The 144179-nt window shown below is 38.6% G+C and overlaps 1 protein-coding gene across 8 annotated transcripts; it reads left to right on the plus strand.

Moving 5' to 3' along the window:
- Window positions 1–41165: 41165 nt before the first annotated feature.
- On the plus strand, window positions 41166–119030 carry A1CF (APOBEC1 complementation factor). 8 transcript variants are annotated; one of them, XM_029245407.1, is made up of 14 exons: window positions 41166–41207; window positions 66351–66494; window positions 83599–83733; window positions 85503–85633; window positions 90542–90780; window positions 97087–97251; window positions 103919–104016; window positions 106294–106350; window positions 108458–108731; window positions 110076–110180; window positions 110703–110884; window positions 114392–114528; window positions 115242–115393; window positions 118448–119030. In XM_029245407.1, exons 2-14 carry the CDS (start codon window positions 66396–66398, stop codon window positions 118597–118599), a joined length of 1926 nt encoding a protein of 641 aa, XP_029101240.1. In that variant the 5' UTR covers window positions 41166–41207; window positions 66351–66395; the 3' UTR covers window positions 118600–119030. The 8 variants fall into 8 exon arrangements, with proteins under 8 accessions (XP_029101240.1, XP_029101242.1, XP_029101244.1 ...); XM_029245409.1 differs by having other exon boundaries at window positions 118487–119030; XM_029245411.1 differs by lacking the exon at window positions 110076–110180.
- The last annotated feature ends 25149 nt before the right edge of the window (window positions 119031–144179 follow it).

The following is a 144179-nucleotide window of genomic DNA, read 5'->3' on the forward strand; positions in this document are numbered from 1 at the left end:
TTTGCTCTAAGTATAGAAGACAAACAAAAAATGTGAATAGCAGATTTATTTTCTTCTGTGTTATTGATAACAAATTAGTACTCAAAGAACTTGATTTTCTGTTGGTAGCTTGGCTCCGGGGTCATTGGGAATACCTTAATACAACTCTAAGTAGAGCCACACACCAGTCAAAAATATTTACTGAGTACCTATATGCAAGGCCGTTTTAAGTGTTAAGAAACTATAATAGGTGTTATGAAACAATCATCTGAAAAGATAAAGTCTCTGCTAACAGGGAACTTATAGACTAGTATGACTTTCTTAACTAAGCAAGATTTTTCCAGTTTGAGATCATGTACCAAGTACTTTGAATTTTTCCTGCTGTTAAAAAACAAAATTCAACTGAATAAATGTGAAGATCTAGTTGGTTCTACTGTATGACTCATGAATTGGGCAGCATCTCATCTAGTAAAGAGAGAGGTGCGCCAAGGAACACCTGTTCATATTTCTCTTTTGCTACTTTCTTATCCCATCCATACAGAAGCTGGATGGGATAAGAAAGTTAGCAAAAGAAAAAAAAGATTGTTTCAGTCAAGGTCGCCTTTATTTGGGGGAGGGGCAGCAGGGGTCTCATCAAGCAGATTACTTCACTATTGTTGATCCGGACATTCCAGACTGATTGGCTTAAAATTCCACTCCTGAGAGGGGTTGAAACTACAGTTCAGTCTTAAGTTTGTTGTCCTGGGAGCAAGTGACTCCACCTTCATACCTGTTCTTTCTTTTCTTTCTTTGTTTTGTTTTTTTTTTTTAACACTACCCCGTGACTGATAATTTGATTTCTGGGCATTTATCTTAAAGAAAAAATACAAGAAACTCATCTCGCAATATATAATAGTGATAAATTGAAAACAACCTAAATGACCAAAAATAGATGATTGGTTAAGAACCATTTTTGCAATAGAATAGTATGCAGACATTTAAAATGCTATATCAAAGATTCTAAAAATAAAATTTGCAAATACCCACAATGTCCAATGAAAGAAGGAAGAAACAATAACATATGAACTATCAGAAGCTCTTCGGCAAGTGGAGTAATCATGGGTGATTCAATCTGTCAGTTTCAGCAACTGTCATGAGCAAAGGGCGTGGCAAAGTCCCAGGACAAGATGAGATGGTGGAGCTATCCAAGTCCCACAGGATTCCCTAAAGAAAGCCCCTAACACTGTGCCAGGTACATAGACAACCAGGTTCCCTCACAGTCCTTGGAATGGAAGATGGTAAAAAACTGGGTAAATGGCTGTACTTTATCAAACCTACATCCCTCAGACTGAGGCAGGACAAGATGAGTCCGAAGAATATGGGAATGCCCTCATGTTTATAGCTTTCTGATAACCAAATATTGGAATAACAGTAGACCTCCCTTCCCACTCCAGTTTTCTGAATATTTTAATGCATTGAGTTGAAGGGGAACAGAATATGCCACCCCAAAATATGTCTCTTTGGCATAAGGATGATTTTGAGCTGGTTATTTTTAAGAACTGGCAGACATAGGAAAAGCTCTGAAAACCAAATAAAGTAAGAGACATTTACATTTATAAGGGAAATCTCCATTTGTAGTGTGTCTCCCTCTCTGTACCAGGAAGAAGATGACAAAATCTCTAGTAAATCTTATCAATGGAGAAGACAGAGACTTAGATCTGCATAACAACGTATGCTTGTTTACTCTGCCTTTCCTGGTAACCTCCCCATAACTGGCCATTCCTCTTCCCATCAACATCTTCTATCTTTAGCTGAAGATGGTATTTAAGGAGGTGGCTTAGGTCATTTCAGGGAGTTACTCAGTTTTCCTGGGTACCTTCCACGTATATAGGACGTACACATGTTATTTAACTTCTGTTTTTCTCCTCTTAATCTGCCTTTTATTACAGGGAAGTCTCAGCCAAGAGCCTAAAAGGGTAAAGGGAAAATTATTTTTCATGCCCCTCCCCATACCCCAACCCCGCCAGAGTGACCAAGCAAGGCTTACTTCCTCTTCTGTAAAATAGACTGTTTGACTAGGAGTGTTGACGTGCCTTTTCCAGCTTTCTAGTCTATTGTATTGGCCCTTCTGTGCCTACATTGCTTAGAGTTATTTGCGTCCTTGCCAAAGCACTGGAGGAAGATCCAATTTGTGATGAAACCAGATGTCACAGGGTCCAAAGTGGCAGTCAGCAGGGACTTTGGGTTGAACCAAGAAATAGACAAAGTTTGTTCTCTAAGCAAAAATGAGTAAAGAGTTCTTTCTGCATCCTCATAGTAACTACAGCTTAATCTATAAACCCCAGCCTCACCGAACCTGCCCCAATGAAAATAATATACCCATCTACAGTATTCATTCATTCAACAATACAGTTGAGTATGTTCTGTGTACCAGGCACTATGCCACGGGTAGAATGGAGATGAGAAATATTCACAGGCCATGCCCTTACAGTCCTCAGGGTAGAGGGGAAGGTGGGGAGAATGATGGATATTAATTGAATAAACATAAAATAGTAGGAGAGCCAGAGTGAAGTGAGGGGAGCCTTTGATGAGAGGCAATGAGGGCTGAGCTCGTGAGGCCAGGTTAAAGATCCTGGTCTTTATTCTGAGAGTCAGAGGCCCCAGGCTCCACATTCGGCTCGGCCGCTGCCTTCTCCCTGGCTTCAGGACAACCACATCACATCATCTTAACAGTCACAGTTCCAGTTTATCTTTTTCTCCTTTGTAAAATGAAAGGTTGAATTAAATGATTTCTGTGGTTTCTTCTAGCCATGAACTTGTTCCTTTTACAGGATCTGCAGTTTACTTAGGCTTAAATCCCTAGAATATTACAAAAATTTCAAGGATGTGTTGTGATCGTGAAGCCATGAGCCCTTACAGGTCCTTGCTTTTAAAGAGTTTGAAATAGTCTTCATAGCAGAACTGCAAAGTTGACTACTGTTGACCTGAAATAGACTGCCAGGAAACAAAAACCAAAACAAAACAAAATAGACCGCCAGATATTTCTCCAGCAAAGATGGGTTTACTTGGGATCAGCAGATAATTGCAACTTGGGGGCCTGCAACCATGGCGAGCCACGTGCAAGTCCCTGCACAGCAAGGGAAGGAGAACACTCTTATAGAGGGAGAAAAAAGTTGGGGGGCTGGGGGGCTATAGTAAACAAAGAGTCCATGGTTTTTCATGGACTGAGTCCTGGCCAGGAGACAAGGGGTGTCTTTTTTATTTCCTGTTAGGCACGGCAATCATCTCAGGGAGTAGGACCCTCACCCCCCTCAACCTTCTGGTCTCCCACCTCCATGTAATTGACATTTCTATGCATTTTATAGTATTCGTGAGCATTGTGCAAAGAAAACGGACCAAGAATAGTGTGACTCAAATCATTTTAGCTGTTATTTCTTGTTTCCTTAGTATGGAACACAATGTCGTCAATTGCAAGAAAAGTTTCAGCTGCACAGTCAATAAACTCTAATGCTTCATACACTAAAGCTGACTTGGAATGATGCTAATGTTATTCAAGTGTTTTCAGTTCCTTTTTTTTCTAGCCAGAGCCTTCTCCCTTAGCAAAATGGGCTCTGATGAACAAAGAACATTCTTTACAATTCTATGCCACTTAGTGTTACGTTTTCTGCAACTTAGGTGTTGAATCTTGTCCTTCTTCTAACTCCAGTCTAATACAGTCTTTTTGTAGAGTTTTGAAGAGGGCTTAGTTTTGTTTCCCTCTCATGGTACATTTCTAAATTCGCTTTCTCATGTTTTATTATGGTCATGAATGTCAAGACTGGGACAGCCTGAGTATTAAATGACAACTCAGAAAAAAGAAACACCTTTACAAAAGCCAACTGAGCATAAATAACAGTAATTATTACCTGCCTAGTTTTAAGACATTCTTGCCATCAAATTCAACTGAATCCTTTCAAGATGTTGTGAGTAATGGAAACGTATTATATTTGTACAATGGATTGAGTTCAGCAGAAATACTAAATTTCTTTCTTCCTACACAATGAGCTTATTATATCTCAAACAAGAAGCTATGATTTGGGACTTGAATGTGAAGCAAAACAATTTTCTTAGGTTTTTCAATTTTGTCTAAGCGGTTGATACAACTCTTATTGCTTTTGTTTGATGGCAGGGAAGGGCTGTTTGCTTTGTGTAAGGAATCTGGAATTTAAAGTTGAGAAAGCTGTGACTTTCCTAGATATCATGATAAGTAGATACATATTGAATTGGATGAAAATGTCATGAAAAGGAGCCTGAATGATGATACAAATATGAGAGACAGGCTTTAAACATGAAGAGACAACAAGAGCACTTTGGTTACCCCACTCTAAGCTTTTACAGTTTTTTCCCTCTGATGAGTTGGAGTTTGTTTTGTTTATAGATTTTTAGTTTAAAAAAGTAGGCATTTGTGGCTTTTCAGGGAAAGGCAGTGGTCGGTGTGGTGACAGACCGATGGATAGTGAAAACCAGCAGGCTGTCTGGGGATTGCCTTGCCCATAGGAAGGAACCATGGTGGGGGTAATTAAAGGCGTGGATTCCCAAGTTAGCCAGCCAGCTCCATCACCCCCTCCCCTGAGTTATTTAGGCTGGGATAGTTTTAGATAAATCTCTCTGTGCATCAGATTCTTCACTGATGACACAGGTCTAACAGTACCTACTTCCTAGGATTTTGTGAGGATTGACATGAGATTATACATACACAGTGTTCAGAAGAGTGTCTGCACATTATCTAATTAACTTTACAGCAATGTCACATATGATTTAAGCCGTTGCCCATAACAGGCGATACATTTTAATGGTGATCAGCACCACACCTGAGAGATTAAATGAGGCCATTTATCTCAAAATTTATCAAAAATAAGTAAAATCAGTGGTGTCAAACAGAACGCACAAATCAATGGGAAACTCTGTGGACAATTCTAATGCTTTCAGAAAGATCAGGTGTTACATTTTAATGTAGAATCTTGACTGTGCAGTCAAAAATTCATTATTTCATGTGGGAAGTTTCTAAAAACCAAAAGATAATTTGCTCCTAAATATAATAGCTTGTACTGGGAAATTGGCTTTATAAACTCTTTTGTTTTTCTTTCATGCGATAAACATATAGTGAGTTTGATCCATCCCATAAAGTTGGCCTCCTTTCTGTGAAACCTATTTCAAATCATTCCACCTCAAGGGTAAATTGCCACCATGTTAAGAAACTATTTTTTAAAACTGGCGTTTCAACCATTTGGGCACTCCTTTAGGAGAAGTCAGATATTCCTTATTCCTTTAAATCACCTCTTAAATATGTAAGAAAAATTAAATTATTATTGGGTGACAAGGGTGAACATTAATTAACTGTTAACTGAACATTAATTAAACTGTTAACAGTTTGAAAGATCCTGACTCAAACTGTAGAGTCTATAATATATAATTTATCATTTCCAGATAGTGAAAACAACCCAAATCAAGAAGTGCCCAAATCATGTATGGCATTGTGGCATGTCAGGAATTGATTGGCTGTTTAAAACCTAGGGATCTCCTTGGGCATTTAATGCCAGCATGAAAAAAGAACCTAAACTGAAATGTTAGGAGGAAAGTGCAGATATTACTGTTACTTAAAAGGAATGCAATAACCTAAAAATAGGTTATAGACTGTAAGTGAATTTAAATGGCTTTGAAAAATTTGTGACAAAAATTGTTTCAATACTTTAAAACATTAATTTTATACTCTCCATGACACTGGATTAAGAAGTATTAAACATATACATATTATATATTAAGTATATATGATGGAATATTATTCAGCCTTAAAAAAGAAGGAAATCCTGCCATTTGTAGGAACGTGGATGAACCTCTAGAGCATTATGCTAGGTATAATATGACAGACAGAGAGAGACAAATACTGCATGGCTGCATGGTATCATTTATATGTGTAATCTAAAAAAACTAAATCAAAATCATAGAAAGAGAGTAGAATGGTGGTTGGCAGGGGCTGGGGGAAGTAAGGAGAGGTTAATAAAAATGTACGAACTTTCAGCTATAAGATGAATAAGGTCTGAAGATCTAATATAACATGGTAACTGTAGTTGATAATACTGTATTATACAACTGAAACTTCCTAAGAGAGTAGAATTTAAGTATTCACACACACACACACACACACACACACACAAAGGTAAATATGTAAGGTGATGGATGTGTTCATTAATTCAATGGTGGGAGTCTTTTCACAAAATACATGTATATCAAATTATCACTTTGTGCCCTTTAAATATACAACAAATTTTATTTGTCAATTATATCTCAGTAATGCTGAAGAAAGGATTAAATATTGCTAAATATTAAATACTGATTAAATATTCAACTTCTTTGTGGAGAGCCATTTTAAATCTCAGTTTTAAAACCATATTTAATCTTAAAATATATATTGCTGCTGGAGCTGTGCATTTAGAATGACAGTGTAGAGGAAAACCTGAAAGAAAGGTATGATTAATAGAAGGTTTTGCTTTCAGAGCATTTCCTGATATTGTACAAGTGAATGCAGGAAACAAGTGAGAGAGCTAATACCTCCACAGTCCTTATAATTGTGGGTCACATGAAATTAAATGATTTCTGGATCTACGGGCTGGGAAAGCTCACAGAATTTTAACTTATAATGCAAAGAATAAAAAGATGGGGAGCCTTAAGACAGTAAGCATGGGAAGATTTCCTGTGGCTTTAGGAAATCACAGAGGGATTTCTATATAATTATTTTCTATAATCATACAGGGAATCAGAGATCAAGAGCCATATGGCCTCATCTTCCATCTCGAGAGAAAGTAGCAATCACCTTACCCATTTGACAATAAAGTAACTGAAGCTGCTAATAGCAGGTTAACTGGCCTAAGGTCATGAAGGTAGAAAAAGGATGAGGAGTCTCTAATCTCAGTTCAGGGTTTAATCTTTCTGCTACATCTGAATAGAAAGAAACTAAGGCAAAATCAAACAGTACTTGGGGTAGATTTGTCATTGCTAAAACTAGAAAACAAAACCAAAAGCCCAACCAAACCAAACAAAAAAACCCAGCCATAACTGTTTAATTGTCTTGGCCTAAAATGAACTCTCTCTACCTTATACCAGTCAGAATGGCCATCATTAAAAAGTCTACAAGTAATAAATGCTGGAGAGGGTGTGGAGAAAAGGGAACCCTCCTACACTGCTGGTGGGAATATAAATTGGTGGAGCCACTATGGAGAACAGTATGGAGGTTCCCTAAAAAGCTAAAAATAGAGTTACCATATGAGCCAGCAATCCCACTCTTGGGCATATATCTGGAGAAAACTCTAATTTGAAAAGATACATGCACCCCAATGTTCACTGCAGCACTATTTATAATAGCCAAGACATGGAAGCAACCTAAATGTCCATAGACAGATGAATGGATAAAGATGTGATACACACACACACACATACACACACACAATGGAATATTACTCAGCCATGAAAAGGAATGAAATAATGTTATTTGTAGCAACATGGATGGACCTAGAATCATACTAAGTGAAGTAAGCCAGACAAAGACAAGTATCATATGAGATCATTTATGTGTGGAATCTAAAAAAAAAAAAAAAAAAAAGATACAAGTGAACTTGTTTACAAAACAGAAATAGACCCACAGACATAGAAAACAAACTTACAGTTACCAAAGGGGAAAGGGGTGGGAGAGGGATAATTAAGGAGTTTGGGATTAACATATATACACTACTATACATAAAATAGATAACCAACAAGGACCTACTGTATAGCACAGGGAACTATACTCAATATCTTGAAATAACCAAAAGGGAAAAGAATCTGAAAAAGTTTTGTGTGTGTGTGTGTGTGTGTGTGTGTGTGTGTGTGTGTGTGCGCTTTGCTGTACACCTGAAACTAACACAACATTGTAAATCAGCCATACTTCAATTTTAAAAAAAAGAAAGAAAATGAACTCTCTCTTGTTTGGTGGGTCACTGTATTTGTTGCAGTGGAGGTGACAGTAATGGTGAAAATATATCCCCAGTAGGTGCTTCCTGGAAGATGTAGTTTGTGTCTACATGTTTCTAACATAAGTGGCTAAATTATCTTTGTAAGAGCTGGTTGAATTCAAACTAGGCAAGCCTAACAGACCAACTGTGAAGTTCTTATTTAGACCTAATTTGGGTCCTTCCCGGTTCCAATTCCTTTGAACTAGAACCTGTGTACCCAATATCCACGTCCATCCTCTTTCCACATGTGATACTGCCGCATGTAGGGTGACCAGCTTCCCCCGTTATCCAGGACGCAGGGCTCTCAGCATTAAAACCAGGATAATTCCTGCAAACCAGGACAGTTGGTCATACTAACTGCTGACTGCTCATCGAGGAAAAGGCTGACAGTGATGTGGCCACAGACAAAGGTCTGCTTCCCAAGAAGCCTGATCCACTTAGCTTGGTCCCGTTGCTGAGAACTGGGCAGATGTGCGGGGAAAAGCTGGGATGAGAAAAGGAAACGAAGATGGCCTGGGCTTCCAATGGTTTCCAGATTTCTGATTTCAGTGGTCCACGAGGACCAGCTGCAACTCTCTCATTTTATTAACCCCAAATAAACTTGTATAAAAAATTGCCTGTGTTTTATTTATTGTTTTGGTTTAAATAAGTGGAGGTCAGTTCCTGTTATTCAGAACTAAAATAACTTTGATTAATATAATATCCATCACCAGCACTGTCCAAACAATTAAAAAAGTTTTTAACTCTCACACCCTGCTGAGGGTGGGTCAGTAGTATCGTATTTGTGCACCATAGGGAGAATTATTAATAGTTTCTGGAGCAGTAGCAAGATCTATCCATTAATGCTTCAGAAAGCAAAGCACTAATGGAAAAGTGGTGCCTAGTTTCCAATTTTCTTTGTTAATGAGCACATTTCACTCTCAGGTCAGCAATGACTAGCTCAGATTCCCTGGTGGCGGGAAAGTTCTAATCTAGGTGCTATCCTGGTCTGTTTTGAAATCACAGTGCAGACAAAAGCTTAGATGTCCCAGGTTGGAAACAGGTTTGGAAACTAAAGCTACAAAAACTAAAATGTTTTAAAAAGTGTTATCCCTGGGCTTCCCTGGTGGCGCAGTGGTTGAGAGTCCGCCTGCCGATGCAGGGGACACGGGTTCGTGCCCCGGTCCGGGAAGATCCCACATGTCGCAGAGCGGCTGGGCCTGTGAGCCATGGCCGCTGAGCCTGCGCGTCCGGAGCCTGTGCTCTGCAACGGGAGAGGCCACAACAGTGAGAGGCCCGCGTACCGCAAAAAAGAAAAGAAAAAAAAAAAAAAAGTGTTATCCCGGAACACCTGGAGTCAAGGGTACAGTGATACCTGATGTGGGATAAAAGGCAACAATTTGTGAGAGTATCAGGGTCTTCCTGAGTCCTGAGTTGCTTCACATTCACAAAGGATAAGGACATTCTCATCCAAGTCCCTACCTGCTTTGGTCTCTCCCATGAAGTCTGAGGACACAGGAACATGAGTTTCAGAAAGACAAAAAGAAAAGGCCCAAAGTGGCTGAGAGAGCTCTCCCCTTCCTGGAATATTTATCTGTCACGAATCTCACCACTTAGCCAGTACCAATCTAGTTCACATGACTATCATCTCTCAATTTTACAGCAGTTACCCCTTACCTCGTCCCCCTGCTTCCTCTCGTCTTCCTAAAGTCAACTCCTCACAAAACAGCCAGTGTCACCCTCTGCTTCAAACATTCTTGATTCCCCATCATACTGAGAATAAAATTCAAACTCCTTATGGTAGTTTAGAAAGCCCTGTGTACTCTAGCCCCTGCCTCTCTTTCTCCAACTTCAACTCCAACCACTTTTCCCCCTGGATCACTCTGCTTTAGCACTTTGTACTTGAACACACTAAGCACATGACTCTTTATGGGCCTTTGCACAGCTGTTCCTTCTGCCTGGAATGCTCTAACCTCAAATCTTTGCATAGATCTTCAGTGAGGTCTCAACTCAATTGCTACTTTTGAGAAGAGAAAAACTTTCCTCCCATCCTATCTAAAACAGTACCTCTGCCCCAACCCAGTCACTCTCTTTCCTGTTATTCTGCTTATATTTTATATATAGCATGTATTTCTTGACTACTTATACATATAGGTGTGTGTATATCATCTATGACACATACATACACATATTCTCTGGGTCTAACAAAATAAGCCACTATTCTGGGTAGCGTGGAAAAAGCAGAGTGTCAGAAAGATTTCGGTTTGAATTTAAGTTGTTGCTGATATTGTCTGCCCCCCTCACTAGAACATAAAGTCCACGAGGGCAAAGCCTTGTCTTCTCAAATACTGCTATATCCTTGGTTTCTGGCACACAGTAAGTCAGTGAGTGAGTGAATGAATAGATGAATGAAGAAACAAAACAGTGCTCAGTTCAATTCCCAGCTCTTCCACTTCCAGCCTATGTTACCTTTAGCAAGTTGCTTAACTTCCCTGGACCCTAATTTTCTTCATCTCTAAAGTGAGCATAACTATCACCTCCTCTAAGGGTTGTCATAAGGAATAATTGAGATAAATTTTATAAATCCTCTGAATAGTGGGATAGAACTTAGTATGTATTCAACAAATTTTCTTTCCCCCTCAAGGTATCACTTTTCTAGGGATACCAAAAGCACTGTAAAGTGAGGCTTCACAACTTATCAGACTAACTACTAGGTTATGTGTCATGAATTCATCAACATACCCAAGCATTGAAATCCTATCATTTATTCAACTAGACCTCTCTGTCCCTGTACATTCCTTAAAATGCAAATATTTATCAATAAAGTATCCATAAGGTCATCTTTATCTTAATAAAAATGCATTTCAATTATTTTTCTATGACTTAAAGTCCCGGAGAAGAAATAGAAAGCATAAACAAAGGATGCCAAAGAGCAGCTTCATAGATGTGTAGAGAGTTCGTTTAATATAAAATCACAGCCTGAAATCAGACTCACAGCCAAATCATCAGAGATGAAACAATTGGTTCTTGAAGAGGAATGGCTAAAGAGATTTTTTCTTAAGCATGGACATCACTCAAGGTTGGCAGGTTTGTTGCTACCTGACCAATGGGTACCCATGGTGGGAAATTCCCAAGTGGCTGAGCCAGAAACAAACTGAATTGTTTTATTGGTTAGAGGAATGATCATATTAAATTAAGCTAGTGATATGATCATTCCAAAAGACCTTAAGATTTCTTTATAGTTTAGCTAAGATGGCCCCAGTCCTAATATGATTCAGCCTAACACCTATGCCTTCCATTCTTCTTCTATTCCTAAAGGTAGAAGGGAAAGGAACTGGCCACAGTCAACTACTCTGTTTTTCCACCATCCTTTCCACAAAGGATGCACTTAAACAAGTTCATCTAGGTTGCTCACATCACGACTCTAGCCTTTGAAGTAGTCTGTGCCTCTGATGTTGGTACCCTCTCATCTCACATCTCTTTATTGGCCTTGAAATACCTCACCAACTCTGTCTCTTCTGGGACCATCGAGTCTGTAGCCTAAAAACTCCTGGGCTCCTTGGATCACCAAGAATTTAAAATCAGGGAAAAGTCATTGGAAACCCATTAGCTTGTAGGTCTATATCACTGGAGGATTTCAAGACTTTCCTTTTATTCATTTAATCTTCTTCAATGACATGCTTCCCTTGCCTACGTCCATCTACCACCCCCAACCCAGAAAAGCTTTTGAAGTTGAAAGCCCTTTTGAAAATAAAATTCTATCATTTAGTAAAATATTTTTTCTTTTGGTTGCCAAGATATATTTTTAATAGTCTATCACACCCAAGTGTGTGCAATTACGGGTAGATTGTTGCTAATCAACTTGGTTTGGCTGAAATATAGCTTTCTTTTATTTCCTTATTTCTTTGTGTAGTTTTGAGCCAACATTCCTAAAATGGATGGCTCTTGATTGAATAAACAGACGTAAGTGAGACTGATCTTTGGATAAACATAAACCTTATTTTTATAGAAAGTTGTGCTCATGCTTGTTGTTTTTTTTAACATACTCATACCTGAAGTCCAGCCAAAACTGTCTTATCTCTTACAGAAGTCTGTGCTAATATTTCTTAGAGAAAGAATTCTAAATCAGGGAGGGAGAGATGACCTAAAATCTCATCAGTGTCTTAAATTCTATACTAGTAATTTTAGAATCGTAACTTTAGAACATGAGATTGCACTGAGGAGTTAATAATACTACTAAGACTTGTTGCTGTCTTTTATAAGCCTAGATCAAAGGTTTTTAAAAGCAAAGAATACCAAAGCTCTAAAAAAATTTTTAATAATTACTATGCCATTTGCAGGACGATCCAGATTAATCTTTTACTTCAAGGGGCCACCTTATCCTCTCTATAAACTAAAGGTAGAAAAAGTGGGAATGAACAGCAAAATCTTGTTTAATATCAGCCTACTTCAATGGGTAAAGGAAAGTTTTTCAAGTAGCAAGTCCCTGACCTATGGCTTAAAATTTTATAAAGATTTCCTTTGCTATTTAAACTTTCCTGATTATGAAGAGGAGGAGAAAACATGAGACAGTTCCTGGGGTCATCGTTCATTTAAAAGTCTTCCGGGGAACTCTTGTGGTGCATCAGGGATAACTATGTCCATTCTATTATTTTCTCTATCATCAACTAGTATTTTGAACTTTTGAATGTTTGCTAGAGGCCACACACTTTGCTAGGATCTAAGAGTAAAATGTTGACCCCACCCCTATTTTCAAGACAAGAGCTCAGTCTTAAAGCTCACTTGTCCTGATCAGTGCCCCTCCTTAGAATGACAAATTCATCATTATTTGTTTCTGGAATCCCTCAACCCTCCTTCCAGGGCTTTGCCCTCTTCAAAACTTCTGCTCTACAGTGTCGCTTGAAAAATAATTCACATTCATGTGAGTAAATCTATGACTAAGTTCTCCTTTCCCTCTCTTTACCTTTGCCTACAATTCACCTTCCCCAATAGACAGAATCTACTATAATAGAAGATATACAATGATATATGAGTGTTGCCTTTCAAGGAATAACACTTCTTAAAGAGAACACTTGGAAAGGATAAAGTTTAGCTCAAGATATGAAGCCTTCAACAATGAAGGCTTCAGGCTATGGGGCAACCTACTGTCTTCCATTTATTTTGCCTGCAAGAAGCAGAAATGCACTAGCATAGATACAAAGGAGGACAGATGATAAGAATACAGGCATTTCCTGGGCCTAGAACAGAGGGTGAAGAAAAGATGGGCATTTGGTAGAATTTTAACTAGAAACTAGGAACTACATGATTTCTAACTTCTGTTCCTCTGAGTTTGGTCCATTTCCCTTCTCAATCAGCTTCTTCTACTTCACCTTGCACATGGCTTAATGTGACCAGCAGTTCCAACTCTATGTCATAAAGTTTCAGCCCTTCTGTGCATCACCAACTAGTACCAGTCTTAGTTCCTGGGTTCAAATATGGAGGAGGGAAACAAGGAGAGGATATGAGTCAGAGTTTGAGGGGTCCAGCTCATCTCTTCAAGCCAAGCTATAAAAAATTTGCTGTCTAACCAGTGCATAGGTAGATATTGGATAAGGTGCTTACTCACGGCCCAGTTATCTGGGTCCAGGATGTATCAAGGTACCGAAGTATGTAGGGCTGTCTAAGTGGCATTTGGATGGGGAAGAATGTTTTAAAATCTGTGGACAGGGGCAAGAGATGAAACATCTTTAGTGGACTCAACCTCTGTATTCCTACCTTGAAATATCTGTAGGTTGTTTTATAGTATGTTCAGCCCTTCCTCTCTCCTTGCTTTGCGATTATTATAGATTTTCTTGATTCAAATCCATTTCACATTTGTTTGCTAGCCTCCCACATCTCTTTCATTATCCTTCACTTTAAGCCCTCAACCTTCAGAACCTACTTAGTATTGAAACAAGGCAAAATCCACATGGATCATCTATCTAGTGACCATGGTTGCCCACTTCTACAGCAATCATGATAAGAGGGTGCTCAAATTTTCTCCATCTGCCACAGCACACTCTGACTGTAATATTGAGTACCATAGAGACAAGTGGGCAAGAAGAATGGGATGTTCATAAATGCCCTTTACAACAGATCCAGAGAGGAATGAAGGGGGTTCTACATTGCCCTCTTTTCAACTCACAAGAATGGAATGGCTCCGAAACAATAGAATCTGGTTTCTCTTTTATACCTACCTGGTCTCTTTAAATTTCTACCTCCCTTTGCCTTTCTTTCTCCATTCTCCCAGTATGTTAACCCTAATCTCAACTGCTGAGGGAAAACAAACTTTACTACAGATGGCAAATTGTCCATTTGCACAAAGTACACAGGGGTCTAAGAAACTATGGCAAGGAAGATAGAAAATAAAATCCTCTACCCTGATATAAAATGCCCCATCATTCCAGAAATGCAACCATCCTACGGTTACATTGCAAACCTCATTTAATAATGATGTATTTGATGACGTGGAAAATTTGCAAAGTAAATATTATTTTTTGTCCTTCAGATACAACTATCTGGTGCATAGGAGTATTTGAATAGCAGAGGAATAAACAGATTAAAGGGAGTACTCAAGTTATTTCCCTGGGTCTATTATTGGATCTGTCTTGACGAATCTTGTGACTTCGGACAAATTGTTTAACTCCCGCTGGGGCTCAGTTTCCTCCAAAGTCAAGTGCTGAGTTAGATGCTAAATCAAACAGTGTTGGTTTCCAGACATCATTCTCTCCCCTCCTTTTTTGCTAGTGGAACTTATCTCCCACTATAAAGCTAAAAAGTTCATCTCACTTCTCCATTTTCCTATGTATCTAGGACACAGGCACATAATCAGTCTCAGCCAGTGGAAAGTGATTATTCTGCCTGGGCTTTTCTGGGAAAGGTTTTCCTTACTATTGAAAATAAATTTCCCTCCTACATGCCTTTGGAAGCTTTTGTGCTTGGAGCGGTGGTAGCTATCACGCAACCCTGACATGGAAGATAAGAGGATTATATAGAATCTGAGGGCGCCCCTGTCACTTTTGGGCTGCTGAATTATCAACATTAGAATTCATTAAACAATTTCTCATTCTATAAGCCATTTGGGGGGATATTCCATTACTTTTAGACAGAATCATCCTTATTGAATAGATGTCATTCTAAGGGGTCCTAAGACCGCTTCCAGCTTTAAAAATATATGAGTCAATAAGAAAAAAGAGAGACAGAGAGAAAGAAGGAAAGTTGTCCCCTTGATGAAAAGAATAACTGCAAATCTTTAAGGACCAATAGTAAAGAGACTTCAAGAAGAGATACTCCAATAAGACAGACTTACAGTGAGAGTAAAGAACTGCTGATATGATGTGGCTTGAAGAGAACAAGATACGAACTTACCCCAAATATCTCCCACTGCTTTTGTGTGTGCCTCTGTAGCGTCATGTGTAATATTTTGACTGCCCATCATTTGAACACCCTTCCTATTTTAGCAATCTGTCTCCCACTATGAAAGTCAAGGGAGATTTGCTCTCTTTCTATCCCTGGCAGCCAGAATAAGAGAAGATGGCTAAGGCTTGGCCAATTGACGGCTTCTACACAGCATTTTGAATTTTGGGGAATGGAGATGAGGGATGCCAAGGCAGTTCTAAAGTTATTGACGAGTTCTTGGCAGAGACAGGGCAGGGAAGGGATCACCAAGGGTGACTCCTCAACCAGACTGTTTCTATGGTGTGTCTTGGGTGAAAATTCCTGATGCCCTGATCTCACTTGGTCCTGCCTGTGTTTTGACACTGGTTCTGCAAAAGCTACTGGGAGCTATCCCCAATATATTTGAAACAGTTTTCTGGTTTTGGTTAACCAGAGCTTGTTTTTGTTTACTACAACCAAGAAATCTGACTGATACAGTCAACATCTTGAATGTGAAAAATGTGTCTTCAAAAGTCTAGATTTCATACAAACTTGTGAAAATAAAATTTGGAAGAACAGCTGGAGCATCTGAAGAACAGCTGGAACTTTACAGTACCTTCTGGCCTTACTCAAGAGAGGGATATCAGTCTTGGAAGGCACCAAGGGAAGTGAGACAGACTTCCCTGAGCAGCCCTGAGCATCTCTGCTGCTCCACTTCCCGCGAACAGGAAGTTCCCTTCCCCAAAGACTTTAGAACAAGTGGTCACATATGATATCAGCAAACAGTCTCATTTCTTACTGTCATCTTTCAGGGAGAGCTGTGATTTTCCTTCAAAAGTGTTTCTGAATATTCTTAGTGAGGTATGTGTGCTTGAGAACCAATATTGAGTAGAATATGACTTTTATTAAGTGTGACCCCTGCAGAACTGGCTAGAGAGAAAGAGGCCTACAAACTTTCCATTGATTGTGGAATTATTCCCCTATCCCTCAAAGACCAAGCTTCCTGCTACAATGAAAAAAACAAGTTAAAAATTAAAATAAATAAACTTGAAGGAAAACATAAATGAGAGCTATATCAAAACACAGATAAGAAGTTAATTGGAGGTTAATGTTGTTGGTAAAAAAATAAAATGAGCAAAAATATTATCATTAAAAAGAAAACAGGTGATTTTTATCCTGTTATCAGTTAATGGCAGAATTAAGCTTTGAGACCAAACCTGAAATCACTGGGCTATCCCATCTCTTTTGCACTGTGCTGCTGAGGCCCAGTTTAATGTCTGGGACAGAGCAGATGCTCAGTAAGTAAGCTGACTAAAAGAAATGACCTCTACAGTCTCCCAAGGCAGTAGAAATAGAAGCAAAAATAAACAAAAGGGACCTAATCAAATTTACAAGGTTTTGCACAGCAAAGGAAGCCATGAACAAAACAAAAAGAAAACCTACAGAATGGGAGAAAATATTTGCAAATGAATCAACAAAGGATTAATCTCCAAAATATATAAACAGCTCATGCAGCTCAATATTAAAAAAACAAACAACCCAATCAAAAAATGGGCAGAAGACCTAAATAGACATTTCTCCAAAGAAGATATACAGATTGCCAACAAACACATGAAAGGATGCTCAACATCACTAATCATTAGAGAAATGCAAATCAAAACCACAATGAGGTATCACCTCACACAGGTCAGAATGGCCATCATCAAAAAATCTACAAACAGTAAATGCTGGAGAGGGTGTGGAGAAAAGGGAACCCTCTTGCTCTGTTGGTGGGAATGTAAATTGGTGCAGCCACGATGGAAAACAGTATGGAGGTTCCTCAAAAAACTAAAAATAGAGCTGCCATATGATCCAGCAATCCCACTCCTGGGCCTATATTCAGACAAAACTGTAATTCAAAAAGATATATGTGGGCTTCCCTGGTGGCGCAGTGGTTAAGAGTCCGCCTGCTGATGCAGGGGACACGGGTTCGTGCCCCGGTCCAGGAAGATCCCACATGCCACGGAGCGGCTGGGCCCGTGAGCCATGGCCGCTGAGCCTGCGCGTCCGGAGCCTGTGCTCTGCAACGGGAGAGGCCACAACAGTGAGAGGCCCGCGTACCGCAAAGAAAAAAAAAAAAAAAAAAATATATATATATATATATGCACCCTTATGTTCATAGCAGCACTATTCACAATAGCCAAGACATGGAAAAAACCTAAATGTCCATTGACGGACAAATGGATAAAGAAGATGTGGAATACTACTCACCCATAAAAAAAGAACGAAATAATGCCATTTGCAGCAACGTGGTTGGACCTAAAGATTATCATACTAAGTGAAGTAAGTAAGAAAGAGGAAGACAAATGCCATATGATATCACTTATATGTAGAATCTAAAATATGACACAAATGAACTTATCTACGAAACAGAAACAGACTCACAGACATAGAGAAGAGACTTGTGCTTGCCAAGGGGGAGGTAAAGTGGAGGAGGGATGGAATGGGAGTTTGGGGTTAGCAGATGCAAACTATTATATATATATATAGGATGGATAAACAACAAGGTCCTACTACATAGCACAGGGAATTATATTCAATATCCTGTGATAAATCATAATGGAAAAGAATATAATAAACAGTATATATATGTATAATTGAATCACTTTGCTGTACAGCAGAAATTAACACAACATTGTAAATCAACTATTACTTCAATTAAAAAAAAAGAAATGACCTCTACTCAGCCAAGACACATATTTGAAAAGTTGCCATCTGAGGGAGTTTGACAAGGAGTTCCTTGTTAATTTTTGCATACTTATCCCACAAACATAGACGGCATCTATAACATGCAACAGATTGTGCCTTGCAGGTATGGAAATGGACTAAAAATGGTTCTTGCCAGAAGCACCTGGAGGACACAGAACCCCCCCCCCATCTCATCTTGTACTCCTTGCTCTCAACTAGACACACACATACAAGAAAAAAGAAAACAGGAATCAGGATGGTTAAATTATAATATAGTAAAATGCAAGATTCAAATAGATAAGAGTTAAAGAGAAATCAAAAGATCAGATGAAAATAAAGAATGAAAAGGAAAACAAATTAGAGATCCAAAAGATACGATGAATCCAAAAGGAAAGAGTGTTTTGAAAAACCCTAACTCAAAACAGGAAAGTGTACCAAACAACACAGTACAAACTTAGTGGCTTAAAACAATACAAATTTCTTCTAACAGTTCTGGAGGCCAGAAATCCAAAAGGAGCCTTACAGGGCTAACATCAAGGTACTGGGGCAAGCTGGATCATTCTGGAATCTCTAAGGGAGAATCCATTTCCTAGCCTTTCCTGGTTTCCAGAGGCTGTCTTTGTTCCTTGACTTATGGCCCTGCATCAAAAGACCTTTTCTCCCTGTTTCCATCAGCACATTGCCTTCTTTTCTAGTTCTGATTTTTTTGCCTGTGTCCCTTATGATAATAAGGACCCTTGTGATTACATCAGATCCATCCAAATAATCAAGGACAATCTCCCCACCTCATGATCCCTAACTTAGTCACATCCACAAAGTCCATTTTGCCATATAAGGTAACATTCCGAGGTTCTCAGAATTAGCATGCGAGCACCTTCAGTGGCCATTATTCAGCTTGCTACGGACTGGTTGTGTCAGAATTTCCTGAATCGTGGGTAGTTAATAGTATTGAACCCATGTTCATTTCCCAGTTTTGGTAATTATATTAAAATTATGTAAACTGTTAACAGGAGAAGCTGGATAAGTGGTATATGTGAACTCTCTGTACAGTTTTGGTAACATTTCTATAAGTCTAAAATTAGTGAAAACCCAAACAATGTTATGGAGGTTATAAACAAGAACAAAGGATTTCCTGGGGGTTTTATTAAAAACAAAGATTCCCAGGTCCCTCCCAGGATTATAGAATCACATTCTCCAAAGACAGAGTATAAGAATCCGTAACTTAGACAAGTACAGGTTCCCTGTTCCACAGGCAGGTTTGACAGTGCTAACCTGAGATTATGCCATTGCTACTCAAAATGCAGTGCACTTTCAGCAGCATCACCTGAGGGCTTTCCAAAAGGCAAATTCTCAAGCCTACCCCAAACCTACCAATTAGAACCTCTCCTGGGCGTGGGGACCAGGAGCCTTGTGTCTTAACAAATTCTTCAGGTGATTCTTTTGCATAACATATTTTGATAAGTACTAGATTGCACACATTTAAAGCATGGGGCATAACTATTACTATCTCCAGTTACTTCAAGCCCAAGAGAACTGAGGATCAGTTAAATGAGGTTTTCAAAGTAAGATAGCTGATAGGAGCCAAAACTGAGATAAAATTCCAGGTTCACCTGAAATCTTCAACAACTTCAATTCAATTCATTCAATTCTGATATTTCCCCTTTAAGTTAAAGTCTTTCCCAAAATGAAAATAGCATTACTCTGCATGGGTAAATCATTAAGATGAGCAAATTACATTCATTCATTGAACATGAATGAGGTAACCTGTTACTATCAGGGACCTGAATGAGGAATGAGACTCTGAATAGTACGTTTGATGGTCAAAGGAAAATCTGATACCATAGCCCCTGAATATACTGACCACATATCTCAAAACTTCCAAACCAAATAGTCCTTTCTTCAATTATTTTATTCTATTGTCCCTATAAAAATACTCACACTCCTCAGATACAACTTCCCAATAATGAGACCCAGAGAATATGATTATCTTACTTATGAAGGGATAGCCAAGGAGGCAGATTCATATGTTTGGTAAAAGGGACGTTTGGTAATGTGACTCAAAGGAAAGAAAGAATATGCCACAAAAAAGCACTCTAAGAGCCTGAGCATCACAGCAGAGTGCAAGTCTGACCATAATGGCAGTGTTACAACTGCGTGTTCTGAGCATCTTCCCCAGTACTGCTCTCCACCGTGGTCCACCCTGATGGAAGAGACGGAACTGCGTGGTTGATAACCAACACCAGAAAAGAAGCCCCAGGAGGAAGGTCCCAAGAGAGGGAGCCGAGAGGCCGAAATTTAAAAGCATGTGAAGGAAGGAAGAACTTTCCCCCAGGACCTTGAGAAGAGTAATTAACTGTGGAGTGGGAGTCATAAGTGGCCCACAATCGCCGAGGTTGGAGGACAAGTGGATGAGAGTAACAGAGTCCCTCACACACTCCCCTCCACCAGTGGATTCCACGTGAGATAAAAGACACAAATCGAACCCGAGTTATGGTTTCATGGACTTGGGTGTGCTCGTCCAGCAGATTGAAGGATGTTTAATAATAAGTTGAACCCCCGTCCTATCCACAGGCGAAGACAGAACGCTGAGTGAGCAGTAGAGCAGGATGGGAGTGGGCTTGAAGCCCTGAGGGAGGTTTGGGGCAAGAAGAAAATCAGCTTCACCTAAGCCTAGGGGGTGCTCAGAGGGAGAGCCTAAACCCACCATGTGGGCCTCAGTGCCAGGCCATCCTCTTTGTCCAGGCTCCAGAGATGTGTATTGTGTGGGAAGCTGGCCTTTCACGGGTTCTGAGCACTTCCAAATGCTAGGGACACTTCAAAGGCTTCCTTATTTCAGATCCTCATTTTTCCACCCCATAAAATCTCTGGCTATGAAGAAAACCAATTGATTCTTTTTTGTAACATCTTTATTGGAGTATAATCTCTTTACACGTGAGGGAAATTAATCCCAGAAATGATGCCAGGGCACTGTTTGACACTGGTTCAACAACTTGCATCATAACCACCTACGGCCTGATTTGAATTAATTTTAAAGTGCTTTGTAAACTACTCAAGAACTTAGCAGCTCTTGCTGAGGCATGGAGGCTAACAGCCTACGAGCAGAATGTGAGGAAGGGAGAAGGATGCTGCCTGCTATCTGAGCTGTCCTGACTTGCTGGCTGCCTTCCAGACTACTTGATTAGATCAGGACCTAAATTTGTCACTGACCTGTTTTCACATCTCTAGTATAGGCAGGTAATGTAAGCCCAGCGCTCTGGTGTTATTTATGTATGAAACTTGGGTTTAGCCAGTTCTGTGTTTCATATCTGAATTCTGCAAATAGTAGCCTGTGCCTATAGTTATTGTTAGAGGTAGGTAAGAGCCTAATAGTGTGGGAGTAAAGCAACCTGGGGAGAGATCCAAGCAAAGAAGACAAAATGCATCTCCATGAATGAGCTCATGCACATGCTACTACCAGATTCTTGCTGAGGACACAAAAGGCTACAGGGAAATCAGAAAATCATTGAACTGACCTGACTCCATTCAACACTTTTGAAAGCCATAGCTCTGCACTGATATTGAGAACAAATCTCACCATCCCAACCCCCTGTGATTGAGAAGCTCTTTGGTGAGGTGTTCCTAGCCTAGAATTCTAGAACAGGATATGTAAAAATAAAATACACAGCTCCTGGACCCAAAGAATGCACATTCTAATGCAAGTAAACTTATTTACGAGAGCGATAAGTGTTCTGATGGAGGTAAACCCTCGTGTTGTAGGAGCAGAGAAGACGGGCAGCCAACCCAGAATGACATGGTTTAAGAGCAGAAAGAAAGGTTAGGGATGGAAAGATACTTGGAGGGACAGAAGAGGAGAGAAATCCTAAACTACTAGGGCAATGATTCCCAAACTTTTGTGGGCAAAAGAATCACCAGGGAGCTCTTAAAATGCAGATTCCCAAGCCACTCCTCCTTAACCCCCTCCTGAGTTTATTATTAACTGGGACTTGGGTGGATCCCAGGAATCTGATTTTTCACAAGAGTCCCAGGTGATTCTATTTCAAGTGGTCCTATACCCCATTCTGGGAAACCCTTTACCCAAAGCTAAGCCAAGATCACCCCACTCTCGTGTGTGCTATTCCTAACCCGAGGTAGGCAGCCTTACAAAGTCAAAAAAGTCATCATTAATGACTTTGTCTATATTTTCTGCAGTCTTTCAGCTGCAATCCACTCAAATTACACCCCTCTTCACCCAGTCACTCATGGCCTCCTCTATGGAAACATATTCTCTGGAAAGTGCACCCTTCACATCCCAGCGTGAAGTGAGGGTCTTGAGTTACCATGACCACGGTGAACCTGCTTTTTATCCTGATCTCTGAGGAACAAAAATCTTTGTCTTCAATTAAAGGAATGTGAACATCCTCAGGGAGGCAGGGTTACCTTCAGATTACCAGGGAACCTTTCCTATTGACCAGAAAAATCAGACCTTGAAGGTGACCATTTATTTAGCTTGTGAGAAAAGGTACCCCAGAGCTCTGGGACACACCTGCTCTGTGGACCGCTCACCCTATCCACACTTGCTATCTCTTACGCAAGATGCACAATGAACGAGTCTTCATTTCTTTGTGGTCCAATGAGCTTTATGCTTCTCTCCATATTTTCAGAAGATAAGGACTGAAAATAACCTCTGAAAACCACCAAAGCCAGGGTCCTTGGGAAGGCCTGTCCTTCCCCAAGGCACTGAGGAGAAAAGGAAGGAAGGCTGATGGCAACAGGAACCTTCCCAAACAAATAGTTTTCTAAGACAGTTTACATATATCACCAAACACCAAAGGAAAAACAACTTAGAACACACTACTGGGCACTACTTTTCCTAATCAGATGAAGCTATTTCTTCAGGGTCGCCTGCAGCCCTTTTCTATATCACTTCCTTCCACACCTAAAGCATTCCCTGACTCTGTGGTCCGTCTTCCAATCTATCCCATCTTTTTGCCTCTGCTCTTGCTTGCAAAACACCACCCGGATCCTTGTTGTATCTTTCCTGGAGGTCCACCGTAACAGGCTCAGAACCAGCCTACTGACCTCAACGCATCACACTGACTCATCAGGCCAGTGTGGTCAGATGAGTATTTGCAAAGCACAGCTGCTGTCAGGTAAGTCCTCTGCTCAGTGGTTCCCCAATGCCTCCATGGAAGAGCTTCTTCAACACTGCGAGCCAACTTCACCCTGTGCAACAGCCAAACATATCTTCATGCTGTTTTCTTCCAAGGACTGTCTCAAATTCTCTTCTTTTCTTTGGTTGTTGTGGCTGCTTTTTAACATTATTTTTGTAATCTTGTAAATGCACATAGTAAATATTCAAACAGTGCAAAAGGGTATGAGGAAATAAATTACATTTCCTTTCACCATTGACTCCCACCCTGTACCCCTTCCCAGAGGCAACAATGCTGCCAGTGTCAGAGCTATTCAATGCATCTATAAGCATATCCCCATGTATACATGTCCCCGCCTTTTAAAATAAATAGTAGCACACTATACACACTGTCCTGCACTTGGCTTTTGTCGTCTAATAATGTCTTAGAGATTGTTCTATGTCGGTACATAGGGACAGACCTCCCACATGCTTTTTAGCAGCTGTGTAATATTTCAGTAAAAATATATCATAATTTATTTAACCAGTACTCTGCTAATGAACAATTTGATTAGCCCAGCCTTTTGCTACTAAAAATGATGCTAAATTACACAGAGACAGATTCACGGTGAAGCTACTGAAGCTCAAGCTTCAGAGTCTCTCACTTTCATGGGTCTTTTGGTGTATTTTTCCTCTTAACCAGAGAACCACAAAACTATAATATATATGCTTCAAGATCCACAAAACCTGGATCAGCACCTGGATGTAGTATAAATTTTCTATGACAGCAGAGTCAAAGTGCATGTGTATTTTACATTTTGAATAATGTTGCTGGATTCTAAAATCAAGTCTATAATCCATGTTGAAAGACAGTCTCACTACCTCCTTCAATTCCCAGGGGGATTCTACTGACCCCTCTGGTAGGATGCATCCTTTGGTATCTTGCTTTAGTTATTCAGGTACTTGTCTTATCATCTTCTTCGGGCTGTAAGTACCTTGAAGTCGGCACTCAAGTCCTCTATCTCCATTCTGCTCAGAGCCTGGCATAGCTGCTCCACACAGCAGGCATTCAAACATTTGTTGACTCTGCTGGAAGTCCTTTTCAGACATGAGGGACATAATAATCAGACAATAAAATACTTATTGAGTGAATAATAAACCACTTCTGCATCACCTTCAATACAATTTGATTTTAGATTCTATCCATGAGATACCAGCTCTGCCAACTTTGCAGATTTAAAGACTATGCTTTCCTTTCCATCATTAAAGTCATGTAAAATAGTACATAGCAGTGGCCTAAGGCCAAAGGCCTATAAAATATTACCTAATAAGCTCTCTTCCCTTTTTTAATACTGCTATTAAGCCACTGATATTGCAGTCTAAATATAGCCTTGCAAACAAATTTAATTTGTAAATATGAAAAGAATCAAAAGCTTATTGAAGCTGAAACACAAGCTGGCTACTTCTTTCTCATTATTTTCAATAAGGGGTCCATTGCTTTACCTAAGAGGCAAATTTCATTTGTTAGACATAGTTGGTTCTTTACAAAACAGCACCAGGTATTAGAAAACTCTTCAATTTGTCTGAAGTGTTTGCCAATAAGTTCAGAGGCATTCAACTTAAGGTAACCAGAATATGTAGGCATTAAATTGGATGGGATATGTAATTTCTCATTTTAAGCAATATGAAGTTTAGCAATGTCGAAATCAGTGCTGAAGCCACCATTTTTTAATATAATAAAAACTTACATTAGAGGATCCCAGAAGTCCACTTAAGCATTATCATACATTAATCCTCGCCTCTGACTGTCATTAGATATTCACTTGATTCCAACTCAGCTGTCCCTCCATGCTTTCTAAAATCTCTTTTCCTCTTTCATTAAGCCCAGTAGCTTTCCAACTTTGATATGCATCATAATCGCTTGGAGTTATTAAAAACACAGTTCCCTATTCCCATTCGTACAGTGTCTGGCTCAGTAATCTCTCTAGACCTTGCTACTTAAAGCATGGTCCCAGCAACATCACCTTGACGTCACCGGGAGCCTGTTGTATATTCAGAATCTCAGGTCTCACCCTAGTCCTACTGAATTAGAATCTGCACTTTTACCAAGATCCCTAAGAGATTTGTACACACTTCAAAGTTGGAGAAGCACTGAGCTATCCTCCTCTTCCTTCCAGCCTTTTCAGTTTGTCTCCTTGATTCTATCCGCTCTTGTCCATTCAAAGACATTATTGCTGAAATCACCTCCTTATTTTCTTATATTGTCACTGTGCAAGGTAATTGAAATTCAGCAGTGAATGAGTCAAAGTTCCTACAACCACGGAGTTTATCTTCGGAAAGAAAGATAATAAATACAACCAACGAATGAAATGAAACAGGTAATGACCAGGATAGGTTAAGAAAGAAATAAACACAGTATAAGGAGAATGAGGTAGGTACTATTATTCTTCTTATTTTACAGACAAGGAAATTGATTTTGACGGTTACACAATTAGTTGAGTCACATAGCTAGTAAATGGCAGAGCTGAATTTAACCTAAACCAGAGCCTACTGTCTTAACTACTCCACTAACATGGCTTAATTGAAAGCCCAGGTGGGATTCATTTTTGGTCACCTATAAGAACTTTGCATTTATTTTTCCAGGATTTCTGACCGTTCTGTTCCCATTTGCATGTTTTCTTGCCCTGTTAAGTTTGGATGCATTTCTCAAGCTCTGATCCTGGCTCCACCGCCAATGTATTTACCCACCCTCTGCTTCTCATACCACAGTGGGGAGAAAAACAATCTAACCTTTTACCCCAAACCCAGAAGGTCCAACTGTCCCTCCACTGGATAAAGAAATTGACTATCTTGTCCATCATCTTATCTAAAAAAAGAAAAAGGAAAAGAAGGAAAGAAACCTGCTTCTCTGTAACTACAAATCACCAGTAGTGTGCCCTTAAATCCTTTCCTAGAGGTAGAGCAGATAGTAAATTAAAACACACACCTAGGGAATACAGAAGAGATCCCATCTCTTCTCTCAGATCCAGAAAATGACAGCTGTTCTCTTGCCCAGGTTATAAAGACACTTGGGTGATTCTAGTCAACTTTAGGCAAATAACCTCCCAAAGAGCAGCGTTCAATTTTGATAGTACTATGCTAAAATACCCTCATTCAACTTTCATTCTCTGAAATGTTGATAACATTTGTGATATAACAGAAATATTCAAGTACGAGAATATTCTAACAGATAACTGTGAAATATTGTACACGTTTGTTCCAAGAAAGTATTTTACAACTTCGCCCATATTTAAATATGAAAACTGCAAATAGATTTTGTTTTGTATAAGTACTTACAAAAATTTGATGCTTATTGAATCAGGTAATGGGAAAAGATTTTGGTTTCAACAATAGCATTAAACTTTAAAAGTACCCCTTGAAAAAAAAAAACTGCCTTGACGCAGCGTAAAACAAAGAGAAAAGCGCTGTGGTGGACCCCGTATGGCTGCCTCTCAACATTCTCTTCACCTTTCCCCTTAGTGTACCAGCCCATGTGGCTTTCAAATTTAACCCTGGTTAATCTTAATCATGAGAATGAAATTCCCCTTTGCCAATAATTGGCTTAGAAAACAAGACTTAAGCCATGAAATGGATAGCTTTTCCTTACAGAGGTTATCTGAAGAAGGAAGTCATGAAGATCTTTCTCGTCCTCTAGATTTTGCTATGTGAGCATGTAAGGCCTGAACCGAATTAACTATGAGGGGCTGACACATTAAACCAAGAGTGTTGGCTGAAATATGGAGCCAGAAGCTCTAGAAAAAACCTAAAGCCTGTGCTACCTGAGGGCATCCAGCTGCCATATTTTATCAAATTTAATATGCCATCCATTGTAAGACATGCCATTATTATATGCACCACTAAGAAAAAGCTCTGTCCTGAGACATAATGCTTTCTTACACTTAAGGTTTTGTTTTTTTTTTTAACTTTGTTACTGAAATAGCTCTTTTAGACTTATTCAGGCAGAGATTGGAATTATACCTCCTTTTCATACATAATAATAAGGGATGCATACAAAACAAATTTAAGGTCATCTCAAAACTTCTTCACACTCAATCTGGCTCTCCTCGGATTCCATATATCCCAACATTTTCTATGCCATTAAGGATACCGACAATGCTTTTATTTTTTTCTCCCCCCACAAGAATGGTCCACTACTATCTTCAGGACCACCTTTCAACCCAGTAACACCTATTCTTCTAATATTGATATGCACATGGAGGCGATGACAACATTATATCCACTGTCTGGCCAACAGTGACTGTAAGACACATTGAGATTTAAAATATGGAAAAGGTGCATCTTAGAATCACTAAATACCAGTATACATGCCAGTAAATGTCCTTATTGCTGCAGTATCCTCTAACCATTGACATGAGACCGTGCCCGCTGAGAGGCCACCAGACCTCCCACTATCGCTGACTGTGAACTGCTCCTTTAGAATCATGAAAAACAACTGGAGAGGTGGGCCAACAGCAGGGTCTGTGCTGAAGGATTCTGTAAGGCAACAGTGATTTATGGGTTGAATGGTGAGTCATTGGTGAAACTTTACACAGTATTAGAAAGCAATTCTTAAAGGGCATGGAAACTTCAGGGCAATAGGTATTAATATCTACATTATAATTCATTGTCCAGCACACCCAATATGATCAAATGGAATGAAACATTATTTGTCATAATACAGAGGGGGATTTGCTACCATTGGTTTAGAGGATGACAATATTCCTAAATAAGTGGAGTAAGTGATAGTCTGTGGGTCATTAAAAAAAATGTGTGGAGCATGTTTATCAAAGAGTATGAGGCAGTTGAACAGAGCCAGGGAGCTATCTTTATAAATTAGATCATAATTGAAGAGTAACTGTATTCAAGTTAATATTTTGGCCAGAAAAATAGAGTCTCATCTTGAAACTAAGCATTTTCCAAAATTGGTCACGTGTAGTTTATGGGCTCTCTCAGCTTGAGTCTCCCTATATTCCGTATCAGTCCTCTATTAAAACACTTAAAAAAAACAACTCTAATATGTTTTAAACTCCAGAGAAGGGAATAACAATGATAACAAAAATAAAAACAGCAGCTACCATGTATTGAGTTCTTTGTATATTACAGCCACTGTGTTATGCGCTTAATACACAAATGCCCCATTTCATCTTCACTTATGAAGTGGGCACTTTGAATACCACCATTTCATAGAGGAGAAAGCTGAGGCTTGAAAGTTTTAGGGAACTTGCCTGAGGTCTCCCGCTGGGAAATGGCAGAGCCATGAGTCAAACCTGGTCTTTCCATCCCCTAAGACTATTTGCTGTCCACTGACTGCCCATTGTCACTAACTTATAAGGGGGTAAAATAAAACCAGGGGTCCCTTCTGAGCCTTTCCATGAAGAGCAGAAGGATGCTTTATTTAACTCTCACCAGTATACTGGAGTAACCTACGGTGATTTAAATAAACAGCTTACTCAAATTTTGAAATTCCTCCTACAAACCAGGATATGCGAGAAAAGGTTGGAAGATGCATAATTTATGCATTGAGTAAAGGACTAGTAAAATTAAAAATTTGTTGGAACTTATACTCACTATTTTTTGTTCCATTTACAACAATAGATGATACCTGGTTGTATGTAAGTACGGATAAAGAGAGAGAAGGAGAGAAATCGTGAGAGCGGTGATTATATACACATATAACCTTATAATTAGACTTTTGACGATCTTTAACATATGTCTCAATTGCAATATTCAGGGCTGCCCATGTGCATCAAGTCAGGCAATCTGGGGTTCAAGTTCTTGCCTACCGCTGTGTGACTTTGGTCAAGTTACTTCTCTGAGTTTAGTTCCTCCATCCATAAAACAGGGAATAGTAATGCCTCCTTTTCAGAATTATTTTGAAGTTTACAAATGATGTATGTAATGTGCCTCAGACACAGTGTCTGACACATTCATTTACTCATCCGTTCCTGTATTTAGCCATTCAATATTCATTGAGCACTTACTACATTCCAGTCAACTTCTAAATACCAAGGACACAGTGGCAAACAAACTCAATAAGACATATACCTTGCCCTCATAAAGTTTATAATTTTGTGAGGAAACTGCATTAAATCAACAAATCATAAAAGTATGTGTAAAGTTACAACTGTGAAAAGTGTACCTGGACACAGCAGCCAACTGAAAGATAGCCCAATGGCCAAAATTGGAACAGTTTGAGCAAGAGAAGAAAGTACTGTTAGATTACAACCCAAAGGGTAAAATAAATATCCATGGTTCCACACTGATAAATAAGCAAGCAAGCAAAAAAGCAAGCAAATAGAGGAGAAGTGCCAGATCTCCCATGCAGAAGAATTCCAAAGAGATTATGTAGGTCCTATACTCTAAAGGAGGGGGAACGTAGCTCCCTATTCCTTCAGTGGGGCCTGTGCATAGTGAGTCTCTGCCAAAGAGTACAGTATGGAAAGGGGAAAATAAAGAGTAACTTTGCAGCAGAGAAAGCTGACAAACACTGCTTCAGCCAGGGGTTCAAGGTCAACATCAACAGTCCTAAGTCACGTTGACAGTATGTATCCTTGATAAGATATGATTAAAACAGCACTTTACCTCTGTGCTCTTCCCCAAATCTATAACTCCAGTCTCATCATGACAAAAACACAGATAAAACCCAATTAAGGGATGTCCTACAACTCACTTGATCAGTATGCCTCAAGACTGTCAAGGTCACCAAAAACAAGGAAAGTCTGTGAAACTGTCACTGCCAAGAAGCACTTAAGGAGGCATGATGCCTCAATGCAATAGATCTTAGATGAGAACCTGTGACAGGGAGAGGATATTAGGTAAAATTTAAGGAAATCTGAATAAAGCATGTAGTTTAGTTAGAAATACTGTGTCAATATTGGTTTATTAGTTGTAACACAGGTACGGTACTATTATATGATGTTAATAATAGGGAAAACTGGATGCTGGGTATATGGGAACTAAGCACTGTCTTCACAATTTTTCTGTAAATTTAAAACTGTTCTAAAAATAAAGTTTATTTAAAAAAATAGTTATTTTAAAAATCTAGAATGTACTGTTCTAAACTTTAATAAACATGTTTTAAAAAACTTTAAAAAGTGTTCCTAAATAGAAGCATATGGAACTAATAAAGCAGGCAATCTCTAGATTTGATTTCCAACTTCTGGATTTACACGTGTGTATATAACAGTTTCCTTGAGGCAGTATTGGAAGAGCTGGGTTTGGACTCATTAAACAGTAGCTAATTTTTTATTCTGATAAACTTTTCTGGTTTAATTAAAAAAAAAGATCTCTGCCTCCTATTAGAAATCTACTCTATTGGAGTCACTGATTTGAGTTAGGCTACCCAAGGGCCTTTGCCTGGGAGAGTGGATAAGATCCCTAAGTGTGATTGTTTCACCCAAGAAGCCAAGATGCTGCCATTACTCCATCAACCTAAGAAGGAAACTAACATGTCTCAGATGCTTGTGTGCTCAGCATGTAACAAGCTTTTTAAACAGAACCAACCTCACTTACTCTTCACAGCACTTCTGAAGTGTGACAACTCCCATTTTACAGATGAGGAAACTAAGGCTCAGAAAGTGTGTGGTGGCCAGACCTGCCAGAGCTCAGACTCATTAAACTGAAATCTTTCTGGCTCCCTGTTTTTTCTGTACAACCCAAAATAACTACCCTAATGAGATGAAATATTTTTAAAGGCCTGTCCTAGTCACATTTATATGGGAATGTAGAAATTTCACAGAATGGTGAAAATGTCAATCTACTTCCATACTAAAAATTAAAAAAGAACAAAAAACAAAACTCCTTGGCGTAAAGTCAGCAGTCAGATGTTTGAACTCAAAGGACCTCAGCAAAGTAGGTCTTGCTGAATTAAATGTGCCTTTAATTGGTGTTTTGGTTGAATGTCCCTTTTGCAGCAAAGGGATCACAATAAATGCCATTAACATGGAACTCATTTTCCAACTGAGTGAACAGAACTGGCTGAGGTTGTAAAGTTTGGTTGTTCTCTTTTCAGCGGTTCTCCGCTGTGTGAAGTTAATGCGGTAGAAGTAATTTGTGTGGCCAGGTCAAAATATTGCCAGCAACAAAATCCAGAAATATTGGAGCTGGCCAAAGCAAACACAACCTGGGATGCGTTTTATACCTTCCTCTCCAATTCTCTCACCCCAGGATTCAGGCATAAATAGTGCTACCCTGAACACCAAGCATGCATTTTAATTATGCTTTGACACAAACGGAATATACTGTGGGCCCTTCTGCTTTCTCTCATATTTCTGTCAAATAACAATATAAAGGAACTCTTACCTTTCTCCTTTATTAGGAAATCTTTCTGGATGGCGAACTCATGATATCATTGGAACTCATGTTCTACTTCAATAACCTATAGCTAACAACCACTGAATCCTTAGAGTATGCCTGACAAGGGGTTAAGCACTTTACATAACTATAGTAATTAATCCCCCAAATACCTCATTTTACATGGAAGGAAACTAAGCACCAAGAATTTAAATAATTTTACCAAGATTTCACAGGTAGTCAGTGGGGGAGCTACAATGTACATAAGCAGGAAATCAAGCTTGAGAGCCTGAAAGCTTCATCACCGCACCATCTCACCAGGCATTACTACTCAGCCATGCCAGCCAGTGAATTCCAGAACTGACCTCCTAACTCTAACTTAGAACAAAGTTTTAAAGTTGGATTTCAAATTTGGGAGTTGCTTATCCTAGGTCTTGATGTTCTACACTACACTCAACCTTTTGCCAGCCTTGCAGAGGTCACTTCTTTCCTCAATGACAAAAAAAGAAGGGAAGTCAGTGCTTAAAGGGTGTGGATGATAAACCAGCTGGTGAAGGCAACACCCCTCTTCAAAGCCTTCTTTACAGAGTAACTGCCATTCCTAAGATGGGAACAAAATTTAAAGTGAGCCCTCCCAGGCTTCTCTTTTCTTGATCCAACTACATTCCAACATGTCAAATTCAGTTTTACTAAGCATCTCCTTACCAACCAATTTAGCATACTCTTTACAACAGTAGTATACAGATTTCACTTTTAAAATAATTAGTACTAAAAATAATACCTAAATATATTCTTATTGTTGAAATTCCAATAATACTGAAGTGAGCATTCTTAGTTGCCCAAGATTTCTTTTTTATAGTAGCCTATTCTTTTTTTTGCGGTACGCGGGCCTCTTACTGTTGTGGCCTCTCCCATTGCGGAGCACAGGCTCCAGAAGCACAGGCTCAGCGGCCATGGCTCATGGGCCCAGCCGCTCTGCGGCATGTGGGGTCTTCCCGGACTAGGGCAGTGTCCCCTGCATCGGCAGGCGGACTCTCAACCACTGCGCCACCAGGGAAGCCCCCCCTTTTTTTAATAAATGCTAATTCCTATCAAATATCTGAAGATAATAATTCTTGGACATGCTATGTTCTGAATTTGTTGCTTATGTATCACAGATCTGCCTTTCCTCAAATGATTATTGACCTTGATTGTTCATTTCTAATTTTATCATCCCTTTTTGATAATTATCAAATTTCTACCATAGGTTTTATAGTAGCCTGCCTCTGGCAAGTGGCTATGTCTGTGTGTGTCTGTGTGTGTATGTGCATCCACAGAGAGACAGACAGAATTTAAGGTACTGGCTTATGTAATTCAGTCCTGGAAGTTTGGCAAGTCCAACAAGAGAAGCCACCGCAACAAGAGAAGCCACCGCAATGAGAAGCCCATGCACTGCAACAAAGAGTAGCTCCCACTCGCTGCAACTAGAGAAAGCCCGCGCACAGCAACGAAGACCCAACGCAGCCAATAAATAAATAAATAATGTTCCTTTGGGAAAAAAGTGTGATGACAAGCTTAATCAGGATCCAGGTGTGTGAAGATGAGGGTCACGACATAGCTGAGGGCTGGAAGAAACCCAGGTCCCTGAGAAAATCTTATAGCTACCCTGCCAGCTTTCACTGCCTCCTTTGGACTTATTTTACATAAGAAATAAACTTCTATCTTCTTTAAATCACTGCTATTTTGGGTTTCCTATTATATGAATCCAAACCTAATTCAGATATAGGTAATTTCCACTAAAAGACCTAGAAATGTGGATAGAATATAACACACTCATATAAATGCATAAAAACAGTAAGAAAACAAAAAATTGGCAGAACCTGATTATTAGTAACCAAGTGGAGTGGATCCTTGCAACCAGGTGGGGACCTTGGACCTGAAATAAGCATCAGCATTGGTATTGAGCCCCTTCATAAAGCCAGGACTCTCGAATGTAACCACGCCATCCAAAAGGAAATGCAGATTGGAAGATATTTGCCCACCGGCAAAGGAAAATTAAAATGGAATTTGTCTCAATCTTAGATCTAAATGAGATAAAATTTCTCTAATGTTTATAGCCTAATATATCCTTACGCAGGTTTTAAGGTACACACACAGACACACACAGGTGATTTGTGTCTGTATATGCATGTGTGTCTGTATATATGTATTGCATAGTATCATAAATACCAAGCTAAAACATTAATTTAGAAAAGTGTCCCCCAGAGGAAGCAAATGCAAAACCTCTCTGGAGGGATACAACCCCGTTGGCAAACTCAGGCGGTCCAGAATTCCTACATATAAAAGCACATATGAAATATAACCTCTCTATTAAATAACTTATATACTAAATATAACAATCTAAAAATGACAAAACTACAAGGACATAAGACATCTTAAAAGAGAGTTAACAAAAACAACAAAAAGAACTGGACATGAATCTCTTCATAGATAGAACTGTAATCATATACAGACTATAAATGAATGTGTTTATCATGATTCACAAAATAAAAGATGGAACTGAAAACAAAGAAAAATAAGAATGCACAGCTCTGTTAAAAAAACAAATAGAACTTCTAAGATATATATATACACATATAAATATGTATATGTGCATATATATATATACATACACACGTACATATGTATATATGTGTTTGGCGAAGTTTAAAAACTCAGTGGATACATTAAGATGAATAAAACATAAGATTACACAGTGTTGAGAAGGAAATTAATGAACTGAAAGGTGTATTTGAAGAAATTACCAAAATATATCTAATCATAGTTATAAAGATCAGAGAGAATGGGTTCAGGGGCAACATTTGAAGAAACGATGATCAAGAATTTTATAGAAGTGATGAAAGACTTAGATCTTTAGATTCAGGAAGCAGAAGGCTTCTCAAGCAGTCTAAGTAAAAATACCAATTTGTTAGTGGGAGAATCAGGGTAAGAACCCTAATCTGGATGGATTAGGGTGTGGTAGAACGAGACCCGGAGCTGAGACAGGAATTTACCATGTGCCAACCATAGTACAAACACAAAGCTCATTTAATTCTAACAAAATATTATAAATTAGAGATTACCAATCCTATTTTACAGATGAGAAAAAAATTAATGTTCAAAGACATTAGGAAACTTTCTAAGGCCACTCAGTGAGTAAACGGCAAAAGCCTGTATGCTTTGCTCCACCCCTGCACTGTTTCCTGGTATAACACCACTTTGCACAAAACATTTAACCTCTTATTATCTCATCTTTTCTTCTTCAAAACAGAGGAAATTGCCCTCCTGCCTTAATCGTTCCCCAGAGTCGCTATGAAGATAAAACATACATACATATAATATCTTAATTCCTACAGTGATCTACGATTCTCAAAGCACAAGTACAATGTTTACTCCACATTGTAAATGCATGGTGTTCACCAGGCCATGCGGATGACCTCGGACCATCTGACAGGAAACACCAGTTTTCAGAGCAGTACATTTGAGACCACACGGAATCACAGTTGTCTGTTCACTGGTATAATGGAAGGAGGATGGTTAACCCTTAAGGGTCCTTTTAAAACTAATATAAAACTAATATAAAATTAACAGGTAAATATATGCTATGAATTTGGCTTTGGACTAAGCTCTTTCCATGCCTTCTCTCCTTTGAGTCTCATAGGAACTCTGAGGTAGGTTTTACCATGATCCCTATTACCAGATGTGAAAACAGAGGCTCTGAGAGGTTAGAAGACTTGCCTGAGGGTAGATAGCTACTGTGATTAATTGAGATGACAACCCAAGCAACTGGACTGCAAAACCCATGCTATTAAACATTTTACTCTACCGCCTCCTAATCTGATATGGTTCTTGAGAAGACACATTAGGAGTGTTTTGGAAACTACAAAGTGCATTTGAAATGTAAGTTTCCATTTTGTATAAACCACAATGAACACAAATTAGCAATTAGGCCCATTGATCAGCAGCTTCAGTTATGTTTGAAAAGTTAATGTTCTCTTCCTAACCAGCTCGCCATTAATTTCAGCTTTCTTTCACCATTTGAAAATGTATTAATGCAAATAATTAGCATTTTATTATTCCATTTTTGTTATTCTTAACTCCAAAGTTATTCTAGTATTTAAGAAAATCAGAAAAAAATGTCCTTTTGGGTTCATTGATAAATGTTTTTCTACTTGGATGTGGAAAACCTAGATTTGCTAAATTGGCCAGATCTAGTTTTACTGGAAAAAAAAATTCAAGATGCTACCCAAGTTGCCATATATTTCCTCTCAGATACTTTGTGAACCTGAAGAATTTAGTGTATCAACTGGTGATAAGGAGTGGTACATTTGATGAAAGAAAGAAAAAATGTTATGATTATGCCATAATTATCTTGTCCGGGACGTGTGTGTGTTTGTGTGTATGTGTTGTGTGCACATACACACGTGTATATGCGTTTTAACTTTGCATCCCCCAGGATGTCTCCTACCTTTTGAAAAGAAGATCTTTTTTGTCAAAACTTAGTAAAATTAACTCAAGGAAATAGGTAATGTCATGATCATTAGGAGAGAGATTATATAATAAATTCCTCTCAAGAAGTTATCTAAGAGCTTAGAAGCAATTTTTCTGTGGGAATTATTTTCTTTATAGTAAAGAAAATAGAGCAAAGCACATTAGGCAGATTAAAAACCCAATGATCAAAAAAAAACCCCAAAAACCCAATGATCAGTATTTTCTAATATCAATAAAGGAAAACACCAGATTACCAACTGGATTTCTTGTTCTAAAACTGTTCTTTTACCAAAAAATCCATATTTGCTTTTGCTTTGGGGTTGAACTAAATAATATTGCTTTAAAAAAGCAATATGATCTTTGTAAACTATAATTTCAAGAACATTCATTTCAACACAGGAATGACTATGGAAAGGAGCAAGGATTCAAAAGTGGGAGATACTCAATTCATGTTTAAAGGACAGGGTCAGGGTAGCCTCCCACTTGCTGCTATGATTTTTAGATTTAGCCTACACTTTAGATAAATTCTCAGGTACCCATTTAATCCTACAATTATGTGATATGGAAAATACTGTTCAAGTATGTCAGGAGAACCAAATGCAATTTCCTAAAGCACAAAGCAAAGAGAGGGGTGGGTAGGTGTGTGGGGGTGTGTGTGTGTATGTGTGTGTGTGTTTTAATCAGTTCAACACTAGATGGCTCTAGTTACAAAACCAATAACTTGTCAAAAGTTGAAAAGCCTGGGATGTGGCATGAAAGAACAGATGGATTCTAACCCACTGAATCAAACTCTGCTTTCTTCCAAAGTCTAGCAGGCATTAAGAATAGCATCAGGCTTTAAGGTTGAAATGTTATGAATCTAAAAGAGCAGGCTTAAAATCCTAGACGACCTTATTTCACAGTTAAATTAAAACAAGAAGTTGCATTGACATAGCCGTGAGGATGTAGATTTCATTTGCTCTGCAATCATTTTACTCTGTACTCTATGGTACTCTACTATTTTCAAATCATTTTCACATATACTTTGACCGTCTCAATAATCAGTGAGGTAGATAAGGCAGGTAGAGGTTTGCCTCATTAAAGGCAGGAACACAGACTCAGACAAGGGGCAGAAATTTGCTCAGGGTCAAGCAGCTCTTGAGTGATAGCATTAGCCCTGGATTCCTCAGGTACCAGCTCCAGGCTCAAAGCTCTTTCTCCATAATAGAGACGGAAAGAGAATTAGGCTTGTGCCCTAGGTAACGTGTCCAACACGGCCCTTTCATTATCTAGAATGCTCCCTTCTAGGGAAGTAAATGACACCCACCCACCCATCAAACATCCAAAATGAATTTTGAATTCCTAAGAAATTGAAAACACTGAAGAAATCTTTTATTGAGATAGGAGAGGAAGGATCATGGCTGGGAAGGAAGCTTCTTACACTTGGTAACCTTTGGCTTTAAATTATAGTTTAAGTTTTTTAAAGCTTTCATTTTACCTAAGCCAGCAACTATCAATGAATTTTGCCTAAGTATACCAGCTCTGCTAGGCGGGAAGGTCAGTCCAATATTAAAAGCAAGATTAGTTAAAATCCACAAGCCAAAGAGAACACGACTGATGAGAGCTCCCATTTAATGAGCAGCTACTATGATCCACTTTGCAAACCTCTTCCTCCAAATTCTATTCCTTCTCACTCCAATGCCACCACCCTAATCTTCACCACCATCTAGTCTGTTAGATGCTTTGCCTCCCTCAAATCCAAACCACTAAATCTTATTTGAACATATACATGAATAAAATAATTCTAAAACAAGCATATATTGATCTTAAAAAAAGATAAACTAATATATATCAATTATACCTCGATTTTTAAAATAAGGAGAGGGGCAGACAATGTCATCTCATGACAATTTATTCTCAACTCTACACTCAAAATATACACAAATAGATCATGTGACTCACCTTCTTAGAACCCTTCAGTGACTACCCATGGTGCCCCAGGATAATGTTGGAATTCTGTATCACCACGTACATGGCCCTCTTGGGGCCACTTTCTGCCACTTTCTCCCTCTTGCCGCTCACAACTGGCTTTCTACCAGTTCAAACTCATTCAAACTCAGGGCGTCCACATGTGCTATTTCTACCTACTCGAATGCCCACCCTCCCACTCACACATCTCTCAGGTCTCAGTTTAAATATCTGGTGTTCTGGAAGCCTTTCCTTACTCCCACACAGTCCCACACTAGGTTAGGTTCCTGTATTGTTGTTTCTGTTTGTTTCTTTTTTTAACATGATTATCACAATAAGTGATATCAGTGAATATTCATCATCTCATATAGATACAAAATTAAATAGAAAATTTTCTCGCGATGACAACTCAGGATTCACTCGCTTAACGACTTTCATATATTACAGCAGTGTTAATTATATTTATCATGTTGTACATTCCATCCCTAGTACTTATATGTAACTGGAAGTCTGTACCTTTTGACTGCCTTCCTCCAATTTACCCACCCCCACCACTAATAACACAAATCTGTTCTCTCTTTCTATGAGTTTGTTTGTTTTTGAAGTATAATCGTAGGTCCCTGTGTTTTATGCTCTGCTTAGCATCCTGTACTTCTCCCTCATAATACTTATAACTAAGTTAGTCACTGTGGGGGGGGAAACTGGCTTAACGCATATACCCTGTATCTGGTTGGTTAACCATGGAATACCTAAAGACAAACAATATTTTGTGAGCATTTAAAATTGTGCTCCACAATAAAATAAAATTTACATCATAACCAGTACACACATACACATACATGTAACTGAAACAAAAGTTTCAGGAATACTATATACCCTTTCTAGAAGCAATGCGCTTGATAGTTTCTATTCTATTCTAGTTTTAGTATGTTGGATATGACCCAGTATATTGATTTTACACCCTACTCATAAATTCAACTCTCATTTTAATTAATTACCCATCTACACTTACCAGATAGTAAGTCCTCAGGTAACAAGAATAAACAAATGAAACAATATTTACCAACCACCGTTTAAACCGAATTTGTTTCCTTGTTTACACTGTATTAACAGTTTATTTGATTATTGCTTTGTCTCTCCTAGGATAATGAGGCCCCAGGAGGACTAACCTGGGTCTATATTTACGAAGTAAAAGCAAGCCTTGCCATTCTAGGTACAATTATTTCCCTTGATTAGACTGATGAGACCAAGGTCATGAACTTGATCTCATTCTGATCATTTGGTTTCTCTTTGTCCCAAGGCCACATATTGCCTCCCTAAGTAAGTAACCTTAGGAAAGAGAGAGGCTGATCCACTATTTTTCTTTTTATTGCTTGTCAGCACATCCTTATCATTGCAACAAATATGGCTTAGAAAATAAAAAAACTTTCCAGCAATATCTTAACAATACCACCAAATCCATTACTGCCTTTGGCTCTTATGAATAATATATGAATTGTCTTACCTGAATTGTCAGATCTAAGGGCTATTTTAACTTATTTCCAAACATTTTGGTTTAACGTGATTATAATCCTGCCCTGTTAAAGCCAGGACAGCTCAAATAGGAAACCGATATATTTTTAAACAACCAGTTAACATAATGCCTTCTTTTACCATCGTATTTTGCTGTTCCACTAGATACCCTCAAAACCCTGGCTTTTTTTTGCTTCATCTCTACTACTCGCCATCCAGGCATCTACCATACCAAACAACCAACAATATTCCTCCCAAGACTGACAGTCTTACAATATCAACAGTTCTCTACAGGACCAGATGAACTCAAGGAAAGAATTCCCCACACGTTGGGGAACCAAACGAGCCCAGACTGAGCTTTCACTAGGAAAACCAATAAAACTGCTTGGTGAGGGGGGTCCACTCCCAAGGAGGTTGTAGAGGGATGCGTCCCTCAGAGAGCTGTCTAGCTGGGAGGGGCATGATGCTTCCCTCAGGTCTCACTCCAGGGGCAAAATTTCAGGGCAAAACAATTGTTCTGGGAGTGTTTTTGTTAAACCTTGTCAGGCCTTGCTTTGGAAAAAGCTTAGGTAAATCAAGCTTTCCTTGTGTTTGAGAACTGAAAACTGTGGGCAGAACTAGCATTCTGACAGTATACTTTATTTTCCCAGATGTGCGCAGTCGACTTATCTTCCTCTATGTCCATATTATGGAATGATTGTTTGTAAAAACAAACAAACAAACAAAAAGCACAGAATGAACAAGTACTTCTGTTAATAGTTGGTTCCTAGAAAATCAGACTCCTCTTATTAGAACTGAAGCCAAGTGTGCCCTTTAATTTTAGCGTGGGGACCTGTAGTTTATAAACCCTTACAATTTGCTCAAAATTAGGAGAGTTTTAGTTCTTTTTTTTTTTTTTTAAGTGGGCTTTATGACCCTTAGAAATTTCCTCTATAGACTGGAGCTCTTCTCAGAGAACTGAGAACGTAGAGTTTATATCTTTGGAAATAACATTTTCCTATTCTTCAAGAAATGAACAAGTAATGAACAATAGCTTTGGCTCTCATATAACCTCAGTACATGGCTGATTATTATGGCTCCCTCCTAAAATCTGAATGAGCAGCCTGTATAAAAAGAAGCGTGCTTTCCCCAACCTGATCTGACCCTATTTATTTGGTTATATAAATGCTTTTTGTATTTTATTTTGGTAAGCCTGCATTTATCTACATGCTTGACCTAAAACTCCACACTTTATTCCATGTAATACACTGACATAGGAAGTGTGGAGGGAAAAAAAAGGAAACATTCTCCTAAATTACCATAGGGTTAATATCATTTTGGCATAGCAGAAAACAAGGGAGCCAATATAAAGAAAAGCTTAGTTACCCAAATTGCAGTGAGTTCTACTTTTTAAAATATATATCACTTAAAACGGCATCAAGATAATATTCACATTAATGATTCTTAATGCAAAATTCATTTTAATATGCTAAACAAATGACAACAGTAGTTTTGTAGATTCTGCTTGGGTTGTAGTGACCCAATTATCTGGTCAAAGGGCTGCATGGATGCAAGAGACAGGGTGAGTTAAAGTTTAACTCCCAGGAATTGTAAACCAAACCTAAAGCCACTGAACCTTTGGAGTTTGATATGATGATTAGAGCATACCCAGAGTGACACGTTGAATTCGCCATAATCAAGGAAACCTTTTCCGGGTGGGGATCTCTGAAATCACTCAGGTATTGTCCATGTGTTTTGCTTTTTCTATTTCAACTGTGTGAAACTGTGCGGTGTGGATCAGTGGGAATGCAGTGAAAACAGTTTTTACCCTCTTCCACTATAGAGCTGAATTCAGAGATTTTTCTAGTCTGTTTTTATACTAATGAAGCCACCTGACAACAAAAGAAAATTAGAATGATCGTATAATGTCAAAATGAGACGGCAGCTGTTTTTGCTCCTTGATTTAATCAATTTCTGAGGGTTAAAAAAAAATGTAGATTTATCACTTTGGGTATAAGAGTAAGGCTAACGTTTCTGAGAAATGTATTTAGCAATAGCCAGACAGCTGGGAGAGTTGTGGTTGACTGACTGTCCTGGTCCTCAGATCCCAGGAAGCGTAAAAGTATAATTAAGAAGAGAAATAGTATTAACATCACTGACAGATTCTGAGTTCTCTGTATAGGTCATAATTTCTACCATACTTTAGACTTCACATATTCAATTATCTTCTTTCCTCTCCTCCTTTATCCTGCACCACCACCGAAAACACACACACACACACACACACACACACACACACACACACACAGAGTCACGAACAATGATTGGTTTGAGTATATTAAATCTCAACCTTGAGCTGGCGAATTATTAGATCTTTTCCTTTCAGGATGGTTTGGGCAACTGTGCTGCAGTGGATATATTTCACATGATCATTTTGTTCACTCCAACAAGATGATTCACAATCAGACTATAATGGTATTTTACCTAAAAAAAAAGAAATCAATCAGGGCACTTACCAGGAATATCCCATTCCTCCCAGAAATCTCTTAAATACTCTGATTGTGATAGTTTTGTTCTATGATTACCGAAGTAAGTTCCAAGGAGAATGGGTTCCCAAACAAGTTTCTTTACCATGGAACTTCTTAGATGTGTATTGTGTATCTCCAAGAAGATGACTAACACACCATCATTTGTGCATTGTGCAGGATTAGTGTTCTGCAAAACGTGCATTGGCAAATTTAACTCTAGTTGTATACAGTTTAAGATCATCAAAGATGTGGCGGTCTGGTCTGAAACATTCTTTTTTATTAATATGTGCTGAGATGCATACAGTAGGAGCATAATAGGTCTGGAAAGAAAAGTGAAATCACTAACTTGTCAAAGCACTGAGGCCTTCCCCTGCTAAACACAGGTAATAGACAACGACTTACAGGTTCATTTTTAAGGGCAATATTTTCTGGAATAGTATTGATACTGCCCATTTGAGACAGTTCTCATATTTTACTATTTATAAATACAATTTATTATTTATCAAGTGTAAGGGAAGGAGAAAGATAGTGGTCAAGAAAAAAGAAATTAGTTGTTATGGGCAAACATAAAATGACATAGTGGATATGAAAACACTGAATATTTGGTTATTATTTCCAATTGGGCTAATACCAAGTTGCTTTTGTGTCTTTTCAAATATAGCATTTCCTACACTGTATTCAGTGGACGTTAATATATGTGGCTCAGAAAGAGGGATTCTATTGTCCAGTAAGTTGAGGAAATGGTGGTTGGACAAGTTAAAGCAGGTCTTGTTACTACATGAGTATTTTGAATAATAACAATAACAGACGTTTATGACGCATATTGCCAAGTGCACTTCTAAGCGCTTTCCATGCGTTTATCTCAAGTTATTCTTAGAAGAGTCATATAAGGTAGATACTATTATAACATTTTTCAAAACGAGAAAACAGAGGCACAAGTAAGTTACCTAATGGGCTGAACATCACCAGTTAGGAGGTGGTGGAGCCAAGTTCCCCAGCCAAGTGGTCTGACTCCAGAGCCCAAGCATAGAACCATGAGACTGTCCTCACAATGACTGGAGATTTACTCTGTGTGTAAATACATTCATTCATCTTGAATACCTAGGAGAGCAAGCAATGTTCTGTTTCCTAAGCTTAATTTACAACAGAACATCTTCTTTCAGTAACATTTATTAACATCTCTCAGAAATGGTATTCCTCAGACTACAGATTAAGACAGAACAAATCATTTTTATAGCCCGTGTCCAGCCTTCATAACAACCAGAATTCACTGAAACCGTCACTACTGAAATCATCACGATTGAAAACCTCTTAGGTACCTGAGAGTCTAACCATCTTTCGTCAGACAGGACCATGCCTATCTTAGAGACTTTCCAAATTAATTATAGACAGAACACTGGACTTTTCTCCTGACAGAGCTGGGTTGGACTGCTTGTTCACAAACTCCCTAGGTTTGTGACCCTGGGCATGATATTCAGCTTCCCTAAATCTTGGATTCCTCAAAGGTAAAATGGGGGCAAAATCTGTCCTGCAGAATTTAGTAAAGATTAAATGAGATGATAAAGCAAAATAGTTAAGCACAGTCCCCGGTACACGGGAGGAATTCAGCAAAACTCTCTTCCCCTTCCATTTCCCTGTTGGTAAAAACCTCCAGAAAAGTCTCCTAAAACTTTCCAAACTTACCTATTAGCTCCTCTTTGTCAAAACAATGCTACTATCATTTAAATAAAAAGCTGTATGTAAACAATGAAGTTTTTTGATGAGTCACAAAGTGAAACCCCATTCCATTTATTCAGAAAATAAGACAACTTATTCTCTTTTATTCTAAAAAAAAAGAATTTTTTCACTGAAACCCACAGGACACCCTGTCACGTGTGTGTTCATTTCATCACACAGCCAGTTGATATTAAAAATCTGTTTCAATAACTATCTTTTAAAATACTGTCATCCTACAGAAGCCTGGGCAGTATGGGTAGTACGCTGGGTACTATTGCACAATGGTTTTCATTACCTTATGTGTCTCTAAATGACTCAATAAGCTCAAACAAGATGGTATTGATCCACAGAGGATAAACACCATTTTATCTTATTCATGGAAACAGTAACCAGGCTCTTCTAAAGTGCAGTCGTAACAGTCCAAACTCCCCCAGGGAAAGCATCTAGAAAAGGAGCAGCACGACTACAGTGACATTCTGTATTAGAAATCTAAATCCCATCTGCTCCTTGGCCTGATAAAGTAAAATCCAGGCAGTAATTAACAAATATTTACTGCTGATTCGATCAGAAAAGCTGGTTTATCTCTTTATTCCATCAAACCTAACCCAACTAGGTTATCAGCATTAAGAACTATTTCAAATTTTTATTTTAATAAATTAGAATTTTGTGATGAATATTTTTGATGGATCCAAATGAAAAATTTAAATATTTCTCTTTGTAAAAATAGTTGTCTTGGCCTTCCCTGGTGGCGCAGTGGTTGAGAGTCCGCCTGCCGATGCAGGGGACACGGGTTCATGCCCTGGTCCGGGAAGTTCCTACATGCTGCGGAGCGGCTGGGCCCGTGAGCCATGGCCGCTGAGCCTGCGCGTCCAGAGCCTGTGCTCCGCAACGGGAGAGGCCACAGCAGTGAGAGGCCTGCGTACCGCAAAAAAAAAAAAAGTTGTCTTGACTAAAATATACTGGTATCTTAAGCTCTCAGATTTGATTTTCTTTTAAAGATATACACTAAGCTTGGCTTTTCCTTATTCGGATATATACGTGGAACTTTATATATGTAGGTATTACTGATCATACAGAAAACATTTTCCAGATTTGCTTATTCCAATAGGACTCAGTTCGTGCTAATATTAAGAGGAAAGTAATAATAAGGATTAGGATAACTCTCTCTAGTTTGCAAGGTTATGTACAGGGTTCTGCCCCAGTCAGTAATATGGCTAAAGAGAATTAGCATATGACAATTTGGCCAGACAGAATGACCAAGCAAGCAAACCGGTTTGTAATTCTATCAAAATGCCTCCTTCAAGGACATAGCAATGTCGTCTCTTCCTCTAGCAGTTAAAAAATGACCATTGTTTTGGGATGCCCAGTGGACTTAACACTAGATTTACATAGCAAAATTAACTACCATGATACCTTATTTCTATAGAATATTCTAGTTTACAAAGCATTTTATACAGAAGAATTTAGGTTTCTTTAATGCCAAAGTTCTTCATAGTCAATTTAGTAATCCTAGTTTCTTCAAGGTAATTGTCATTATTCATCACTGAACGATGCTCTCACCTAGAGTTTATAAGCTTAGCTCCATGTATGTAGCAATAGTGCAGACTACGTAGGGAGCCTTCAACTACTGTCCTGGGCATTAACTGATTTGTTGATGAATTAAGAGGTTTGATGAAACTGTGAGGAAAGGACATAAGGATCCAGATGGAAGCTGAGAGAACAAGTCCCATGCAGGTCCCAGAAGAAAACAACCCTAAAAAGATTTAAACCAGTACAGATGCTGTAACTAAGATAGTGAAGGAAGCAAAGAAGGGAAGATTCTACAACATCTCCTAAAAAACTGACAGAGCACTGGCAGGGTATTAGGTATAAACGCAATTGATTTTCACTTCTATTAACCCATCTGTAGTATCCTTCTATCCAGCTTGTCTATTAGGTTTATATTTCGTGCTCAGCTGGGGCTCAGCTGGGGCCTTCTGCATGAATTGGCTTAGCCTAAAACCTGTGCTTACTTGCAGTGGAAGTCAAAAATCAGAATCTGATACCATGGAGGAGAAAACTCTGTTGGCACATACAAATGCCCCCCTTAGGAACCCTCTTTCCAATCCTCTTTCCTGAAGAGCCCTAATGCTGCCTCACAATTCAGGCATTTACTACCAGCCAATGGACACTCTATGATGATGATAACAATGATATTAATAATAGCTCTTATATCCTTATATAGCTCCTGCCATATGCCAGACACATAAATTAAATCATTTAATCCTCTGGAATCTCCTGGAATCGGTACTGGTGCAATTCCATTTTTCCTGTAAAGAGGTGACATCTCAGAGACATGAAAAAAATTGCCCAAGATCACACAGTTAATCAGTGGTAGAAACAAGAGTGAACTCCAGCAGTCTGGCACATAGACCCTGCAAACAGAGTAGAAATGGAACACTGAGAAGCGCTGAGTTTTGGAGTTAAAAGGAAACGTTGAGGTCCTTTGACAGAGAAAAAGCTATATGAGTGCCCCAAGGATAAAAGACACTTTTTATCAGGGTAAGAACCCATGTGCAGGACTCCACCCCTCAGGCAGGCCCTTTCCATTATACCACCTCCCACAGGACAGCATTTCTAATTCATCCTGATTCTCTATGCAAACTCTGAGACAGAAATTAATAGGACCTCCACGATTATGAGGAAATATTCCCTTCACTCTGAGTGCCACTCTCCCTGTTATGTTCAGATTCAGGGACTGACACAGTCCGAGACGCAGTTAAAGGAGACCTCTCTTGTGAACAGAGAGACTGCCAGGCCCAGGTCACAGAGGAAACATGCACAGGCCAGGAACACAGTGGCGTCACCTCTGAAAATACAAAGTAATTGTCCTGAATGACTTGGCTGCCTTACACTCGAATTCTGTTAGTGTCTGAAAAGGACATAGCACCTCCCACCTGGAGGACACACCCTCCTCCCCAGGGAAAGGATAATTGGGTTGCTAGGTCTCTGAATGCTAAGGGAATCCCATATTTAAACTGACCTAATTTGGAACTTTAAATTGAAACCCAGATGCACCCAAATAGCAGCTCCACCAGCCTCAATAGGGTTCTTCATTTAGGATAAAAAGAGTATGTTTCCAGAAGTTCCTTTTTAAAATACAAATTAGTTGGAATACAGAGTGGGAGTGATCAGGGCGCTTTGAGGTGTTGACATACAGGAACACTGTAGCCTAAAATCACTTAGCATATTCACTATTCTCATAAAGCCTTATGGAAATGGTACTTAGGATAGGTAAGTTTTGATGGTGGGGAAGAGAAGACGTAGAGGAGAGATGGCCCAGGGTGAAAGTGTCATGGGTAACCAGAGGATAATAGAAGGTATTTGAATGGCAGGTGTTTGCCTGATTTTTGAGAAAGAATTTACTTATTAAATAATTTTGACTTATTATTAAAGTCATTTGAGCATCACACTTAGCAGGTACTAATTCCTCCACGTGTCTCTCTCATTTCATAAGTTACTTAATACAACTGCATTACTTAAATTGGAATCAATCAGGGAATGCCATTATGTGGTCCCAGAGGGTAATAAAGATAAGAGAAAAAATTACAATGTCTAGAAACTCTTATTATTTGCCTTCCAAAATAAGCCATAAGATCAAATATTTATTATAATAATAATTCAGGTTATTACTTCCAATAATAATAATTCAGTATTTCAAAGTATTCCCCAAATTCCAATGAAACAAAGCTGATTCATGGTGCTGGAATGGCCAAGAGGGAGATGAATGCAATGTTAGAGCAGAAGGCTCTGGACCCAGAATGCCTGGGCTCAAATCCTAGTTTCACCACTTACTAGCCATGTGACCTTCAGCAAGGTAACTTCTCTGTGCCTATTTCCTCTGCTGTAAAATCAAGGTTGCTTTGAGATTAGATCAGAAATTACACATGAAGATCTTAGAACATTACCAAGTAAGTGTGCATAAACCTCAGCTACTGCAGCTGTAATTCTCATCTCATTTCTGTGTTGATTTCACAATGCTTTACTGGAGGAAAATGGTTAGAAGAGAGAGAGGCTATGAGGTCAACATGTAGAAAATGTATTTTAGCCTGGAAGTCAGTGGCTTAGAAATTAACTATCCCCACGACTGGCTTGCTGTGCAAATTGGGAACAATTTCTCCCCGACTCTGTTGCAGTTTTCCCAAGGCAGAGATGTTCTCCACCATAGGCAGGGCCTCCTAATTAAGTCAGTATAGAGTGATTTAAAGGAACCTGGGTAATTAGCAAGAGAAGCAGACTAGAAATCTGGTCTGAAATCACCCCAGAGTACAAACCTCTCAGGCTCTGTTATTTTCACTGTTATGACAAAAAAATCAAAGTATTCAAAGGCACAGTACTCTTTATTGAATAAAATAGCCACCTAATTGGAGACAGAAGGCGAAGAGGTAGAAGAAGAGATAAAGAAAAACATTAGTGAGTGTCATGTACCAAGCTCCGTGCTGTGCACTTATCCAATCACTTTGAATCACTATAACAACCCTATAAGGCAGGCATCATTATCTCCAATTTTGAAATGAAGAAACTGGAAGCCAGTTATAAATAACTTAACCCAAGTTTGCAAAGTTCTTAAAGGATGGAACTCAATATTTGAACCTAAGTCAGTATGACTTCGTGATTCCATGGTTTTTTGTTCATTATTGACTATGACACCCTCAGACTTGTGAACCAATAATGAACAACACAGTGCAAAATATTGTGTATTCTAATATCCTGTGGTGAAACTAGAAAATTAGGAAAAAGAGGACAAAGTCTAGAGTAGTCAGAAGATATAAAATGTCCATCCTGCTTAGCAAATATGTATGAAATGCCAACTAACACGAGGCTAAGGGCTAAGAAGATGAGTGTATGTCCTTGGTGAGTTTATGGCCCTCCCTCTCTTTATCCTACCTTCATTCCTCAATGAATGAATGAGGAATGAATGTAGGATGTTCTGTCCTCCTTTTTCTTTTCCATCTGTCTCTAAACTAATCTTTCTGCCTTTAAGCTGCTCTCAACAAAACTCACGAGTTATCTTTCTAAAGTACACAGGGTCCTAGAATGCTTCCATGCTGTTCCCAGTGACTTCATAATACAATGCGAACACTCTATTATGCCAATATTGATTTAATTCTTGCCTACCTTACCAGCTTTATCTTCTGTCACTCTCGCTCCCTCCCTCGAGAAGCCCCCTCCCAACTTGAATTCAACATTCTAATCATACTCAGCTTCTCAACCATCCATATTATTTTCACTTACACCTCTGTCACCTAGAGTCCCTTTCTTCTCCCTTCTCCTAACTCCTAGCCATCCTTCAAACTGGCCTGAGTAGAGGGAATGTATACACTGGAAATTAATATGAAGTACAACTTTGGAGAAGTTTGGTAATAAGATAGAAAAATTGACATTAGTTCATGGAGTAATATGAGGCCATTGGAATTATTTTAGTTGAAGAGTAATATAAAATGGATATTTAAGAAAATCAACCAGTGTTGTACAGATGACATTAGAGTTAGCAAAGACTAGAGGCTGAATTACAGCGATGATCTAGGTATTAAATGATGGCTGCAGAGATGATAATTAATGGCAGTGGGAATTCAAAAGAAAGCAAAGTATCAGAACTCAGTGGCTGACTAGAAATAAGGAGGCAAGGATTTAATAAGGGCAGTTTATACCAACGCATGTAAGTTAGCATAAAATCAGAATTTATATAATCTTTTCTTTTCACTGTGATTGAAATGTATTATTTTGTTTATATATACATTTGAACTGATTTTATTTTTGCAACCGAAAAATACTGCATTGACACAATTTAATCATTGACATACACTAGGATCTTTTCTTTCATCTTCAAATGTTCTGTCTAGCTGACTCTTGTCCTTGAAGCAAATTGTCCAATTTTGAGAGGTAGAACTATAAATCTAAGTAGTTGTATGTGTGGTCAGACTTCTGGGAATTTGTATGAGTAAATTTCATAGATGTTTCAGGAGGTACAGACTATTTTTCTTGCCTCCTCCCTTTATTTTCTGACACTGAGTCTTGGAAGTTTCTGGCTTTTCAGTGGAAAAAAAATCTGAATCGTGGAAACAAACACTTCAAATTATTCATTCATCAAGCTTCGCACAATCTGGTCTTTAATCTTTCACTTTTTCTAAGTGCATCAGGTTGGGAGCAGCCATATGGTTGTAACCCTGGGAGGGCTGGGGAAGACTAGATGTGAGACCAGGGCAGAATTGGGGGTTGTTGACAAAGAGCAGGGAGAAGAGGATCTGGATTTCTTTCAGAAGCCTGAATCTTTGGAGCACAGTCTGCGAGCGGGGATGAGAGATGGATGCTGCAAATTGGTCAGCTTGGGTTTGACTAGCTAAGTAGAGGACATGAAGAACACATGGCCAGAGCCCTGTGCTACTCATGCCGGTGAGATACAACTGTGGGCAAGTCAGAGCCCTGAAATTCTTACTACAGGAAACTGTCACCTGCCTCTCTGTGAGAATTACAATTGCAGGCAATTCATAAAACACCGAGGGACTTCCCTGGTGGTGCAGTGGTCAAGAAGCCTCCTGCCAGTGGAGGGGACACGGGTTCGTACCTGGTCCGGGAAGATCCCACATGCCACGGAGCAACAAAGCCCATGCACCACAACTACTGAGCCTGTGCTTCAGAGCCCGCGATCACCAACTACTGAGCCCCCGGGCCACAACCACTGAAGCCTGCATGCCTAGAGCCCGTGCTGCGCAACAAGAGAAGCCACCGCAATGAGAAGCATGCGCACCGCAACGAAGAGTAGCCCCTGCTCGTTGCATCTAGAGAAAGCCTGTGTGTAGCAACGAAAACCCAACACAGCCAAAAAAAAAAACAAAACACCAAGCAGAGCCATTTGCTACATCTCTTATCAAGGTATATCAGATGGCAAGTCACCCTTACTCAGTGACCTAGTTACAGAATATCCATATAATTTTTTTTTTAAGGGAAACGTGAGGCTGTCCTTTATTGAAAGAGTCAGATTGCCTCAGGGCCATTGTACTACAGAGCTTTAGATCGTTGGAATTTGTAAGCTTCACTCCAGGATTGAATGTATTCCATTAGTCAGTGATTGGCAGCATGGTGAACATTGAGTTTTCAACTTAATTTTTCCAAATTGGTCTGAAGAAACCAGATGCAGGAACTAAGTTCAGAAGGACAATCTCAACGAGAATAAAAAGAGACATGATAACACCAGACCTCACCAGCTCATCAGGTCTCTGTACTCAGCCACACAAATAATTGGTCCCAGGGCTCCTGGATAAACATCTGCTTTTAAGCTGAAGGACATCTACATTGTATGCTGTGATTACCACCATACCAATTTGTAAGTCAACTTAGAAATTCAACATACATGCAAAGAAATTCTACTCTTCTTGTTAGGTTATGTGATTCTAGAATTTCTAAACTCTGCCAGTTTTCTTTCCCAGGGATCTTTAAGAAAGTCAGGCATGGGGTCAGAGTTGGGCATTATTATTGAGAGAAGATAACACAATAGCCATCTGTACCCTGATCTTACATGTACTAGAACAATGACAACACCAAAACCATGTAGGTATACGTATTAGCCATGGTTCTCCAGATAAACAGAACCAATATTCCAATTGGAATCCTAACTGGCTAATACATATACCTACATGGTTTTAGTGTTGTCATTGTTCTCGTATCTGTAAGATACATATAAATCTATTTATCTATCAATAGATAAAGAGGTTTATTATAAGGAATTGGCTCATCTGATTATGGAGGCTGACAAGTCCCAAGATCTGCAGTTGGCAATCTGGAGACCCAGGAGAGCCAACATGTAGTTCCTGTCTGAAAGCCAGAAGGCTTCCCAAGAATAGCCAATGTTTCAGTTCAACTCTGAATGCAGGAAGAGACTGATGTCCTAGCTCAAGCACTCAGGCAGGGCAGAGTTCTCCCTCTCTCTTTTTTTTTTTTTTGTAATAAACTGGGTGTTCTCTCTTATTTAGCCTTTTTATTCTATTCAGACCTTCAGTTGATTAGGTGAGGCCCACCCACATCAGGAAGAGCAATCTGCTTTACTCAGTCTATCAATTCAAACATTCATATCATTCAGAAATACCCTCAAAGACACACCCAGAATAATGCTTGGCCAAATGTCTGGGCACTCTGTGACCCAGTCAAGTTGATACATAAAATTGACCATCACAGTATAACCTTAAGGGAATAGAAAGCACCTCATGTTGTCTGGTCTTAAGGATGTCCATTCCTTCTCCATTACCCCCTCCTTCATCCAACACATGCACAGTTTCCATCTGCTGTTAAAATTTTCCAAAATCTTTTTTGGATTAAAAAAACTGCTATTCATCTCTCAATATTCAATGTTGTCAAGTACAGGTCACTTATGAGGATCTCTGGTTCAGAGTTTCTGATATTCTTATCCAAGTTGAGCAGAAGCTGGAGGATTTGTAAGGGAGTGGTGGTGTCAGAACCAGCTACAAAAGGAAACTTCTTGTGTGATGTTGTGCTGTCAACACTGGCCACCAGGAGTTTATTCACCCTTATGTATATATACACATTCATAGCCACACATGTGCTTGTGCATTCCTACATATGTACAACCACACATAACCTGATGGTGCAGGCATAAACTCATCTCAGCCAGGGAGAGTGTGAAAATAAGGATGGGGACTCTAGGCACATGGAAAATGGGAAACAAGAACAAAGGAACCTAAGAAGTAAGAAGTAACTGGTGTATCTGGGAGACCTGATGGGCTTGAGCGCAGAATAGCTCTAGACTTGGATTGAGAGATAGTCAGAAAAGTAGAGTTAGGACCAGATCATGGTGGATACTGGACACCAGGCTAAGGGGTTGGACTGTTTCTTTATAGTTAATTATGAGACCAATGAAGAATATTAGAAGGGACATTTTAGGGAGACTGATCTTGCAGGGGTAGGCAGTAACGAGGAGTAGTAAGCAGTGAAGTTTCATTCTACTTTGGCTGAGTTAAGTCTAGTAACGGAAGAGAGGGTGGAGGATGAGGATAGGAGTAAGAAGAGCAACAAGTAAGGATACATATGTACAGGAGCAGGAAAATGTCAAGATCCAGACTTCATGAGGAGCCTGTGCTGGAGGTTGTTCTGGATAAAGAGGCTATAAGGACCTCAGCTGTAGGTATTCATGGATCTGCTAAGGTGCTTCACTGTTAACTTGACTCAACGACTTCCTACATCTGCTCCTCTCTCTTCTAAAAGCCATCCTTACTTTCTACTCTCTATCCTTTCTCTACCTCACAGCTTTTGCTTCCTCTCCATATATAGAGCCACGACATAGAGTTTTATGCATACAGTGGTAATATGAATACCTTATCGGTTGGTCCTCATGGAAATGGAGTTGAATATGAATCACTTAGGCAAGAATCTAGGAAGAATGTGATTTTTTTGGTATTTCAAGGGCATTATTTGTAAATACTGGCAATTATGAAAACATTTATTCATTAAGTGATGAACAGTAGACAGGACAATTATTAGAGACAATTTTGAATTATTCTTTCTCCTGTAATCTAGTCTTTCTTTAATAGACTTTTTCTTTTTTTTTAGTAATTTTTTAAGATGTGTCTGTCCGAACTATTTGGCAGGTGGAATAAATTACTCTCCATATTTCATTTTGTTTGACACTTAACGTGCATAGACTGATTTTTAACATGCATAGGTTCAGAAGTTCTAACCTCAGCTGCGTATTATCACCTGAGGAGGTTTTAAACCATACAATTTCCTGGGCTCCACTCCAGACCAGTTGGGGTGGTAAGGGTGATACCACCTCTAGGGGTGGTAAGGGTGATGCCACCTCTAGGGGTGGTAAGGGTGATGCCCAAGTACAGGTGATTATAACATGAGGCCAGGTAGGGAGTCTGTTCTTTCTCCATAGTTTCTGCTAAAATTTAGAAACACCTGCAGTTAAATCTTGAAGTCCTATTTTGACAAGACATGCATAGGTTAACACTTCCTCTCCTGTCTTTCCTTGTGTAATTTATAGTTTCAAGCTAAATTCCAGGGATTTAAAGGCTCTTTGTTGATATTTAAAGGGCATTTGAAGCAAATAAATGGTGAAATGTCTTTTGAAGCCAATAAAATACACCTCTGTAATATCTACTTAATGAGAATATGTTAAAGAGCAGGAGGTGTTTCCACTGGACCATAAATTATGCAATTTTAAACAGATTTTTTAAATGAAAATAAAAACTTCTGACCATTTGAAATCACTTTTTTCTCAAAACAAGGATTTCCAGATGTCAGGATTGTTTTGCAGTAATGATGATCTGTGGGCCAGATGAATGTGCTTAACTTTCCCAAGAGTTTGGGTAACATTTTCTTTTCAAAAGAGATTGTGTGTGACTCCTGATTTTTAATTATTTTTTAAAAAATGTTGGGAAGACATGTCTTCTCATCCCCTGAATGTTCATAATGCCCTGATTTAGTACAGGTGTAATTATATACACATGTATATACACAAAGAAATGTATAAATATTGCAATCCAATCATTTGTCTATTATACCTCTGCTTGTTCTTTTTCTCTGATAAATTCTAAGTTGGTAGCCCCAATAGTATTTTCTTCTCTGGTACAGTTTTATTTTTGTCTATAGATATTTCTACTGTGGTACAATTTCCCCAGTATCTTAGGATGTGCTATTTTAAGTTACTCTATTTAGGACTTGGAATGACTCCAAGTAAGATGGTATATGGATTTAAACATCAACAAACAGTAATCAAAATATCAGCTTTTTACATCTTTGAAAAAATAGCATTTAGAAAGTTTGTCTGTCAGCATTGCTTCTCTACAACTGTTAATAACTTGTCTTAAAAACATGGTGTACCTTCCAGATAGAATCAGCAACTTTTTTACCCAGGGGTGTCACCAAAGGAGCAGGAGAGAGAACAAAGTACAGGATTAAAGAATGGAAGGGAGTAAGAAACAGGTAGACAGCTACTTAGAGACAGGTAGACAGCTACTTAGATTCAAATCACAGTTGTGTCACTTATTACCTAAGTAACCTTGGGCTCATTAATTTCTCTAACTTGGCTTATTACCTATATCAGAGGAATGACAATGCCTACCCCATTAAGTTTTTATAAGGATTAAATGAATTACATTTTAAGTTTTTAGAACATAGCCAATAGTAATCGTTCAGTTAATGTCAGCTATGTTTATTGTTTGTATTATTTGAAATCTGTTCTAATTTTGCCCCATAATAGGCAAAACCAAGTATCTTGGTTTAATTTTTTTTTTTTCTGACCACTAAATGACCATATTTAAATAAGTTTATAAACTATTTTTTTCTGTGAATTTACTGCTTATGTCCTTTGCTCTTTGTCCACTGACTTCTGAGCCCCTTTACTACTGATTTTAAAGTACTCTTTGTATATTGCAGATATTAATTCTCTGTATATTATGTAAGTAGCAATCATTTTCTTCTAGTCTGTGGCTTCCTTTTAACTTTATGTTGTCATTACAGATATTTGTAATTTTTATGTAGTCACATCTGTTAGTCTTTTCAATCCTGGCTTTTGGTATGCTTGGTTAGGAAGACTTCCTGCATTACAAGATTATAAAAATGTCCTCCCATATTTTCTTCTAGCAGTTATACAACGTTGCTGAAAGGTTATTTCTTTAATTCACTTAGAATTTTGGTATGTGTTGTGAGATGGTATGCCAACTTTATCTTTCTTCTCAAATTTTCTATGATCTCCCTATGATTGCACCTATTGGCAGTTCCAATATAAACACAATTATGGGTCTAGACTTTTTTCCATTCCATTAATCTATTTGTCTATTCCTGTGCCTATTGTATTTATTTTTATTAAAGTATAATTCATCTACAACGCTATGTTAATGCCATGTACACAACATAGTAATTCCATATTTCTATATATTACCAAATGATCACCATTGCCTGTTTTAATTTTAACTTTTGATTAGGCTAGTTCCAAATAACTCTATACTTTCAATGCATGTTGTGATACGTATTGCCGTTTTTCCTGCCAGATGAACTTCAGAATCAGTTTGTCAAATTTCAAAATAATTTAATTGGAAATTAAATTGGTATTGCACTAGATTAATAATTTTGGAAGAATTAATCTTTATAATAATAAGACCTCTATTTACCCAGGCTTTTAGATCCTCCAGTAGAATTTTATCATTTTCTTCATATAGATTTTGGATATTTCACATTGTTTGTTATTTTATATATTTTGTTTATATTGTTCAGATTCTCATTTCATTTTTTTCTGCTCAAATACGGAACATTTTTATAACTGTCCTCGTAGTATTCTTTTATTAGTTCTAATAGTTTTATATAGTTGATTTACTTCCTTTGACTGAGAATGAATGATTGCAGTGTTTCACTATTTAGTGTGATGTTTGCTACATGTCTCTGATAGACACTGTATCAATTTAAGAATTACTATTGTATTACTAACTTACTAAGAGTTTCTTTTTTTAAACCACTAGTGGGTGTTGAATTTACATTTACTGGGATGATGATGTTTTTTTCTTCTTCATCAATGAAGTGAATTAAACTAATAGAATCCCTGATGTTGAATAATCTTTGTAGTCTTGTAGTAAACCCATCGTGTTTATTGTATATTAGTCTTTTGATATTTTGCTGTATGCAGTTCATATCTATATTTGTGATACTGATCTATAGTCTTCTGTTTTGTGATATATTTGTCTGGCTTTGTATCAGAGATATGCTAACTTTGTCAATAATTTCATAAGTTTTTTGTTATTATTCTATGCTTCAAAAGCTTTCTATAATAAAAAATATATTTCTTAAATGAGTCTGTAAAACTCATTTAAGAAAACTTAAAGTTTATAAAACTTGCCTAATAAAGCCATTTGGACCATGTGTTATTTGGGAGGAATACAATGAATTTTTTCAATACAGTTTACAGTTATTGGTATATGCAAATTTTTTACTTACCCTTGAAGCAATTTTGAAAATTCACAGTTTTCTAGGTAATTGGTTACTGCATCTAATTTTTCAATTTATTGATAAAAACATAGTCTTTAAAAGTCTCTTGATCTGTGGTTATATTCATTTTCCCTTTGTTTTTAAAATAGGTTTTCTTCTTTTTACCTTGTCAAGATTGCCAGAGGTGTGCTAATTTACCCATCTCTTCAATCAGCTCTTACATGTATTTTTCAAGTCTACAGATTTTTGTGTTTTATTAATTTACTTTTATCTTTAATTCCTTCTGATTTCTTTTAGTCTCTTTTGCTTTTTCCTAGCCTCCTTAGTCAAATGATTATCACTTATTAGAAAAATGCTGAAGAGAAACAGTTTCCTAAGAATTTAATCTTGACCACATCTCATAGTTTTTGATGACTTGCTTACACTGACATTCATTTGTTAATATAATTTAACTTTTAAAAACTAGAGTAAGAGCTGCATATTATAGACAGCTAAAAATAGCAAGAATGATAAAAATAATTTTTAATGTACAAAGAAGATAGAACGAGTTAGCCTTTTATAATCACTCTGATGAATATAAAACTTAACACAAATGAAATCAGACTATACATTGTTTTGTAATCTGCCTTTTTTTACTTGATTATATTTTACAAATATCTGCTTAAATAACATGTTCTACTAGAACATCAGTTTTATTAGCTGTACAGTACCACTGCTTATTAATATATTTCATCATCGGATATTTAGATTGTGTCTAATTTTTATTACAAAATTAACATGCTCTATGAGACACCACACACACACACACACACACACACACACACGCACACACACACACACTGAGGACTTTAAAGATTTTTCCTACTGAGAAATGAAAACAAATGAAATAACTGGATTATTAAAACAATATGAAAGAAATCAAGATAATACATTCAAAACTGCACTTTTCTTCACCCCGGACAGTTTCTAGAAAGGAGAATAACCACTCAGAGAGCCATAGATGGTGGTTAAAAAGTCAACCAAAGCAGCAGATAAGGAACAAAGAAGGAATGTTTACTGAGTATCTTCTGTATGGCAAACACTTTGTTAGATGCTCTCATATCCATTATCTGATTTATTTAATCCTTTGTTTAGAAAAAAAAAAAAGGAAAGAAAAACATTTAAGTATCTGTGTTCCTATTCTTTTCTTAAAATAGGAAACAGTGTCTCAGAATAGTGAAAATCATGGTGGCAGAACTGAAATTTAAATGCAAGCTTGTCCTTCTCTAAAAATGTGAAACCTACTCTAGAAAGAGGATTTTGTCAATAATTACCAGTAAAATTAATATATCTACTATGAAAAACTTTATTTTTCTTTATTTTAAGGCTTGTCTAAGCTCAAATTGACCAGGCCCAACTTAATGCATGATTCATTACTAATGCCTGAATAACATAGAAGGGGTTCTGGTTAATTTGATTTTTTTGCTGATATCCATTGCTTTTTAAAAATTAAGATGCCACATATTAAGACTTTGTGAGATGTTTTTATGGTTACGCTTTGGAATTTTATGTATGCGTATTCTCTATTAATTTTGCTATGGTTCATGATGCACGGCCAAATAAACAGCTATAACATTAATTCACTTCCAAAATGAGCTTAAGACTGATTGTAAACATTTTTCCAAAGAGAATATTAGAGCTAATTTACATTTTTTTATCAAGTAACACAAAGTAATTTTTACTTAGCCTCATTAGGCAAATGTGTAAACTTTGGTCATAAATCCTTCACAAACCATTTCAACACAATTTGGAACTCCTTCGGTGTAAAATTCCCAGGAGATACTAGAAGGCTGAAATTCATGATAAAATCACTTGTACAACTTGCATGTTGCATTAAGAGTTATGTCCAGCCTACATCATGCAACATCCGTATACAATAAGACAATGGGGAAAGACTGGATTGGGTTTGGAGAGGTCCGGAAGGCAAGTGAAGCTACCATCAATTTGAAATGCACCCCGCACATTGCTAGTACAGGCCCTCCGCAATCACAAAGGACACCTCTCCTCTGTTTACCAAGTCAGAAATAGGCTTACTTCCCATTCAATTTCCTTATCCGTCCTCTTTGGAAAAAAACCAAATAAGATAGAAATGATAATATTAACAAAACTACTCCATTTCCTAACTCTAAATTGTTAGTACAATGGCTGGCATTGTATGCCTGTAATATATTAAACATTTTAAGATATTAAACATTTATTGACCTTTTTGTTAAAGTTGAGGATAATTACTTCATTTAGTTTTTTACCAAGAAACCTTCTAACTTTAGTTCTCTGCCTTTATCCTTCATCTCCTTTTTGTTCTTCTCTGCCTATCATTCACAGCTACCATTTCAGCTTTTGCTTTTCTAAGTCATCCTTTCTTCACTCTTTAAGTGTGCTTTTCCATCGTGTACTTCTCTTACCTTTGTCTCATGTCTTGCCCAATTTACTATTTTGAGAGACTTTAAAAGCAAACAAACAAAAAACTTGTTTTCCCACTTTCTCTGTTTCCCTAGCTGCCAACTTATGTTCCACCAGGGCATTAAGATCTTCCCACTTTGCCATAACTTCAGGCAAACCTAGAAAACAAATATCACCCAAAATTCTCTCATAGTATCATATTTTTCCTTCCACAACTTGCTTCTCTATGTGAGCCCAATTTTTATGTATGCTTTTCTTCTTTATAGATTAGGGTTATAATTTAAGAGCAGCATACAGTATCTTCCTGACAGCTCTAGATTCGGAAAAGTCATAATCTACCACCCTACCTGCTGCTCTCCTCCAGCTTCCTTCTTATTTTGTTCCCTGCCACCTTCCCTGAGCCAGGACACACTGGCACTGGAGGACATCAGGGTCAAGGGTCAGGAACAGCAGCTCTGATCTTGCCCAACAGTGAACTCTGGAAATTGCTACTGATCAGTATCAGCCAAGTGATGAGGTGAGCTGTTCACTCCACCTGAGACTTTAAGGAAGGCAGAAATCTTGAACCCCCAATAACTTCTAGGTTCTTTTTATCTTCATCAAATAGGCACTAACATTGCAAATACTAAACCAGAAAGGCATTGAGAAGAAAAGTGAATCCAAACATCAACTCTATTTTTGAATCACTTTGCACTCAAAATTTTAGTCTTACAAAATTTTACCCCCCTAAATACAATGACACATTCAAAAATGCAGAGAAACCATGCAAATCAATTTCTCACACAGAGCAAATTCATTCTAGGATAGAACTTTCAGGAAGCGACTGGAACAAGCATAATAATAAGTGTTAGGAAATTAGCTGCAGACTAACTTTACTTCTGATCCAGTGCAAGTCACTATCATTTATAAAATGCTGATCCAAAATCTTTGGTTTGTTCCATAAGTATTTACTGAGCACTTAGCATAATGTCAGGCTAAAACTCTTGGGTAAAGATGAGTACAACATAGTCCGTACATGCAGGACATTCACAGTTTAGTTAGGTAATAACTAAACTATAATAATTATAGTACCATCTGCAACAACCGAGGGATGTACAAGCTTTCTTGAGAGCATTAAGGAAGTGGCACCTAACATTACCCATAGATAGGATCAAAGGAAGCATCACAGAGCAGACAATATTTCAATCAGGTCTGGCAGGATCAACAGGGTCAATGTAGTGAGACCAATGTGAGAAGAGAATTGTAGATAAGAGAAGAGAAGGAAAGGGCATTTGAAGCAGAGAGCCCAGAAGTATAAGAAAACACGGGACTTCCCAGCGGCAGGGTATGTGAATGACACTGGAAGTGGAGTCTGGGAGCTAGTCCTGAAGAGATGAGGTATCATGCTAAGGACTTGAGACTTTATCCTCCCAGCAAGTGGTTTTGCAATTCTACCCCTTGGAATTAGAGATTACTAATAATAATAATAATTAAATAATAAAACAGCTAACACTTCCTGGGCAGTTAGTAATCGTCCGGATCCACTTTAAGTAAGAATACATTCAAAATACTTAATCCTTAAAAACAACCCTATGAAATAGGAGCGAATATTATCCTAAATTTTAAATGTTAGGAAACTGAGACTCAGTTTCCACTGAATGGAAGCAGAGGAACAAAAGAGGGGAGTATTTTTATACAGCAGGTTTGGTGGCGAGTACACATTTGAACAAAGTATTACTTTGCTGAGAAAAAAGAGGATGGGAGACACTGAGGGCAGATTAGTGGAAGCTGGCAGAGCTGGAAGAGACCTCTCATTTTTTTGCATTATTAGCTCCTCCCTCACTCATTTTCAGAATGAATAAGGAAGGAGGAGAAAGAAAGGAAATTACACAAGGAAGTGCTGTCATGTCCAGCAGGTCCTTTCTACAATCTCTTTGCTATTCCTCCCCTCCAACATGAGTGATTAGCAGTAAGTCAGGTGGGAGTACTTGCTGTATGCTGGACCTAACTAAACACTTGACAGGTATGTTCTCATTTCATCTTCACAACAGCAATGTCACAGCCTGCCTGTTACCCCAATTCACAAATGAGCAAACTGATGCTGGGGGGAGAGGAGTCCATGATTCTTTCCTATAATATTGCCTGTATTCTTTCTCCATCCAACTTTCTTTGCCCCTTTCTTCCCTCATCCATTCTCATCTAGATAACCATGCTGTTCCATGAACCTCTGGAATTTCTTACTGCACAATCTCTGAGAAGTTGGGGTGATTGCCTCTCCCTTTCTGCTTTTATATTTTACTTATCTATGCCTAACAATAGTCTAGCACTCACTACATTCCAGGAATTCTTCCAAAGCCCTTCCAACGTATTTACTCATGTAACACAATACCCCCAGAGAAAGGTTACTGCTTCCTCAGTTAAAGATAATGAGTTACCAAGAGGTTAAGGAACTTTTCCAGGGCGCAGAGTAAGAGGCAGAATGAGGATTTGAACTCAGGAGGTCTAGCTCTAGGGTCCGCATCCCTATTCAGGCTTTATCTTCTTTGACTTAGCAGGTCTTGGCACACCTGAACACGCACTTGATCTCAAAATCCTTTTTTTTTTCTTGGCTTCCAATCCACCTCTCTCATTTGGCTTACCTCCTACCTACCCGGCTGCTTCCTCTCATTCCCCTTTGCTGATTCCTCCTTGTCTCTCCAACTTCCAAAAGTTAGACTACCCCAAAGTAGGACCTATTTTCTATACTCCGTCCCTACTGATTTCATCCAATTTCACAGCTTAATCATCATCTCTACACAGATAGCTGCCAAATCGATATCTCCTGTCTGTAAATCTCCCATAACATCCTGACTCAGATATCTAACTGTGCACTGAACCTCTTCCCGTGGCTGCCTAATGGGCATCTCGAAATCAATGTGCCTCCACCTGAGCTCCTGCTCTTCTTCCACAGACTCGTTATTCCTCATCTCAGTAAACTGGCAACTCCATTCCTCTAGTTGTCCAGGCCAAGAAACGATGTCATCCTCAACTCCTCGTTTTTCTCTCTCACGATGCATCCAACTCATCTGTAAAATCTATTCCAAGATTCGATCACTTTTCAGCATGCTCACTATCACCACTCTAATCCAAGCCACTATTCTCTCGTACCCGGATGTCGCAGTGTTTCTAACTGGTCTCCCTGCTTCTCCCCTCGACCCCTCTAACCAGAGCAAGGCAAGTGAGGCACTGCCTCAAATGCAAAATGTAAGAGCCATCAAAAAACTCAGTAATTAAGACAAATGATATTTTAATGCAATTAAAAAAAATAAAAATCAATGGAAAAAAAATCCATGATGAACAAAATGGCAAAATTTAAATAAAAACAGGATCAGAGTGATTGCCTGACCTCCCTTGCCTCACCTTAGCCCCAACGCTGCCTGACTCCCTTCAGTGTTTTCTCGACGGTTAGAGTGAGTCTGTTAAACATAAGTAAAATCTTCACATCTCAGGGCAAAAGCCAAGGTCCTTACCGTGACCTGCAAGATCCTTCATGACCTGGTCTGCCATTATCTCCCTGACCCCAGTTCCCACTTCTCTCATTCACTCAGCTCCATCCTCTCCACATAGGCCACTGTTTCATCGACAAGCTCCCACCTCAGGGCCCTCCAACTTCTTGGAATGCTCTCCCCCAAATACATCCCTCATTTCACCCACGTTCCTTTCCAAATTCACTGTATCAGGACCACACTATCTAAAATTCCATCCTCCTCCCAACACATATACTTCATATTGCTCTTCCATTCTTTATTTTTTTCTCCTCAGAAATTAACATAAGCACAGTGTATATTTTGCTCATTTATCTTGTTTACCGTCTCTCACAACCACTATAAAACTCCATGAGATTTTGCGGGGAGAGGGGTTTGTTTTGCTCTCTGATTCTCAGTGTCTCAAAAATTCTCGGATGATGGTAGGTACCCAGTAAACAAGTTTTGAATGAATAAGTAATACATGTTTATGAGTGCTTTCCTTTAGCTCCAATGGTCTTAATGCCTGCTATATATAGGTTTTGAATTCTATTGCCTCAATAAACTACACTGGGAGCTACTCTTCAAAATGCAGTAGCTCAGATCTGAAGAATCTGCAAGGTGTTAAATTAGAAAATGTATTGCAAAACGTTTCTTTCAAATTTGACCAAATTTTTAAACAAAAGTTTGACTTGCTTAAGAAAATATTTATCTTGGATTCGAGTTCACTCCTTAGATTAAGTCAATGTTGAAAGAGGGGGTTGTTTTTGAGAAATAAACATTGAAGATCAAGTGTCTCTTAAGGCAAATTCTGAATTTTGTTTCTATGTCCTGATTTCCAATGACTTGATTCTATGTTGAGATATTATACAGATTTTCTCAATAATGTCAGCATGAACCTATGTGTGATCAAAAGACCATTCTGATGTCAAAGTATTTTTAATCACCTTTATTAATAATTAACCAAAACTAAAGGCAGGTTTTACAAATAAAACTTGTCTCACCATGAATTGCTATCTCTTGATGGAGAAGATGAAGTTCAGCAAAGAGCAAACCTACAACTTGGCTAGAAGACAACAGACTTTGCCTTCCAACCTCTGTTAAGACATGCAAGACTAACCTCATCAGACCCCAGTCCATCCATGGCCTCACTGCTCTTACAGGTTAAATCCAGCACTGTGGGGGCATTTGAGAGTATCCTGATGAAAAGGCAATTTTAGTAACATTTGAGAAAAGTGCACGAGTTAGAATTAGTCTTAAAGGCTAGTTTTTCTTTGTAAATCTTCAAAATTCCTTTTTTTAATTTATATTTTTTATCGAAGTATAGTTGATTTACAACTTAGTGTTAGTTTCAGGTGTACATCACAGTGAAGTGATTCATACATATATATATATATACACACATACATACACACATATATATACATATATATATACAAAACTGAATATATATATATATATTCTTATGCAGATTCTTTTCCCTTATAGGTTATTACAAAATACTGAGTATAGTTCCCTGTGCTATACAGTAGGTCCTTGTTTGTTATCTATTTTACATGTAATAATGTGTATATGTTAATCCCGAACTCCTAATTTATCCCTCCCTCTTCTTTACCCTTTGGTAACCATAAGTTTGTTTCCTATGTCTGTGGGTCTATTGCTGTTTTGTATATAAGTTCCTTTGCATCTTTTTTTTGTTTTAGATTCCACATATAAACAACATCACATTCGTCTTTCTCTAGCTGGCTTACTTCACTTAGTATGGTAATCTCTAGGTCCAGCCATGTTGCTGCAAGTGGCACAAAACGCCTTTGTAGTTTTATCTTTTAAGAGGATTGTACTGTTTCACAGAGATTTCTATGACTGTACTCACCAGCAGTTTAGGATTAAAAACTGAATATAGGTCTCCTTTTATGCCTACCTTGCAGTATCCATAGAAAGAGTATTCACACTATAAATGTGTCACTAAAGCTACACGTCCAATCTGAATTGCTACATATATATATCAAACCACCATTATCAGAAAATACTTTCCAATTTGTCTTAGTCAAGATAAAAAGATTAAAACAAACAAACAAACAAAACACTGCCTTTTGCAAAGTAACAGACACAGAAACTGGTGTATTAACTGAGTTAGCCAACTGTCCATGAAACACACTGCCCTAAAGCTGGGCAGGGAGTGAAGCTGCCATATAGACAGCACTAACTAAATACTTCTTGAGAGAATGAATGATTGAAAACTGAATTGATCTGGGTCAGAAGCAAGCAAGAATTATGAGAAAAGTCTAGGGCAAGAATGGCCATGCTTATATACAGAACATGAAATTGTTTTATCCCTGTAACAGCTAATGAATATTCTCGCTGGAATCTAGTTGTTTTTTTAAAATTTGGTTTTCTAAATTATATTGAAAATATTACTTTCTAGATGATGCTTGTCTATTGTTTGGGAACTTTATTTTTAATTGAGTATAATTGCTTTACAATGTTGTGTTAGTTTCTGCCATATTACTCTATTACTTTCATAATAGAATACTTTGAAGCTGCATTTTACTCAGATTATCTCGGCTTCACTTTTGTCACCCAATTGTTTACCCATTCCTTGTACTATTAATGGTACCTTTACCCTGAACCTTTAAATGAAAACCAAAGTGGTACAGGAAATCCCAATGCATAGAACAGAAAAGGTCTTAAAGGGCCTATAGTGAAATACATTATATTTGCATGTGATTCAAATCAGTGTAAAAAAAAGCTTCCTTTGTCTTGGTTGGCAGAGTGCATCAAGCAGAGAGAAATCCCAGCACGGAACCTTCACTGAGTCACTCCCACTCTAATCCAGTGGGTCAATGCCCTCCCCTCTGTACATGGGAGCCTCCAGGGGCTCGCACCATCATAGCCTGGGACCTTCACCATGGACAAGTCCTTGTGCTGGGAACCTGTGAATTTGAACAACCATCAGATTTGGAATGGGGTTCAAACCATGTTCCCTGATAGAAAGTATAGATAATGAAATGCTGAAGTTTCATATTCACATCTACATAGATCAACATGGACATATGTAAATTTTCCTAATTTCTTAGATTTTACAAAGGGCTTCATGTACTTTTCTGAGTGGTCTATGTGATATACAATCCAGGTGTCAGTAGGCCCTTCCAACACCATTCAAAAGGATCCATTGTTCTTATTTTGTTAAAACCCATGTGACATTTTTATTACAGAGTAGTTTGCATGATGACTTCTGTACATCTGATACCAGCACACTCTGATCTAGAAATTTATCTTTGAAGAATAAGTAGATAAATGTCTCAGGTAACAGACAGAATAGATAAATGAAGCTAAAACTTTCAGGATCTTCATACCATATCCTCGTCAATTTGATTTAGTAACGGTGCTTTCTTCCCACATCTGCAAGGACCATTCCTCATACTTTTAATTGGCAAGAATGAATTTGTTTTTGAGCATTTGGTGACATTCTGAGATAATTGGACTGAGAATTACTGGTCTGCATTCTAAGTGGAAAAAGGACATTACTCAGTGTTGACTTCTAAATTTCAACTATAATTGAACATTTTTTTTTAACTTTTTTTAATGAGGATATTTAACTGCCCTGGTTTGTGGGTGTCTGTTAGTTGCTCTAACCTTAATGAGTAATTTATAGAGAATGTTTCCTAAAGATGTCCTTCATGAAAAGGACAAGTTTGGACTTGGTAATAGTAATTTACTTAATTTATCTTAAATTTGGTTTCAGTGAGCAACCCTAATTAACCTGATTTTTTGCTGATAATCACTCTCAATGGAATCAAATCACAAATCCGGGGATGGATCGAGCGGCACCCAGAAGGAAGCAGCCCTCCGCGCACTGGTCCAGCGCACAGGATATAGCTTGGTCCAGGTAGGAACTTCTTGTGCCATCTGCTGAAACTCACCACTGAATTCAGAGTGGTGGGAATATTAGCGATCCTAACATGCAAAATGTGATCAGTCAGTCGTATAACTCTTTAGTTGGACATTCCTTTCCAGAGGGGAAGGAAGTTGGATCATTTCAGTTTTGTAGGTGATCTTCCAGGTGATGTTGTTTCTACTCTGGGTTATCAACTCAATTTTGCCTTGCCATTTGGAAGCAGAACTAGTGTTAACAGTCATAAAGACTATCACAGTTTTGAAAGGCCAGTTTAGTATAAGAAAAGGCAGCTGGAATTCACCACCCAGAGCTTGTCAGTGAACGAGAACCCAGCTGGTACTTCAAGAACCAGAAGAAAACAAACTATCCAGGAACTTGCCTTAGTTTCTAGAGAGATTTTTTGACTGCAGATGTAAAACAACTTCTAGATGAAGGATCCAAGAACTGACCATCTGGTCAACCTAGCTATTCCAGGATGTTTTCTCATAATACCTATCCAATCTGTTTAGGATATATAATAATTTCTCTCCATGTTCAGCATTTTTGAAAAAGAAAGAAGAAAAACTATCCTAAAACTATCTATTCATTATCACTGGTTGTTATGAATTGTCTGTACATTATTATTGTCTTTATGATAACCTCTGTTAGAGAGCTTATGATATATTGAAAAACAAACTAGTTTTAGACATATAAGTTAATTATCTTACTTGAAGAAATAATGTTGCTTTTTTTTAATGTTGTTCTTTTTACAGTAAGACAAAGTATTTTACTGCTCAGCTATTATATTTTATCACATACTTTCCCAACTTAACCAAATCTTTGTGCTATTATGAATACGAAAGTCATAAGTGGGTAATAATAACATATACAATAGTGTCCTTTATTACATGTTCCTTTGTCAGATCAGTTGAAAACTAAATGTAGTACATTTTGCAATAATCTTATAAGTCATGGCACACTTTGTTAGAGATAATATAATGCTCAAAGTTATTTCTAATTTTTCATCCTAATGAAGAGTATTTATTTAGACTTTTTTAAGATTTCAGAGAGTATTATTTCACAGAAGGCTTCTAAAAGTTTCATTTAAGTCAAGGGAGATACTAATGTATTATTAGTTTTTAATACTTAATAAAAGTCTATTTTAGGATCATTACTAAACTTTTAAATGTCTTCATCTCCAAATTTAATGTGCTTCAAAATTAATGCCTGATTGAAAATTTTTATGCAGTCTTTTCCCACATAAAGGGGTATTTCATAATCCATAGAGAAAAGTCTATAGAGTTTACAGCCTACAAAACAGATACACTTAGAATAATCATTTTTTACATTTGCTCAGGTACAGTTAGTTGAAAAAATGTTTTTATCTTTTGTAATCAGCAGTTTCATAAATGTTATAAAATCAAAAATGTTTTATATCAGTTTATCTTTTTAACTGCTTTGTATCTGAAACACTCATGCAAAGACAGTGGTAATGGAAAGCACTTAAACCCTTTTGAAAACCAATTTGTCAATATTCATACATAAGTGTATTCCCCTTCTGGAAACAAACCTTTAATGATCTGAAATATAATGATGAAAACATATATAAGCCTTTCTAGTGTGACGCTGTTTCTAATATCTCAATATCATAAACCTAATGTATAAAAGGAAATTATTAACTATGAATATATAAGTATACTCAACAAACAGAACTTTATGAGAAATAATCCTAAAACAATATAAACTGTCCATTTAATTTTATTCTGGGCACTGGTTCTTTCATTCCCCCCAGATGAAATTCAGGGAAAGTCTCATGACTTTTCTGGTAACTTTCAGCTAATAAAAGATCCTCCACTAAATAATGAATATGTCTAGTCCAGTAGAATAAAAACTTAACTTTATTCAAAGTGAAAGCCATTTCCCTTTTCCAAGCATGTCAGGGTGGAGGGCAATTTCTATTTTTTCTCCTTTATGCTTTCAGAAGTATAGTTTCCGACATCAGTTTCCTAACTAGAATTCCTGACTCAGCTGGAGCAGAAGAAAGGGGTGAAAGCAAAGGAGAGGGGACAGGGAAGTTTCTACTTGACTGATTTTGGCATTGGGCTCTGGGCCCAGCAGGTGTGTAAACCTCCTGGGATACTTTGTAGGGTCATCAAAGACCTCCTTAATTCCATTGCCAGGGGTCTCTCAACTGGCTACACTCTGCTCTAGCTAGAGGCTCCTTCCCTGGGCCTCAGTCTCCTTTGGCAGAGCTCTTTTCGACACCCCAAGCATACCTCTTGGAGAAGATGGAAAATGACCCCTGACTCCTACATTTGGCCAAACTCTAGTTCCCTGGAAACACACATTCTGACCAAGTAAAACCTGCAAGTGCACGTGACACAAAGCAACGAGCTCTCCTTCTCACCACCATCAAAGCAGGAGGCCAGCCCGTTGTTTGCCATTAGATACTTTAGGACTGAGTTAGACCCACCAGCTTCATGTGTTCCCAACAGCAGGGAATACATAGCAAGTTCTGAGTGGTTTCCTACTCCTCTCCCCTGCTTTAGGTTAGCTGAGAAGCACCTCAAAATTCCTCCCACTTAGGGGGAACTAGGATTCACAACACACCAGCAGTGGGCTCCAAACATCTTTGAGTCGACTCCAAAAATTCCTTTCAAACTCTTCAATATTTTTTTCTAAATTCAGGGATGAGGAGGGGTAGGGGATGTTCAGTTAAAAACGTCAAACAGGGCTTCCCTGGTGGCGCAGTGGTGGAGAGTCCGCCTGCCGATGCAGGGGACGCGGGCTCGTGCCCCGGTCCGGGAAGATCCCACTTGCCGCGGAGCGGCTGGGCCCGTGAGCCATGGCCACTGAGCCTGCACGTCCGGAGCCTGTGCTCCGCAAGGGGAAAAGCCACAACAGTGAGAGGCCCGCGTACCGGGGCGGGGGGGGGGGGCGAAGAAAAAAAAAGAATGTCAAACCGTCAAACCGTCAGTTTCTCCCTACCTCCTTGTCCTGCTTGTGGTCCAGTGACAGTTTCGTATCCAAACCAGAGGCCAAAATAATCCCATTCCATCTTAAAATCCTGTTACAAATGAAACGTAAACAGTCATTAAGTGATCATTTAGAAAATTCTGCAGAACAGAAAATTTTAACATATTAGAACAATGTAAAAAGCTTGCAAATAACAATACATTTTTAAGAGACTCAAACAGCAATGGAGATCTTTTCATAAACCTAATAATTTACGAACATTTGCATTAAAAAGGAAAAAAATAATAAGGCTATTTTACTTTTATCATTTTAAATGTTTTCAAATATAATACCCCTAAAAATATACGGCCAAACTGCCTATTACTTTGATCTTATATATTCAATTACATTCAGAAAACATTAATAGAGGTTTTAGATCACAAGTTAATAACAATTACAAAATAGTAAACATTTACTGGACATTTATATTCTAACTGCTTTGTGTCTATTAACTCATTTAATACTAATAACGACACTATGAGGTAGTTACTATGATCATCTCCAGTTTCCAGACAAGGAAAACAAGGCTCAAGGAGTTAGGTAGCTTGCCCAAGATTTATAGGCCATCTTAATTCCACTGCAATTGGCCAAAATTTCTGGCAAGATTTACAAAACTAAGAGCTGTTATAATGTTACCTTTAAGATTGCAGTTTGAGAGATTAGCATGGCAGAGCGTGTTAAAAATATTTTGTTGAGCTTAAACTTTGTAACACGATTCACTTTAAGTAATTATTTGTTAGCAGAATGACTACTGGAACAGAAATTTTCTAATAATGTAGAAACCTAAAATTCTGAAACCTAGCTATCTAGATCTAAAGCCTCTAATCAAGATGTAAATATATATGTGACTTGGGTCAACCACTTTGATTGATTTGGAAAATACCTTCTGATTTTGGTTGCAAAGTGTAGAAAATCACCCAAGACTTCAAATCAGAGACCTGCTATTCAACCCAGTACCTACCACACGCAAGTATGATCTGTATTTTAATTTTTTTAAAATTGACGTATAGGTGATTTACAAGGTTGTGTTAGTTTCAGATATACAGCAAAGTGATTCAGTGATATATGTATTATTTTTCATATTCTTTTCCATTGTAGATTATTACAATATATTGAGTATAGTTCCCTGTGCTATATAGTAGGTCCTTGTTGTTTACTTATTTTATATATAGTAGTGTGTATATGTTAATCCCAAACTCAAGTCCCTTAACTTGTAATACAAAATATTATAACACAATTAACTTGTAATACAAAATATTACTGGTCAGCCTTAATTTCCCAGAAGGTTGGCTAGGACCTACCCCACTCTTAGTCAAGATTTTGTGATTCTAGCATCTGCTCAATCTAGTTACTGGTCAGCAAACTTGTCTAATTGGAAGAGGAAACCAGCATGTATTGAGACATAGCTTCAAACTCTGCAATTTAGGGAAAAGCCTTTAGCCTTCTCAATACTTCAGTCTTCCTTCTCTGGATTAGAGAAAACATTAGTATCGTCATCAAAAAAAAAAAGAACATCGGGTTTACTTTTTAAAAAATCTCTGTACACAAATGAAGGTAAATATATTAATACAATTCAGGGAGCATACCTATAAAATGATATTTTTAAATGTTATGGTATTTGCTAAATTAGGGATTGAAGGATTTGCTTCTGCTCTTCTTTGCAGTCTCTGATATTGAATGCTGAATACTTGCAAAACAAGAATTCGAAAAAGAGAGGGTGACTAATTTGTGCTCTCTTATCACTAGCAGGACAAATACAGTGGTCAAAAATAGAATTTTGCAGGTTACTTAACAACATGAGCCAGTCTTTTATATACAAACTGATGCAATAAAACGTGCTTGTGAGGGCTTGAAAATATGCTTTGTGATATCTTTTTAATAACAATTGGATATCTTTAGAATTCACGGCTAAAATTTTTATCAAAGTTCTTTAAAGAATAAAAGAACATTAATGCAATACTCTGCATATATAGGTTCAATAAATATTATTGATAAAAATTGTGTAATATTGACAAGTTAAACTTTCAACTTAGTTGCATTATGCCACACAAAAAGATTTTGGATGTGTGCCACTATGTTAGCTTGTAAACAGACTTTTTCTCCAGGCAATGAAATACGTGTGGGGCTTTTTATCCCTCACTTTTTCACTCTTAACTGTACTTCCCAGATTTTCTAAAACTACTATACATGTCTTTGAGAGTCAAAGGAAAAAAAAAATCACATTATGATGAACCTTTCCTGCAGAACGCATCACTAGCGTGGGTCATCAACTCTGTGACATGCGATGCTTCTTTCAGCTGGAATTTTCTCCTTAAATCTAGAAAAATACATTTTCATAGATGAACATTTTCAGAAAACTTTCCACCCAATGTGGAGTCAGTTTACATCAGTTTTAATTCTACTACAAGGAAAGCTAAATATATAGCTAATAAAGATCACCCTCAAGTAGTCTGAATATTTTTTTAAAGAAGACTCAGGATACTTATATACTATTTTTAAGTGATTTAAAATATGATGGTGTGTATTAACACTGTCCAATTACCCTACTGATAATCTATTATCTTTCTTTCTTTTTTTTTTTTTTTTTTTTTTTTTGCGGTACGCGGGCCTCTCCCGTTGCGGAGCACAGGCTCCAGACACGCAGGCTCAGCAGCCATGGCTCATGGGCCCAGCCGCTGCGCGGCATGTGAGATCTTCCCGGACCGGGGCACGAACCCGTGTCCCCTGCATCGGCAGGCGGACTCTCAACCACTGCGCCACCAGGGAAGCCCTGATAATCTACTTTCTAAAAATTATTACAACAAATATTTACGTGGTATGTCAGTCCCATTTCTTGCTTAATCCAGTGGTTGTCCTTAAAGTTTTTTTGTTCTTGTTTGTCTGTTTTGTTTCCTTAGTCCCTATTATTGAACACAATGTGTTAGTGTTGGTCCTTGGCATTATAGAAGTATAAGGTGTAGCAGCTGACCTAAAATGCATAGCAAGTAGTTGAAATAAAAATGAATTTACCCAGAATTTAAAAGGACACCGTAAGACTGCATTAAGTGAGCAATACAGCTGTGGGTGTTACCTTTCTGTTTAGAGCCTTAAAACTGACCATAGTCTTTGACCTAAGGAATGAGGACAAATATTTAGACATAAGGATGCTCATCATAGTGGAATTTGTTTAAAAATATTGGACATATCCTAAGTGTCCAACAAAATATTACTGGTCATATAAAATATGTCACCCTTATATTTCCAAATTATATAGTCATGTAAAACTGTGATTTCAAAGACATGCAGAAATGTCCAACTTTTAATGTTAAAAATTAGAATGCAAAACTGTATATATCAGTTTACAGATCATATTTTAAGAAATTATTCACACACACAAATATTGGGAGATAATGAAATGTAATCTCTGATGAGAGTAGTTTTTTCTTCCTTGTGTTCTTTATGTTTCAAACTTTCTATAATGAATATGGATTATTTTTATGTCAAGGAAAAAAATCTCATGAAGTAGAAAAAATTTATAAGAAGCATTCGGTTAGGAATAGAAGAGTTGGGAATATTTCATGAGGAAAATTTCATTATTGAAGCTGGATGATAGGTGCTTGGGTTCATTAGGCTATTATTTCTAATTCTTTATATGTTTACTACATGTATATTTAATACTGGTATAATCCAACCCTTTCCATTTTACACTGGAAGACAAGCCCCAGAGTTATACAGTTCAGTAGAGACATAAGCCAGAGGTCAGCAAACTGACCCACGACTCAAATGTGGCCACAGCCTGTTTTTGTAGTGATTGAAGGCTATGAGTGATTCTCACAATTTCAAACGGTCGGGGCTTTGGGCTTCCCTGGTGGCGCAGTGGTTGAGAGTCCGCCTGCCGATGCAGGGGACACGGGTTCGTGCCCCGATCCGCGAAGATCCCACTTGCCGCGGAGCGGCTGCACCCGTGGGCCATGGCCGCTAAGCCCGCGAGTCTGGAGCCTGTGCTCCGCAACGGGAGAGGCCACAACAGTGAGAGGCCCGCGTACCGCAAAAAAAAAAAAAAAAAAAAAAAGGTCGGGTTTTTTTTTAATCCTAAAATATCAACTATCTGGCGTTTTATAGAGAAAGTTTGCTGACTCCCAACTCTTATCCTTAATCTAGTACTCTGCTATAAGTTAATTCACAGGTTTCTTTAAAAAAATGAAGTACAGTTAATTTACCATGTTGTGTTAATTTCTGGTGTACAGCAAAGTGATTCAGTTATACATATATATACACACACATATATTCTTTTTTTATATTCTTTTCCATTATGGTTATGGTTTATCACAGGATATTGAATATAGTTCCCTGTGCTATACAGTACGACCTTGCTGTTTATCCATTCTATATATAATAGTTTGCATCTGCTAATCCCAAACTCCCAATCCATCCCCCACCCACTCCCTCTCCCCCTTGGAAACCACAAGTCTGTTCTCTATGCCTAATTCACAGTTTTTAAAGAAAACTTCCTATAACATAGATGAGCATTTAAGATTCCTTAAAGGAAGTAGGAGCATCCCTCCTTGTCCTACCCACCAAATGAAGTCTAAACCCTCATTCATTCACTTATTGATTCATTTATTGATTCCACAAAGAGAGACATGGTGCCTGCCTTCATGAAAATTACTCATGGGAAAACAGAAAATAAACAAGAAATAAAATAATGACATATCATGTTGAGTGCTATGAATGTCATAAATCAGGTTAAATGACAATGGCAGGAGGCCTTCTTCAGACAAGATGACTTTGAAGCTGAGACTTAGAAGATGAGAGCAAACAAACATTGCAAGGAGCCAAGGACAAAACAGCATCCTTGGCAGAGGGGACCACTTGGGTGATACTGATTCACCAAAATATTTGTAAAATGCACAACATTTTTCAGCGGTGAAGACATTAGTGTGTCTTAATTTCAAAGATCCAGTAAGATTATAGCAGATAAATGAGAAATCAGTGGGCTTCATCCTTCTCTTCCTTTTTTTAATCAGTCATCAATCTGTTCCTGGGAACAATTTCCTCAAACTAGAATAAAATACAGACTTTAATTCCCATTTCTCAAACTTTGCTTTCTAGGTGTGTTCCCTTATTTGGAATTTCACTGCAACTGCATATTTTAATTCTAATTTATTCAGTTCCTCAATAGATATGTATCAGCCATAAGGTACAAAGGATGGCACTAGATCTGATTAGGAGACCATCCCTCTGCTAAGTGTGCCTCAAACTAAGTTAACTCCCCTATCTCTCTGGTTTGGTATAATGTACTTCAGTAAATTTCCTTGGGTATTTTTCAAATTACAATTTTTCCTACAAATAATGCAATAAAAAATAAGTAACTTAGGATCCCAGAGTTTACAAATGGCTTCGACTAGACTAGCTCAGTGAGAAGCAGATGGAGGAACACTGTGGCATTGACATTCTTTTGCAACCACCGCACAAAAATCCTAGGGACAGAAAAAGGAATTTGACTTCATGGTAAAATATAGTTCCTGGGTCCTACTTTTTCTTCTATTGCCTGTTCTCACCAACTGCTCCTGTCCCCACTATCCAAGGACTTATCGTTCATGCACTTGGTGAATGACCTAATTCCTTAAATAGGTGGCACTAAGCATGAGAACAGGGTGGGGCCAGTAGATCATCACAGGTACGTGTTTCCCTAAGCTTATCACTCCAGCCACCCACAGGCTAACTTAATTATCAAGCTCCTTAGAAGCCGTGCTTCTACTAGCCAGCAATGCCATAGGCTGGTGTGGAAGACTCCAAATGAAGCAGCAGCTCTGTGAATCCTTTTGTGGAGAGTGTGTGTACCTGACATGTGATGGGAACTTCAGCATCCCACGAAATAGAAAGGCATTCCAGGAGCTATTTTCAAACAGCAATGAATTTCTCCTCCAATAGCCTAATAGAAAGTTGGTTATATATGAGGTCTTCAATATAAGGTTCAAAATCTTTGCAAAATATGGATTATAGTGTCTTCCCTTAAACTAGAAGCACATAAGGGTTTCCATTTTATCAGCTTAAAAACTGGTGTAAATTTCATGACTCAAATACCCAGAAGCATCGATGGCTGTTTTGAACTTTAGACTTTGTTTGCAGACAACTTCAGGATTTTTTAAATTGTTACCTGTTAATACCAATCAGCAATCAGAAATAAGTGGCTCTTCATCTTCAGAAACTAAAATGTTATTATGACATGCAAAGAGAGCTCTCTAACATAGGCTAAGGAGAAAAAATGAGATCACAGAAACATACAATCATGAATTTGGGTAGGACTTCAGTAGCTGTGATCCTTTTTTTAACATTGTTTCAGAGATGCAGGGTAGAGAGCCGAACTGATGTTAAACCATACCTGACAGAGGATTCAATAACCTTGAATTTCATCATGAGAGAATGATTCCACTTTCAATTCTATTTTAAGCTTTCTGATGAGGGAAGTCATTGAAGGTATGTCTTAAACACCTCTCCAGCCCCTGCTAATCTTTTTTGTTGTTGTTATTTTGTAACATCTTTACTGGAGTATAATTGCTTTACAATGGTGTGTTAGTTTCTGCTGTATAACAAAGTGAATCAGTTATATGTATACATATATCCCCATATCCCCTCCCTCTGCTAATCTTTTTAAACAGCAGAACTAGGGCTCAGAACTTTTAGTAGACAACGATGTCCAGCTAGAACTTGATCATGGTTTCCTTCTTTTGCAGTTTCTTTTATAGTGACCTTCCATTTGTGGGAAATGATACTCCACTTATGAGAACGATATTTTCTTTTTTGTGTAAGTTTAAGAAAGTGAATCAATGCAAAGAAAGTCATTAAGTAATTAATGGACCAGGTGTCAAGGGGATATGCAATGGAGACACATTGGTTTTAAAAATCCCTACATTTCCTTTAAGGGTCCTATTGACTAACTCAGAAAACATCGTATGAACATTTTTCCACATTTTAATATGGTGAAAGTCAGCCTCCCTTTCACAACCATCCTAATACCCTCCCAAGACCTCTGCAATCACCTAGTTAACCCTATTCCCTTTTAAATGAAGAATTTCAAGTCAGGAGAAATTTAGTGTCTTGCCGAGACCCTCAGCTTGTAAAAATTCATGGGGGTGTGATAAGGAGATTAATTACTGTACAAAATTTCTCACATGCTAAAAGACAAGTGCATTTGATGGAATTCTCCTTGGCATATGTTGAACTAGGAAAGGATAGAAGAGCAATTAATCCAAACCAAATGTTCATTATCTGCATAAGGCCAAATGTCCTTATTTGCATGGGGATATCTTTATGTCATTTAATCAGATCTCTGACTACTATTAGTCAACTCAGAAAGGCAAATTGTATCTATAATAAAAAGTTGCATGGGCCTATTGAATAAATTACACATTGCAAAAAGATAAACGCCCCAAATGGATAAAGGAATCACCAAAGATTTCACCTAGTTATTTTGTAGATGGAATTTATAGGTTCCTGGAGATTGCAGCAGTAAGACAAGGCAACTGCCGAGAGCCAGAAGTGAGCATGAACACAGCAAATCCTGGTCTCAAGATAATATATGCTGTGCAGTCCATCATTAGTGAAACTCATGGCAAATGTGAACAGAGGGTCTTAGAAGTTAATTGGCATTTTACTTGTTCTCTTATGTAGAAACACACATACACACTCCAAAAAAATAAATTTTCTGATTTCTAATTTTGTGTAAGGATATTCTTGAATTTAATATACCCATGAATTGGCCAAAAACGTATAATAAGCTTTACAAAATGCAAGTTATTTTTAAAAGCCTGTCTGCTCTTAAATACTTCAACAACTGAGATACTGAATTCCTCAAGGGTGGTTGTCACACATAATCCATAAAGGGAAAATATTAGAAGATGATATTATTAAAGGCATCATCTGATAACAAGTTAGTTCTGCCTCCATAAGACAACTAGCAACTTGAAATGAAATTAGGACTATTCTCCTAGGCAACAGGCTTTCAACAGTCAGTCTTCCAAAGTGATACAGGAACATGATTCATAATGTACTGATAGTTGTTTTTATGAACAAACCACACTTTTAAAAAAAAATCAAATGTGGAAGCTTTTTGAAGACTGAAACAAAGATAAACTTTAAAAATCCAAAATCTATTTGCATCTTTGTGATTTTTGCCATAAACACATACAGCCAAAAATAATATTTATTTAGAATTCATTAAATAACTTCAATAGAAATACTGAGTTTAGTGTTAAAAGTAGACTTTTATGTAAGTGGAAAAGGTTTTATGTGATAAATATATTTTCCTGATGTACAATAAAATAAATGCATAACTATTAAAATAAAGCATTGGTCTATAAACCACCTAATATTACCTCACATAAAATATTTTGAGAAACTCTGGGCTGTATGATGATAAAGTTAAATTTATATTCATGTGTTATGCTCCTGCCCTAACTTTGCCTCTTTGTTACTAACTATAGTACCACATTTCTACAAATTCAAACATCCCATTTATTCAGTCTTTACACCACAATTATCATTGCTCTTTCTATTTTAAAGAAAATATCTGGCATTCGTATATGAATGCAAAGATTTTAAAAAACAGCTAATAATGGTAATGCCAACTTCCACAGTATATAAGTTAAATAAATTCTGCCTTTGAAAAATTCTTAGCCTAAAATAGATTTTACCAATATGAAGTCACTGGTCTTAAGATGTGCAGGTAAACAAACAATACACAAAACAGATCATTGTCTTTCATACAGAATTAACAAAATAAACATTCCCTATAGCACCGTCTGTTGTCCTCAACAACAATAACAGCATTAGCAGACCAAAGTTAAAATCACATCTAAGAGGATTCTTTTGGTACATCTTATTTAAGGCCCCTTAGATTTGCCTTGAACCCTATCACATATTGAGATATACAGTTGGTACACAGGTGAAAGGTAATAAAACTAATGCCTTGTAAAGACCTTTACTCAATCTTTCAAATCAACAACCAGGGGAATATGGTATTAATTTATGAACTGCAATAGACACAGTCCAGAAAGCTGTTCTCAATGCATTGGTATCAGCTGTGAGAAGAGACCACAGGAGTTTAGCCATGGAACCATTGTTCTTGGTATGGCGGTGGCGACTGGCATGCTTGTGAACGTTAGAAATGTCACCAAGCATGGGGAGATTGTCCAGCACCTGAGCGATCAGGAGCAGAAATAGGTACAAACATAGTCAATTGGAAAATGGGTAGGAGAACAGCTGAAAGCAGTTGAATAAGGAAACATACACAATTTCTTCCTTCTTGGCAAGAAAAAACAAAGGACCAAAGGGAACCACAAAGATGATTACAGATTTGGAATATAAAATTTCCAAAGAACCATTAAAGGAATTGAAATTATTACTCAGAAAAATAGACTGAATGAGGGTTCATTAATTAATATTCTTCTAGTTTATGAATCGGTTCATTTATGGGAGACGACCAACCATCTGGTGTCCATGTTTGATGAAGTTGAACAAGAAAGTAGGTGTGACACACAACATACAAAATTGTGAGGCTGGTAAGCCTGAGAAGTCATCACGACTTTTGAACAGTATATTTGCCAAGTTCACCAGATTGAGAATCAGAGGACATTTAGTCTAGTGTTTTCTGCAGTAAATTTAACCAGTGTAACTTTAAGGAAGTCACATAACATCTCTGGACTCAGTTTCCTTATCTGTAAAATGAGCATATTGGGTTAATATAAAAAAACAGAGAAAAATGTTTTAACTACAAGCATGGACTCAGGATTCAGATTTTGTCTTTGCCACTTACTGCTTTTATGTCTTTGGATTTCTCACCTACAAAATGAAAGTAATAGTAGTATCAGCCTCATAGGTTTGTTGAGAAGATTAAATGAATTAATACCTGGGAACCACTTGGCACATTGCTTGACTCAGAGTTAGCGCTGTTTTAGCTGTTGATTTTTGCTGCTGTTACTATCATGTGCAAGTATTAGAGGTAAATTCTGGCTGATTAAGCAGAAAAGGAGTTTATTAAAAGGATGCTGGTTTACAGAAATTTTGAATTTAGAGAACTAGATTCAACAGTAAGCTTTTAGGGAAAAAAAAAGATATGTATATGTGTAACTGAATCACTTTGCTCTACGCCTGAAACTAATGCAACATTGTAAATCAACTATACTTTAATAATAAATTAAATTTAAATTTAAAAATGTTTTAAAGAGTAAGTTTTTAGGAATGAAACCCAAAACCACACCACAAACCTGGAATGATAAGAAAATGTATCCAAGGAGGAGTCAACACTAATGTTAGCACGTTGAAAATTTCTGCACCAGAACTCAATTTAACTTTATTATAACCATTACTGTCCTAGTTGCAAGGGACACTAGAAAAGCAAGTATCTGCTATTTTTAACTCCTATAGGAAAAAGGCAGTTTTGCCCAGATTTCCCAGATGTATTAAAAGATCAGATGCCAGGTGGCCCAAATTAACTCCGTCCACTTGTCTTTCACGCTAAGATTTATTGCTTAGAATCATTTACTAAAGGTTGAGAGGTTTTATCCAAGGTCAAGAAGATGGCATATAAAATTTCTTAAAGACTCTATGGTTCCTTCATGAAAGGTTTAAAATATCTGCAACAGAAGGGACTTCCAAATACTTACTGGGTAGGCTCAGTATCCAGTATTTACATTAAAGCCACTGGATTTATAGTCAGAATGAGGTCTTTCATTTTTAAATTTACACAGTTGAAGGTCTTCACCTATTTATGTGTGATTTGAGAGAATAAATGGTTTCCAAGTCTTTGGAAAAATAAAAGATCCCAGAGTTCAATGAACAAACATTCATGGAAAACAAAAACCTATATTTTCTCTCTCTGAATGACTAATACATTTGTGCTGCTGGAGGAATTCATCTCACAAGAAGGACATCAGCCAGGAGAGGAAAGAGCAGCTATAACTAGGCTTTATCTATTTTAAACTCCTCAACTATAAAAATACTGCCTAAAATACCAGCAATCCAGCTCCCAACTGTCCTTTCCGAGTAACGGACAGCTATTTCAACCCCATGACTAATGCCCAGCGCCTGTCTTAAAGTGGCCTGGACCTCCACCACTGGTGCATTCCCAGCCCAGTGGGTGGCTCATAGGGCAAATCTCCCCCAGTGCTTGAACTTCACCAGTCAGACTCTTGGTGATCCCCCAAAATACTCTTGGTGAATTTATTTCAATTGTTTACAGAAACAACAGAATTAATCATCTCTCCTACCCAATCATTTTGGCTTATAAGCAGATGAATTCTCCTATATACGTGACATGCACGAAATAGTTTGTGACATTTTTTTTTTAACAATTATAGCAAGAAAGTTGAGGGGAAAATTCTAAAGGTCAATCTGCTGGTTGCCTATTTATTTTCAAGCTATCAGACAGAGCTTGTCAAATGAGAAATTCTGGAATAACCATTTCACTATGATGCGATGAAAGTTTGGTTTCCTCAGCATGAATAGTAAAAATACTGCCAAGTTTATACTAAATTTATTCCAATAATCCATTGAATAGTATATCTCCAGACATTTAAGAAATACAGAAATGGCCTCAGAGGGAACAGCATAAACCAAATGGTGACAGTCGACCCAAAGAAGTAGATTGTAGTATGGCAATAGAAATACACCTCTCTGTAAGCAATAGGTATGAGATAATGTTCTTCCCTAAAATTTGTGTAGCAAAACGATTGGAAATTGGAAAGGATTTTAAATGCAGCAGAGAATTTTCAATTCAGTGGCATGATAATTTTTTCATAAATAAGTACTTAAATGTGTGAATCTGTTATAAGTGATTAGGCTACCACATAACAAAGCAAAATGTAGTAGGGATTAAGCTGATGGCCTTTGAAATGAGACTGCCTGGCTTCAAATCCTGACTTTTCCACTCCCCAGCCACATGATCTTGGCAAATTACTTCATCTCTGTGGGCTTAACTGTCTTCTGTGAGGTCCGGATAGTAATAGCCCTTAACCCATGATATTGAGAATTAGAGCAGTGCTGTCATATACGAAGTGTTATACAGGTATTTGTTAAGTAAGAAAACTTTAAATATGTCTCTGAAAATATGATTCATTTTTTTAGGAAATTCTTGGTTGAGATATGCTCATTGAATTCTTACGTTTTGTTTTGTTTTGTTTCCTGTAAGTATAAAACATTTTATTTCTCAGATTTTTCAGTGACAGTTTTTCTACTGGATAATCCTGCAAGAATATAGGGGAAGAAAAAAATACAAGAACTCTTGAGGCAAACATTTCAACGTTTAGTAAAATGAAAAGCACCTACTTGCTTGAAGCAAAAAGTAATCAAGGCAATGTAGAACACCCATTTGACATCTTTTTAACTTAAGGCAACATGATTAAATTAGTAGGAATTTTTTAAATGATTGCAATAACAGACATCATTTAAATACTTAAATACTGTGATCCAAAAAGCCTTTGTACTACCACTTATAAAATAACTGAGGAAGTCTCAAGTTAGTATATATAAAGATTTAACAGTGAAACTAGAAGCTGGTTTACTTTGATTCTTTTTTTGACAAACAACTATCGTGAAAAACAATGTCTTTAAATAACTAACATGTCTTTTGAAAATATACACAGAAAAATATTTGGAAAGGCAGATAAACTTAACAGTAACTATTTCTACAGATGGATAGGGTGATGCGTTGGGGAATTTTTCTTTTTACTTTATACATTACTAGGTTTTATCCAACATCATTTTACGGTATAAAAGTTTTTTAAAGTAGTAATTGTAGAAGTTAGCAATAATACTGATATTTGGTCTTTTATGTTTTCCTTTCTCCAACAATCACTTAAAGTATAACAAAGAGCTTTGGCTATACCTAAGTGGAAAGTAAATTTATTCTTCTCCAGCAAATGAATTATTTCAGCTCAATAATAGTGGATTAGGCCTATCTTTTACTTTGGGGCCCCTGAAGTTATGTTTAGGTCATTAACCTTCAGAAAAATACAGACAGCAGGGCAGACAAGCATCAGTGCTACTCCTCCCCCAAAAGGACAAAAGGACATTGAATTTACCAAGGATTTTTTAGAACAAAGGAAAAAAAAAAAAAAATAGAAGCTAATGCTACAGTATTTGGACTGAGAACAGCATTGTTCTCCACAAAGAGATGCAACATTAGTAAACACCTTTCACCATCTTGTCAGCTTTGAAGACAGATTTAAGTGCCTTACTGGTTACCCCCAAAATTAGCCAGTCCGCTCTTTCAAATGTTAACCTTCATGATGTTTCTATTTAGGGGCCTACATTGCCTTGCTCAGTGCATGAAACAGCCTCAATCCAGGGAGGCAAGAAGAGAATTAATAGCTATCGAATATATATCACATGCCAAGACCTGTGCCATGCATATTTGATACATTATCTCCTTTAATCAAAAGCGGATAGTATCTCCACTTAATATATGAGAAACACTGAGGTTTGGGGAAGTAAAGCAATTTGCCCAATGCCCCACAGCTAGTGGGTCATGGAGCCAAGTAGTTCAGGTCCAGAACCTCATAGACTTCAATATTAAATCAGAACCCCAGATTCAAATTATAATCATATCCTTTGACAATCAGGCATTGGTGAGTCTGAATGGCAAAATAATAACAAACCAAAAAAATAACCCTTTATATTTGTCCAGCACTTTATAAGTTTTCACAGTGCTTATCTGGAGCAAGTCGCTGAAGCAAGAGCACGGTGTTGAAATTCACACAAAAGAGGGACTTCCCTGGTGGTCCAGGGGATAAGACTGCGTCCGCACTCCCAATGCAGGGGGCCTGGGTTCAATCCCAGCTCAGGGAATTCGACCTCACATGCATGCCACAACTAAGAGTTCACATACTGCAACTAAAGATCCCATGTGCCACAACTAAGCCCCAGTGCAGCCAAATAAATATTTTTTTAAAAAATTCATACAAAAGAGACGTCCATTTTTATCCTCTGACCAGTCCACTACTATTACTTGTCAATAAGTATCTTCCTTATTGAGAAATGATTTTGAAAATAGTTGAGGAACTCAAACTAAAGATTGTATTGCTTTCTTCTCTCCCTCCTACAATCCACATGGGATTTGCAGGAAAATGGACAAAGAAAATATGGTGGTCCCCCGCCTGGCTGGGATGCTGCACCCCCAGAAAGGGGCTGTGAAATTTTTATTGGAAAACTTCCCCGAGACCTTTTTGAAGATGAACTTATACCATTATGTGAAAAAGTGAGTCTAAAGATGTTTTTTTTTTAACCTTTCAAGGAAAAAAATACTACTCTCTTCACCTTGCTTTCACTCTCATTCTTCTTGGTCAGTGATGGTTTCTTTTCCAATTACCATTCCTCAATCATGGACAAAGTTAAAACCTTCCCAGCTGTTAGTAACTGGCCCCTAATTATCACTGCCTTGACTCAGCTGTCCTGTTACTGACAGCTGAAACTACCATTGCTGATGACTTTTTAATCTATATTTCAATCCCCCATCTCCACTAGCATAGCCATCTTACTGCAAACTCAACAGGTCTATCAATCTAGAATAACACCACAACAACCTGTCTAAGATAAGATATTGCTTCAACTTTGAAATGTTAATATGGTTTTATAAAGTGTAAGATTTTCACATTAAAAAATATGTATGTCATGGCTCAACCGTGTCCCCATACATATTGATCGAGAATGAAATTTCCTTCTACAAATTTGAATGCAATCAACAAGATTAATAACATGGTTTTTCAAAGTCACTATATAATTAAGGAATAAATTTCCTCAGTTTGAATTCCAAATGATGTTTTGCTACTAAACCCAAAGTTAAAGCAAAAATACAAAATTAACATTTTCGATAATTTACCAAATGGTGTTTAAAATTCCTAGAAAATTTAATGAGAGTTTAGCTATTTCTTTTCCTAAATGCCAAAATCAGTTGTGTGTGTGTGTGTGTGTGTGTGTGTGTGTAGTTCAGCTCATTTTCAGAACTACTCTTAATTTTATACAAACAACGTCACTTGGCACGTGCATAAATTACAAGGACTTAATCCTATAAGAATCTTATATACTGAACATGAAAATGAGCACCAAGAAACATTTGAAATGAAGAGATGAAACATGCTTGAACTCTTTCCTAATGAGCCCAGAAAAAAATAGGTGTCCATCACTGAGTACCGGGGGGTGGCGTGGGGCTGACATCATAGAAGTAGCTTAATGATGCCTCTTCTCCCCACGCGTGTCCCTCACGTCTGTGTGGGCCACCCGTCTTACAGCAGCCAGCAATAATGAATTACTGTGTCTGGATTATAGAGAACAGTTGGGGTAGCAGGAGGGAATAGTATATAAGCAAAGCAGAGGAGTTCCAGTGAGAGGGATAGAGTACACATGAGTACCATGGAGGTGCTGGCCCTGGATCAGTTGTGTTAAGGCTAGCATTTACCTTCAGCCTACAGGTGGAGAAAACAGGGCTCCCAGGACCATCTTCTGAAACACACCTTCTGTGTTCACCTTTATATCATGGTAGGTGGAAAAGATAGCTAAGAAGTCAGTTTCACAAGGCTCCAAATGAGTGTTCTTGGTTTTGGTTTTAAACATCACTGGTGAGTCTGACCAAGTAAAGATAAAAACTATGGAGGCCTCAGAGGCCAACGTAAAGGGCAAGGACAAATCTATCAAGAAATTGTACTCCTGATGACAAATGTGTTTTCCGGTCCCTAAGATGTCGTATAAATCCCCAGATAATTGTGTGATGAAAGGTCACTTGCTCTGCCAAAAATATACATTCTGGCAACTCCGGCTGAAATGCCACTTGTACGTGTTTTCTTTATTTATCCTGACTTTGCCCATGAGTCAGATAACAGATCTGAACCCAGCATGAAAACATGCAAACTATTACACATGGGATGCAAATGCCAACACGGCAGAGACTTCAGAAAATGTTGTGTATGCGTGTGTGTGTTTTCATTTGGAAGTACAAATGTATAAATATGAATTCTCTCTTATTACTTGTAGATTGGTAAAATTTATGAAATGAGAATGATGATGGATTTTAATGGCAACAATAGAGGATATGCATTTGTAACATTCTCAAATAAACAAGAAGCCAAGAATGCAATCAAGCAACTTAATAATTATGAAATTAGGTAAGACCCATCTTTTCTAGATTAAAAGTGAATCAGACAATGTACCTTTATCTGTTCTTCCATCAAGTTTATCTAATATAGTATATGCAAAATATAGCCAAAATCAGAAATAAAAGGTTAGTTCTTTTTCTTGGAAATCAATTTAATGAAATGTTTATTTAACCATCACTATGTAAGGTGCCAGACTAAGTTCTGTGAAATGTTCAAAGAAGCAAAATTCATTGATTTATCCATTTCAAAAATATGTGCTGGACACTGTTGAAAATATTAGAAGTATCAAGGTACACTTTCCTACTCTCATAGTGAGCAATCGGATGTATAAGATTTAAAAGAGTTTGAAAAAAATAAAAACCAGGAAATGGGGTAAAGTTGTATGAGGAGGTTGCTACTCTAACTTGATGTATTTAAGAAAATACTCTTCCGGAAAGTAAAATTTGATCTGAGACTTGAATGAAAAGAATCTGCCATGACAGTCAGACCTGAAGGAAAATCCTTTCAGAGAAAGAACGAACAGCAAGTGCAAAGGTCTCAAAATGAGAATAAGCATGATGTGTTAAAGGAACAGAAAGAAAGCCAACCTTCGGAACAGAGTAAAGAGAGGAGGGTTGAAGGCAATACAGTTGGGGAGTCTTATATTTCATCATTAAGAATTCGGATTTTATTCTAAAAAAAAGGGGAAATTACAGGAGGTTTTAATTAGATTCATGCTTTTTTACAACATTCCATTCCTCTGACTACTAAGTGAAGAAAGGACTGTGGCAGGGTAAGGACTGAAAGAGGGAAGGCAGTTCAAAGGCCGCTGCTGTGTCTAGAACTAGACGGGAAACGGTGGTGCTTGCATAAGGGGTTAGTGGTAAAGGTGGTAAAAAGTCAGATGTGTGATATATTTTGGAGGTTGAATAGACAAGACTGGCTAAATATTGGATTTAGAGTGTGAGTGGATTTATAATTCAGGGAGGAAAATTAGGAGTTTGGTCCAAGTATGTGTGGATGTGATAGTGTCATAGAGATGGAAAAGGCTGGGAGAATAACAGGAAAACATGAAGAGCTCTGTTTGGGACAATTTACATTTGAGATGCACATTAGACGTCCCAGGGGAGTTGCTGAGGAGGTGATTGTATGATATTGGAGTCAGGAGAATGGTCACGATTGGAACGTAAATTTGGGGGTCAGCCAAATATAGGCAATATTTGAAACCATGGGATTAGCACAGGGTTCCAGGACATAACCGACTCTATACAATCAATAACTGATTTTATAAATTGACAATACATGAAATTATCTACATTCTAAAATCTAAACCAGAGGGAACTGCCATAAATCCTTCTTAAGGAAGCCCAGGGCCACATGGAAGAAAGATTAGTGTGTTAGATGAAAAAGCAATAGCTTGGGGTCAGATGGGCCTCAGCTGAGTGTCAAAAAGTGACTTGACCTCTCTGAGCCTCAATTTCCTCATCTATAAAGTAGGAATAATAATACTTATTTCATAGGTTTATTATGGGGATGTTATCAAGATTTCAATATGTTTAGCTTGGTGTTTGGAACATATTAATACATCAATAAGTGATAGAACTCTTACGTATTAGCACATTCATTAATTCCAAGACGCAGCCTTTCACCTATATTTTCTTCCTGTAACAAAGATGCACTTTAAAACTGAGGAAATCTTAAATTTAATGAATACAGAGAGTAGATTTCCTGTCATTAGTTTTCTCTCACTTCCTAGAGGTTCAAAATAAGTCCTGCATTATCCTTGTAATTCTGTAGTCAGTCAACTACTGGGTCATTTTTCTTAAACCCCTTAGCCATGAAAAGATTGATTGGACTTGGCAACTACTAGTAGCCTAGTCATTCAGTACCAGGATTGGATTCTGGAACAGATTCTTGGAAAAAACATAAAGGAGGCTCCCCTTCCACACATGCCACCATGGATCCAAAAGAGCTCTGATATACGGAAAATTTTTTGGTATGAGAATCAGGAGACCAGAGGGTCTAGCCCAGGTTCCTTTGGACAAATCCTTTGACCTCTTTCAGCATCCGTTTTATATTATCACCTGATCACACAGAGTTATTCCGAGCATCCATCATATGAAATAATATATACTGTTATTTTAGAAAGGGCTATAAAAAGCTATATTAAGATATATTAGTGATGTTTTCAGGAATTAGAAGATTCTCCATTCCTTGGTCTTTCATAGAAACCAAACATCTTAATAGCAAAGGTTATTCTCAAAATAGCTTTTAAGTTGAGATGGATGTAGAATTGTTTCTGTAGGGAATCAACAAAGTTCGCTGAATCTACTTAATACATTGTTACACACTGGAGCCTGTCAAGACTTTCTGAAAATAGATGGGGTATGAACAATGAACACAAGCCATTAAAAAGTAACAGTATCCTCTCTGTGAATTTCAATGTCTTCATCTATAAAATAGAGACAAAAATATACCTACCTCATGGAGGGGATTAGGAAAAATAAAGGAGATAACGCATGTAAAGCTCAGTGCCTGACATATCAGATGCTCTATAAATGTTTACTGATGGTTATGATGATGGCAGGAGGGTGCAGAAAAGGAAGAGGAAAAATATGACAAAGCATTTGGAAAGAGAAAGTTGGTGGCCAAAATTCCAGTTAAAGTTCAGGTTGGATGCCAGAAGCAAGGTGAAGGCACAGAGTGACTTTGGATTTTAATGAGTAGGATAAATGGAATGTGAAATAGCAGAATAGACACCCCAGGGCCAACCTCACCTACTTCCACTCTGCCTTGGATGTTGTCAGAGAGAGAACCTTTCTTGTAGAGAAGAGATTTGTTTGTTACCTCTTCTTGTTACAAACCTTTGGTTTGTTTTTAGCCACTGTCTCTGAGGGGATAGATAAGGTTCTTAGCTGGAAAAGACCCACAGGTGTCATCCTCCTCGTCATCAAATATCCACTGAGCATCGTCTAAATGCCTGGCTTCTGGCGACATTAAAGTCATGCCCTCAGCTTCTGAGAGAGAGTTTTTCGTCTCCAAGCAATTCTGGGATTTGCTGACAAATCACATAGATTTAAAAACAGGATATGGAGGCTCCAGGCTCCCCCTACTGGTAACTGACCGGCCCCCAAATGATCAAAAATATAAATTTCTAAATAAATAGTATCTTGGAACAAAAGGTTTAAGTTAAAAAAGAAAAAAAAAAAAACCCTGAACACTTTATCGACCCTTCCCTCCCCCCAGAAAAAACACATTGTTAGGACAATGTTCAACAAACGGAGATGGACCTGTTACATATCTGATATGCGGTCCTTGGTTCTTCAACAAAGCACAGAAGACAACTGGGACAGGGTGCAACCTGGGTGAGAACACCTGCCACACAGCTGAGAGCCACTAGTTCCGAGAAATCAGAGCAATCTCCCACTCACCTGGCTGAGCACTTCTTATTCAGGAGGAATGGGTGGTTTCCGTTAAGCAAACTTTACCCATTTTTAATAACTTTGAGTTATTACAAAAGTCACATGGCCTAATACACAACACACAAAAACAGCCAAAAAACAGTAATAAAAGTTCAAACCATTCCTTCATTACCCATTGCCTAAAGAGAATCACCATGTTGAATTTTTAGTCTTTCCAGATTTTCTGTAGTTTTAATCAAAATGGCTTTCTCATATACTCATTTTACATTTTTTTTAACCCAGCAGCATAGTGCCAACTGGTATTTTCAACCATCAAATACTCTCCTACGTTACTATGTTTATTCTCCTATGTTACTATGTTTATTGACCACAGAGCATCCTATGTTATGAACGCTCATCTTTTATACACCAGTGCATCCCAGCCAGGAGCAATATTGTCCCCCTAAGGGACATAGAGAAAGATGAAGAGGCATTCTTGGATGACCTAACAGGTGGCACTTGGCATTTAGTGGTCAAGAACCAGGGATGACAAACATACCACGGTATACAATGAGGAAATGTCCAGCCCCAGAGTCAGTCACCTCAGCTGAGATACATTAAACCAGTCCTGCACGATGGACTATTTTGCTCATTTCCAATTTGGGAGCTATTGTAAATAGTAGCAGTGAATAACCTTACACAAAAATGCTGATGCTCATCTTTATTTCTAAGGACACTCCCCTAGAGGGGCATTATTTGGCCAAAGGTTACGCACACTTAAGACTTTCGATACATTTTCCCACATGTCCCCCAGAAAAGCTGAACCAACCTACACCTTGCCAACGAAGGTATCCACCAACTGGCTGATAAGCAACACTGCACAGTGGAAGAAACAGGGATTAAACTGAATCCAGAGGCCAATTTTAACTCTCAAAATCCACAAAATCTTAAGCAAGTCACTTAATATCTTGGAGTCTCAAGCTCTTCAACTGTAAAATGGAAACAATACCTATTCTGCCCATCTCACGGGCTCCTTGTGTCGGCCAAATAATATGTGAAACTCTGTTCTGTATAAGGGACTATCTTTAATAATGATCATGTCAGAATAGTTTCTCTATTTGGTTGGAAAAAAAGGGAGCACCAGGGGTTGCAACCTCAGATACCTCCAGGGCAGGATACAAGAGTACATTGAGCCAGGTGTAAAGACCTCAGGATTGATGATGTATTAGGGAGTGTCGAGGATTCACAATAACTAGTGAATCTACATATACTCTAAAGACAGCAGACGCAACTCAGTTTCAACTATTTTTTTTCTTTAAAAATGCAGAACCAAGGTTGACAGAACTTCCAGTTTCTCAAAAGCAGCTACCACTTTCCAAAACCAGTTTAAACACTAAGACGACCAAACGTTCCATATCCACAGGCCATATCAGGTCCCGGCCTGATATTTTCAATTTCAATATATATTTTCATTTGCCGTCTTAAACCTTAATCAAGCAAGGACTCTCCCCAATCAAAATTCCTGCTGTTTTCGCAGAAATGGGCGTCTGTTAGGGGTTTGTGCCAGCGTGGACAACTGCCGATTATTTGTTGGGGGAATCCCAAAAACCAAAAAGAGAGAAGAAATCTTATCAGAGATGAAAAAGGTCACCGAAGGAGTTGTGGATGTCATTGTATACCCAAGTGCTGCCGATAAAACCAAAAACCGGGGCTTTGCTTTCGTGGAGTATGAGAATCATCGGGCAGCTGCCATGGCCCGGAGGAAGCTTCTGCCAGGTTAGGACCCCTCCTCAAAGAGGAGACTTCTCCACTCCGTCCTGCCTGCCTCAGGCTGCTGTGCTCCTTAGCAAAGGAAACAGAAGCCTGTTGTTCGTTTTTTTTTGCTCTTTATCTCTGGTTATGTTACATTTTTTAAACTCTCGGTCTTTCTTAGTTATCTCACAGTTGATTTAGTTCCCTGAAGTTTTCACAGATTGGGTTCTGAAAACTATTCACTTCGTGCATTAAATCCAATGTATATTGCACAGGAGAAATCCAGAACTTGAAGTTATAGCAACCCCATACTGAATCTTTAAACTGAAGAATCTCCTTAAAAGTAAATTTACCAGTCAACAGTTATCTTTGTATATAGTTTTTGTTATCAGGCTTATTAGAAATAGGGTATATGTTATCCATTATAATGTAGAAATAATAAATATGCAAGTGATACATTATCCCAATGACAATTAAAATGACGTGTTTTTTTTTGTTTTTTTGTTTTTTTTTTGCGGTACGCCGGCCTCTCACTGCTGCGGCCTCTCCCGTTGCGGAGCGCAGGCTCCTGATGCGCAGGCTCCGGACGCGCAGGCTCAGCAGCCATGGCCCACGAGCCCAGCCGCTCCGCGGCACGTGGGATCCTCCCGGACCGGGGCAGGAACCCATGTCCCCTGCATCGTCAGGCAGACTCCCAACCACTGCGCCACCAGGGAAGCCCAAAATGACGTACTTTTATTATAACTCCCTAGTGTCTAATAATTTGTCTAATTTTAGGTAATAGAAATAATAGCTTTCCATAGAGAGACACCTTAGTTAGATGCTTCAACCACGAGGTAGGTCCTATTTGGTCAACAGCCATAGATTCCTGGGTTTAGAAGACTCCACCAAGACACTGCCCCACTAAGATCAACTTAGGAAAAATTGTTGAAAGTCCTGTGCTTGTTATAAAATATTTCCCAAACTTACACAAAGGTATTAAAATGAATATTAAAATGATAAGTATGTCAAGAATGGCATATTGAACACACTGGAATCAAGGATTCTCTTAAGCACTCTGGAAGTCACCAGAATCTAAAACAAAGCAAAACAGCAGCAAAAACACCTACATTTATTTTTATTGTTTTAAATAAAACCAATAGGATTAGCCCTCCAAAAATTTTCAAAATTGAAAGATGGCTTCTGAGCTTGGGGAATATGTTTTAATAATATTTTCATCAAGGCAGCTTAAAGTGAAAAAATTTGAGATATCCCCCAAAATGGCTCAATCTATTGAGAAGTGGACATTTTTTAGATTCAATATTATTAATATATTTTATACATGTGTAATAGTATTGCTATAAAACATAGGAAAGAGAAATTTTGCAAAGACTAGGGAAGATGAAATCAATATTTAAAATTTTGACAGTAAAAATGTCTTGATCTGAGGTGGATATTTTTAATGGGGAAGCTTCCATTCACTACTTCTTCGCTACCCAGTGGTCAAGTCGCCTGACTCACAGGTGCATAGAATCACTAGAACTCCCCACGCTGCTTACCTAGCCTCTCAGTAACCTGAACTTAATATTTTGCTGTCCTCTTCAACATCAACAATTCTGCTTTCGAAAAGTGCCTCCTATCCATCTTCTTCTCAGGCCATCACTGTAGGCTAAACACATATATTCCCAACCTTGGATTATTTTTTTTCAATGTCTCCTAAGTATTCTCCCAGCTCTACTTTCTCTTTGATGCCCCCCAGCCCCCCACCTCCCCCACCTACTCCATCCTAAACATTACCACCAGAGTAGTATTCCTAAAATAACATATCATCCTTTCCGCAAGTTCTTCCAAATAGTAGGAATTCAATCTCTCCTTGTTAAGAGGCTGAATGATGTCACTCACTCATTAGTTCAAAAATATTCACCAACTTGCTGCTGCATATGAGATAAAGCATAAACCTCTGAGCTCGTCATTCACGGCCTTTCACTCGGGGCCCCAGTTCTTTTCAAACATAATTTGGACCTTCTTTTTCACAATAAACACCCTCCTTTCTATCAGGACAAACTCAGTGTCTAGACAACACCATGCTCGTTTCTTGTATCCTTTATTTCGAAGGCTGTATCCCCTCCTAGAATGACCTGCCCCTCCCCGTCTCTACTGACTCACGGCATTTTTCAAAGCCCCAGCTTAGCCACCACTTCACTGAGAAACCAGCTTCCACTATTCCACCCCACGTTAATCATTTTCCTCCTTCATTACCTGTAAAAACAGATACGTACAACCATTTGGGGGATGGGGGAGGATGGCAGTGAAAGAGGGTCCAAAATGGGAGAAAGAGTTTTCAGCAGCCGGACAATCAGTGTTCCTACGGAATTAAAACTTCCCGTCAGCTTCCCTCCTTCAAAGAAAACAGCACATTGACCCACAGAAAGAGCTTCTCTTTACCTGAGTTGAACTGACTAGGCCGGGCAAGGCTGAGCAGCTGGGCGGCAAGAATTCTCAAGCACCGTGTTATGCTTCCACCCAAGATCCTGAGTTCTCCCTATGGATGCTCTGGCCAGGACGCAGCAATATATAGGCTGCCTCACTCTCCCCAGGCATTTTCTCATCCTCATCATGATGTGAGGCAGCCCCGCCCACTTTGCTTGTTGCCCTTTAAGTTGGCCTCAGCTGGTTGAGTTTCAGTCCGCTGGAGTTCAGTCAGATTGCCTCAGCAGCGGATTAACAAGAGGCGGTGAGTAAGCCAGCCAGAGCAAACTGCTTCCTTTCTGCCGAAGCCTGAGAGTAAAATCTATTACCCATTTGGACATCTACTTATGACCTCACCATAGATTAAGCAACAATACAGGATTTCAGTAATGGGCAGTCCTCTGGAGACCCCAGTTTGAATGGACAAGGAGAGCTTTAAGAAACGTGATAAGCGAGGACCACAAGAAGCTTTTCCTTCTTAATTGATCCAGACTTGAAGACAGAGAGAAAATTGTGCTCTAAAGTGGTATATTGCCTCCCACCACCTACCTCCTCCAACAGTGGAAGCTCCCTCTTGACATTGCATCTTTACTGAGGTGTACGTAGAACAAAGTTGATGCATCCAGTTCAGGCATTATCAAAGCATTCTAAGGATACTCTGAAAAAAAGTTCCAACAGTGGTTTGCAATCTTAACCTCCATCAGAATCACCTGGAGGGCTTGTTAAGGCATAGATTGCTGGGGCCCCCAACCCCAGAGTTCCTGATTCAGTAGGTATGGTATGGGGTCTGATCATTTGCATTTATAACAAGTTCCCAGGATGCAACTGCCCCTGAGACCACAAGTTTGAGATCTGATCATCTAAATCAAGGGTGGCCCATGGTGGGCTACAAATTTGAATCATCCGAAGACGTTTTTAAACAATACCAGTGACCAAATCAACCTCTAATCAATTGAATCTGCTTCTCTGGGGGGCGGCGTTGGAGCACTGATATTTTAAGTTTTCCAGATAATTCTGTTGTGTAGCCAAATTTTGTGATCCACTGCTAAATCTATCAGCTAATGACACTAGCCACTCACCTGCATGGGAAGTAAATAGCAACACCTGGGGAACCACTCAGTATGGAAACATTTATTGTGTCTACAATGTAATTTGCTTTCTTCTAAATGACAAAGTTCTAAAAAAAATCATACCTAATTTGAGTGAGTGACACTATTCACATTGGACACAAAGAATGCATATTCTGAGGAAAATATACATCCCAAAAAATAGATCAAAAATACTCAAGAGGAATGTACATTATTGAATTATCATTTAAAAGCGATAAATTAAGTCCCTTTTTTTAAAAGTTTTAAATAGGTGGGTTTTTAAAAATTTTTATTGCCGCATAGCTGCTTTACAATGTTGGGTTAGTTTCTGCTGTACAGCAAAGTGAATTAGCTATATGTATACATATATCCCCTCCTTTTTGGATTTCCTTCCCATTTAAATCACCACAGAGCACTGAGTAGAGTTCCCTGTGCTGTACAGTAGGTTCTCATTAGCTATCTATTTTACACATAGTAGTGTATATATGTCAATCCCAATCTCCCAGTTCATCCCACCCCCCTTTTCCCCGTTTTGTGTCCATACATTTGTGCTCTACGTCTATGTCTCTATTTCTGCTTTGCATATAGGTTCATCTGTAGCATTTTCCTAGCTTCCTCATATATGCGTTAATGCATCACCTTCTTTTGTCTTCACAACCCTGAGAAGCAGGTACTTTTATTAGCCCCATTTTACAGACGAGCAAACTGATGCTTAGAAAGGTTGTTTCCTAGCCAGGATCATTAATCTGATATTTGAACTTGTCTGACTTCAAAGCTCAAGTTCACAAATCACTTTCCAACACTGACTTTCACGGGGATGTTTATGGAAATCACTGCTCCCTGCACCTCCTCTCACTTCTATCCACTTTAACCTTTTCCACATCTTCAGGCCTGTGAATGACTTACCATGGTCCCAGTCTGGAAAGGCAAAAGCCAATAGGCTAGAACAGTGTTCTCAATTTTGGCTGAATTAACTGAGGTGCTTTTCAAAATCCTGAGGCCTAGACCACTTAAATCAGAATTGGAAAAGAGGGTCCAGAGGTCAGTGATGAGACGATTCCCAGGGGAAAATCAAAAGCACTGATTTGTAATATTTTTGGATTTCTATACTGTTAACGCTCCCACTGTGGCTCATTTCAAGCCACCAAGGTGACATCAATTGACTCACAAAATTCTGAAAATTTAACAGTCTATTCTTGCAGGTAGAAAGGACCTGAGTCCAGCACACACAGTGGAATCCATATTTTTGTAAGCTCTTCTACTATGGGGCCAAGATTGAGAACCACTGAGCTACAGAAACCAGAGTCACCTGGGAGCCTTAGGGTTTTGGGGATAAGACCCTTAGTAAAGTCTATGTAAAGCATAGAAAGGAAGGGAATGGAATAAAAAGGAAAGGAGATGTAGAAGGGGAGTGGAAAGGAGGGGGAAAAGAGTGATGGAGAAAACTATCGTCTGGGCTACAAGGCAGAACAAGGTAGCCAGCCAACTGGGATGGCAGGAGCCAGCCTCCCGCTAACTCACTGGGATTCGCTAACTCATTAGGACGCATCTATCCTTTGTTTGAGTTTTAGAATGTCAATGCCACAGATGCTTTCACTGACTGGTTTTTTGTTTGTTTGTTTGTTTTTTGCGGTACGCGGGGCTCTCACTGTTGTGGCCTCTCCCGTTGCGGAGCACAGGCTCCAGACGTGCAGGCTCAGTGGCCATGGCTCACGGGCCCAGCCGCTCGGCGGCATGTGGGATCTTCCCGGACCGGGGCACGAACCTGTGTCCCCTGCATGAGCAGGCGGACTCTCAACCACTGCACCACCAGGGAAGCCCCAACTGACTGTTTTTTAAGGAATAAAAAGATGCATTTTGATTAAAAATACTTGCCTCTTGTGTAATATTTAAACATTTCCAATCAAATTAAGAAATTGAGTTGACCCTCACCCTCCTCTCATCACTTCAACATGGATCTGTACTGTGTAGGGGTACAGGGGTTGAGTAACAAAAAACAAAAGGGAGCAGTGGAGAAGTGAAATAGATCTGGGTAAGGTATCCTCTCAAAAGCTCATTTCCTCTTCTGTAAAATTGGGAAAGTCATTCCCCTCCCCACAGAGTTACTATGACTGAGAGAATATGGGAAACACACAGTGGAGTGCAAGACACTCAATTAATTGCAGTTATATAGGAATATAAATATATATGTAGTCATGGATAACAGCTACCCTTTCAAGATGAGTTCAATTTCCCATCATAGACTCTTCATTGCTCTTTGTCTTAATTTGGAAAATAATAATAACTTTTTCTCCAGATTTCTGAGTTGTCTATGTTCTGACAAAGCGAGAATTAGGAGGGAATATATTTGATCAGAGCTCTGACCGAGTGTAAGCGACCGAAAACAAACTAGGGGTACCTGAGCCCTACCCACCCTTCACATGCACCATTTTTGGACAGCTCAGTGGTGGCACCTAATCACTCAGATTCCAACCGCAGCAGATATACTTCCTAATGACCTTTCTAATGCTTCAGGAAGCTAGACTCTATGTCTGAGCCCTAAATCCATTCTTTTCCTAAACCACGTTCTAGTTCCGTTTATACCCTATCATTATAATAAGCCTCTTGTCATACAGAACTCCCTTCTAGCCAGGTCTTATTTGAAATGTCTCTTAAAATCAATAATCACCTCTTTTAATATTAGTCTTCTTGCTCAATCAAGACCTCAAGGTTCAATTTAAAAGTCCATGAGTATGAACTGAGATGATGTCCTAATTTCTATATAATTAATCGTACTTGTGATCTTTCTCAACAGGAAGAATTCAGTTATGGGGACATCCTATTGCAGTAGACTGGGCAGAACCAGAAGTAGAAGTTGATGAAGACACAATGTCTTCCGTGAAAATCCTATATGTAAGAAACCTAATGCTGTCTACGTCTGAAGAGATGATTGAGAAAGAATTCAACAATATTAAACCAGGTAGGACATACCAGACAACATTACTTTTTCAAAACATACTTTAAAAACACTTATGCTTGGGCTTCCCTGGTGGCGCAGTGGTTGGGAGTCCGCCTGCCGATGCAGGGGACGCGGGTTCATGCCCTGGTCCGGGAGGATCCCGCGTGCCGGGGAGCGGCGGGGCCCGTGGGCCATGGCCGCTGAGCCTGCGCGTCCGGAGCCTGTGCTCTGCAGCGGGAGAGGCCGCAGCAGTGAGAGGCCCGCGTACCGCCAAAAAACAAAACAAACAAACAAACAAAAAACACTTATGCTTGTGATGACTTCCTGTATCTTTAAATAAGATAGCTTTCACTTACTTTCATAATTGTATAGACTATTAAAACTACATTCCTAACTTTGGATTAGAAAATAGGGACCTAAGGTCCTATAACATTTATTGATATTATAATTGTACATGTTTCTGTGTGATTACTTAATGAATACATATTTCCTTCATTAAACTATAAATTCCATGAGTTCTTTTTGTTTCTATTGTCTCCTCAGCTCCTGTCTGTGTGCCTGGGACTTAGTAGATGCTCAATAAATATTAACTGTGTTAATGAATGCATGGCCATAACTATAGATCTAATGCAGGTTTCTCAACCTCAGTATTCTTGACATTTTTGGCCAGATAATTCTTGGCTGTGGGGGTCTGTCCTGTGCAGTCCATGGTGTAATAACAAAAAATGTCTCTGGACATTTTTATAATTTTGTAATTTTTGTAACCAAAAATGTCTCTAGACATTTTTGTGCCTGGGAAAGCAGATTGCCCCCACTTGAGAACTGCTGGTCTAATGGAATATGATTGTGACTTTAGGTACATAAGTAAGGAGGTGACAATTTGTTCTAGGAAACTAATTTGGGTGAAGAGAAAGCAAAAAGGAAGGTGGAGAAGAATAATTACTGTTCATTTTGCCAATACTTTTCATTATCAATTTTAAGCCATGAGATCGACTCCCTATCTCTTTTTTTCTCATATAGAAACTGCAACACTGAGACAAGTAAAACATTTTAAGAAACAATGTCCAAACAAGCATTTCCCAAAGCCAGTTCTGCATAACATTAATTCTATTAACTGTTAGTAGATGTTACTGATAAAAGGGGTCCATGGTCAAATAAGTTTGTTAACAACAGATTCAACAAAAGTAAAGGTTTGTTTGCTTGTGGGACTTATCAGAATCCTTCATCTTCTACTTTGCTTTGGAAGTCTCCAAAAGAAGAGTTGTAGGATAACTCACTTCCCAATTTGGGGGCCATGGATCCCATTTTTTGGCAGATCTTGTGGTATTAGCATGCCTTGGAGCGTATTAGTCTATCACCGTGGTGACATCTTTCCATAAATGAGAATTTCTCAGGCAGTGACTCTCTAGATTGTTGATAAGCATGGGCCATGATGCCATCATCTTAAAACTGCCTGAGGATATTCACTTTGCATAGTCATGTTGCCTGTTTCCAACTCTGGTTGCTCTGTCAGTTATAACAGAATAAATTGATAATTAATTCTAAAGGTAATTAGTAAGGTTATCATTTCTCCCTTTTTAAAGATTCATCAGAGATTTGTCTTTTTCCAGCCTTCAGGAACTCTGCCTTCCCTGCTACTTTAGTATAACGGTGTGGCTCAACAACCCTATGATGTAGGGTACCTTACTATTTCCATTATTTTAAAGATAAGAAAACCAGGACCCAGAGCAGATAAGTAGCTTGCCCAGGGTCGTACAACCAGCATACAACCAGCAAGTGGCAGATTCCGGACTTGAATCCAGGTCTGGTTAACAGCACGTTCTTAACAACTCTAGGACCCTGTGCTCTGTGCTTATTCCATTCACTCACTCATTCATTCACCTGTCATTGCTTCAGTAGCTCATGGGTGCCAGGCACAGTGGGAGGAGCTAACAGGTATGATGTGTGTGTGTGGAAGGAGTTTAAGATGCTCCAGAAGAATAACAGCAATGGCAGCCTAACTCCCGAGGTGTAGAGAAGACGCATGTTTAGGAGAACTGACGTATAATTGGAGATCTGAAAGTTGATGCAGTTATGAGCATAAGAACTGATCTGTGAATGTATAAGCATTGCTCCACCATGACTTTAAGTTGATTTTCTTCCTTCCCATAGTGAATAATACTTCTTATTTTTATGTAATTAAAACATTACTCCTTGAAGTAAGTCAGAAAGAGAAAAACAAACACTGTATGCTAACACATATATATGGAATCTAAAAAAAATGGATCTGATGAACCTAGGGACAGGACAGGAATAAAGACACAGATGTAGAGAATGGACTTGAGGACACCGGGGATGGGGGAAGGGTAAGCTGGGACAAAGTGAGAGAGTGGCATGGACATATATACACTACCAAATGTAAAACAGCTAGTGGGAAGCAGCTGCATAGCACAGGGAGGTCAGCTCAGTGCTTTGTGACCACCTAGAGGGGTGGGATAAGGAGGGTGGGAGGACATGCAAGAGGGAGGGGATATGGGGATATATGTATATGTATAGCTGATTCACTTTGTTATACAGCAGAAACTAACACAATATTGTAAAGCAATTATACTACAATAAAGATGTTTAAAAAAATTACTCTTTTTAGGGGGGAAAGGCTGGAATGAGAAACTACTAAAAGGCTGCTTCCTTTCATAGTCACTGGCTATCAGCTTTCCCAGTCTGTGTGTTGAAGAGACAAGTGTCCAGGCCCTTTTAATTATAATGAAAATAATAAATGCCAGGTGTGTTTCTCTCTCTCTCTCTCTCTCTCTCTCTCTCTCTCTCTCTCAGGCTGGGGACAACTCTCAGGGCTCCATAACGATGTGTGGCTGCTTCTTGGCACTCTGCAGAAGAAAATGAATTGCAAAGGGTGGACTACTAGCAGACATCTGCTGTATTGGGGAAAAACAAAGTCAGAGCTAACCAGTTTCTCTTCCAGTGGAAAGGATGTGTTTATACTTACCTAGAAAAATTTGAGAAACAGAAAAATAACTCTTTAAAAATTCTCTTGAAAGTTTGGATCCCTCAGAGGATCCTGAATATTCCCTGCAAATATTTATCAATGTATTATTTTAACTATGATTAACCTGAAAATATTATATCGGTACTCAGAGAAATAAATGACAATCAGAACAAAAACTGGGACCTGAAAATGTTTGTTCTTCCCCAGTGTAGCCTAAGGGTATCTGCTGAAATTCCAATTATACTCATTCTATAAAATCTGATTTTCCTAAAGGGGTTTACCTTCAGAATCACCTGGAGGGCTTGTTAAAACAGATTGCTGGCCCTGCCCCCTGAGTTTCACATTCAGTACGTCTAGGGTAGGGCCCAAACACTTGCATTTCCATTAAGTTCTAGGTGAAGCTGATACTGCAGGTCTGGGACCACACTTTGGGAACCATGACCCTCTGAAAGTCTCCCCTTGGGATTGCAGATGTGTTTGTCTTCAGGTAATTGATGTGTCTCTGACAAGTTGGTAATGAACAGAGTAACTGTTTTCCAGTTCTCTGCATTATGAGTCTTACGGGTGACCACTGGTATTTTATTGCCTCACCCTCTGCCAAATGAGGATCAATCAATAATCAAACTCCTATGCACAAAGAAGGAACATATTAAAATAAGCCATATGTTGAATACTATTGTAGAGAATATAAGCTTTTATGATAAAAACTCTCACCTTCTAATTTGTCTGCTTTATGAGGTTAAATTTTCACATCTTAAGATTTCTAGGACTTCCCTCGTGGTGCAGTGGTTAAGAATCCACCTGCCAATGCAGGGGACATGGGTTCTATCCCTGGTCTGGGAATATCCCACATGCCGCAGAGCAACTAAGCCCATGCGCCACAACTACTGTGCCTGCGAGCCACAACCACTGAGCCCGCATGCCATAACTACTGAAGCCCGTGTGCCTAGAGCCCATGTTCCAAAATAAGAAAAGCCACTGCAGTGAGAAGTCCGTGCACCGCAACGAAGAGTAGCCCCTGCTCGCCGCAACTAGAGAAAGCCCGTGCACAGCAACAAAAACCCAACACAGCCAAAAATAAATAAATAAATAAAATAAAGTTAAAGAAAAAAAGAAGATTTCCAAAAGCATGTGTGGCTGGACATTACTGTTCAAAAATGCAAGCTGATTTCAATATCTACAAGCAGAATTTGAGAACATCAAAATCCATTATCATCTGAAGTGCCACCTAACTAATGTGAATGATAGGAGTTGGAGTGTGAATTGACTGATAATATTTGCTCATCCTCTGTGCCCAGGTCCCACTCGGTTTCAGTGCCTGGGGGCCCCAGAGGGCCCTACTTGGTTTCAGCCCCTGTGTACAAAACACTAGGTAGGATCTAGGGTAAAGACAATACCAAAATGCCTCTGGGAGCTAACAGTGGAGCCTGGGTGGAGGATGGCACTGGAGAATGAATGGGGCAAACACTGGAAAGGTAAAGGTCCTCATTGGCCCACATTTTACTTAATTTCCAAGATAAGCCATAAGGTTAAGTCACAATAATTACCCCACTTGACACTGAAGGAATAAAGGGACCAGGTTAGAAGTTTGGTTAATCACATGTCTCATGGTTCATGGTCTCAAATACCTTTATTTATTTTCAGCTTAGCCAGACCAGTTTGCTCTGTACAACCACTATCATAAGACGTCATGGGTTGAATGCTGAGGGGTGAGAGAAGAGAAGTACTGCAATATTTTTAAATTATCCTTCCATTAGAACCCTAACATTATTGCAAAGGAAGACAGTTTATAGCCATTGAACCACGTGATAGAGTAGAAGCCTAATTGCCTTTGTGACCTTGAACCTAAGAGGGTAGATAACTGAACTTTGACAGGGAGAGGGGAAAAGGAGGACTTCTCTCCTCTCTTCTGGTCCTCCCTGCCATGGGGTCCCATCCTAGGTTGTCTCTGGAAACTAAAGATAGAAGAAAACCTGTTCTCTCAAGATATACCCAAGAGACTATAACTAAAAGGTGGTAATTTACATGCTAAACTAACAGGTTAATGTTAAACAAGTTTCCATCTTACCTTCACTCTAGGCAAAAGTTCTATTTTTAAAATTGAGTAAGCAACATTTCATAATAAAATGTAAAATATAAAGCTCAACCATCTCAGTAGAACTTTATTTTTACACATTACCATCAACATATTCAGCAATCCCTCTACATAAAAATAGGATAGTTTGGTTTGTTATTTTTTTATTACACGAATAATATAAATAAGCCTTGTTAATATTTGTAGAATACTGGAGAATATAAATTAAAATATCAAAGTCCCCTTTCTTCTTCCCAACTCTTCTCCCCATTCCTGAAGTAACCCCTACTAATGGTCTGATATTTATCCTTCCAGTTCTCTTTCTGTGTGTATGTGTATTCATATTTATGTGCACATGTATGCCGGTTGGGATTTTTAAAAACATAAATGCTATGATATTATACTTATTATTTTGTAAATTTTTAAATTTAACAACAGGCTCTGAATCTTTCCATGTATATATAGGCCTATTTGTTCTCTTTAAAGACTCCTTAGTGCTATTTAATAAGAATAGGGCTTCCCTGGTGACGCAGTGGTTGAGAGTCTGCCTGCCAATGCAGGGGACACGGGTTCATGCCCCGGTCCGGGAAGATCCCACATGCCGTGGAGCGACTGGGCCCGTGAGCCATGGCTGCTGAGCCTGTGCGTCCGGAGCCTGTGCTCCGCAACGGGAGAGGCCACAACAGTGAGAGGCCTGCGTACCGCAAAAAAAAAAAAAAAAAAAAAGAATATACCAAATTTAATCACTCTCATGAAATTGGACATTGTTTTATTTTTGCTATTTCAACTGACTGGTATAATTAATACCCCTATGCATGATCTTTTTGCATATGTGTGAATGCTTCTGTAAAAGAGATACCTCAAGGTAGAATTAGTAGATATCTACATTGTTTCCAACTTTTAGATATTATGAACAGCATCATAAGGAACTATCTTGGTTTTCAAATGTTCTTTCACAAACTATTTTTTGTTTGTTTGTTTTGATCAAGGGAGTATGAGATAAGCAGATGGGAGATCTGAGTTCTAGTTCCTAGCTGTGTGAACTCATAAATCTTGCATAACTTATCAGAACCTTACATTCCAAATCATTAAGTTAAAAATAAATAAATTAAGGTAAAATGAATTAAAAATTAAATTATTACTAAAGTCTCTCCTAACTCTAACACTTTTTATTATATAAATCAAAAGAGACAAGGTATTTTTCTGGGGAAAAAGCCATAAAATTTTAAAAGGTAATAACCTAAATATATATTTATAATATGACCAATAATTGAGTTCAACTCAATAATATGTTACCATGTATAAGTTACTATCTTTTATAGTATATAACATACAAAACAAGATACCGTTCCTACCCTCAAAGATCTTATAATCTAGGAAGTGGAGACACAAATCCACAACTAATTATAATAAGGCAGAATATGAGTATTATTTAAAAATTAGAAAAAAATATTCTGTTGAATGTGCAGAATTTTAAACCTGGACACAGGAAATATTTTCAATGACCTCCTTACTTAAATAGAGTCTCCAAAAAAAAAGGATAAAATATTCTTGGAAGCCAAATGCTTAAATATATCATGTTCAATGCTATCTCAGGTTTGCTAATGGGGCTACTTTCAATCTGCTTCCAGGTGCTGTGGAGAGGGTAAAGAAGATCCGAGACTATGCTTTCGTGCACTTCACTAACAGAGAAGATGCGGTGGAGGCTATGAAAGCTTTAAATGGGAAGGTAATGTAGGACAAAGAAAAAATATGTACAGGTTCCATCAAAGTTTGGTGTGGAAGTTTTATTCAAGGGAACAGTCCTGCAAGTCCTTCTTACTCAGCCTTCCTCCATCTCTGACATGGCTGCCTCAATCCATCTAAGATGAACAAAAGACAAGTGATGGAAAATACAATGGAGATGTGGCTCATATGTCCAATTCTATCTCTAATTTTGGCTGATTTGGGCATGTCATTGGCCCTCAATTTCTTTACAAAGAGAGAGTTGGAGTGGATTATCCCGAGGTGTTTTTCCCAATTCAGTTTTCTCTATTTCAAAGAAACTATCACCTTTGTAGTGCAGTATTTTGGAGGCTGATAATCTAAAAAGATGTCAAGGTTATCATTTTGCCCTCAGAGTTTGATCTTCCAAACTCTGGAAGCCTTGGAATCTCTTCACCTTGCCAAGAGTAAGGTTTGGGGAAAACTCAGATACTATATCCTTACTTCTAATTTGTATATAGAAACCAATATAATATTTACTTATTACTCCAATAAACATTAAAAGGCTTTTGTGGACCACTTATCATGCTAAATAATGTTTGGGATACAAAAAGGATCAAACCAAAGATGTTTATCAAAGGGTTAAAAGTCAGCTGGAAGATTAAGACAAGTATGCAGAACTTTTGCAAAGTCCAGCCAGATAAGTTTTGTTTAGAAAAAAAAAGAAGAAGTGGTGAGAATGTTCAAAGGAAAGAGGAGTGGGTCATAAAGAATCAGAAAACCTTCATGGATATGAGAAGATAATATTTAAGAGAAGCCATGAAAGTTGGGCAGAATTCCAAAAGAAAAAACATGGAAAAGGAGAGGTAGTCTCAGACAGAGACACAGAATTTGGAAAGAGCAAGATACGACTGGAGACAGTAAAAGTAGATTGCTTTGCTACGAACCTAATGCACATAGGGCTGATTCACCTGCCGGACCTTGCATCAGTCAGTCCTAATAGGAGACAGTTGGCAAAGGGACTAATCACAAACATGTGAGTGTGGGGTAGGGGAATTAAAAGAGACAGTGCAGGAAACTGGGGCTCACCCACTCCTGAACCCAAGGGGACAAGGGGCTACAGAAGGAACAGGAAATCTAAAGGAGACAGGATTCTAAAGAGCAGGTCTCTGAGAAAAGTAATGAACTTTGGCCAGTGGACACGTCCAGGCCAAGGCGACCTCTCAGAGAGGGAGGCAAGAGAAGAAATAGCTTGAACTCACTGTTTTCTCTCCCTCCAACCTCCTGCCAGTCCTCTCCATTAGCCAAATCCAATCATAATCCAGAAAGCCCAGGACCCTGAAGAGGATGCCATGCAGAACACCCTGCCGGAGCTGGGAGGCTGGAGACCAGTGGGAAGTGGATCTGGAGGGCAAATAAATGGTCTCCCAGCACAGGCCCTTCAGACACAGTGGGGCCTGGGCTTATGAGCCTACAGAAGTGTTTGAATCCTGGTGGGGGGTGGGGCAAGTACTGACTCCAAAACACAAAAGGAAAACTGCAGCGCAAAAATTAATGTATATTTAATTGCATATCTATGAAGCAAAACATTATTTCTTCTTCACTGATGATTATATTTATTATCAAAACAATGTTATTACTTTGAAAACAGTTTGTAGATTAGTTTCTCAATTTGAAAACATTCTTGAGGGATATATGATGCTTACTGAGAAGGGATCATCATAAATTAAATGCTAAATAATTACATTGGAATAATCACAATGGAAAAGTATTCAAATTGTTTCCAAGTTTTGCAGCTAATATATTTAAAGCTAGATATTTTTATAGCAATGTATACATGTATTATGTAGTTAAATACATATTCAGTGTCATTATAAATATATATATTAAATATTATAATAATATTTAACTGTAATGTGGTATGGGAAAATCAGAAGTAAGTTTGCCTAGGAACTATGAAGGTTTTTAAGTATACATATGAATATTTATATTTAATTTATTAGACAAGGTGAGGCTTTGAAGTTTTTTTTGTGCAGTGGAGTAATGATCATGTTAACAATTTAGGGAAATTAACCTCTTAAGAATTGAAGTTTCATAGAGTAGAGTGAGAGATGTAATTGGAACTAGTTAAAAAACTATTATGGTCGCTCAAATGGGAAGCAATAAGGGCTTGAATAAGGGTGGGAATGAATGTAGGAGAGATCTCTATACCAGAATATGGGGGGTGAACTCAAAGGATCAAGCAACTGATTGTATATAGCAGTGAGAAATAAAGATGAGTCATTATAGGTTTTCAATATAGGAGACCAGAAGAAGGCTGATAGGGGAGTCAAGAAGAGGAAACTATTTGGAAAGAAAGGTGATGAACTGAAGTTTGCACGTGATTATTCACTCATTCTGTAAATACTTGTGAATGTCTACGACGTGAGAGAAATTTTGCTGGGCTTGTGGCTATACAGGTTAATAAGATATTGTCCTAGATCTTGAAATGTCTAAACCAAATAAGTGAAATACAGTACTGGGTTTAAAACACGGTTAGAGGGGCAGAGTAATGCAGAACAGAATCTATTACAGTAAGAAATTTGACTTTGCAGTTAAAATATTAAAAACATCTCTTGATATGTTAGTTCCTATAAGCAGAGACCTATCTGGGTATCTTATCTTCCTCAAGACAGGACCGAAGACAAAGAATTACATCCAAGGTCACCCCATTTCTTTAATTACTCCAAGTCTGTTTCTTCTAATTACATCAACATCAATATAATAGAGTTGAGTATGAGCTGAATTCTCTCTCTCCGTGTGGTCCATCTAACGTATTTGATACTGACGCCCGCTACTAAAAAGTAGGGTAGATACATGTAACTAGGAACAAGAGACTGACCAAAATGATCAGGATGACCATAAAGCACAAATTTTGTCCAGCAGACATCAGTGATGCAGGAGCCACTGAATCACTCATGAAATCATGAGCTGCTGTGAAAGGGATTTTTGCAGGAACGCTTTACATCATTTCTTTTCTTTATAACAAACGACATTCTTATTTGAAAGAAGCCACCAACTGTTTCCTCAAAACACCTTGTCCCTTTGATAAGAAATTCACCAATCTATCAAGTATTTGTTGAGAGCTATCTTTATCCTTTGTGTATGCAAGCAGCACATAAAAGCAAGTCACACTTGTAGATCTACACACAGCCATTATCTTCAATATCTGGATCTGGTTACAAAATGTCAGCAACTTGTGTCAGAAAAAAAACACTTCAACAATTCTTGAGGACAAGTTTTAAGTAGTGCCTGACTTGAGAAACTTCAGTACTGCCTTGCCATCCCTGTTTGTTAGTTCCCAGCTGTTTAGCAGATCAAAAGGTTGCTTCATAAGGAAGCGCCTACAGGGGACAATGCAGTACCCTCAATGATTCCTCTTTCTTAAGTAGGGCCCCACTTTTAAGCCTCACTTCTCTTCCAGTAAAAATTCACCTATTGCGTAACTGCACCAAGAAGTAAGACACGTACCTGGCCGGCAGCTGGAAAGGCCTGATATGCTGCCCATGCCAAGGTGTTAACAATTGGTAAGATCTTTTATTGGTTTCCTTTTATCTTCATTACACTGTGCTAGGTACTGGAGATTATATTCCATCCATAATTAACCTAAAATTTCTTAGAATAATTATATAAATAGGTAATTAAAAATATATATCACATATAAATATTACATAATTCTCTGTCTCAGTAACTGTATTCACTTAATACATTTGTAACTAATATGTCAATAGACAGTGGCCAATTTTTCACAAACCTGTTGATAGATTATATGCAATTTACCAACAAACCACTCAGGGAAAACTCAGCTGGCACACAAAACAAGAACCTATGAAACGATAAGATACATATGTCAATGGAAAAAAAGTACACAATCTAAAAGTTGAGAATTACGTCTTATTCTGTGGATATTCTGAGGACTTCAAGCCCAGGAGACAGCCTCTCAGATAGCTCTAAGGGATTGCTCCAAAGAGGGAAGAGAAGAGCCAGGATATGTAGGAGTTTTTGCAACAAAGACCAGGTGGTTGGAACACCAAAAGATTACTGTTAGTTAAAGAAAGCCAGATATCTCAAGTTAAGGAATTTAGCACTTTCTATGTATAGGAAGATGCAAGAGTCTGTGCTTATTGAAATCATTCCTTTGATATGCACCTCAGCGCTCTGGGGCCAGTATCCTGTGTTTTCACATCCTGAGTTTCCTCAGGATCACTGTCGGGGGGGAGTATGTAATGTGATGGCTCAATGGCTGCAACATCCTTTGTTTACTGATATGAGAGGCAATATTTTCCATTCACACATATAAGTGAAACAGTCAGTAAACACAGCAGCAACTAGACTAACACTTAGAAGGAGACGTGTTACTAGGGCTCAGCCACACCTGGTTGTCTTCATATCTTTTCACATTGCTTTTTCCTTGCTGTCTAAAACAGGTGCTGGATGGGTCCCCCATCGAAGTGACCCTAGCCAAACCAGTGGACAAGGATAGTTATGTTAGGTACACCCGAGGAACAGGTGGAAGGGGCACCATGCTTCAGGGAGAGTACACCTACTCCTTGGGCCATGTTTATGATCCCACCACAGCCTACCTTGGAGCTCCTGTCTTCTATGCCCCCCAGGCCTACACAGCAATTCCCAGCCTTCATTTCCCAGCCACCAAAGGACATCTTGGCAACAGGGCCATTATCAGAGCCCCTTCTGTTAGAGGTAACATTAAGCAGCTCTTGCCTTAGAAAAAAACTCTGCGATTTCAAATGCTTTGTATTGCAATAGCCTTAGACAAATTGGACAGGTCCACTGGGAGACAAGAACTGGAAAATTGTTTATTGAAAATCAAATATTATATCAATAGTTTTCCTTCCATATGAATCTTTTTTCACATTACAACTGGTTATTGAAAAAACTTGGTCGGAACATAGTATAAATGAGTCTGATGTACACATTTAATCTTTGCATGGGCCCGTAAAATGTGTACAAACTAAAACTCGGGCCTACAATTATTAGTTTCTTCCTTATCACTGTACTACCATATTGAAGTCATATGTGACTCATTACAAAACTTCCAACTGAGAGCAGTATGGTTCAGTGGAAACCAGCTACCTCAAATATCAAGACACATGAGTATTGGATGGTGAGTCAGTGCCATCACATCCATATATAAATCACAATTCATCATAAATATATTTAACAGATATATGAGATGCTCTCATCTGATCTCCCCCAAGAAATATGTGCTATGCCTTCTAAAAAGCCACATTACTAAGGAAATCAACTTGTTTCTCCAGGATATCAGGAAACAAATAGTAAAGTCCAAATAGAAAAATAAAAAACAAAAAAAAACGCGACCTCAATCTTACTGCCAAACAACACGTTTTCCTGCTGAATCCTGTGAGAATTCCAAATGTTCAAGAAGTTTTCTGAGCTCAGTTATTTCAAAAAATGTAAAAGATAAGGAAAGCATGTTTTATTTTCAAGAAACTGTTTTGTCTCTGCCTAATGGGATCCTTCAGAGTGGTTCTGCTAGGAACCAATGCCTACAGAATCTCAGATCTGTCTGCCAAATATGACACCAGTCTGAGCAATTCAACAGCAAACTGTGTACTTAATTCTATTCTTGGGTTTGACTAGAAGCAAAGGGGCATGTCCAGATTACTGTGAAAACAATTATCTTACTGTGTTTTACTATTTTTCAGGAGAACTGAATTGACCATCCTAGGAACTCTAGTCTTCAACAGCCTTAAAATTTCCATACTCATAATACTCCACCCAAAATTGTAATGTAAAAGAAATCTTCAGGATTTCCTTCAAGATGATCTGTCTATAGGTTTGATAATTATGTCATTAAAACACTGTACATTTATAATCTAAAATCACATCATTAAACAATCCCTACATTAAGTATAAGTTGTCAACCAGTTGTAATGTAGGAAAAAAACAAACTTCACTCCAAGGGAAAAAATACCTGTCTTATAACAAGAAAGGAATCAATGAATGATATTCATGGATAAAGGGTAATCAATTTAATTTTTTATCTCTTTATGCCACCAATAGGAAATCAAAGTAGCAATGTGGCAAAACAAAAAATCAAAAGGAATCTATTAATGAAACTCAATGGAAATTTAAGCCTCACATTGATAGAATATAAGAGAGAAAATGGTGAGTTTTAAAACACATTTTCTAAATGTTGGTTTTCCAGCAGGCCATCATGAATGGAATATTAGGGAAACTAGAATTCATTTCTAATTTACTGATCAAAGACAAAAAGGCAAGACTTATTTTAATACATGTGGTCATATTATGCTGGGATGTTTTAATAAATACCTTCCCAACATTTATTAGTCTATAGAAAAACATTAACGAAAGGTTAACCGAAGAGAGAAATTGCAAAATTTCTCTGTACCAAAGTTTTAAAGTTGCACGTGTACTTATCCATAGCTTTGATAGTATTGCTTTCTTCTACAGTTAAAAAAAAAAAAAAAGACACCTGTGGTGAACCCTATCTTATGTTGAGTTTCATTACATTAGAATCCTGGAGTTTTCTATCTGTCTTCAGGGAAATAATCAATGTGACTTGGGCTAACTTTTCCATTACAGTAAGATTCAGGGTGATTTTCTGGTGGTTTGATTCGGTTTAATGCCTTCTTACATTCCTAGAAATTTACATGAATGTACCTGTAGGGGCTGCGGGAGTGAGAGGACTGGGCGGCCGTGGCTATTTGGCTTACACAGGCCTGGGTCGAGGATACCAGGTCAAAGGAGACAAGAGAGAAGACAAACTCTATGATCTTTTGCCTGGGATGGAGCTCACCCCAATGAATCCTGTCACTTTAAAACCCCAAGGAATTAAACTTGCTCCACAGGTAGGTAACGTTATTCCAGAGATAGCTTGGATAGTTTGTATAAGTTGGGCCAAAGACCATCATTCACCATTTGTCAAAGGATCTGACTTGATCCCTACTTCAGCTGCTGTTTTGTTTTGTTTTATTAAATAGATATAGCAGCCAATCAACATAATGTACTGTGAGAGAAAAGTGGGTGTTGAGTACAATTGTTTCATTTTAGACTCTTTTTTTTTTAAATTATGAAATTTGACATCTTAAGTAATCTTCCACCGAAATGCAAGGATTCTGAGCATGACCAAGAATTATCAACCAATACTTTAAATGAGAATAAAATGAAGCAAGGCTGGTTGAAGGCAAATGAAGAGCGCTCATGACAGGGAATGAATAGATCATTTAGAACATCTTTTCTTGGAAGCTCTGTGTCTAAGAGAAAACACTGTGCTATCTCTGGTGTATCATTACTCATATTAACTATAAGATGCCATCAGCCATATCGAATCAAGTCATCTACAATGACTGTATTTGGGCAGTAACATTAAGGTAAATTTTTTGCTTTCACTTCACAATTCTAAGTTTCCATGTTTCTGCATGAGGCTATGATTTTATTATCGGAAAATTAAAAGTTATAAAAGTTGTTCCAGTACGGAAACTGAACAACAGGGTTAAAAATAAAACAACACAGGATCTGTGTTAACCCTTACACTGTCCCCTCTGGACATGCAGTACGTGCTGGACTCTCTGCAGAGACACTTTGGCTGAATAATCAATATCCAGTTGTTCAGAGTGACAGTTTGCATATCCTAAAGGAAAATTCCCAACTCCCACCCCAAAGGTATAAGCCCCAAATTTATGGGAGTAGTCTTATGATTGCAATCAAGTAGAAAACTTGATTTTCTAAAATCTCATCTTGACTGGGTTTTTTTGTTTGTTTTTGGTGTATTAATGGCTTTCTTATACATACAAATTAGCTCATCTACGGTTTCTGCTACCCCTCCCCATACAATTTTTTTTAAAGGATGCCTATCAGAGTGGTAAACAGTAATCATGTGTCTGTTCAAAAACCATATGGGGGGCATGCATTATGCACCGAGTATTGTGCTAGGTGCTGGGGATGGAAAAGTGAATATAACACAACCCTTACCATCAAAAATCATACGGCAATCCAGTGAGAGGATCCTGACACATAATAATTACAATAAAATCTAGTAAGTGCCATGATGGAGCTTTGCTCAGAAAACACAAAAGCTAGTCAATCCAATCTATCTTGGGTTAAAACCTAAAATAAACAACCTAATTAAAGTACTAGGATACCCAGAAATATTTTTAGAAAATAAAAAATAATCATTGTCATAAATTCTGTGTAATAGTTCTAAGAACTGCCATAGCATGAGTAATGATCTCTGGTTTTATATTAAATCCAGGTTAGAAATTGGTCATGCTTTATTGTAATATATGGGGGCTTCACTGGTGGCACAGTGGTTGAGAATCCGCCTGCCAATGCAGGGGACACAGGTTTGAGCCCTGGTCCAGGAAGAGCCCACATGCTGCAGAGCAACTAAGCCTGTGCGCCACAACTACTGAGCCTGCACTCTAGAGCCTGTGAGCCACAACTACTGAGCCTGCATGCCACAACTACTGAAGCCCACGTGCCTAGAGCCCGTGCTCCGCAACAAGAGAAGCCACCTCAATGAGAAGCCTGCGCACCTCAAAGAGTAGCTCCCGCTCACCACAACTAGAGAAAGCCCGCGCACAGCAACGAAGACCCAACGTGGGCAAAAATAAATAAATAAATAAAATAAATGTACCAAAAATATATATACAGTAACATATGAGTAACTATCTCTATCAACTAATGAAAGTTTTTCTTAATTAATTTGTCTCTGAATTTCTGCAACTGCATCTTAGAAATTAAGATGCCAAATTAAGATGCCATGCCACCCCCGACCAGCATAGATGGAGCCTGGATAACTCCATGGTGGAGTTATGAACTTCCAACAAGAAGAGCAGGCTGCCCTGCAGAGTCAGAAGTTAGAGCTGGAATCCTTTACATGTGTTTGCACAATGGGCACAAACAAGCAGGCAGAATATCAGCCAGCTCAAGTAACTGACTATTGCCCAGGAACCTAAGAGAACAGTTTATAGATGACAAGAGATGCTACAAAACTAAAAGTATTAAGAAGCAACAGTTAATAGAGGAGATAGGAGCAATCTATAAATTCAATAAACTGGAAAATGTCATGCTATTACAGCTGGATAAGCATTAGAGCAAATGAGATAAGAAATTCCACAGACTCAACCTGGGAACTGTTTTGTCCCAAGAGTTATTTTTTAGGACTTACACCCTGCTTTGCACAGTTTACTGGATCTGCTGACCAATGGGAGCATCAGGGCTTGTGGGCCACCAGAAATGGCTTCGGCATGAAGAAAATATGTGCCTTCAGGCAAGGTTTGGTTTGGAGTAATGACAGAAGAAAGAAGCATGAAGGAAGATTCCAAAAATCAGATCATCATAAAAATAGCCAGAAGTGGTGTTTTGCCAAACAAAGACATTGCAACAATCAACACCCCTCTATTTTTTTTTTTTTTTTTTTTTTGCAGTACGCGGGCCTCTCACTGTTGTGGCCCCTCCCGTTGCAGAGCACAGGCTCCGGACGCGCAGGCTCAGCGGCCATGGCTCACAGGCCCAGCCGCTCCGTGGCATGTGGGATCTTCCCGGACCGGGGCACGAACCCATGTCTCCTGCATCGGCAGGCGGACTCTCAACCACTGCGCCACCAGGGAAGCCCCTCAACACCCCTCTATTAATGTTCATCAATAAATACTAACACAAACCTTTTAACTCTATTTTTATGAAAATGTAAAGTTAAAACCCTATGACAAATGACATGAAATAGGAATAAATCCTTAGGTTATTTTCTCTAAACCATTATAAACAGAAGGATTCAGGGTAATAATGAGTAAATCCAGCTACACAGTGCTAAAATATCAATTTTTTTTTTTTTGCGGTACGCGGGCCCCCCACCGCCATGGCCCGGTGCGCAGGCTCCGGACGCGCAGGCCCAGCGGCCACGGCCCAGGGGCCCAGCCGCTCCGCAGCACGCGGCATCCCACCAGACCGGGGCACGAACCCGCGTCCCGCGCATCGGCAGCCGGACTCCCAACCACTGCGCCACCAGGGAAGCCCTGGAATATCAATTTTTTAAAAAACGGAATAAATATACCAAACAAATTGTACATTAAACTACTGGTAAAAAGTTAGAGCTAATGGACTAAACTAAAAGTGTATTAGAATAAATGGTGTGAAAATGATTTTCCTGAATTAATAGACACAACATTTTAAATGGAGTTCAAATTGAGTTCATCTTAAATTTTATGAGTCATTAAACCATGTGGCATTTTATCTCTTCTTATATTTGCTTAAACTCTGAAGATTCAAGTTTAAAAACCTGAAAGTTAGAGAAATAATGCAAATGTGATATTTGGAAGGGAAGTCACTTTTTTTGTTGTTTTTTTTTGCTCTTGTAGATATTAGAAGAAGTTTGTCAGAAAAATAACTGGGGACAACCTGTATATCAGCTGCACTCTGCCATTGGACAAGATCAAAGACAACTCTTCTTATACAAAATAACGATTCCTGCCCTGTCCAGCCAGAATCCTGTCATGTGTGTAACTTCTCCAAATTCCTAATCATTTCGATTTTAGAATGAGTCTTGTAAATTAAGTGTATTTTATCACTATCTAAATAAGATAAATATTCAAGTCTACAACCTACTCATTTTTCGTTCAGTGCAAACGTTGAGATGTGTATTTGGGATATATGTGACAGCTATGAGACTAGCATCTCAAAGCCCCTAAATTTCATATAGACAAAGAAGACTGTGTACTCTCACCAACCAATGGAAAACTGCAGATGTAAAGTGTAATAGAAGTGAAAACTATAGCCCATCCCTTTATCTGTGTAGTATTTGGGTTGAACCATACGAAACTGCCCTCTTATACCTAATAACACCATGCCCTGCCATTTAAGTTTTGAACCAAAGCTATAACCTCTCTATTAGTGGTTATCACCTTCTCAATTTTACCTTGAGCCTGCATTTCTACATGTTTTAGGAACCATCCTGTTTCACACGTACATTAGAAAGAACTTACAATGAGTTGCAAGTACGCTCCAGGAATGTCATCGTCCACCGATGTTCTAGGTCCATTCACAAATGCTCCAACATGCATGTATATCTGGAAGCTTTAAAAGCAGAGAGTGATAAGTCCCCACGCAAAATTCCATTATCCGATCAAAAAAGTGAACAGCGCCTTAGGTTTTCACCTGTCTCAGCTACATAAGTTTAAAATGCACACCCTGACTGACTTTGCTTTCCAGCCACCCTTTCACACCCCCGAAGCTAAGTGCCTATGTGGATGAAGCAAAGACATACGCAGCCGAGTACGCCCTGCAGACCCTGGGCATCCCCACCGATGGAGCCGATGCCCAGACCGCAGCTGCTGCTGCCGCTTCTGCGACCGCATTTCCAGGTATGGAAAAATAATGCCAGAAATGGCACCCTGCAGAGAGTGTTTGGGAGACCCTCTTTGGGACCATGGACTCAGAGTTATCTGTGAACTTCAACGACAATAAATCTGATTTACACCACCTGTGACCAAAAAGAATTTGCCCGATGAGCGAGCCATTAACAAGGCAAGAGAATTGAGCTGGGCAGCAGAGGAGGGTCTAGTCTCAGCTCAGCTATAAGCAGCTGTGTGACCTTAAATGAATCAATCTCTCTGCGTCTAGTTTGTTTGGGTTTTTACTTTTAGTAAGAGAGTTTAGAACTACTACATTCTACTACTACTACATTCGTGGATGATGTTTATTTGAACTCTTACTATGTGCCAGGCACTGACTTATCTCAGCAATGCTCATGACACCACAAGAGACAGGTTCTATCGTCATGCACATTGTACAGATGAAGAAACCAAGTACCACCAACAGAAAGATTAAGTCATTTGGCCAAGGCCAACCAGCTTTTAAGCAATCCATGGACTCCCTCCCCAATTCTAATCTTCAGTTCTACTCAATTCTACTTGTATTGCTTTGCTTTCTGAAAGAAACATGTAGATCGGATTTTTTAAAATTATTTTAAGACAAAAACTCTATGTGTGTGTGTGTGTGTGTGTGTGTGTGCGAGAGAGAGAGAGAGAGAGAGAGAGAGAGAGAGAGAGATGGAGAAAAAGAAAAAGAGAGAGACCGTTTCAATAAGTGGCTAATCAGGCTCATTTTATCTGTTCTATAATTTAGGTCTGGGGCATATGCTGATTACTTAAAGTAAAGTCTATCTGTAGATCAACATGCCTTCAGGGTCACATTTAAAAGACTTTTCCCCATTTATTATGTACCTACAACAAATGCTAATGATTAAAAATGAATCCTCTAGAGATTAAAGAGGACCAGACAAGAAATTTCTTTTGGAAATTTTTCCCTCAGCAGTTAGTTTGAGCAACTCCACTCTTTCTTGGTAATAAAAGTTTAGGTCTTTCGAAGAAATCTGTCATTCTGAATTGTCATTGTGTTGGCATACCTCCTCCCATAAGCCCAAATCAGAGAGTTCTGACTAGACCTAGAAATAAGACATTCCTATCAATTGATTAATTCATATATTGGTCCTGTGTAGGTATGAGAGCTGCTACATACGTCACATCCATAACACCTGAGCTGGCTCTCAATTCCTTTTATTTCTCAAAACTTGCAAATGTGGCCTCCATCCTGGCAAGTGAAGCCGAAACTAATCATGCTTCCCGCACAAATGTGACCTCAATTCCAGCTTTGCTCTTAGAACGTGGAGAAGATGTGTGACGCACCCCTTCGAGGTTATCAAGGCAACAGCAGCCACTGCCGAGGGCCAGGTCCTTCCTGGGCTGTGCTGCAGCCATCAGCGCCGCGCTTCCTTTCCATGAAATGGGGTGTTGACACATCCATATTCTGGGGACTTGTGCCAGGCTTCTCAGTTCTTGCAGAAAGTTAAGGCCCTGTCTTGCAGAAAGCTGTACCCCAAAGACACCAAATTAATGTACTATAAAAATAAATGAGCCACTGCCAGGAGAATTTTAAAGTTTGCTTTTACATTGGAAAGGATTTGCTCTTTGCCCAAAAATATTTTATCTTATCCTCACTTTTATTTGCTCCTACAAGAAATAAAAAATTATTTAGAGCATGAGAATTGCCTTGGGAATGCCTAAGAATTTGAGAAGGTCTTTTATAACTTGCTATGGAGTCAAGCAAAGAATAATAGGCTCCAAGGGAAGAATCTATTTAAAACACAAATGCTCTTGTACTTTAGAAATTAGCCAAATTGAAAAAGAAAATTCAATTTTCTTTTCAAAATCCCTAAAGGTAAAACCTACGCTACACACGCACATACACGTATATTTTACTTACTTACTTTAGAAATACTGTTTCCAAAATTATGAAAGTAATTGTTAACATATTTCTCATATCCTTGGAAAATGTACCAAACCTCACTAGCACATTAGTCAGCATTACTGCCCAAAGTGCACGAGCCAAGGAGTGGATTCAATTTTTTTACAAATAGTCCAGCCAGCTTCCCACTACCACTTCCTGAGAAGCCACCAGAAAGAAATCAATGTGCCTGGGTTTAGGCAGACTTCCACAACACATAAACCAAATGTGCTTTCTTTCTTTTTTTTTTTTAAATCAGGTCCCCATTTGCTGCTTAAGTATACTTTTTCCCTTTTTCTCATCCTCTTTCACAATTTGGGGATCATCTCAGAAATGACCAGATTTGGGTCTAAGACATTAACAGGGAAATAACTGCTTTTAGATAATAGCTATTATGCTCTTTTCTTCAAAAGTATTAATCAGCTAGACATGATAGTAATACAAAAGCACATGAGTATTTCCTTATCACTCAAGCCCCTTAGTTCTCTGACAGTAAGGACGAGCACTAAGACCTCTGCATACATCAAACACAGCTCGATGGTGGGGTGAGGTATTGTTTGTCCTATCCATTTAGACCAAAATGTGGACACCCTAGGTATGTGCTTTTATGGTGCTATATAGAAATATGCTAAAACTTTAACTACTTCTCCTATTGGTCTACCCAGTCCCTACAAACCTCCCTGGGTAAAGGCAATGGTTTTTAATATTCTATTTAGGTGAGGGTGGGGATGCAGCAGAACCAGACCCACAGGGCCCACCCCGATCTCCTTGCCAACCCATCAACTGCCTCCCCTCCTTTACAAGTTCTGAGACCCTCTGAAAAAGTTCTGAACATCAAACTTTAATCAGCTCAGCATCCCGTCAAGTTTCTGTTTCTTGGGGTCTATCCCCCATGTTGCCAGTTTTCTAAGAGCTAAACGATTCTGATATAAATGGCCGACCCCACTTTGAGGAACACTCTTCCCTAATCAGTGAGTCCAGATATTACATCCCCTGAGGGCACCTTTTAAAATGTACACGTTAACTTTTGGCTTTAAGCAATACGTTAAATTTTCATCTTTCATAAAGATCGTAAGCCAAAAGGAAACAAATCCGAATCCCTTTCATGAAGTTTTCTCTGCCTTCTCCTCCAGGCTATGCTGTCCCTAACGCAACTGCATCTGTGTCTGCAGCCCAGCTCAAGCAAGCGGTGACCCTGGGACAAGACTTAGCAGCATATGCAACGTATGAGGTCTACCCCACTTTTGCAGTGGCTGCCCAAGGGGATGGATATGGAACCTTCTGAAGACATCTTTCTTTTAAGAATAAAACACACAAAACTCAATCTAGAAGAAATACACCTCTAACTCGGTCCCCTAATGATCACAAGTAATACTTGTCCCAGAGTGATGCCTTTCCTGAGACTGTACAGCTTACATTGATACTAATTGTAGAATCATGATATGAGAACTTTATTTCTAATGAAATCCAATGTTAAGGAGCCATTTATCTAACAGGAAGCTAAAGAGCAATTGCCCCCAAAAGTTGTTCTTCCAAGGTTCCTGAGTGTCTTGGGAGTATGTTTACAAACCCTGACAGAGTGGAGAGAGATCTTTTAGCCAGCAAGAGTTCAGGGGCTAAGCAGACCTGGACAACCAGTAACAACCAAGGGGGCCAAGTAATTCCAGAGTCTTAACCCCTGGCTTACAGCTGCTTTTGTAATACACAAAGTCACAAAAGGCTGAGGGACAGTAGGAGATGCTTTTCAAAGCACATTTCCCATTGCCCACTGCATGAGGCATATTCACAGCCTGGACCTAGTGAGAGATTATCCAAGGTTTAATGGAGTCAGCATCATTTCAGTCTGAAAATTCCATCCCGGCAATTTGTCATAGGTCAGGATCTTCTCATCCCCTGCAGCCCCTGGGGACTAGGAAATTGATGTGATATGTTACAGCTATTGTTAAGACAAATCCAGGCCCACCGTTTATTAAACTCATTAGCCCACACCTCTTTTTCCCTAGAACTCCTACGCTTCCTAAGGATGCCCCACACCATAATAGTCATGCCAACTTGAAATGACTTTTTCTCATTTTAAACATTTTGACTTGTCCATATTGATTTATTTTCATCTCAATCTCATTTTGCTCATCTCCAATATCATAAAAAAAATAAATCAAATCTACAGCATATCATTTATGATACTTTTTGCTATTCAGCAAATTGGCTGAAAAGTCATTTCAAAGGGAGGAGTGAAGATTTACTCTCGTTTCTATGATGTTTTTGTAGCACCCAGCCCACCCTCCAGCATTCAGAGACAGTTATTAACCTGGGTTCAGCCTTGGACTATCTAACCCACTTATACTAAATCTGATGAGAAATCCACCGCCTTCTCTTCCTTTTACTTTCAATAAGTATCAGACAGCTTTACCATATCTGAGTCCTTTGGTTTTGAAGTTATCACAGGAGAACTTTATATCCAACACTGATTATTATCAGAAGCCAATTTTTCAGATATTCAGCAAGGGTGTTATTTATCAAAATCTCCTAGAGTTTTGGGTCTCTTCTCTAGAACATCTGAGGTGAGTGTGCTACAAAAACTGGGGAGAAGGCACTGCTTTCTCTCCATACTTATAAATGATGGCTTTTTGTTCAAAACAGAAATAATCAAAGTCCAAACACAAAATACCTATTACTACCACGCCAGTCTCATTAGTGGTTTAAGACATACAGTACTAGATTTCCATTTCCCTTGGCTTTTGTAAAATTCTGCAAGACTAAAAGGGAAGACATAAACACCAAAGCATAGAAAAATCTGTCAACTCTTGAATGGAATTCTGTGACCCCAAATCAGGCCAGATTCCAATGAAAATCAGGTAAATTCCAACAACAATTAAGAGTCCTTGTAAGCTTTCTGTTCTGTTAACTCCAATCTGATATCAAAGGCCTCAAGGCTACATCTGAAACTCTGAAAGGCCTCATGCTTTCAGCTTTGTTTTGCTTTTCATATTTCCCAGGACAGTGTTTCCCAGACTTGACTGCACATTAGAAATACCTGGAGAGCTTTTCAAACTGCCAATGCCAAGGTCACACCTCACACCAGCTACATCAGAATGTCTTGGGATCTGAGCCCGGCATCAGTTTGTTTGTTTGATTGTTTTTAAAGATTTTAGCTGATTCAAGTGTACAACTAAGTTTGGGAACTGCTGTATTCTTTGTATTTCCACTCTATTTTAATACTTTTTATTTTTAACATCTTTATTGGAGTATAATTGCTTTACAATGGTGTGTTAGTTTCTGCTTTATAACAAAGTGAATCAGTTATACATATACATATATCCCCATATCTCTTCCCTCTTGCGTCTCCCTCCCTCCCACCCCTCTAGGTGGTCACAAAGCACAGAGCTGATCTCCCTGTGCTATGCGGCTGCTTCCCACTAGCTATCTATTTTACATTTGGTAGTGTATATATGGCCATGCCACTCTCTCCTACTAGAGAATGAACTTGAGGATATGGGGAGGGGGAAGGGTAAGCTGGTATTTTAATACTTTTTTATTTCACTTTTATTAAATAGAAAAATGCAAGAAAAATTGTCTAAGTTAAAATAGATAGCCAGATATTTTTACCTATGTTCATCTCATGAAAAGTATGAATGTGAATATAATTCATACTGGCTTCAAACTAACTCTTGGGCCAAACTAATTCTAAGTATGAGAAAGTGAAACATTCCTCCTTAAGCAATTCTTAGGTCCAAATTTACACTCCTCCACAGACCTGCTTTCATACTCAAGGAGAGTAATTACAGTGGGGGCAGGCAAATTGCTAATCAGTCCAAAGAAGCATTCCAAATTCCAAGAACAAAAGTTTTAATGTTCTTTAAAATCTTTGAAAATAAACATAAAAAGGCACTCTGCATATCTAGTATATGCAAAAAAGAAGGTATGATACAGAGGAGTTTTAAATTTAATCAAAATGAACAATTAGTTAATACAGGAATCATTTTATGAGAAAAAATCATTATTCCAGATTAAATCATAATCACTTTTTAAAAAGATTAAGAGCAGAGACATAAATATACAATAATAGCAAAGTATCAAGAAAATTACCACTGGAATATCATCTCATTACTTGCTCAAGGAAAATAGTCACAAGTATTCATAACATTTACTTCCTGAGAACTAGTTTTATTCAAGTGAGTAGATGTGGTTTTATTTTTTGCTGAAATCTTACTTTATTCTAGTAAAATCTAGAGAATTCCATTTAGAACATAAATCATAGAAAGTATCAATGTGTTCGCCATGCCATATGTTTGCATTGCCTTTGCCCAAATTAAGTAATGTAGAGCAACTCCAGTTATGATGAGTTTGAAACTTTAAAAATTGGGATTTTTAAAAAAATCAAGTGTAGAACCAAAGGTTTATTTTGCATTATGTTTATAGTTCTGAACTTCAGAAATTAGCACTTTTTTTTTTTTTTTTTTTTTTTGCGGTACGCGGGCCTCTCACCGTTGTGGCCTCTCCCGTTGCGGAGCGCAGGCTCCGGACACGCAGGCCCAGCAGCCATGGCCCACAGGCCCAGCCGCTCCGCGGCACGCGGGATCCTCCCGGACCGGGGCACGAACCTACGTCCCCTGCGTCGGCAGGCGGACCCCCAACCACTGCGCCACCAGGGAAGCCCAATTAGCACTTATTTAATACCTATCATACCTTGTGTATCAATATATCTTTTTCTATTTCTTACTTTAATGCTTAATAGAAGAAAATCTTCATAGAAACAAAATTAAAATGAGTCAACCCACTAAGTGACAACAACAAAATACCCAAACCAATAATTTAGAAACATCTATTAAATTAGGATTGGGTTTCTAAATTTGGGTAATTAACAGCTTAATGAGAATTAAAATCAGCCCTATGTTACTTAGGAGGAAATGAAACAGCAGTGAGATTAGTTATCAATTTCTTATCTATAAAAATGCTTCCTCTTCTTAAATTGCTATACTCCTCTCCCACCCCATTAATTTAGCTAGAACTGCCTTTAACTGCCACAAAACATAATTTTCCTAGATGACTATCCACACCCATCCATCCCCGCCCAAACCTGGTATCATGCCAAACCACACGATATTCGGGTGACAGCACCCAAAATGCTGCTAGAAAGCTACCTCGTGTTAAGAAAACACCGACTTTAAAAAATATCTAACAAATGAGAACGTATTTCAAAAAATATCTAACAAATGAGAACGTATTTCCAAACCACAGGTGTATAACTTTCTAATGATGGATGGAAATTAAATTATAGCTACGTATTGCTAATGGCTATGCAGGAAATTTTAGTCTTACATAAAAGTTTTTTTAAAAAAGCATTCTTCCAATCACACAGATTAGCTTTTCAGAAATATTGCTTCAATATAATTTTTAATTTATGTTAATTTTCGCTATATTTTTAAATGACTATTTTATCGTTCTTTCTTGGGCAGCTGGGTCACAATTTGAATTCATGGGGATAGGGAAACTTTCCAGGGTGCCTTGGCAGAATAAGGGTCAATAAGGAAAGTTAGGATTTTCAGTAAACTGTCTTGTATTCAAAGCTACAAAGTTTGATAAAGTTTATTATTGTTGTGCAACTCCAGCCCTGTCCCAGATTTCCTGAAAATAACTTACAACTAAAAGGGAACAATGTGCCCAATATTCACACAAGGCCATGATCATGTATTCCCCCCTTGCACTCATATAGAAGTTTCCAGGGGGTGAAAGCATAGCTACAACTTAACCTAGAGAATTAGGTTAAGAATTAGGTTTTTATATTTTGTAGATATATTTTCATATATTGTAGAGACATCTGCCGAAGACAAAACTAAGTTTCAAATATGACACCATAAGTGAACTTTATGATAAACACTTTTAAGAGAAAATACTAATAGCATAATTTAGGAATTTTAAAATACTTATTGAAAGAGAAACTAGGCAACAGACATTCCTACCTGAGAGGCAACGGTTATCTACTGGGTTTTGTCAAATTGATTGTCAAATCTGATGTTGAAATTTCACTTCATTCTAGTGACATCTTGAAAATGCTCTCAGTTTAATGAGAACATATTCATAGAAAGTGTGAAGTATCCACAAACTGTATGTTTGTGTTTGCCAACATTAGAACAAAGCAAAGCAAGTCCTGCTATAATTAGTGAAACTATTAGGAAAACAAGATTTTTTTTCTGACCTCCATACCTATCTCTTTACTTATGGAGTAAAACATTAAAAAAAACTTTTTTTACTCAATAAAAAATGGGTACAGAATATTCTATTGCCCCCAAAATGTCCAACATTTTAAAAGCCAGCTTTTTCTTACAATGTTGATACAGAGTATAGAATGAACAAATTTAATAGGGACAGCAATGTATACCTTGAACACACAGACTCATTTATGGGAAACGGCAGACTTTATGCATCCCCAGTTACCCTCAGTTTTGTAGGAAAGATAAAAGAACTCCTTATAGTTTAGCTAATAGTGAAGAGAAGTTCATAACCAATCTAGAAGTAAAAAGTAATTAGGAAACCAGAGCCTCCGTTCATTCAAAAGAGCCTGGAATAAAATATAGAACTCTTCTGCATCACCTCTCCCTTGTGGACTTTTCTCTTATTTTGAGAGGGAAATCAAGGAAAAGAATATACCCCATTCTCTCTTCACATATGGTACTTTGTCTAAGGGGAGGAGAGATACCAAGAAACAGGTCTTTAAAGAAAGTTAGCTGCCAGCAGGAATTTCTTGAAGACAGAAGAGCATCCATCCCACTCATGGTTTAACACCATCTCTCTGGAGTGACAATACATCCTGGTTTGCCAGGACAGTGCAGGCTTATGTCTGTTGTCCCACTATAAATATTAACAATCAACAATTAAAATGAACAACTGTCCCCCTTACTCTCAAATTTGTCTCAGTTTAGACAACAGATTATACAGTGACCCCATTTTTATGGCTCTTTTTGGTTTTTTTATTGTACAATTGGCTTTATCCTCTCTAGAGCAGATACAGCTTAAACTAAAAGGCCCTGCCACTTCTTTCTGACTGGGGTAGGATCATGGCGAACACAGAGGAAGGCAACATCTTCTCCTCCACTCTTCAATGCACTTCAGTGCACTCCCCATCTAGCTGACGCTCTACTGGTCCTAGTTTTCTTCCCACTGCCCCAGGGCTCTGGGTCCTGAGCTCTGCCTTTTGTTGACAGAGCTAGCAGCCACATGGCCACATGGTGCAGAAGAAAAGATGAAAGATAGCTCTTGGGGGCATGTGCTTAGCCTGTCAAGGTCAAGAGGGCATTAGTAGGGTCTTAGAGCATTTGCTGGGTTCTTTCTTCCTGGAACCAAGCTACCTACACCTCAAACCAGAAAGGACTTCCTATGTAAATCTTCATATTAAGAGGCATGATGTCTTTTTCCCTCCTTCTGTGTTTTCCAGATTTGCTCAAACACTGACTCCCTTCTATTTAACTTCACCATTATGTTTGCTCATCAACTATCCTTCACCCCAAATCATCATATAATCCCATATAAAGAATTTATTATTTTTAATGGAAAATAATGTTAACAGATAGTTTCCTTTTTAACAGGAATTCCTTTTCACTCTTCCTTTATTCTCTTTACTAATATTGAGAATTAAACAAATTTTACAGTCTTTATTGCTATTAACCCACAAAACTATTCTTCATAGAATGTATGATCAGTCTGTGTTTACTATGCACCTACTCTTATGCCAGAAACTGTGAACACAAATCTATTTTTAAAAATTTCTTCCCTCAGTGGGGTACACAGTCTAGTGATCCATTCTGCAGTTTTTAAAACTGAATATAATTGCACGTATTTAAGTGTGTCATCTGGTAAGTTTTGTCACTTAGTCAGAATCCCCAAAATAAATCGACTCTGTTCTAAACCTTGTTTCCACTATCACTGCCAAACACTAGGTTCGTGTAGTAAGCCTTTTTAAAGACGAATTTAACTCTTGATCTATCATTATTGCTACTTAAGTAAAATGAGTTTTCAAATATTTTCCCCAGAAGAAATATAAAAGACTATGCAAAAATGTAAAAAGAAGAAAAAAGTTTAGTTAGAGACCCAGAAGGAGCTTTAAAACATGGAGTTGACAAATTCACATACTGATTTATGATGTTAATGAGCAGGGACGCATGCTTTTTATTTACTTGAAAACAGTTTGGTTATTAACAACTTCTATTTTCTAAATATACCTGTGTTTATAAAATTAAAAATTCTGCGTAAAAAGCCTTATCTATACCTATATTTTTTGCAGTAAATGATTTACAATGAAGTATACCTATTTTCAAATGTAAATTTATTTTGAAACTTGGCATTTTCTACAATAATTTATAAGGGGTTTTTGGGCTCACAGGCTGCGGATAAGTCTATTAAATCAATCTGTCATTATCACTGGTTCAAATATGTGATGTAATTATTGGCATTTTTATCCCTATTTCTTCATGAGTTCTTTTTTCTACTTTTCTGACTGCAATATAGCCAGATATTATTATCTCTTCTCTTAATGAAAAGCATGCTGTCAGCAAAATGTATCTCTAGTTTCTAGATGTTAAACAATCTCTTCTTTTCCTTTTTGTTATTATTGACATTATTTATGTGAAGTTAGTTAGCTGAGGTACCAAGAAACAAAAACAGTATTAAAGAGTATGCATAAAGCACTTATTTTTGTACTTTGAGTACAATGTTTTATAAAACTCTGTGATCTATCTATATAAACTGAGTAATATTACAACATTCATTCATTGGGAAAATAATCATTGGTTTGGAAGATAATGGGCACTGTAGAATCATAAATCACATGAAATGAGAAATAATGCAATATTGTGATGACTAGTGTAATTCCAGGATGGTAAAATGATTTTAACTGAATTTTCAAGCACCATTATAAAGTTTTTAAAAGTATCAACATGTGTTGCTGATTCATTTTTTCTTTCCTGAAAACTAAAGTTTTGCTCTTTTTGAGTAAATACCTAAATATTAATGATCCATAATTGCAGTGTCCCTTTGGTGACTCCTTTACATTCACATCTTTTATAAAATGTCCCTCCGGTGCATCTTCTGAGAATAAATGTAACTTTTAATGATTGAGTGCATTATTTTCCAATCAATAAAGAAAACAAGAGGAATACTAAGAAACAAAAAAATAATGAGAAAACATGACTCCAGAAAGGTAAGTGGGCTGTGAAGTCAACATTTACCCTGGGGGTATCTGCTGATCCCTTAATGGATGGGAGCAGAGGTCAGTAAACCATCCCTGGAGGACCAAATCTAGCTGCCTGTGTTTTGTTGGCCCTTGAGCTAAGGATGGTTGTAGTATTTTTATAGGACTGAGCTAAGATGTTTTTTACATTTTATAAAGTTGTTTTGAAAAAAAGGAAGAATTTGTGACAATGCCCATAGATGGCATATAAAGACTAAAGACTTTGCCATCTGGCCTTTTACAAAAAGTTTGCCAACCCTGCACTAAGCCAATACCACATATTTTGATGGTATTAACAGAATACCTTCTGTTACAGGTAGCATCCCACTTCTAGGTACCAAATTCTGAATTAGCTAGGATTAGGTTTGGCTGCCAGTGACAGTCCAAAATGGCAGTGGCTTAAATAATATAGCAATTTATTTCTCCTCACCCAAAGTCCCAAAATGCAGTACAATGCCGGTACTGTGTTTCACAATATCATGAACAGAGAGTCTCTTCTGCTGCTTTACCTGCATGGTCTCAATCTCATGATCTAAAATGATGGCACCTACATTCTACATAGGAGGATAGAGGCAGGACAAAGAAGAAGAGGAAAAGACACCTACTAGCTTTCCCTAAAGGGAATTTACTGGAAGCTGCCACACAACACTATGGCTTCCATCCCATTGGCCAGAACTTAGGCCTAGCTGCAAAAGAAGAATGGGAAATGTAGTCTTCATCTGGGCAACCATCAAAAATTATTTTACTGTAAAAGAATGGAAGAATGAATATTGCGGGAAAGCTAGCAGAGTCTGCCACAAATACCTACATCACAGGAAATATGTGAGAGTTAAATAAGTAAGGCACTTGAGATCATTCAGCACTGGGCTTGGCACATGCTAGATGCCTAGGACACTTGCCTCCCTCCCCTTCACCAAATAAAAGAAACTGTCAATTTACCTCAGAATTTCTTAAAGCGTTGTCACCCATTGAAAGTATAGTTGTGGTAGGGATGGTTCCACTGAAACCTCCTGGTATTCCCACCATTCAATAATCCCTTCTCCTTGAGTTTGGTGTGGACCAAGTGGCTCACTTCTAATGGACAGAATATGGGATATCACTTCTGAGATAAGGTTGTAAAAGATTAGGATTTCCAACTTGCTGGGATCTTGCTAGCTCATCTTGTTTGCTCACTCTCATGAAGCCAGCTGCCATGTTGTGAGCTGTGCTATGGAGAGGGCCATATGGTAAGGAACAGCCTGTGAGTAACTGAGTCAGGCCAAGAGCCACATGACTGGGCTCAGAAGCAGATTCCTCCTCAATAGAACTGCAGTCCAGGCTAACAGAGTTAACGGCAGGTTATGAGAGATTCCGAAGCAGAGAACCCATCTAAACTGCACCTTGATTCCTGTGCCACAGGAGGTAAAATGTGTTAAGTTGCTAAGTTCTAGGATAATTTGTTGTGAAACAGTGGATAATTAATGAAACAGTGAAAAGTTATAAAGTTATAGTGAATGCAAATGTGCTTATTTGAGAGTCACTGAAGCTGTTATGCACAATCAGAGAAATAAACTCAATTTTTAAATTTATGAATAACTTTGCTGTTGTCCGTATGCAGGAGCATATGCCCAATACTAGGGAGGATTAAAGCTAAGGAGGCTGGAGATACCTGATTGGAAGTGCTCAAAAATGTTGGCTGAGTAGAAAGAAGAAAGGAAGGGAGGGATGGATGAAGGGAGAGAGTGAAGGATGGAGGAAAGAAGAAAGGAAGAAGGGAAGGGAGGGGTAGAGAAAGAGAGGAAGGGAAAGAGAAAGAAAAGGAAGACATTAACTTAATTCTACTCTCACTTTATCCCCCTTTCTCAGAAGATCCATCTGTCTATCATTGCTTCAATAAAGATATCTGGCCAAACATCAACCAGAGATTCCATGCAAGGCTTTCTGACTGTGGTCTTCCGAAAGATTTATCAATTCAAAGAATTTACAGGAAGTGAAAGAGTATGAGATAGTGATTCACAGTATGGAGAGAGTATCATAGAGAAGGAAGAGGAATGACGTGTGCCCTCATCTCCAAAACAGAATGGGGGTGGGGAGAGAGAGAATAGTGAGACCTGAAAAGCCAAGAATATAGGGAATTTGGATTCTACATCCAAGCAGCACCCACCAGAAGGTAATAAGATCTTAGAAAAGAATGGCTGCAGAACAAGTTCAGGCAGGCTTGAATACACACCAATGCCCCAAACAAAGCAGGGACTTCTCAAAGGAAATCAGAGGGGCTAAAGCAACAGACACATTGGCCTTCTCAGATTGACTATCTCTGTGCCCCAGTAATGAGGACCAGATCCTCCATTCCTACTACTACGAAGGACACCAAAGATTGTAACACAATCTCAGGAATGGGAGCATGAGCCTTGGCAAGTTTTTGTTTTAACCCACCCCACAAAATGGGAGTCAGTCAAAATTCAAGTTGAGTTATAGAAAAATAAAGTGATTTTTTTTTTCTTTAGTGCTTGTGTCTGTGGACTGAGACCTGCTACTCCATCATTCGAGGTCAACCTCAGCATAGTTCCAATTGTTCTTTTTAACCCCATGCTGCCTTGCAGAGTGGCTAAAAGCACAAGCTTTGTAGCCAGTCAGAACGAAGTCTGCCCTGCCACTACTTATGGTTGGGAATGAGAAAATAACTTAACCTACCTGATTCTGTTTCCTCATTCATTAGGGAGAAATTGTAACATCTCCCTTATAGGGTTGCTATGAGAATTGAGATCATGTACATATGAGTACTCATCATAATGCCTGACACGGTAAGAATCAAAAAAGCTACCAAAGCTTAATCAAGAAGAAACAGATAACTGGAATAGTCCAATAGCTTTAAAAAATTGAACTTGTAGATAAAAACTTGCACACAAAGAAAACTGCATGTCCAGATGGCTTCACTGTAGAATTCTACCAGACATAAAGGAAGAAATAATAATAGTTCTATTTACAATATTTTAATTTACAATAATTTATACAAATTATTCCAGAAAATTGAAAAGGAAGGGATATTTCCATGCTTATTCTATGAGGCCAGCTTTACCCCAATAAATAAGGCAAAGAAAGTTTAAAAGAAAACCTTAAAATCATAACAATTCTCAGCCCACTAAGAATTAAAGGGAACTTCCTTAAATTGATGAAGAGCATCTACAAAAAAAAATCTGTATCTAAAATTATAGTAATGGTGAAAAACTCTAGGCTTTCTCCCTGAGATAACATACAAGACCTGGGTGTCCAATTCTAGCACTTCTATTCAGCACTGTGCTGGAGGTTCTTGCCAGTACAATAAAAGAAGAAAAAGAAAGTTTGAAAATCTAGATTGAAAAGAAAGAAGTAACACTGTCTTTATTCAGAGACCACATGACAGCCTATATAGAAAATGTGAAGGACTCTACAAAAAAGCTACTAGAACTAATAATTGAGTTTAGCAAGCTTGCAGGATATAAGATCAATATACAAAAATCAATTATGTTCCTATGCACTAGCAACAAACAATCCAAAGTTGAAATTTAAAAAGCAATACAATTTGCAACACCATCAAAAACTGTGAAATACATAGATTTAAATTTGACAAAAGATGTGATGCCTATACAATGAAAACTACAAAACACTTCTGAGATTAGAGAAAGTAATTAAAGATAAATTAAAGAAAGTCTAAGTAAACAGATAGATACACCATGTTCATGGGTCAGAAGATTCAATACTGTTAAAAATGTCAATTCTCCCCAAACCGATCTATAGTTTCAATGCAATCCCAATCAAAATCTCAAACCCAGCAGACTAGCAGACTTATTTAGACACTGACAAGATGATTCAAAAATTTATATAGAAATGCATATAGAATATGGTGACACAACTTTGAAAAGAACAAAGTTTGAGGTTTTATACTACCTGAGTTCTAGATTTATTATAAAGCTAAAGTATCCCAGACACTGTGGAATTGGTGTCAGAATAGAGAAATAGATCAATGGAGCAAAACAGAGTCCCAAAATAGAGTCATATATACATATATGTGTGTGTGTGTGTGTATACACACATACATATAACTGATTTTTGACAGCAGTTCAAAGTCAGTGAAAAAGGACAATCTTTTCAACAAATGGTGATGGAACAACTGGATATTTATATGTAAAACAATAAATTTTGATCCATACCTCACACTCTACATAACAACTAACTCAATATTGATCACAGAATAAAATGTAAAGCCTAAAACAATAAAACTTCTAGAAGAAAAAAATAAGAGAAAACTCTTGTGACCCTAAGATAGGTAAAGGTTATTTAGATATAATACCAAAAGCATAGTTTTATATGAGAACAAACTGATAAATTGAACTTCATCAAAATGTAAAACTTCTGGCATTCAATAGAGAATGAAACAAGCCACAGACTAGGAGAAAATCTTTGCAAAGCAAGTATTTTATAAAGACATGTATCCAGACTATGTAAAGAACTCTCAAAACTTAACACTAAGAAAACAAAACAACCCAATCAAAAATGGGCAAAAGATATGAATGGACACTTTGGTGAAGCAGCAAATAAGTACATAAAAAGATGTTCAACATCATTAGTCCTAAGGGAGATGAAAATTAACACCCTAGAAAATGTCTCAATACATGTATTAGAGTAGCCAAAACTTCAAGAGACAGACCATACCAAGTGTTGACAAGGATGTGGAAGAACTAGAACTCTTTTTTTTTTTTTTTTTTTTTGCGGTACGCGGCCTTTCACTGTTGTGGCCTCTCCCGTTGCAGAGCACAGGCTCCGGACGCGCAGGCTCAGCGGCCATGGCTCATGGGCCCAGTCGCTCCGCGGCATGGGGGAATCTTCCCGGACCTGGGCATGAACCCGTGTCCCCTGCATTGGCAGGCGGACTCTCAACCACTGCGCCACCAGGGAAGCCCAGAACTAGAACTCTTATACACTGCTGTTGGGAAGGTAAAATGATACTCTGGAAAACAGTTTGGTAGTGCCTTAGAAAGTTAAATGTACAGGTACTATATGATCTAGTCCAAGATAAATGAAAGCATATTTGTATACAGAAACTTATACATGACTGTTTCTACCAGCTTTATGAGAAAAAACAGTGGTTGCCTGGGCTTGAGGCTGAGAAGGGCAGGGTGATAGCAAATGATTCTGAGGAAACATTTCTGAGTGATGAATGTGTTTAATATTTTGAATATGGTGATGTTTTCACAGGCGTATAAATGTGTCAAAACTTATCAAATTGTGTAATTTAAATATGTACCGTGTATTATATACCAAATGTAACTCAGTAAAGCTGCATTTTAAAAAGTTAAACACATACCTATTATATGATCTAGCTATTCTTTTCCTAAGTCTTGATCCAAGAGAAACAAAAGTATATATGTACACAAAGACTTGTTCATGAATGTTCATAGAAGCTTTATTTGTAACAGTCAACAACTGGAAAAAGCCATCAACATCCATCAACAGATGAATGAATGGATAAACAAATTGTGGTACACTCATACAAGGAATGTTGCTCAGTGATAAATAGAATGAACAATTGATACATGCTACAACGTGATTGAAACTCCAAGTAAGTATGCTAAGTGAAAGAACTCAGACAAAAGAGATTCATTTATATAAAATTCCAGAATATGCAAACTCTTCTACAGTGAGAGAAAGCAGATCATTGGTTGCCTGGGGGACGGAGTGGGGCGTGGTGGGGTGGGTTGGAGTGGGAGGGATGGATTACCAAGCAGCAGTTGGACACTTGGGAGCATGATGGATACGTTTATCCTCTAGACTGCAATGATGGCTTTGTGAGTATATATATGTCAATGTGTATCGAATTGTATAATTTTACTATGTGTAGTTTACTATATGTCGACAAAGCCTCAGTATTAAAAAATGGGTATGAAATAGTAGAAGCAGCAGGGTAATTAGAGAAATCAAGGGATGAGGATTCTGAGGATCTGGGTACAAGAAGAAAAAAAGAAAGGACAAAAGTATTGGCTCAGCTAAATGGCTGTGTACCCATCAATAGGTGCTCTATCACTTCTGAGCCCCCATTCCTGATTGTGTGATGTGAAGTTGGTTGGATTTGATGCTGTTTAACATTTGGTCCACTTATAACAGGCTGTGCTGCGATTTTTGATCATTGACATCAGGGTTCTTCAAAATAGACTCTCAAGAGACGGCAGTGAGCTTCCTTAAGAAGCTTCAAAATCCTTATCAACTAGAGATAGGCATGCTTCACAGGCCACACTTCCAGTCCCCTGGGAAGGGACCACACCCTCCCCAAACCGTGCAGGATCTCAGAACAAGTGCCCTAGGCAGTCAAATGTTTTCAATGGAAACCTGATTTACTCTTATCTTGGTAGCTCCTACAGGCCTGCAATTCTGCTGACACAGACCCAGAAATAACTTTCTGCTGTCCTAATGAGAACACAACCTGGAAAATCTAAATTGGAGAGATAATTACCCTCTCTGACCTGGTTTTTCCAAAGGTGGTGGGTAGAGTGTGAGCAATATTAGCCTATATCCTCCTCCTGGTAGTTATGAAAATTTAAACTCCTGTGTGGTTGTGTACGGTTACATTATAACTTATTAGTACTCAGGGTGGGCTCTCTAGGCTTGTTTTTTCTGATAAGAGCTGGGATAAATCATGACCCTTGGCTTGTCTTACTGATTTCCTGTTAGAGGTTGTGGACTTTATTGTTAGCCTAATGTGTCTCTGCTAAGTGCTTTGGGAAACATGTTCCAATGTCCAAACACAGTCCCACCCCCCAACCAAGTTCATGAGAAAAAACATTCATGAGATAAAACAGCCAATCTAGTGCTACTGTGAAAGTCAAAATATTCTGAGGCTTGTGACTGAACAGAGGAGAGAGCTAGAGTCAGATAATGATCCCTCTCGTTTGCTTCTGCATAGTAGAAATTTCCTAAAGGTACATAATCTTGATGTAACTCTAGGGTACCTGGCTCAATGCCAGGCACCAATGGGGGAGTCAAGTGGCCTGAGTTCTAGTCCCAGATTTACCACCAACTTAAACTATGTCATTGGTCAAACCATGTAAGGTGTCTGGGTGGTCAGTCTCCTCTTCTATAAAATGAGATCAGGTGCTCCCCACTCCATTGCCTTGAGGAACCAGGTGAGTAACCCCAACGAGTGAAGGTCCCAAGTAGGGCTCTACAGGATAGGACAGGGTACCGTCTACCTGAGTACATTCAAGTTCCATTAAAACTGAAAAAATAAAACATGTGCAAAACAAATTTGGCTGTGGCCTGCAGTTTTCAAACTCTGGCTCCAACTCTGATTCAAAGATCACTAAGGTCCACTCCAGCTCTGAAAGCACAAGACTGCCCAAGCCAAAGTACACTGGACAAGGTACATGTGGTAGCTTAGATCAAGTGTGACATCCAGTGGCTTATTTGGCTAATGACACTTAGAGACTTTAATAGCCTGGGGAATTCTGACCTCTTAGGCACTTAATCTTGCTGAAAAAGATTTCAGTTGAAGAAAGGGAACTGGAACTAACAAGTATTCTCCCCTGGGTTGTAGGCACTGTGAGAGGAACTTTCCCCATTTATCCTACCCACACTCCACAGTGACACCAGTACTATTATCCACCAAAATGAAAAACAGAAGGAGGCATAGAGATGAACTAACTTGTCCAAGCAACTTGCCAAGCTTGCAAGTAAGAAATTGTAAATACAGTCTGACTCCTGAATCCACGCTGCATCCATCATTCTGGGACTGTAGAGAACATGCTTCCAAATTTCTATTTTTAATGTGGAAGTTAGCCTGGGGAAGGTTAAGTGATGCCAGAAAGTTAACTAGCAACTAGGGAAAGGGCTGAGGCTGAAACCCCAGTCTTGCAGAAGATCCATCAATTAATTTTTCCATTATAAATTGCCCATAACAGAAACATCTTTTACCTCCACCAGGGCCTCTGAAATACAAAGACCCTTTGCTTTACTTCAGAGAAAAGCCCCCACTCTGACCACTGGAAGATTAGAAATGAACTTACAAACTGCTTCATACCAAGAGTTGGCAGCAGAAAGGAGAGAAAAGAACACTAATAATAATTTTTTAAAACTTGAATGTGTAGGTAGTACCATGAATACAGGGGCAAAAAGTCTTGACACATTTTAAGGTCTCACTCTATACAAACTGGCGTAATAATTGATGTCCATAATGATGACTCTGAGTCATTAAAGCAATTAAATTATTCTTAGAGTCTTATGTTTAATCAAGTAAGAAAATATGTAATCTAATTTAGAAAGATTTAACCTCCAAAATAATGAGAGTGAACATTTTCTCTGCAGTTAAATAGCTTATCTTGAAGACTGGCTTTGTTTTGCCACATTCTAAACCCTTGAGAGCAGTCTATAGGAGTAGTTAGATGACATCTCCTGTCTGGCCAGAAATTCTTCTACCATTAGTCTTTGGTTTAGGCTACAAATATGGGGGCACCATTCCCAGATAAGAACTATTTTTAATACCCTTTGCCTGTTTTGCCCTGATAAAATCTAGTCTCTTTCAGTTCCATCTGAGCAGAGTCACCTTCAAGAAGGAGCTTATAAGGAATTTCATTCTTTATATTTCCCAAGTGACTTTGAAGGGCGTTCAAATATAAAGTCTACAGTAATCTTGGTAAGAGGTATCACCTATCCTCTCTATTTACTTTTCTCACACACTGCATCTTCTCTGGGACGTACCTTTTCACAATCCCCAGGAAAAGTTTTCTCTGCTTCTTTACCAGCCACGCCTTGTCTTCTGCCTGGAATTTCTCCCCCATATTCACATCCCTTCTAGTCTTCTTTACCATTTTAGTCATGCCCACTTGTCACAAATTAACTCCCACTTTAGGGTTTGACTCAAATACAATAAAATCTCCCCTTCAAAGAACTCCCTGTGCCTCTCACTGAGAATGAATTCCTTCTTCTACTGCATCACAACTGCAATTTTAGTTCATACTCGTTCATTCTCTCAATTATGCCTGACATTTCAATTGTTCTTCCCATGCTCTATCAGAGTTCCTTGAGTAAAGGGACTATATATCTTGCTCTGTTTTGCACGTAGTAATCAGACAAGAAATACTGATGAATTTTTGAATACTTGTAAGTTGCTGAATTAAACTAAGCATTGCAGAGAAACTCAGAGAAATCTCCAATAAGTGTTTTACTTGCAACAGTTTTCATTGAAGACCTCTGTAAAATGAGTTTGTCTGCTTTGCTGACTTACGGCATCATTGAACTCCTAACAAATAATGCTCTTTGAGGATTTCTGGGTCCTCATTCATTCAACAAACATTTATTGAGTACCTACCATGTGCCAGATGGTTCTAAGTGCTAAAGATTCCATGGTAAACAAAAATTCTCTCTCTTTCTTTCTCTCTCCTCTTTCTCTTGATTACACAAGCTTAGAATGTATAAAGTTGGGCTTGAAGTTTATAAACTAATATTTATAACATATACCAGCTTTTCTTCTATGAAATGCAGATGAAAGGACGTGGTTAAAGGAGACTTCTGGAAAGCTAGATTTCAGTTAGCCAAGATTTTGCCACATTTGTTATCAAATGTAGGGGAACTAGCATTTCTGGAGCATCTCCTTTACTGAGATTATTTGCTAAATTGTTTTCAATTATTTCATTTATATATTACAACCACTCTATGAGATACTCGCTATTTCCATTTTGCAGATAATTAAGCTGATCTTAGTTGAAGTTAAGAAAACAGTTCAAGTATGGAGTTTCCTTAAAAAACTAAAAATAGAACAACCATATGACCCAGCAATCCCACTATTGGGCATATACCCAGAGAAAACCATAATTCAAAAAGAGTCATGTACCACAATGTTCATTGCAGCACTATTTACAATAGCCAGGACATGGAAGTAACCTAAGCGTCCACTTACAGATGAATGCATAAAGAAGATGTGGCACATATATACAATGGAATATTACTCGCCATAAAAAGAAATGAAATTGAGTTATTTGTAGTGAGGTGGATGGACGTAGAGTCTGTTATACAGAGTGAAGCAAGTCAGAAAGAGAAAAACAAATACCGTATGCTAACACATATATATGGAATCTAAAAAAAAAATAAATGGTTCTGAAGAACCTAGGGGCAGGACAGGAATAAAGACACAGACCTACTAGAGAATGGACTTGAGGACACAGGGAGGGGGAAGGGTATAGCTAGTGGGAAACAGCCACAGAGCACGGGGAGATCAGCTCGGTGCTTTGTGACCACCTAGAGGGGTGGGATAGGGAGGGTGGGAGGGAGGGAGACGTAAGAGGGAAGAGATATGGGGATATATGTATATGTATAAGTGATTCACTTTGTTATAAAGCAGAAACTAACACACCATTGTAAAGCAATTATACTCCAATAAAGATGTTAAAAATAAATTAAAAATAAAACAAAAACAACAAAAAAAAATAAAGGCTGTCATTTTTTCAAAATTAAAAAAAAAAAGTTAAACAAGGAAGCCATTGCCCTGAGGCAGCTCTAATGCTGTGGAGGCCCATGTAAGCAAACCAAAATCTAAGCCCGTAAATGCCTAGATTTGAAGTAGAAAGCTACAGAAAACTAATCACAAACAGCCCATTAAGCTTAAGCTGTAGCCAATCAGGTAATTTGCTTTGGCACGTTTTCTATATGAGTCTTTCTCCCGGTTCCTGTGTGGGCAGAGAGCCCACTTCCAGTCTGGTGCTGCCCGATTCCAATTGATTTCTGCTCAAGTAAACTCTTAACATTTTTAATATGCTTCAATTTTAAAATTGCTTCAAGCAATTTTTAATATGCTTCAATATGCTTTTCACGCCTCTAACTTAAATCAAGAAAAACCTGGCCATCTAGAAGAATAAAAATAACCCCATGTGAATCCGGTAGTTTCGCTCAGGGTCCTGTCCTTATGTGTTCCTCTCTGCTAAGAAATGTCTACCTGGGGACTTCCCTGGCAGTCCAGGGGTTAGGACTCCGCGCTTCCACTGCCGAGGGCACAGCTTCAATCCTTGGTCAGGGAACTAGGATCCCACAAGCCACACGGCTTGGCCAAAAACGGAAGAAAAATAAAGATAAGAAAACAACTCTGTCTAGAATTTCCTCTGATGGGAAGAAATGCCCCACCCAGGCCCCTTTAACGTGTTTAATTGGAGAACTGCACTGTGTTGGGCCAATTAAGAAAAGTCAAAAGCCTATTTCTAGCACAAAACTCAGTGCTTTCCAGGGATTTTATTATTAATCAATTGGAGCATAAATTTCACAAGTGCTACTCCATTCTGGCTTTGGATATAAGACTGCTCTTATTCATTTCCTGTTAATTCTAACTGGGGATTCTTTACTCCACCTCTGCAAAAGTGATAGCAGGTTGACTGGTTAATAATTTAGAGCTCAAACAGTGCTCAAGGAAGCACTATAGATATCACCAACAAACATGGGAAGCACATATTACTTGCATTGCTAAATCACATTACACACATGTATACATACGACCCTAAACTCTTATCAGAGCCACTTTGCATACTCTTTGTAAGCTACAGCATCCCCAGCACTGTTCCCAAGATAACTATTTGCAAAGGGGCTTTGGAAGAAATACATTAAGAGGAATGTGCTGTTGCTATGAAGTCTTCTGAGATGCTTGAACTGCAGTCGGGCAGAATCTCCTGACATTCTCTAAATGTGATTTTGGATTTGTCCCTGCTGCCATCTTTTCCTTGAAGTCGCCTGGGAAACTTCTCACTATATCCTTTTGTCTTTGTTCATGGCTGTTCCTTTAATTGTGCTTTTCACATTAAATTCTGAGTAGGTCCCTTATCTATCTTCCCCGGAAGACTAGAGCTTCTGAGTGTTTCAATCATCACCTTACTAATATTTTATCCTTATTTGCCTGATGACTAACTAGGCTCTCAATAAACATTTGAGGAATGAAATAAAATACATGTGAATTGGGGCTTCCCTGGTGGCGCAGTGGTTGAGAGTCCGCCTGCCGATGCAGGGGACACGGGTTCGTGTCCCGGTCCGGGAAGATCCCACATGCCGTGGAGCGGCTGGGCCCGTGAGCCTGCGCGTCCGGAGCCTGTGCTCTGCAACGGGACAGGCCACAACAGTGAGAGGCCCACGTACCGAAAAAAAAAAAAAAAAAAAAAAAACATGTGAATTAATTTGGCTTTGCGTAGTATCAGGAGACAGGAATAGCTTTAAATTTCAAACTCCTAGAAAGAACTACTTGAGATGTTGATGTGCACCAATGAGACTTTTCTCTACCTCATGAAGACCACAGAAGGAAAGAATCTAGGAAAGAACTAGAAAGTGACCCTGTGTGGTAGCCACACAGTTCAAGTTTATGAGGATTTCAGAGAACTCACTCCTGAGCTGCATGAATCCCAAAATAGCACTACAAGAGTCCGCAAGGTTATATGCCATGCCTAGGAGACTCTCAGTAAATACTTGTAAAATAACTAAAGAGGACTAGAGTGGACACCCTATGATATTTGCAAGAGCAATACGTAGACTCAAAGGAAAGATGAGCACGGGTTCTAGAGCCACCAATCTGTTTTGTCTGTTTACCTACCATTTATTATTCTGTGTGCCAATCTGTGTGCTATGCATTTCACATGTATTAACCACTTGAAGCCTCACAGTTTGCCTGTGAGACAGTTACTGTAAACCTCATGATTTAAGATGTGATAACTAGGGCTTAGAGAAATGAACTACCTTAGAGAAATGAATAACCATATAGCTAATAAGTGGCACGGTCAAGTTTCAAACCCTGGCCCCCTGGCTCCAGAGCTGAGGTTATTAACCATTGTCATGGCCATGGAGGGCTGCCACTCAGACCTCCTTTAAGAGAACAGCAAGCACGTGAGGTGTGACAAGGCCACACTTCCCCCGGGGTGCTCCCAGACAATGGGCAAAGCAGAGGCATTAGAACTGGGCCACCATTGCCCAGCACAGGACCCCTCTGTCAAGCAACCTTTCCTCAGAGATTCCCTGTTAGCCTAACCCAGACCTTCTCAGGGCTGCACCGTTGTCTGAGCATTTTCCAATGCAATCATTCCTTCCTTCCCTCCTCCCTTTTTTCACAAATGCCAGATCTGCACCACAGTCTGAAGGTTCTCTAACCTGCTTCTGTTCCCTTCCCCTAAATCCTAAACAGGTATTTTCCCCAGTAAAATCTCTTGCATGTCTAATCTCATCTGGGTATCTGCTTCTTGGATGACACAGGTGATACCACAAGTGGTCCAAGAAAACAGGTAGTATTATGAGGTTTCAGGACTGGCTCATTCACTACTCAAAAGGCAGGAATGACTCCATCCTGCGCAGGGTATAGATAGTCCCTGGCACAGGTGGCAGCCCAGTTGCTGAAGATTTCACTGGTGCTGACCTGGGAAATGCCCTGTTGGAAGGAAATGCTCTTAACGGTACAATAACTCAGATATTTGAAAGATATTGGGGAAAAATTCCTACAAAGGCAAGAGAGTTAGTCATTATCAAGTTGTTTTAATGCTCCACAAAGGAAAAATGTGAAACAGGTTTGGCAGCTACCAGCTGAGAGAGAAGCAAGAGGGCCTCTTTGGTAGCTTATCTCTTGCAGTGTAGATAGCTAGTGGGAAGCAGCCGCATAGCACAGGGAGATCAGCTCGGTGCTTTGTCACCACCTAGAGGGGTGGGATAGGGAGGGTGGGAGGGAGGGAGACGCAAGAGGGAAGAGATATGGGAACATATGTATGTGTATAACTGATTCACTTTGTTATAAAGCAGAAACTAACACACCATTGTAAAGCAATTATACTCCAATAAAGATGTAAAAAAAAAAAGCAAACACAGCTGAGGAGCACGTTCAGAAGTTAATAGAGCTGCAGAATTCCAGAGACATTTCACTCATAAACAAAACAGCATTGGTGGCTCTAGAACCTGTTCTCATCTTTTCTTCACGTCTACATATTACTCTTGGAGCTATTGTAGGCTGTTCACTCTATATCTCTTTATTTCATTAATATTGTGTCTACTATGCACAGTATGGAACTTTGCTGACTCTTGTAGTGCTATCCTTGGATTTATACAGTTACTCACATTTAAATACACAGCCAAAATATGTCAGCTAAGCTAAAGCCTGGGCTCTGGTTGGGAAAACATGGGACCCTAGAATATGGGATGGAGATTTTCGGGTGGATTCCCTCAAGGATTTTACTCTGCAGACCTTCCTTCCCCCAAGAGCTTCCAGAGGTTGCCTTCACAATAAGAACTAGCATTTCTCCTGTGTGGGGAGACACTGCAGAAGCTTCTCCTTCATAAGGCAACAGATAACTCCCTAAGGTGATGCTCCCACTTCCTCTCCAGGACGGCCAGGATGATAGACAGGGTTCAATCCAGCATAACTCAGCTTGGACCATGCTGGGTTTGATAAGAGAGAAAAGAAATTATACCTCCAGAAGGAATAGCAAGAATTACCTAGTAGGTACAAGCAGAAGCCAAAGGAGGACCCTGGGGTTGGATCGTGAGTGCGCTTGTCCAAAGGGCCAAAGTGTGAGGCTGGATAAGAAAGAACTGATTTAACGCTTTGGAAAAGATCCCTAGAGAAGGGGCAAACTCATACTTATGATAGTAAATTGGTTTCCTAGTGCTGCTGTAACAAATTACCACAAACTTAATGGCTTAAAAGAACTCAAATTTAGTATCTTACCGGTATAATCAGAAGTCCAAGATGGATCTCACCAGCTAAAATCAAGGTATTGGCAAGGCTGCATTCCTTCCGGAGACTAAGGGGAAATCTGTTTCCTTATTTTCTCCAGCTCCCAGACGCTGCCAGCATTCTTTGGCTCATGGCCCCTTTCCTCCATCTTAAAAATCAGCAGTAAAGAATCTTCAGACCTCTCTCTCTGACCATCCTGCCTCCATCTTTCCCTAATAAGAACACATGATTACATTGAGATACACCTGGGTAATCTCCCCATCCTTAATCTTAATTAAATTAAGGCCCCTAATTTAATCACACCTGCAAGGTTTCTTTTGCCAGGTAAGATAACATACTATCAGGTTCCAGAGACTTTGGGGGGCAGTGGTAAATTTTTTGCCTAATACAGATGGATTGGGTTTTTTTTAATATATATAAATTTATTTACTTATTTTTGGCTGTGTTGGATCTTCTTTGCTGTACGCGGGCTTTCTCTAGTGGTGGCGAGCCGGGGCTACTCTTTGTTGCTGTGCATGGGCTTCTGCGGTGGCTTCTGTTGTTGTGGAGCTTGGGCTCTAGGTGCAGGGGCTTCAGTAGTTGTGGCTCACGAGCTCTAGAGCTCAAGCTCAGGAGTTGTGGCGCACGGGCTTAGTTGCTCTGCGGCATGTAGGATCTTCCCGGACCAGAGCTCGAACCCATGTCCCCTGCATTGGTAGGCGGATTCTTAACCACTGTGCCATCAGGGAAGTCCCTCGAGGTTTTTTTTATTGACTTGACTATGATTCACTTCCCAAATGAGACCTACGGCTGTTTACTCAGGTGACTGTAGACTGGAGAGAGGAGAACCCAGAGACTCTGAAGACTATTGGACACAGAATTTGAGTTGACATTGATACCCAGAGACCCCCAAAGGCATCACTGGCTCCTGTTAAAGTGGGGCCTATCAGGTGTCAGGTAATAAATGGAGACCTACTGAAGTCTGGCTTATAGGGCCTCTACCAGGTCCACAGACCCACCCAATGGTTACTGCTATTCACCTGAGCCAGTGGTGCTGAACAACTGGCTTTCTGGGCAAAGAAAGAAAAAAACATGTAATGTCTGGTAGGCCTCTTTGGGTTCTGGAAACAGGACAACACTCACTTAGAAATACTGCTCTAGTCGACATACAAGGTGTCAGGAGGCTGCCTGCTGGAGTGGGACCTGGAGTAAGAAAGGGCTCTGCAGCAGGTCCAGGCTGAAGAATGAGCAGCCCTGTCCCTTGGGCCAAATGAACCAAAAGACCCTGCAGTGTTGGGGTCGGTGGTGGTAAAAGACGTAGTGTGCAGTGCATGGCAAGCCCTAATGAGGCATCTGCAATGCAGGTCTGCGGGGGTCTGGAGCCAGGCCGTGTCATCTGCAGTGAAGAACCAGCTCTGGGCTTGTTACTGGGTCCTTGTAAAGATGAAATGCCCGGCACCTGCTTCTCATAGGATCCAAACTAACGCAACCACTCTGTTAAATCACGTCATCTGTTACAGCTCTCCTCCTCCACGGACAAAGAGATGGTCTGCAGGAAGCTAGGCTAGAAGCCAAGCTGACGACCCGCACACCCTGAGGCATTCCTTAGTCCTTCCCTTGCAACTGATATTATCTCCCCAGCAAGATGGTGCACGGTAACCCCCATCAGAGTGAGCTCCTTCCCCATCAAGTGCAGGTTTTGGTGTTCCAATGATTCCCCCAGAACCAAGAGGCATTTTGTAGAGGAGCTAAATGGCACGGGTCAATTTTCCCTCACCCCAAGCACCTGGATTCCTTGGGCAAGTAGACCTCTGGCAGGTTTGACCTTGAATCTCTGGAGTTTTGTACTTATTGCCATTTGGTTGCTTGTTTTCTGGTTCTTTTTATAGTTCTTGTTTCTTTCTTCTTCTTTTGCTCACTTCCCTTATGATTTTTTTGTTGTTGTTGTTGTTTTTGTTTTGAGGTACATGGGCCTCTCACTGTTGTGGCCTCTCCCATTGCGGACCACAGGCTCCGGACGTGCAGGCTCAGTGGCCATGGCTCATGGGCCCAGCCACTCTGCAGCATGTGGGATCTTCCCGGACTGGGGCACGAACCCGTGTCCCCTGTATTGGCAGGCGGACTCTCAACCACTGCGCCACCAGGGAAGCCCTTCCCTTATGATTTGATGACTATCTTTAGCATCATGCTTGAATTCCTCTCTCTTTTTCATGTGTGTATCTATTATGGGTTTTTGGTTTGTGGTTACCCTGAGGTTCATATATAACAACCTATATATAACTATTTTAAGTTGATAATCTAATTCGTATGCATTCTAACTACCCTGCATTTTTACTTCTCCCTCCACCACATTTACTATTGTCAACATCATATTTTACATATTTTTGTTTTGTGTATCCCTTAACTACTTATTGTGGATATGGATGAATTTGCTACTCTTGTCTTTTAACCCTCCTACTAACTGCATAAGTGGTTGATCTGCCAGCTGAAAAGTCAGCCCATAGTCTTCTGGGAGTTCCCTTGTGCATAACTAGTTGCTTTTCTCGTGCTGCTTTTAAGATTCTCTCTTTCTCTCTAATTTTTGCCATTTTAAATATAACGTGTCTTGGTGTGGACCTCTTTGGCTTCATCTTGTTTTGGACTGTCTGTAGGTCCTGGACTTGGATGTCTGTTTCCTTTCCCAGATTAGGGAAGTTTTCTGCTATTATTTCTTCGAATAAGAGGAAATACCACTTTCTCTGTCTCTTCTCTTTCTGGGACCCCTAAAATGCCAATGTTAGTACACTTGATGTTGTTCTAGAGGTCTCAAACTATACTAATTTTTTAAAATACTTTTTTCTTTTTTCTGTTTTTCTTGGATGATTTCCCCTACTCTGTCTTCCAGTTCACTGATCCATGCCTCTTTATCATCTAATCTACTGTTGATTCCTTCTAGTGTATTTTTTATTTCAGTCACATTTTTCTGCTCTGTTTGCTT

The sequence above is a fragment of the Monodon monoceros genome, unplaced genomic scaffold (assembly GCF_005190385.1).
Source record: "Monodon monoceros isolate NGI ecotype Baffin Bay Population unplaced genomic scaffold, NGI_Narwhal_1 Super_Scaffold_4, whole genome shotgun sequence".
Taxonomy (NCBI): domain Eukaryota; kingdom Metazoa; phylum Chordata; class Mammalia; order Artiodactyla; family Monodontidae; genus Monodon; species Monodon monoceros.

What these genes read in the sequence shown, in the direction of transcription:
- A1CF (XM_029245407.1), top strand. Translation starts at nt 66,396, where the DNA reads ATGGAATCAAATCACAAATCCGGGGATGGATCGAGCGGCACCCAGAAG. An exon ending in CTTAATAATTATGAAATTAG is followed by an intron (nt 85,634 to 90,541) that starts GTAAGACCCATC and finishes CTGTTTTCGCAG; the next exon opens with AAATGGGCGTCTGTTAGGGG. An exon ending in TGAAAGCTTTAAATGGGAAG is followed by an intron (nt 104,017 to 106,293) that starts GTAATGTAGGAC and finishes TTTTCAATATAG; the next exon opens with GAGACCAGAAGAAGGCTGAT.